This window comes from Hirundo rustica, chromosome 1 (genome assembly GCF_015227805.2).
Source record: "Hirundo rustica isolate bHirRus1 chromosome 1, bHirRus1.pri.v3, whole genome shotgun sequence".
NCBI classification, from domain to species: Eukaryota; Metazoa; Chordata; class Aves; order Passeriformes; family Hirundinidae; genus Hirundo; species Hirundo rustica.
The window spans coordinates 130649969-130794147 of NC_053450.1; the positions used below are offsets into that span (position 1 = coordinate 130649969).

A 144179-nucleotide genomic window follows, 5' to 3' on the forward strand; every position below is an offset into this window, starting at 1 on the left:
ACTTGTTTGCAGCAAATAGGACGCAAACCTAATTTTGTGGAAAGCTATGTTTGAAGTAGAGTGTAAAGTTTTTAATTTTTTCCCAAAAATGTTAGAAATGAAAAAACCTGAGAGCAGCCCAAGAAAACATCCTGTTCTTATACTCAGAACTAAAAGAATAATAATATACTCATAATAACATGATGATCACTCAAAAAACCTCCGAGGGCACAATTAAGTTCTGTGTGACGTGGAACAGTAAAACTGAAAGATATTACCTCGTACTGTGTGTACTATGAAGATCCCCTTAATCCTACCAGGAACATTTCACATTTAGCTGCACCTGGAAACTCACAGCAGCAAAGCCCACTGGAATTGCAAGAGAGACTAGGAATCTGCAAGGTCTTTCAAATCTGTTCTAATCTTGTGTGCTTGGGCAGTTGCTTCAGGGATGGGATTAGCTGAGTGTTCAGCTCCAGATCTCCAGACAAAGAGATACATCTGTCTAAGAAATACTGGGGATAATGGGTTTGGGACTAAATATGAAGATGTAGTTTATGGGTTTGCAATATCTTCTATAATGTTTAGTGAAAACCTCTCTGGTAAAGCTGACAAGCTTTAGTAAGTACAAATAGTGACATCATTTGTACTTAACAAGGTTATAAAACAAGCAGTTACTCTTTAACATGCATACAAAGACTCATTTTAATGCAGTTAAACCAGTGTTATACAAAAGATGACTGCTTTATTTTCCACTTTCATGTGGAGTTGAGTAAATCTTTTGTAGCAAAGAGGGAAAAGTGAAGACTATAAGGTTGTTTTAAAAGTTGTATGCTGTTCAAATCAGATTATCCTGAAATGAGCATCCTTTTCTGTTCAGGTCTTTCTGTGTATCTCCAGACTGCAAACTGATATGCTCTGACATTTAGTAAACCATGGAGAAGCACTCAAGTCCCTCCTGAAAGGACTCTTCTCTAAATCTGCATCAGCAGCGACAGGCAGCATTGCCTCCTGTGTCACCCCCCCCAGCTCTGCCTTCTCAAGGGTGTTGTGGGGCAATAAACCAGGAGAGAGCCCTGCTTGCCAAACAGCCACTGTTTTATTCCTGACTAGTGTAAATCACACAGGAACCTTGCTGAGAGCACTACAGCTTTCACTGGCAAACAAACCCTTTATTTTTTTCACAGGCAAGTTTTAAAAGCAAGAATAGTTTAATCCTTAAATCCTTAAATCTTCTCCTAGACCAGGCCAAATGCTGTAACCATAAAAGCTAAGAGTAAGTAAGAAAATTAACAGGAAAATAGTGCTCCATTTGCTCAGCACAGAACAGCAGCAGCTTTTCACTTTGAGAGGCTCTACCAGTCTCTTGTTCAGAACTATCAAATGGAATTCATCTTTTGCCTTAATCCAGTTCACTCACGGTCTGTCCCTAGGACTCATTCAGACCTTGTTAACACTGCCTCTGCATTGACCATCCTGCTGCCTGCACTCCTCTGTTTCTTTTACCTCTTCAAATTTCCTCTCTGTTACCCTAAATTGACTGAAGATATGCAACATTTCCTGCACTGCAGTTTTGAACATCCTTGAAAAACTGATTATCACGTTTCCTCATTTGGAAGTTGCCATCAAAGACATTCCTTGGAGGGAAAAAAATGGAAAGAAAAACAAAAAGAAAGAAGAAGAAAAAGATGAATTAAAAATAATGCTGTTGATAGCATGGCTGAGACCAATATCCACATTTGAAAGGAAACACACTTTGCCACACTTCTTTTCCCTGGTTGCTTCCTGAACTCTTCTGATATCATCTGTACATACAGAACACCCTTCCCAAGCTTGCAAGGGCAACAAAGCACAGAGTTACAATCACGTTCTCCCAGGTAACCTGATGATTCTTTTTTATTAACGGGACAAATAACACCTCCTCCACCCCCCAGTGAAAGGGCCAAAGCATTCATTGGCAGGTGTGTGGGCTGAGACACCCCAGCTCTACTGGCAAGTAGAGCAATTTTTTGGCTGACACGTGAGAAACCGTACGTTCAGCACTGACATCTTCGACATTACTGTTATTCCTCCTGCAGCTTCTTACCATTCTTTAGAATCATTTTTGCCTCCCTAGGCTGACCTTTTACCTACCCAGTTGTAGAATTTTTCCAGGTGCTGCTGAAGCCAATCTGCAGCAGATCAAAGTCTTGAAATTCCACAGGCAAACACAAGCAAACATCTAAGCTACCATACTTGGTAGACAGACAATGAAATATTAATTATAAATTGTATTTAGGTACTAGATTTTTTGCTTGAGACTGCATTAAATATAAGGGTCTTTACTTCCAGGGGTATTATTATATCTTTTCATGAGACGAAATCAGTTCTAGGTTTCAGGGATAAGTTAAACTCAAATTTTGAGCCAAATGCTACTGAAGTGTGATTTCCTAACCAGGAATATGTAGAAATTCAGCCAAATGGGTAAGGCTCTAAAATGTAATCCATAAAGATTTTCTATTTTGCCATTCTAATGCATGTAAGACCTACTTTAGAGCAATTTGTAAGACAAAAGAGGAAGAGCCCATTGTCCCACTGTCCCTGCTTTTAGCAGCTCCCTACATGTGGACAGGGAGGGAGAAGGGAGATTTTTTTGCATTTTATTGGTTTAGGAAAAGGGATCACCAACATCTGGCATGGTAAACCCTGGGACACAAAGAAACTATTTCTTATTGAAAAGAGTTGTCAATAAGTGCCCTGACAAGAATAAATCTGGCAAGCACAAGCTCAACATGTGAGTAAAACTCCCAAAGAGTTTTGGATTAGCTTTAAAATATCTCAGCTAATCCCAAATGCTGCTGGAATTGTTTTGACTGGTGCTCCTGCCTCAGCATCTTAAAGCTTTCAAGACACTCAAGAAAACCTGCCAGAGCAATAAATAAACGATCAACAAATCAAAAAGGCCCCCAGGACGTGCCCTCAGTAGCAGGGGTTGGGAAGAGGGGCTGCAGGGGAGAGAAATGCTCAGCACTGGAGAGCATGAATTCAGAGAAGGATTTCAGGGATTCTGTGGCCTGGTTGCTGCCCCCTGCCCTTGGGGTGCCTTGGGCTGGCTGAGCACACAGGCATGGGCGTGGGGATTGAGGCTGGGGACAGATTTTTCCATGGAAAGCAAATAGCTAGTAATTCTTCTGAATTACATTCATGACATAATTGGCAATTTCAGCTACTTCTTACTTCATTCAGGGCGACTCCCTAGTGCATCATGTTTTCTCAAAGGATAGTTTCGATCAGTTTTAACTACATTGTAAATTAATAGGTAAGATATATTTCTGCTGACCAGAGAGGCAGCATTTTCAAATTAATTAACACATGAGATTCACATATGAAATCTGGGTTTAAAGATTAATATTTTTGTTTCAAGGTCCCTCAGAGAGCTATGATTGTATGTTTTTAGTCTGCGCACCACGTAACTGAACAGATCATAAGTGACTTGAGGCAAAAGCTGCCAAAATACACAGTATCTGTAATAGCTGGAAAGTTATACTGATGAGGGCAGTGCTGGAGCCAGCACCACGTTCTGCCTGAAGGGAACAATCATGTTTCCAAGTAGAAATCATCCATTCTTTTTCCATATGAACCATAAAATATAGTCAATCAAAAGTCACAGTACTTGCTGGACATCCTAGAGGATACAAGTGAACATGTCTGAGTGAAAACCATTCTTTGAGCAGAGTTGTTGAGAATTTAGCAGTCATATGTCACACTTGAGAATGTTTTACATTCTCAGTGATGTGTCTAATCTGTTTACAGTTCATAAATTGGTTGAAGCTCTTTCCTTTTTAAGAGAAGGAAATCATCCAACACAGGTCCCATCAAATAAGTTATAGGTATTCCTGGAGTAAGGGTGTTGTGCTCGTCCTCAAGTCAAGCATAACAGAACTTCTTGTGTCAGCAAGAAGATATCCCAGTATCTGACATGATGCAGCTGCAGTACAGGGCCCCGAGGACCACAGTGTTATCCTGCAGTGCCACCAGGAGGAAAACAACAAAATTCCTCTGTAAAATAAACAGCAAGACATCAAGAGTTTTTTAGAAGGAATATCAAAGTAACAGCTCAGCAGAAACTGCTTAAATTGCCTCTTAATTCATCTCACAACTTACATTTTCTACTAGCCACTGTAGCTGCTCCTTGGTCCCTTTGGCAAATCCACAAGTTGTCTTGCAACTGGCTCAACCTGAACATTGTGCAAACAGGATGTTCCACAAGCATTCTGAGCATTGCAGGGTCAAGGTGTTTACACCAAGCAGGAGCACAGCTGTAAAAAGAGTCTGAATGCACTGTACCAAAGTATGAAAGCCAAAGAGCAACATACCCCATAATCACACTGTGAATCCCCTTGCAGAACCCCACTTCATCTATAACCATTGCAATACTGCTGAATCTAGCAAATCAAGAAAAAAAAAATCTATCAATCAATCCATCAATAAAAAGTGAAGGGCTCCAGAGCTTGTGTCCAAGGTGGCACAGGAAGTCTGAGACAGGAGTAAAGATTTCAGTCTCTGCTTTTGGATGGTGCCTTGATACACCCGGCATGATCCCTCCTGGATACAGCCTACACAGAGCTACAATGGGAGAGAGCAGCATTAATATCAGATCTAGAAGTTATTTGTGATATAAAATTCATTCAAACAGTCGCATCAGGTCATTCTCACCCTCACATGTGTGTTGACTTTTCTCACTCAGGAGTGCTAATGGCACTCCTTTGTCTCCAACTTGTTCAAGAGGTGCAAAGAGGGGTAGACACTGATTTTCTCTGTGGTGAGCAGTGACAGGACCCAAGGGAGTGGCCTGAAGTTGTGTCAGGGGTGTTTTAGGTTGGATATTAGGAAAAGGTTTTTCAGCCAGAGGGGGGTTGGGTACTGGAACAGGCTCTCCAGGGAAGTGTCACAGCACCGAGCCTGACAGAGTTCAAGAAGTGTTTGGACAATGCTCTTAGGCACAGGGTGTTTCTTGGGGCTGGTTCTGTGCAGGACCAGGAGCTGGACTTTGATCCTTGTGGATCCCTGGCAACTCAGACTATTCTATGAATCCATGGTCTCCACCTCCTCTCAGGCACTCTGCTTGCCAGCTGATTACCACAGGGTAGCAAGCATTTGTTTGGACATTTCCTCCTGTGGGTCTCAAGATACAGTTTTTGGATACTGAGCAGATGTATTTGTGAAACAGCAGTGTAATGCTAAACATCAGCCTAATGCTAAACTGAACATCAGGAGAAAGTGTTTCCTGCCTTGTTGCATTTATTTCCTGTTCTTTATGCATGTGCTTTTTAAGAATTACAAGTAATTCATAAGCACTGGGTTTAAGTCATGCACAGGTGCTACAAGCAGCACAGGCCCCACTTTACTACTTCCAAGTAGGAAAAAACATTTTGGATCCTGTTCTCACATTGCCTATAATCATCTTTTTTAACAGCAGCTATCTCCTGGCTGTCAGAGATTAGAAGCTGTTTTAACAGAAAAAGGAACGGAGCCAGTACCAGGGTTAACCAAGGAAATGCAAGCTCAACATCCAGCGAGCATGGTGATTGTACAGGGACAGAGAAAGGGACCTTTAGACCCATAAACCCCAGGACATTAACCAGGACACAACACGGAAAGGAGGGCAAACTCATCCTGTAGTTAGTCATGCAATCCAACAAAACAATTCCTTTCCCACATGATGGAAAAGGCACAGACACAAAGATAGTTTAACCATCCTTCTATCATATGGGACTATAAAGAGATTTGTGTAGTGCTACTCAGAATGACAAGCAGAACTTTCACAATACCACTATTCCTCTGGAAGGAAAGGGAGACCATGAGGACTCATAAGGGCGAGATGGGCACAATCCAGCACTGCTGACGGTCAGGCAGGGGCTCTGCAGGCTGCAGAAGGGAGCTGAATGCAAAGCAGCAGGAGGGGCTAGCAAGACAAGAAGACATGGAAGAGCTGAAGGAGGTGCAAAATATGTGCAAAGCTGACAAGACATTTTTAGGATTGCAGGATAATTTAGGTAGGAAAAGACCACAGAAATCATCCAGTCCGTTCAGGATTCCCACACAAGGGAGAGTCAACCACAAGGTCAGGTTGCATTACTCGAGCTTCTACACTCCTGCATACAGGCAAATATCCTAGGGAAGTGAATCTCATCCTCAAACCTGACCCTCTTGAACAATCCAAAGCTCCCAAGGCAGTCAGGGTGAGAGGTCAGGCAGGTATTAAATACAGAATGTGCTGACTGGCAGCAGGAAGTAAGAAGCACTGCAGCTGTATGGAAAACCCACTGTGAAGGTATTCCCTTGATGAGGTGTTCCTGCTGAAACATTTTGGAGTTCAGCCATCCAAGCATACTAGAAAAGCTCAAAACCAAAAGGGATTGTCCTCTCCTCAGTCGTTTTAGGATCTCCCCACTACTGACTGATTACTAGCATGGGACATGCACATTCCTCATACCAGCACTCTCTTACCTTATGCTCATCTTAGAAAAAGTACTCCTACATACAGTTATATATTTAACAGCCAAAGAACTAGGTGGTCCAGCTGAACATGTGTAATTAACCTTTGTTTAACTGCAAAAGCCATAGGAAACCTGCTAATAGTTTTGGTTCATTCATATGCTGCAACAGTCTCTCCCGGGCCCAGACATCTAGCCCACAAATATGTATGCTAATAGGACACAGCAAATTTTTTCCAACCATGCTTTCATGGTTTGGTTTTTTTTTTTCATACAGTTAAACATTTGTAATAACTTCCTCATTTTGCCCTGATGTGAGGAATAAAATTCCTAGATGCTACATGTAAGAGAAATGTCCTGGACTCCAACAGAGAAACTCATGCCCCCTCCACTTCTTTGAGGCTCACAAGGACTGAGAGTTCAGGGTGGCAGCTCACCACCAGTACCTCTGAAACTTTTAGAAAGCTTTTGCTTTTATAATATGCATATAGTCTACAACTCTGACTCACAAAATGAAAGAAATAAGTAAAGAATAATTCAGCAATACTGAAACTGTTTGCTGCAAAGAGAAGATAAACAAGAGAGCCACCACGCATCCGTAAGTCTCTGGTTCCAAGTTGGTATTGCTGACGCTCCTTGAACCAGAAGTGCTGGCCAACACATGGACTGGCACAACTGAGAATTTTGTGCAATTATAATAGTTTTATATGAAATAATCAAGGCTCTGTGAATCTAACTTATTCTTCCGGAGAAAGTACTAGTAGTTGTACAATTACAAATGAGATTTAAATGCTACTTTTGTATAGTTTTAAAGCAAGATAAAGCTGATGCATGAACTTCTCCCACAGGGAACAGTAAAAAATTGTGAATATTCAGATCTACATTTGATAAGACAACTTCTATGTTTGACAACAAAATTTCTGCATTTAGACATCATGAAGCTTACCCAAGAAGAGGACAAGTCCAGTGCCTTTTGGGAAAGGCTTGTCCAGACTCATTTCCTTGAATGAGTCTGAACAAGATATATGAAATGCAACTTTGGAAGCTGGCAAAGATAAAGTACATAGAGCCCAAGCTGGCTGACAGGGAAATAGTTTAAAAGCAGGATGCTGTTGATTAGACTGACAAATGATGTTTTAATCTGGGTAAACAGACACCGCCTATTTTCTGCAAAAAAACCCCTGAGTAACATTGAACAGGAATAGGAACAAAGGCTTCATTGTCCCCAGGGAAGCATTGCCAGTTTCTGAACAGCAGTTTGTTTTTCTAAATTATTTTTGAAAATTTGGTTTAGATATGATTACCCTACCTGTCCTTGAAACACTAACCATATTTCAGCTATGATTTCAAACAGAGCCTACAGTGGAATATGTGAAACCAGCTGTTTTCAACGGTAAATGGTTAAATGCTGGTGAAGCACTCTCCTGTGCAGGGAAAAATTTCAGACCCTCAGGTGTGATTTTCATTTGATTTAGGATTAATCCCTGCAGAGTGCTCAACTGGATTACAAATCTAGGAAGTATATAGGCTCCATTTTACAGCCACATCCTCCACTTGAGAAATAGTCAGAGAACATTTAACAATACTCCCACATTTAGAGTAACTAGATTGTATAAAATGTTAATTTAAAAATTAATTAGAGACATATCTATTTGTTTTGATTTCTGCCAAGTACTCACTTGGCTTTAAGTTAACATTTATGTTAAAACTTATGCTCTTCATCTCCAAAGGGCAGAAGCGGGAAGGCAGCACTTAATTGAACAACATTTGAGTGATTCCCAGTTAAGAACTCATGTGGGACAGTGAAAGACAAAATCCAACAAAAATCATAGTGGAAGGTTTTAAAGGTGCAGGGTACTAATGCACATTAATTCCTGTCTTTTTTATCAGTTCTTTGACTGAAGAGTAAGAGTCAAAACCTTGATTCCCTGAGACCACGCAGGATCCAGATCTCTTGGGGAACACTGAAAGCACAGGGTGTAAGTGGGAAGTAGCAGCACCAGAAGGCTGATATAGTTCTTTAGATGATTGAAGCTATTGACAAAGCTCCTTTCCTTGCAGTCACTTAGAATTTTATCCTAGGAGGGGAAAGGAATGAGAAGGTGCAGAGGAGTTGCTGGCAGCCAGGTTAGAAATCCAAAGAAGCAAACCAGCCTTTTTGACTTCAAGATGCCGAAGTGATGGGTTCACAGACATCTCAGTTTGGTGGTGTACAACTGAAGAACAGTACTGCAAACTTTCAAACTATTCAAGTTTAGAGTTTCAGCAGAGTTTAAATGAAATAAGGAAGCTGCTCACATCAACTTTTGATGTGACAAACACTCCCGTGAAACTCCCATCTCTATTCAAATACAAATTTTAAACTCTCTTGTCCATGTAGTCATCTTTCCAAAAGACTGTTCACCTCTCTGCAAAAGATGCATCTTTTTACTAACCAGTGACAAGAACATCTTTACAGTTTATTTTTATTGGCATTTTAAGAAGTCTTGAAGGACTATATATTAGAAAGCTGAAAAAAATGAAGACCTCAGTCTACACTTTTGAATTAAATAACCACTTTCCCTTTAAAAATGCCAAATATCACCCTAACATAGAAGTGAGATCCCACAATCCATCTGTTTTCCCAAGTCTGTGTTAAATTTCTTTACAAGTGGAACAACGAAAATGTTCACTGCTGAGCTCTGATTTTCTCACTCCTCATATTGTCAGAAAAAGCTCCTCACCACCAAATTTCAGGAACTCCTGGAAGGGTTTCATTAAGGTGAAACATTGTCAGAAAGGAAGAAAAGCTACTAAACATTCAGGAGCAAGAGCTGAAATGAGCGGTACAGAAGCTTATCTTCCCTACAGCTTAGAACAAACTTAGCAGTTCCTGGGTGTAAAATGTTTACTTACTTTTTAGTTGGCTGTAGTGCACAGGGAAGAGCTCTAGGAAAATTCCCTTGAGCCAGTGAAGCTTTCTCTGAGCTTGCAATGAGAGCTTAACGTCACTTATGGGCATTTCACTGTGCCTAGAACTTCTGGTAATCAAATGGGTGAGTCTGTTATATATTAATATAAAAACAAAACAAAACCACAAAAAGCAAGCAAAGCAAACCCACACTTAAAAAATAGTTTTTCTCTCAGAGTAGCAACTGTAGCTTTTGCTCTGCTCCAGCACTTGCATTGCCCTGCAATGTGCTGGATGTAGTCTGAGCCTGACAATTTGAAAGTTACAGCAGCACCACCACATAAAAGCATAACCTTCGCCTGCAACTTGAGAGGAGCTTTTATGGTCTGTTCAGTTGGCTCTTGTTCCCTTAAATATCCCAGCTTTTGAGCTCAGTTAAACTGGCTGTCACCTGTTTCCTGCACTTTGAAATTAAACAGTTAATTAATCCAGGTTAATAGTATTAGCAGGGTCTATTACAGTACTTAAGGTAATAACACACAGCTGTACTGTGCTTGTGCCAGCACCTTGTCCAACAACCAGAGTTCCAGACGTAAAGACACCTTCCAGCTGCCTAAGTGCCAGCACTTTTATTGCTGAATGCTATTCTGCACAAACATTTAGGTTAGAAAGCACAACTTTTAAATCCTAACAAGTTGGGTTTTTTTCTTTTTTCAGAAATAAGAGGTTCACTGAAATAATAAATCCTTTTTTTTTTTTTTTTTAAATGGTTAATTTTTTGACAGTTTTGCTTTATTTCTGAGGTATCAGTTGTACTCAGTTCATTCAGGAATCTGTATTAATGAGAAGACACCGAAGAATCAGGACAATGCAGAAACAGCTGCCTGCTTATGTGAATCTGGTACTAGCACTGATTTTACACTTTAAAAATCTACTATCTTTGTTTCCTGGGTAGCTTGCTATTTTGTTAATAGCATAAATATAGAATCATGGAATCATAACAAGTGAGAAAAGTTTTTTGAATTTCCTGTGCCCACCCTAGAGAAAAAATAAGAACATTTTTATTAGACTAAACTGTGTTGCTATGCAACACCACTAGCACGCAGGAGGGGTAAATGAAGACAGACATGAACTGTGTATGAGATAACTTATTTTATTTATTCAATTCTCAACTTAATTTTGATGCTAAAAATTGGTCAAAGGCACTTCAAAGAAGGTATTTAAGAAACAAATCCTTATGGTGACCATTCCAGACACATCACCAACTTTTATCTGCCATGAGGAACATAACTACCTATAATTGCAAAATGAAATATTCACAGGTTTTAAGTGGAGCATACTGTCCAGCAGCAATATTCAATTCTTTTAGACTATTAATAACATTTGTAAAGTATTTTAAATACAATATGGTAAAACAAAGCAAATTACACTTTTGGAGTTCCACAGAAGATTCCTTCACAGAAAAAGGACAAAACTGCCTTTCCCAGTGGTCCTGTATTGAGGGGTCTATTTTCACCTGTGCGTGCACTATCAGCATCAAAAGCAGGTACAGCAGAGAAATAACCCACACTTTTGTGTCATACAAAGACAAAACACCCTGCTTAGATAACAAAGCATTTATAAGAGGTCTATCAGCTACTCACTGAAATTTATACTCTGCAAGCCTAACAGAACAAATGGCAACAGCTGAAGAAAAAGTGATTTTTAATATACACCCCCACCAAAGCAAAACAAAGTGTCGTTAAAGGCAAAAGTACTGTGAAAAGAGCTTCCACAAAATGAGAGACACACCAGCATGTAACCTTTTAAATAACACAAATACAGACTGCAAAAATGAATTGGGAGTGAAAGAAGATTAAAATTGGTCTATTTCGGCAAACAAGGATTAATACTCTCCTCCCGTTAAGCCCAGCGATCAGAAAGTAACTTCTTGCCACTCTCAATTTTTCTGATGAAACCACTTAATACAAGGTTAAAATGTTACTCTGTCACACATGGGGACACTCCCACATCCACTGCCTAGTAATTTCAAGAAAATAGTTCAAAATTTTTAGATGGGTAATTTAAATCACTATGGCACCGATGAAAGCTTTTAGGTTTTATAAAATTAAGAAACCAAACCACAGAGCAATAATCTGCACAGCCTAAGTAAGCCCATGTTGCTGTGCTTCAGGAAGTCTCTCCATCTGAAATGCAGTCTCCTTGGGCTGCAAAAATTCTCAAACTCAATAAATACTTTCTCGAAGCACAAAGACCTGAGAGTGAAATAGCAGACTACTAATATTAGTGTAATATTGTATGTGAAAATTATACTAACTGTTCACATTCCAACCTTGTCCACTGAGGCTTATGAAGGCAGTGAGATAGAAACCAATTATTCCAGAGGTATCAGCTCATGGTTATGGCAATACAATTCTACAGAGAACAAGAGGTCTCTGTGTTATGATCACAGAATGTAAAACCTGATACTTTTCTAGCTTGTCTGGAAAGAAAAGAAAATTTCTTTGCAGTGCTGTTATAAAGGCAAAAGAAATAGATTCAGAGGCCAATGCACAAGGACACTTTAAAACAAATAACAGACATTTGAAGAAAAGGCTACTTATTTCTCCCGACAGGCCAACCATTTATCACAAGGTAGTACGTCCTTAGCTTCATTCCCTTCAGAAAGGGAACTTGCTCCTTTGCTTTCCCAGTCTCTCTGAGGTCCTGCACATTTTGTGGAAAGGGATCTTCCTGCCCTGCAAAACCCACAAGCCTCAGCTGGGCAGCACATAGAACTAGAACTGCTGCTGAGAAAAGGCTTCATCCTGAGCTCAGCAGGGGCTGATTTACCTTGTTACCCCAGCAAACAACCTGTGTGAAGCTCAAACATCCTGCTTCCTCCTGTCCACCTGAGACTTATGCTGGATGAAACTGGAAAGCCAGAGATAGGACAGTCAGGAGAGTAAGGAACATGAAGAGGAAATTATTTTGCTTCATAGGACAGCACAGGGTAAACATACGACACAAATCTGCAGAAAACATGCAGGATTAGTTCTGCCTGTTGTGGTAGAAAATCTTTAAATCCCCATGGATGAACTGAAAAAAGCAGAAATAAAGGAACTGTACAGTAGTTCAACAGATCTTCTACATGGGCTGAATTTACAAAGAGATTAGATTAAGATCTCAATTTCATTTTATAACTTCCTTAAGTACTCCTGAATATTTTAACTGCTTGTTTGAACAATGCCATTGGAGTTATCAATTCCATATGGATTTCACAATATGATTGGTTTGTGCTGCATGTGGGATAAACATTTAGCTCACAGAAGGAAGCACTTTTCAGCATGTTAACATCCACTGTCCTCTGAACAAGCATCCCTCTGACTACAGCAAACTGGAGACTTTCCTTTCTTAATGCAGTATAATGGTCTACTTAAGACAATTCATGTAAAATAAAGCTCGTGTCCCTATCTACTTCAGAAGTGGTGCTGTTCATAAAGACCAACAGATTTAACCCAGCAGGAACTATTCAACCAATACTTGATAGATGAACTCAGCCTACATTCAGGCAGAGATGATGTATGCAGCATTTCAACATCATGAGCTATTTCAGTAATTACCGTCATGCTGCAGAGCAACAGTCAGAAAGAAAGACATGACTTTACTGTTGGACAACAGAAAGAACTCCAATATGTACTAGAACTATCTTTGGAAAAAAAAAAAATAAAAATCCAGTACTTCATGGTAATATCATCTTCCAGGAACATCCTGAAGGACCAGCAGTAGTAAATAAGGCTGTCTGCTCCCACTATGTGCCCTTTTCAAAACAATGACTGGAGGTAATTAGGTTATGTCCAAATTCATCAATATGATGAAGATGAAAAATAACAGAAAGATGAATAAACTTTTGCTCAAGTGTGGAATAAAACCACTACATGTCACGCTTAATCCCATTCCCCATACTGCTATTCAATTTGAAAAGGAGAAAACCTGAAAGCTTTATATTAACTCTGTAAAACATACATTTGGCCTCTGAAAAAAAAACAACCCAGTAATTAAAATATCTATTTTGTCCCACCCAAGAAAGTGTTTCCAGTTAAAAGGCAGAGATACTTATGAAGTACTGGAGAAAATTAATGCACTTTGAAAGATTCCTGCATTCAGGCTTCCTTACCTGAATAACTATGTACTTCAGCTAAAAAACAGTGAAAAAAGGATCATTTAACACTTTGTACAGAAAAAGGTAACAAGAAGCAGATACAGATTTTTTTTTTTTTAAAGTGGAAGAAAAAAATGTTCAGAAAAGTGAAATTAAGTACTTCAACCAAATAAACTGGCTTTGGTGCAGTTTTAAAATAGGACATTTCTGTATCTGAAAATTTTAACCTCTAGTGAAAATTAAAGTGGAAACAAACCAATTATAATAGCAGCTGAAACCAAGTTGTTACAATGCTTCACTAAGATACTTTTCTTCCTGGTTTATGTGGCAGGTGGGATGGAAGACATAGTTCTATTTTCAAAAGCATCTACCTTATGCTGAAAAATGCTAAGACGAATTTTTATATCCATTCAACCAAAAGGAGAAGGTAATAAAAAGGAAAAAAAAAAAAAAAAAGCCACAGGCAAACATGTAAGAAGAGTATTCCTCCCCAAAAGCTTCATATTGTTTTGCACAACAGAATGTAAGACTTTATAAGTAATTCATAGCAGTGAATTCTGTTTCTGAAACAATTCAGATTAATTTTGTGGGTGAAATTCTGCCACTCTGCTGTTAAGGCAAAGCAGACTGAAGCCTCTAATTCTGTGTCTCTGCCTTACTTTTAGGGCGAGGTACACAAAGTGACTTCAAGATGTTGAGAATACTTCAGAAAGCCATTGTGAAGAGTTTGATAGAGTAGCATCCAATTTCTAATATCAGAATGACTTAATGGAAAGGAAACAGAGGCGAACAGAAAAAGGAACAGAAATATGGTATGATCATCTGTGAACCTGTCCACTATGACTTTTATACAAATTCTTCCAAATACTATTGTATTGGACAAACCTCTAATTTCACAGCTTTAGGGCCCCAAATCTTCATGAGCAGGGCTGCAAGGTCACATTATCCCAAGCAGTCAGAACCAGCACCACTCTGTTGTACACAGGGTGACAAGAAGTGCTGCCAAATTGATTTTTGAAATAAGAATCGCCAGGAGTAATTTCAGTCCACAAGCTTCATGCACAAGTTTGAGGAGACTCTTACTCACTGTACTGGCTTCATTTTGGTTTTTTTCAAGGTCCAATTAGCTCTCAGAAATTTTTTGCTTTATATTTTGATTATCCTCCAGTGCTTCATTTTTGCTCTGCTCTTCTGGATTCTTTGACAAATCAGGATTGTACCTATACAAATACCCATATGGACGAAGATGATAAATCAAATACTCCAAATGATACATAGTCACAGAGTCAACATAGTGGAATGAAATTGCAAGATCGGAGCAACATCCAGGACCCTGAAACACAAAACAAAGCAAAACAATCAGCAAGAACTGCAAGGCATGCCATGGATTAAAGATCCGGGGAGAATTCTAAGAAATACTTGATTTAATGGTAAGAAATTCACTACCATCACTCATATATATACTTCAAAAGTTAATGTTAGGCAAGTAAAATGTACCAGACATACCTGCCAAGTCATCTTTCCAAAATAAAGCCGACAAAGTCTTTTGCTTCTGTGATCATGCCAGTGAAAAAGCTAACTGTCCTCATTAGTGTCACAGGTTTTCTGCTTCTCCGTACTTAATTTTTGATGCTGGTGTTTAAACAGCACCAAGAAGCAGCAAGCAGGTCTAAATGAGTTACATTTATATATGAAACAATACATGCCTGTTACTTATGTCAGCATCCAGACAGAATGCATAAGCAAACTGTCTATGTACCTGCAGCTGTGTGTGTTGACATATTATACAGTTTGGCAGTATTGTCAGTATCTAACTTCCTATTGATAGAAAGTTGTAACAAGTAATTGCAGAATTTTGTTTTAAATGTCTTGATTTAATTGACACTATTAAGAGCTATAGGATCATTGTTAACACATTTGTCACAACTTATAAAATATAACTCAAATTTGAAAACACTTTTCTGGAGCATAGTTTTGGGGTTTCTTTTTTCAGCAGCTTTGATTGCAGAGTTAGTAATATTTCAAATCCAAATGGAACTAAGATTACATATCTAAAGCACCAAAGAGAACAATTGTTATGTAACTGTCGTTCTTTCAATACTTACTAGGTTTCATCAATATAACTTGATTTTGATACCAGATACCAGTCTCTATCCAAGCACAGATATGACAGGATAGCATCACACAGGCAATTTCCATTATGAATTGGTTACAGATGGAACTGTCCACAGCGCAGCCACCCATGCACTGCAGCCTTCACTAAAGCTGCCGCCTCCTGACACACTAAATACAGCTGGTTTAAGCCTCAGAAATGCTTTAGCTGCTCAACACAAGTACAAAAATTGATTGCTGCTTTACAATGAAAAAAAAATCTACTGGAGAACCAGACTCTTTTATTCAGCTTTAATATGTAAAAAATTCCAAATCCTGTTCTTGAATTCTTCCACCTAATGCTAATTCACACATCACATGCTCACACACATCGTAAGATGCACTTGATAAAATGGATACCAGGTTCCTCAGGACTTACCTCCACAGCAGGATAGTAATTGTAATTCCAGTACCAGAATGTTTTTGGTAGGTATCCTCTGATCAAGTGATGTTCTGGAACGAATGGATGGAAGGTTTCTCTACCACTCGTATCCCTAGAATCTCCTGCTTCCACATTGAGGATCTCCATGCATTTTCCTAGTGCCAGATCTTCAATAGAGGAACTGTGAGTGCATTTGTTCGTTTTAAATGCAGCAACAAATCTCTTCAGGGCTTCTTTGCTCAGAACATACCCTGCTCCTCCACTCATGTAGCCCTGTTTCACATAAGGCTTAAACCTTCTTCCAAAGTATATTGGTTGTTCAGGACTGTATTTTGAAAGAAGCCATCTCAAATTGTCCAATATAACATATGTATCATCATCTGCTTTCATAAACCAATCAGCATCATCAAAATAATGGTCATATACATATTGAAAAGCTTTAATAGTCTTCCAGTACAGTTGGTCTCTGCCTTCTTTGGTTTCTAGGCCCACAGTTGGGAAGTCTTTATTTTCCTCAGAGCTCATAAAAAGTACTTTATTACAGCGTTGGGCCCAAGTGGCCTTAACATGCTTGGCTTTCTTTTCTAGATTTTGAGGTCCAGTCATGACCCAACACAGTATTTTCACCTTGTGATACAGTCCTTCTGCAATATTTTTATCCTCATCTAAAAAAAGAGGAAAGATGTAAAACCATATTAGACGTGATTGCCAAACAAGCTAACAGCAATCTCCCCCCTCCCCCCTCCTCAGATATTCTGTTTCTAGATCAGAAAAAACCATGCGGACAGAGAAGAGGCTTTTGCTTCCAAATGTACCACTTAATAAACTCCATGGTAGATTCTGGAAGGAAACAAAAACAAGGCTCTCAAAGATTAAAATTCTTAAAGCTACTTCAATTTCACAAGATAAAGGAGAGTGTACGAGTCATATCAAAATGGGTGTCTGTTCAGGGAAGTGTGGCCTTAGCAAACCTTGATTTGTACATAAAAACTGCTCAGAGGCAACCTCTTTATGGTCTTGGAAGACTAATGAAAATTTAAAACCGGAATATTTTTGCCATTCACAATGAATACAACTAAATCATTACAACACAGAAAGTCAAAAAAGCTAATAAGCTCTTTTATATATATTCATGTTAACTAACAAAACCTAATGAATATTTCTAAAACAGCAAAATATGTTTTAAGAATAAAGCCAATGGTAAACCAGAAATAATTTAACAGATTAAGTAATTTAGGATACTATGAAACTACTATTATTGTTGATAACATGTTTTTATTTCCAGCAATCCAGCAGAATAAACACAGTTATCTGAGGTGTGAAACAATGTTTTTCAAGCTATCAAAGCATTCATTGCTCCCAAAGAAATATTTTCAATTGATACAAACAGAAAGATTCTAACTCATGTAAAACAATGTTTCATGGACAGTGGAATCTGCATAACTGGTAATAAAATATTCTTGCTTACATTTTATGCAACTATACATTAGATTTCTCTGTAACAATGTTCTACAACTACATGTGAAACACTCACACACTCATCTTACAAAGTTTGGAGTTTAAATATGTCTAAATAACAAATTACTTATCAACATCTTCAGCAAATGCATTCCAGTTCAATTTTTCTCATCCAAGCTGTCCCTACTCAAATCCTCTCTGTATTTGGGATTTCAAATTAACTCATTTAATGAAATATATCAAGTGTAAAAGTATTCCTGAAGTATCTGAAGTGTCTACCTTCTCTGGAAAAATAAAAATAATCAGAGTGCAAGAGAATTTCTCTGGCTTTGACTGCAAACAGCAATCTGTGCCTGGACTGCATAATCAGCTTGGCAAATCATGCCCACAGTGACTCCCTTGGCCTCCCTGTTCCAATTCTGTGTTTTACTAATTGTACCAAAAAGCAATTTCTTTAAAATCTTATTTTAGCTTTATCTTAGAGGCTAGATCAAAAGTTAGATGTCCAAAATGAGCTTCTTAAGGCTAAAAAGCAATCCAGCCACATCTCCAACACTAGCAAAGATATCTGCTTAGCAAAATTGCCATTTGGTGGCAAAGCTCATTTCAGAAGTTCCTGCTCCAAACGAGCCTGGATATAGAAATTGGACAGTGGGACTCTAAGGAGAAAAAATTACTACTGTAATAAAAATGTAAACAAAACCACCATTCAGTAGACCTTAGGAGAAAAAAGTTATTTAGATGTAACCTGAACATGGGGAAACCGAAAGAAAATGATTCATATAAATTCTTGGCAGGGAAGAAGCAATGCTTTGCAATGCATGAAAAGGGAGGACATTTGCTAATCAGCCAGGTGTAACGAAATACCTTTATGCTGTCCAGCATCTGCATTGAAATTCATTTGCCCTTGCAGCTGATTGTTGTCAGTATCTGCTGAGTGTTGACCGTGTGGATCATTGTGAAGAACATGGGGCTGGATCTTAACCTGTTCTTCGAGTATAATGCTAAACAGAAGATAGCAGACAAAAAATCCTATTGCTGAGCCAAAAGTGAAGGTTAGAAGGTTCATCAAAGACTTAGAAGAGGCCATCTCCTGAAGGTGAGACACTGTCAAAACCAAATGAAAAATACATTAGACTTAACAGAGAAATCAAATCCAAACCTATAGGAAGAAATCAAGGACTAAATCTCTGAAAGCAAGAGAAATCAGTTCTAGCTCAGTTTCAGCTCCCTTAGGCTTGCACAGAAATTTAAGTACAAGGGCAATGCAAATATCAATATAAAATTGTACATCCATTGATAGTGGCTGTACATTAAAAACCCTATTAATTATATTTATACTACATTTAAACAAGAATGTATACACTAAAGTGCAGTAGCTTTATAAAACTGTAATATACCTACACTTTTTTATTCTCTTTAGCCTACAAAACTGCACTTTAAAATGTAATACCTAAGTCTTTTATGAAGCTAAAAGATGATGATCAGTGGCGATCTACAGGTCAAGATACAACATGGTCACGAGACGTTCTTAAAACTCCAGCCAAATGTATATTACAGGAATTCTTAGCATATGTCAATCACAAGCAGATTTGGAAGAGTTATAAAAGCAAATCTACTCCCAAAGTAGGGCAGTTGTCCTTACTTTTAGGAATTACTGAGGACTGACTTTCAGAAGAAAGAGTAAGACATCTGAATTTTCATATAGAAACACTCATTTTTCAAAGGAAGAGGAAAAAGTACATCTGCCTTGAAGCCTCTTCTACACTTCAAAAATTTTGTATTCCAGTAATAAAAGCACCCCGTCATATCAGCAACACCCTAGCTCCTCAAAAACTAAAGGACTTGGCTGACCCTTTTTATCAAACCAAATCAGCATCTATGCCTGCATAAAGGGGTGTTTTTATGCATCAAAAACGAGTGTGAATTTTAATTTATTAAACACTTGAAAACCAATTCCAAGTTGTTGAGGGTTTTTCATCTTAGGAAAGAGTTGAGCTATTTTTCCTCTTAGGAAAGAGTTGAGCTTCTAATAACTCATGACTAAACTACAAAAACATTGACTATTAAATACAGACTGAATTCAAGCCAGAGCCTACAAACAAGTCAATGATGTTCCCTCCATTAGGATCATTATTAATGACAGTGGGCAGAACCCAGTTCACTTCATGAGGGAGCCCAAAAGAGAAAATTATGGACTGCACAGAACATCGATGAAAACCATCGATCAGAGAAGAGCTGCAGCCACCAAAACAACTCATTTAGTCTGCACCCCCTCCTCTCACTGCCTGGGAAGCGTACTGGAAACAGGCTGTCCCCAAGCAAGCTGCATGAATCACTGTGCAGCAACACACACTCCAAATTCCAGCTTTTTGTCTGTTCTTCCGCTCTCCTGAAGGGAAAGCAAAGGATAGACACGTGTGCATGTTGTTGGGTTGGCACTTTCAGAAATCTACCAGATTTACTGTACACATGCAGATCAAGACCATTTAAGAGTGAAGCACCTCTCACATGTTGTAATGCTTTTCTTTCCACGCTGCTAGAAAAAGGAAAGTAAATTGAAAACACAACTTGAAGCACAAAGTAAAAATCAAGAATTTTTCCAGGTATATAAAACTTAAATTATTATAACTGTGGTTGATAAGGAGCTGTAGTTCTTTAATATGAACAAGCACATTATACAATTTTTTTAACTGCACATTGTCGTCCCTCAATTCAGTACCACATCTTGGTGGAAACAAGTGATTACCTTTAGACATCACATCACAAAGTAAAAAACTGACTGTATTATCATTTGTGACCCAGATCTTGAAAAAATTACTTGGTTTCCAGCTTTACTTCTATTGCTTTTTACACCACTAAGTTGAGAAGAAAACATGAGTATTTTGATCAGGTGCAAAAAAAAAAAGAAGGTAAAACTCCCAAAACCTTAATCAAAAAGCCTACACATAAAAGCAGCCTATGACAATGCAAAAGGATCTGCTGTACTATGATTATTTTTTTATTTTTGCCTTTCCCATCTATCACCACAAAGGGATATGGCCAAAATAAAACAATGCCTTTTTTTGGTATATTCAAAGTGGGGAAATATACAAACCCATGCATGCCCTTAGTGTAGCTACACCACCTTCTAGAATAAAAGTAGAACAATGGAGACCTTTTCTTCTAGAAGGTGGTGTAGCTACACTGTGTCTCACTGCCATACAATTTCAGTTATCTGCTCTAACAGCTGTTAAAATTTTTCTTGCTTGGAGAGAAAAAAATGAAAATTACTTGAAAATAATTGCTGCTCATTTAACTATGAAATTATATACAACTGAATTCTATAGAAAAAAAATTAAATGTGGTGGAAATGCTGAAAAATGAAAAAAGAGCATTCATGACATTGGAAATCCATGAAGTGCTGATTTGGAAGTACTTCACACACAAAGAGGACTTCTCAGGTAGTAGCTGTACTTCATATTTGATACAAAATGCCCCTAGTTACAGTTTTCAATCTAAAATAATCTGCTTATCATTCTATCAATTTTATACTAACAGAATGGGTCACTATAAACATGTGTGGGTGTATATCCACATGTTTGTAAACTCCTGTTTGTAACAGGATAGAAATTTTCATGTTTCAATAATATCTTGATATTTCACATAACTTGAGTTTTTTAACTTGACAGCCAAAATAACTGAATACTACAGCATTACACTAGAAGAACCAGAAAATGCCTAAAAGGAACGTCAGTTGTCAGATGAAAAACATCCCCATCCTTGCTGATATTCTTTTCTACACACAGATTTATTCAGGGGGAAGACATGCAAAACACTTAAGGCCAGGTTGTACAAGGTTTTGAGCAACCTAATGCAATGAAAGGTGTCCCTGCTCATGGCAGGGGCTTGGACTTTAAAAGGGGTTGGATGATCTTTAAAGGCCCCTTCCAACTCAAACCATTTTGTGATGCTCCAAGTATATGACATTCAGAGAAGGAAAAAGTAAGCACAAAACCTACCAGGTCATTAAAATAGCCCCAGTTTTACTCACATCTCTCTTTTTACTTTTTGAGCTAAAAAACACACTATTTAAAAAAACCACCTATAATAAAAGGCAAGGTTTGAATTTAATTTATGCTCTACTGCTCTATCATGGAAGCTTAAACAAATACAGATATTTAGATGTCATGTAGGTAGCCCTATTCACATCAATCAAACCAACAAATGTTTTCAAATTCTATCACAATGTAAAAGTCATTGAAGATTTGGTTCTAAATTTAAGTTTCATGAGTCAACAATTTTTACATCTCCAAGTTTAGAGAAAAACTAATTTTCCTGTGTAAGGGGCTGCTGAACCTGGCAGCCCACTGACAACAAGGCTGTGCAACTCCATGTGCCCAGATCCAGCCAGGCTGAGGATGTATTCCCACAGCAGTGCATGCAAAGGTGCACATACATGAGCCTGATGATACAGATCAGCACAGATAAAAACAAGTGCTCATGCAGACACAAACATGGCCTCGCCTTAAGCTTCTCCCAGAGCTGCCCAGGACAAAGGTCTGCTACTGGGGTATATACACATACACACAATGTGGATTCCCCTGTAACCGCTCTCAGACCCTCAACCTATTCAGGAACCAACGCTGAATCCTCAGACTCCCCAGAGCCCTACTCCATTGTCAAACGGAAGATCCTCTGATCTCACCAGTACCTGTCCCACACTTACAGCTGCCTCAAAGCCTGGCTCCCAAGCCTCTTAATCCTACTCACTGGCTAGGCCTGTGTGATACTCACGAGCAACCACACACCGGCATCCTTGCCAAGACTGTGCTCACGCACTCCACTCTCCCCAGTCACAGGCACTGCAGACACACAATCCTCTGCAGCTCACAGTCCCCACTCCAGCTGCTGGGCATTTAGGCCCTCACTCACTCCAATCCCTCCAGATGCTGGCATATCAGACACAGAGGTCCCTACAACTTACTGTGCATCTCCAGTTACTGGCACTTAGAGCTCAGTATGCACACGAGAATAGGGCACAGAGTCCTCTTGCCCAGCAAAACAGTTAGAAAGGCACCTTAATGAGAAAAGAGAACAGGCCCAGGACATAGTCAAATAGACTGACCAGCCACTTATTTCCAACTGACGAGGCCCTTTATCTCATCCTTTTGTTTTCCCATACTTGTTCCTAGTCAAACTACCTTCCTTTAGTCCCTCCCAGGAGCACTCCATAATTTTGTGCAGTCACAAGATGCTTTTCTCTTGCATCCCATATGACCCATATTTTCTAGGCAGTTAGCTCCCTCAATCTTGTGAGCTGTTCCAGACAGCCCTCCTGGGCACTTCTCTTGCTCCATGTCACACCTGGGCAATGGGACTCGTGGCTCCCCAGTGACAGAACTTCTGATGAGACTGTGCTTCCCCCTTCCTGGGGCTGACCCCCCTGATGAGACTGTGCCTCCGTGTATCCTGCTGGTGAGCCTTAGAAGCCCCTTTTGGTGAGGGGCTTGGAACACAAACCCTGTGAGGAATGACTGAGGGAGCTGGGGTTGTTTAGCCTGGAGAAAAGGAGACTCAGAGGTGACCTTATCACTCTCTACAACTTCCTGAAAGGTGGCTGTAGACAGCTGGGGTTGGGTCTCTTTCTCCAGGCAGCAACTGACGGAATGAGAGGACACAGTCTCAGGCTGCACCAAGGGAAATATATGTTGGATATTAGGAAAAAGTTTTTTATATAAACAGTGAAAATGTATTGGAGCGGTCTGCCCAGGGAGGTGGTGGAGCCACCATCCCTGGACATGTCTAAAAAAACACTGGATGTGGCACTCAGAGCCATGGTTTAGTTAAGGTGTTAGGGCTAGGTTGGACTTCATGAACTTGGAGGTCTCTTCCAACCTAGTAATTCTGTGTGTGAACACATTAATCTAAATTACTGCTCTCACCCTGCTGTTGCAATAAGGACTTTAAGGTCACTCCCACAAGCCAATGGAAATTTAAGGAAAAACCATGCAATACAAATATATGGCAAGAGTTTGGCCCCACCGCCAAAAGAAAACAACCAGCCACTTCTACACAAACTCAGGCAAACCTGGACCACGTACAGAAACACATTAAACAAAATACCAAACAAACAAACAGAAATACCCCAACCCCGAAACAACATTAGAACGAAAATCCCCCCAAAACCCCCACAACCATCAAAGCTGGGATTTTGAAATTTACAGAATGCAGAACATAACTCTAATTTTAAATATGTTTATCTGACTATCATTCCGTAATCACTTTATGATTCGATTAAGTTAAACCCACATACAGAGCTGATTCTCCCTTGCATAGGAGATACTTATGAATCAAGGGGGAAGCTCTGAGGCCCCACAATGAAACAATGTAAATGTCCTTTAAGAGCCGCATAATTAGCAATGAAATTGATCTTACCACCATGTCTTTAACAGTCAAGCAACACATCAGAATAATTCGACCAGAATGTAGAAATAACGCAGTTAGCTGTGCAAGCAGGTCCTCTGCTCCTTAAGTCATATTTATTGCTAGTTGCTCTGTATATTCATATGCTTCGGAAATGCAGCTATATGCACAAGTTGCGCATATATGCACATTTGCTAATGTTGTCTGCATCTAGGATTTCCGTGAGCTTCTGCAGTTTCCTATCGACTAAGCACAGACCGTATCTCTCCACTTTAAATATCTAATGTTGCAAGCATTTCTTTCAAAATAATTCCTGCTTGTTCCACCAGAAAATACAAACCATCAAAGCAAGGTACTTCGGTACAGGCCAACAACTGCACCGAAACGAGACGTGTAACAATCCACAGTACCGGTGAGCTGGAAGGAAGATTTGGCTCCTCCTTCCTCATTCCAAAAGCTGACACCGTCTTTCGGCAACAAGTGCCCGTGCCCGAAGCACGGCTTCCCCGACCTCTCCCAAGCCAGCCCTCGCTACGGACGCCCGCCCAGGAAGTCCCCGCTGCGGGGGCGGGAGCAGCGATTCCGGGCTCCCCGGGCACCTTGCTCCCTCCGCCGGGCTCCGAGAGACTCGCGCTTTTCCAGGGAGACCCCTGCTCCGGCGCCCCTCCTTCCCAGGTGTGCAGCCGGGCACCTGCTGTCCCTGCAGCCGCGGGCACCCTTCTCGCCGCCGGGGTGACGCGCAGCGCCCCGGCCGCCTCCTCCCGCCCCGTCCCCGTGGAGAGGAGGCACCCTCGGCGCCTCGTTCCGCGTTCCGCTGCGCCCCCGAGGCCCGACCACCCCCCCTGCCGGGCCCGGCCCGGTCCCCCCTCACCTCTCGGGCCGGCGGGGCCCCGGTGCGCGCTCAGCCGCGCGACAGCGCGCGGGCACCCGCTGGCCGCGCGCAGGGCAGGCCCCGGCCGCCGCCGGCCCCCGCCGCCCCGCGCCGCCGTCGGCCCCATCGCGCGGCCGCCCCGCGCCGCGCCGCGCGCCACCCCGGGGCGGGCCGGGAGCTGCACCGCCCCGCCCCGCCGCCCGCTCATTGGCCGGCGAGCGGCCCGGGGGCGGGGCCGTTCCGGCACGCGCGTGGTTAACCCCGCTCCCGCCGCGGCGGCGGCTCCGCCGCGTGGCAGCGCGCGCGTTCCCCGCGCTCCCGGCGCTCCCGGCGCGGGAGAAGCGCGGCGCTCCCGCCCGCCCCGTCCCCCCTGCGCGGCGCGGTGACCGGAACCCGCCCCTTCCTCCCCACCCGCCGGCAGCGCGGCCGCGTCGCCGGGCCAGGCCGCGAGCGGCGCCCGCGCCTGCCGGCGTGCGGCGGCGGGCGAGGGCGGGTGCCCCGGGCCGAAGCCGCCGCTCGAGAGCGGTGGCCGGGCGGCCGGCCTGTCTTCCGCCCGCCGTGACTCGGCCCGGACTTCGAGGGGTGCGGGGAAAAAATGTCCCGGGGGGAAGGAGAGGGCGCGGGAGGGACCGAGGGGCGCAAAGCGGCGGCTCCCCGGAGCTCCCAGCGGTCGGTGAGCGGCGCGGCGCTCCCGCGGTGCCTCCGCGGGCACGGCCGGCGGGGAAATGCCCCGGGCAGTGCTGTCCACCCGCCCTTCCGCCGCGTTACCTCGGTCTCGCCGGCCTGGTCCTGCCTGGAAGCGGCAGTGCCGGGAGCTCAGGCCGGGCTGCGGAGCTCCGCTGCGCTCCAGCCCCTCATTTCCCTCACTTCTCCCGGTCTGGAGCCGCTGCTCTTCCAAAATACCATTAGGCAACTGCAAGGGATGTTGCTAGGATACCGAGCCCTCTGCAATCGCTCCTCATCTCCTTGTGCTAACGCTGCCTACCTTTCCAACGGCCCTTGACGTTTATTTGTCGGTGATTTCCTTAGGAAAAAAGCGTATTAAATAAGAAGAACTGTAGATTTGGAAGGTGTTTTTCATTACAATGTGACTGAAAAAGAGCATTTTGCAAACACTGGCCAGATAATGGAGCTCTGCAGTTAATAGATAGAGGGCTTGTGTTGTGGTGTGTTTGGGGGATTTTTGCGTGTGTGTTGTTTTCTTAAGTACCGGATGCAGGTACGTGCAGAGAAGAACTCGTCCATGCTGAAGGCCACTAGTATTTCTGTAAATGGAGCTCACTGCACACACTGTTCTTCATTTTCCCTCTCTCCTTTGCCATCCTTCCTCCAGCCTGTCCATGATTTCAGTCCAAACCATAGGTTCCCCTCGTCACAGCTGTAGATCTGTGTATTTTCCTTCTGTCTCCCCTCTCCCCAAAACAATTATCTCAGAGGTATTCCCTTTAAATTCCATTTTCATGTCTGTTTTTACTTCTGTTTCTCTGGAGGTTGGGTCACACAGAATCACACAACCATTTAGGTTAGAAAAGACCTCCAGGATCACGGAGTCTGACCTATGACCGAACATCACCTTGTCAACTAGACCATGCCACTAAGTGCCACATCCAGTCATTTCTTGAACATTTCAGTGACAGTGACTCCATACCTCCCTGAGCAGTCCATTCCAATGTTTAACAACCCTTTCCATGAAGAAATTCAGCCTAATGTCCAATCTGAACTTCCCCACATGCAGCTTGAGGCCACTTCCTCTTGTCCTGCCGCTGGTTGCCCGGGAGAAGAGCACGGCCCTTCCCTGGCTTCAGCCTCCTTTCAGGCAGCTGTAGAGAGTGATAAGGTCTCCCCTGAGCCCTTTTTGCTTCAGGCTAAACACCCCCAGCTCTCTCTGCTGCTCCTCCTATGACTTTCTCTTGACTGTTCATCAGCTCCGTTGCTCTTTTCTGGATATGCTCCAGCAGCTCAATGTCTTTCCTGAAGTGAGGGACCCACAGCTGGACCCAGCAGTTGAAGTGTGGCCTTGAGTAATTCAAGAGATACTGAATGTACCAATTTAGGAAGCCCTCATGTCCCCCATTGCTCCGGGTCATAGTTTCTCATTCCTGCCCATCGCACTCTGCTACCCCCTTTAAATAAAAGTTACAAGCAACTTGGTGAATAGTATCTTCCTGAACCTGTTTCATCAGAAGAAAGGGCAGGCTTCTTGTACAGCAGAAGTCTGATTTGCATTAAGAAAATATACAATAAACAATAACAAAGACAATGGAAATTGCAAAGGCTGTAAAACAACAACAAAAAAAGGGTATGGATCTATCTTCTTGTTTCCCTTTCATTCACCCCCACCAAATTTGAATAGAATTACTGTCCATCTATGTCCAATGCATGCCTTAAATTTCCAAAATAGATTAAGTGAAGTTTTCAAATTGTTTTATATTACAGATAGTGCAGCACATCTGAGTTGAATACAAGACTTCAGTTTTGCCTGGTGAACTTTAAAGCCTGGATTTGCATCACAGGAGTTCTTCTGTCAAGGTCTGTGGCCCATGTATATTACACACCCATAAATTTATGCTTGAAATGCTGCACTTTTTTTCATAATGTTCATTGAGCTGTTTCACTCTCTTAGGGTAGTTTGAAAAGGAAATTTCAGAGAGAAGGTAGAATGTGTTGTAACTTAACAAAAGCCATATCCTTCCTATTAGTATTGGTACAAAAAGTCTGCTTTAACAAATGTGACTGGTTTGGCCATGTTTTAATGGCTGTTTAATATTTTATGGAGATATCTACATATCACAGATACAACAGGTGTTTTTGGGTTTGTTGTTTTTTTTTTTTTTCACTCAGGGAGAGATGAGTTGTCTCTCTTACAGCCCTCTAGCAGCAATCTCTTACAGTTCAAGGTAAGGAAACAGGTCCCTCCAAGGGGCTTTCTTGCATGTGTAATGGTAGCAAACACTTCCACAGCTTCTGTGCAGCACTGCTTTGCTTAACACACTGCTTCTGGGTGGGTGGTCAAGGGAAAAGCCAGAGGCAGAAGGGGGAGCAGCCTGGTGCTCTGTGCTTCCACAACATGCAGTTCAACTTGTCCACAGTCCCTTTCTATATAAATGTACTACTACTATGGGGAATTCTCCTCAGCTGCTGAGAAAGCCCAGCAGTGTTGGAGGACACAGTCCTATCATAGTAATATGGCAAGGAGTTTCATACCAATTACTTTCTGGCACATATGGCTGGGAACAAATGAAAGGGAAATTAAATTTTAATTTTAATTTTTATTTTAATTTAAAAAGGAATCAATCATTTTGGTCTTCATATTGGTAAACACAAAGAATGAGCTCTTGCCCTGCCTAAGAGGGCCAGCCATATTCAACCTAAAGACTGTTTTGAGCAGGGCAAATGCAGAGTAGCAGGCCCTTAATCCCTCTGCTCATCACTTTGGAGGTCTCCGTGAGATAACTGTCTGGACATTTCTATGCTTACACCCTCTGGAGAGCACTCTGGAGTACAGACCTTCCATAAAAGCTCATTCAGAGATCAGCTACTGCTCTCAAGTCCCCCCATTTCTGTGCACAGGAGTCTGGAAATACAGGTTTCTAGATAGGAAAGCTCACACAAAGTTAAGGCAGAAGACAAAATGCAACAGCTGCTGTGAGGCTCTGTAGTTTGGCAAGTCACTGACTACAGTCATATAATTTAAATATCTAATTGGTATCTAATAAATATCTGGGATGAAAATGATTGCCTTCTGTAGATAGCTTTCTACAAGTTAATGGCTGTTAAGGAATGATGTTCTCTTTACATTTTATTTAATTTTAAATGAACTTCGGTTTGAGTCCATTTATGTCATTGCTTTTACAGGTCATTGGCAAGACAATGAAAATATATTTTATATAAGTAATTTCCATGTATTTTGATTGAAAGCTACTTTTGTGGGTTTTTTTCACTCCTATTTGATCAGACAGCCAGATTAAATTGAATGCCTTGCTTGTTTAATATTATTTATAAAGGATCTCACTAACTTGACCATTCAGATTTAGCAAGGCCATTATTCTTTAAAAAACTATTATCCATTCTGTGCCCATTTATGAATCCACAAATTGTAGTTGCAAACACACTGGAGCAGATCAAGTCTGAGAATTACACATACCAACCCTAATTCCTAGAACAGAACAAAGGCCTTTAGAAAAGTGAATGGAGTTTCAATTTACCACCACACCTTTGCCCACTTGACTTGGGGCAGGACGCACTAATTTGGTTCTGGGGTGTCCTGGAACAGTCAGAACCTGTAAAAGGTGTAAAAAAATGGAGCTGTAAAAGTAAATGATTTACTGTGGTAAGATTACTGTGTGACATAAAGTGTATTTTAATATAACAAAGAAGTACGAGTGTATCACCCCACCTTCCTTTTACGAGCAAGAACACCAGCTGGCTGAAAGTCTGACATCCTGTTATGATACGGAACTTTACTCACTGTGTTTCTTGCACAAACAATAGTAGAACTGCCAGGAGTAGAATAGTACACATTTACCTATCAGTGAAATTAGAAGTACTGTCTTCATTTAAACAATTGTACAACCTCTATGCTGCTGTTCCCGCTAACCAGATCTCCTTGCAACAAATAATTGACTCAAAACAAGCCCTTGTGAACTTCTAGATTAGTATTCAGTGTGTGCCAAAAACTCAGGTTGTACATTTCAAGTGGCAGAATAAGGAATCACTGTATCTTGATAAAAATGTGAAATTCAAAAGAATGCTTCTAAAAAGTTTGAAGCAAAGGGAATTTATTCATTATACAAATAAAAAAATATTAAATATCTTTGTATTTTCATTGGAAATACCAGACAAAATGTTTTTATTCTAAAAAATCTGCAAGAAAAGCACTAGTTACAATGTTTCTACCCTGCTCACAGGCCTGCCCCAAAGCCCGCTTCGAAACACTCTTGGCTACAGCTGTGTTTCTATAGGTGAAACAGCACCAGGAACCATCCTTTGATAGCGATATTTCACAATTTCTCAGTTCAAAGTAAATTGAAAGCTGTGCTGTAGCCCATCAGAATGATTTTCATATCATGAAACTGAGAAAACAACACTCATTTTCAGTGCTGTGGAACATGATGTGCAGGCCAGGCATGAGGGAACACTGACTGGTCAGAGAGTCTGCTGGGATTCCCCTGGATGGACCCAAACCTCAGCCTCGTCCATATCGGTCTTTAGAAATAACTCTTGGCAAGCATTACTTCATTACCTTGCCCAGAGGTTTTCTCAAGGAAATACTACCTGGCAGGGAAATAAGTCATGCCAATGAGCGTGTTAATAATTAGCCTCCCATACTTTATTTTCTGGCCCTAATTTATTTGTAGAAATAGCCTCATAAACCTTTAAGCACTTAAGAAAAATGTGTCTTTATTCTTGCTGCTGATATACTTCTGTATAGATAAGTGTTTTTCCATTTGTTTTACATATGCACACAAAAGTTAACCAGGACAAGTGCAGATATTTTACCTGTCAAATCCTACAGTAGAAATAAAATAGTATGTTCTCTGATAATAAAAACTCTAATAAGAGATAGATTTCAGAACAGATTGAGGAGTAGCCAACTCTTGCAGATAGATCCTTTCATTTGCCCATCTGGTACCTGGCAAAAGCAAAGAGGTTCTCAGGGTTGCTGTCAACTAAAACAAGATTCAGAGTAATACTGCTATAAAGTAGAATTCTTATATAATTGTATTTCTATGAGAATTGACAGAAGATTTTAGTTGGCTCAGGTTTCTTTTCTTTGGGAAAAAATGCTTAATAAAAATGTTGGCATTAATACTAGGAAACATTCTTATCTGGCATCCACAATAAGAGATGAGATATTGTTCAGTAAGAATTAGAATGCAGAGCTAACTATTCTTTGCAGTCATCCATTATTTAATTCTTTTAATCCCTTTGAATGGATACTGCATTTGAGTTCCTTTAGAACTGGTTTTCTTTGGTTTTGAATCAGGAAGACTTCTCTTTCTTCTCTTTATATGTAAAAAGACAAAGCTATTTTTATGAAGTCTATTGTTACTTTCTAGCTAGGGGAGAACTGGGAGAAGAGACACGTGATTTTACTGTTTATGTACTGTTTAGCAGTAACAACAACAGAAGTTTACTTCTGTACAGAATTCAGAATCAAGTCCTAGTAAAAAGTAAGAGTAAGTAGCTATAACTATATAGGCTTTGAAGAGTTCAGTGCTGGTGATTTAATACAATTAGTAAGACATACTATGAACTCTATTTTAGACTGTGCTTCTGTGAGAAAACGGGGAAAATTGTTTTCATTATTAATTTTTTTCTTTTACAGAAATAAGTTACTTGGTGTATGTGGCAGTGTAACTGTTTATTTTCCACACTGCAAAGGTTACATTAGCCAGTCTAATTATTCCACTGCAGACCTTTGTTGTATTTGTTCTACCTCTCTATTTCTGGTAACAGTACTAGCATGGCAATGGCTTCTCATTTTGAGGTAATAGCTCGACCTAGTGATGAGAAAGAGCTCCTACAGTCATGGAGTTTAGAAGAGTTTCTCAATCTTTTATAAACCAAAGACCATCTAACTTTCTTAAAAAACAAACAAACAAACAAACAAACAAACAAACAAAAAAAACCCACCTCATGAAGTGTCCAATAACTGTTACCATTCTTCCTTTATTGTTCTTAACTGTACTTAGGAGAACATAATTGTGCCTTTCTAGCAAATTTTACTGAGCCCTTTTTTGTTTTGTTTTGTTTTCCAGAAACAAATCACAACATTAAATACATTTTAAAAGACTAAAGCAGCACAATGGAGGGTGTCAAAATAACTTTTTAATAAAATTATGCCCATTTATTCACCTGAAAAAAATATATATCAGTGTATTTTAAAACTCAGCTATATATGTTCAAGTATGAATTTAGCTGTTACAGTATTATAACAGCTAACTATCTCTCTTACAGCTGAATTTTGCTGTATTCTAGGTGAAAATAAATATTGTTTGTATTAAAGAAAACATATATTGAACAGGGCAAAATTTCACAATGGAAAATTACAATGAAAACGTGAACTGAAGATTGTAATTTGCAGTTAATCCTGCTGTATCGACTACAAGAGACAGTTTAAATGCTAATTCAGGTGACACCTAATCTTTACTACTATATGAAAAAGAACCAGAATTTAAATTAGTTCTGTCATTATGGTTCTGAGAACTCTAGAGAATTAAGTTGGTTTATGTTGCAGAGTCAATATCAGACAGCTATTTTTTCTTTCTTATTCTGTAAGTGGTTTAAAAAGCATACGTATATATCTATCTCTTTGGGTTTGTGGTTTGTTCCTGTCTCCTCCTCCCCAGGAAGAGAATAAATTACACTGGGTTCTTTCTCAGTAGCCAAGATCACTATTGAGTTAAAGTCAGCAATGTTTCATTCCTCTGTCGTCCTGGCCTGCACAATAGAGCCATTGGTGTGCCATATGCCATGCCTGCCATGTGCACTGTATGGCCAACAGCTCTTACAACAACCCTTTCTTGTCTGTGCTAAGAAACACGGGGGATGATGGAAGGGCTGGGATGTTAAAAAAGGATGCAGCAGCGGTGAAAAATGCTTAGTCTTTTGTGCAGGCAATAACAAATCACCTTACTTTGTGCTCTCCCTTGCTGCTGCACTAGCCATGCCTTCCTAGTACTCTACTGAAGTACTGAATGCCTGGGCTCTAGAGATTTTCTTTCAAGACTCAGCAGTGCTGTGACCTCTAAGTCCGAGGTCAGAGCAAGTCTTATTTGTTTTGAAGCTTAACATAATTAGGCAGGAAGAAAAGAAAAGGGATTAAATAAGAGAGACTATAGCAATAGGAACTCCCAGTAGGAGAGACAGCTACTTTTTATACTATGAGAAAAAATATTTTGTCTGGAGGAGAGAAAAGTAGACTGTATGTCCTTTAAATGTCTTAGAAAGGAAAGGAACAGACAAGAAAAGATGGAAAAATAAATAAATCCAAAATTATAGGAAGAAAGACCTCTGTTAGGTCGATAAGTTATTTAAAAGCTGCAAGCTTGTTGGCATGTGATATAGTCCCTCTGGGTAAAAGCCACAATAAATAATACAAGTGGGAGCCTACCTTACTTCAAGCTATGGATCTTCAAACAGCTTTTGCATTTGACACTTTCTCTTTTCTTTTTTTCTCTACTCAGGAATTAAAGTATGGTTCTGCCTGAGATTTTGAGAGCAAGCATCCAGACTTTAAGAGCACTTAGTGTTACTATCTTTTGGGGAAGAAAACCGATCAATATTGGCAAAGGCCTTTACTCTCTGCACATGCAAATCCTTGCCATGCAAACATGCATTTCAGATGTCAGAGGCATCAGATGACACCTGTCACTACAACTATTGCAGCGTGGATGGATGCCTATCCAACAAGCCTCTGCACTTAAAAGACATCCAGGTATGAGATACATTGTTTATGTCAACCCATGTGACTGGGGAGGAGGAACAGCTTTCCACCCTTTCCCTGAGCCCTGCCCACCACTGATGTCTCTCAATATAATGGGCTGCCGTGCCACCACGGTATACAGATCTTTCTATGTAGCTCCATCAGGAGGAACAACCTTCTGCTTTCAAGCTAAGCCTCTGCCCTAGGAAACATTCAGTCCCTGAATGCTGAGAAAAGGATAGTTTGAGGCATTTGAAACTTGGAATTGCCTGTTCCCATACCTCCATTACTACACAAGTTTGGCAAAGGAAAAGACAAGTCTTGCTATTCCAGTTCAGGATGTTTTCAAGGCCAGGTCAAGAGCAGTTGGTCCAAGTAGTTGGTCTAAGCCAAACATGGATACTGGTTGCAAAGGAAGTCCTGAAAGTATAGACAAGATACACACTTCTCCTTCCCACAGCCAAATCTTCAATTTTTCAAAACCAGAAATTGTTTCAGCATTATCTTTATTATTCTTCAAAATTTTGATGATGAAGCATTTTAAACAGTCCATGAGTAAGTAGGTGGCCTGGTAGAGTGCAGAATGCCTCTTCTCTAGTAATTTCTGTGCAAAGGGCTGATGTAAGGCTGTGCTGAGACACACAAATAGAATTTCTAGTGTTTTACAGTTCTGCCCATCTTAATGACCTAGTCCATGAATCCACTTGTGGCAACTTTCACCATCAGCAAAGGGCTTTGAATTCTTGCCTGAGAAACTCCAGAGAATGTGCACTGGATGCTGGCAGAAAAGAGAAAGTCCTTCTCTAAAACTGGAGTCTTGCCATTGTTTTCCACGTCAGATCTTTGCACGGCTCCAGCAAGAGCAAAGGATGGGACAGGGAGCTGGGAGAGCCATTATCACAAAACCAGCTGAAATGTGTTCTCTTGTGCAAAAAGCCCTCTCATGATGGCTATCTTCATCAGACTATGCCCTGTAAAACCCCCTGTACCACAGGTTGTTAATTAGTTAGTCATTGCTGTGAGAGCAAAAAACCTTCACCATCTGCCTTTGTTAATCACAGCCTCCACTTCTCCTCTTCTCCTCAGTTCTCTCTCCTGTCCAAACACATTTCATTAATCTCACAGAACTCAGATATTTCTAATCTTCCAAGCATACTGATGGCACCACATTCAACAGATGCACATTCATCTTTAATGGGACAAAGTGAGGAACACAGACTTCATTTATGAACAGTGCTCAACTGAGAGCTGAGCTGACAGAGATCAGTTCAGTGTGAGTCACGAAGCTGCACCAGTTCATTCTACATTGTATTCACTCACCTGTTTAGCTTTGGGTTAACTGTTAACTTTGACCTTTTATTTACTCATTTAACTCTTGCCTTCAGAGAAACCTCTTAGCCTTTCATCTCAGCTGATTAGGAATAAAACTAATGCAAGCACTTCCTAATTAAGTAATCAGGAACTTTCTTACAGGGTTTTTCAGCCATTATTAAATGGTTTTATTCTATGACCAAGCAGTAATTCTCAGGTACCTATCACAATTGTACAGAAAGTCTCCTAGCTACTAATGGCACACAATATTTACATTCAAAGTTGTTCTCTCAACCCAGCTAGAAGCAAGGTCAATTTCTTTCAACAAAAATTTAAGAAAAAATTAACTTTAGAGGACTAGAGTGGAGAAGACAATGCTTTGGAGAAACTATTACACATGATGTCTGCAGAAACGAGAAAACTGAGAGGGAAGATGTGACTTGAGAAGAACACAGGTGAGAAACTGAGGTGTAATTATATCTGGTGCTGTCTGCAGATATGCTGAAAGAGAATACTAGATATTGAAGAATGAGACTTTATATAAGCAGACTATAATGGGCTACTTGACAATAGTAGAGAGAAGGCCAGGGACTTCTTTTTTTTTTCTTGCACTTTTACAACTATCAAACACTAACAGTGTTGATATTAAACAACAGTTCATGTGTAATATTTCTGCCAATATTCCCATATAGAACACCATCAACTTCATTAAAATTGGGCATTAAACACACAAGACACAGTTAAATGCAGCAGTTATTCCCAGTTTTTAGAAGTGATAATACAGGGTAGGATAAATTACCCAGTGCACCCTAAGGATGCAGCTTTAAGCAGGACTTGAGAGGTTTTGCTCTACCCTGGCTGTGCCTATGCACCCTTACCAAGCCACTTTCTGCAAGTCACTTCTCTGTCGTCCTGCCTCAGTTTCTTCATTAAAAGATTTTTATTGTACCAAATTATTTGAGACTATCATAAAGCACTGTATGAGATCTAGTTATGAACAAGGACTACAATAGTCAGGAACCATCAATGAAAGTGCCCAGACAACAATTTGAGCATAATAAGTAGATCCACCAAAAAACCTCTTCTGCATGGAGAAGATGTAAAGAAAGGTTGCTTACAAAAGCTTCTGACAGACAAACAACCTCCCAAAAGAACCTAAGCTAGTACAAGGTTTGTCTGCTATTTCTTGTAGCTTTCCAAAATGCAGAGTGACATTTAGATCTCTGGGGAAAAACCTTTAGAGATAAGGTGTTCCTCACCACAAACCATTTCTCTTCCGCGAGCAGTGACTCCATGTGCCATTGCACACACTTGTACCCTGCCCTTCCAGGCAGTGCACAGCTCTGGGAACTGCACACATGGCATATATAGGCCGCCTGCGTTCAGGTGAAGTTGTGCTGAACAGAAACATCCTACATCTATTCCTGATCAGAACTGGAGTCTACTTCTCATGCACAGGATGCTTCAACACATTTTTCTTTGTGGAGGCCAAAAATATCCTTTTAATGGCTTCTTAAAGGCCCTTTCAAAATTCTACACACAGACCACACTTGCTGCTGACAAACTGCACAGCTTGAAGAACTTTGTGCACAGTACTGTAGTTTTACAGTAACTCCACTAAAGCTGGCTACGAAAGCACACTGCATGCAAATTACTAATTGCCCTCTTGAAGTATTCGTGGAGAATTAGTTTATATTTAGGACTTCACATCCTAATATTCAGAGCTGAATTCCATTTACTTTAGCACTCTCAAAGACAAACAGGCAAAACCGTCCAATAACAAAGTTCAGGCAAGCACCAAAATCCTGTTTTACCCGTCGTGTCTATGATTCAGAACTTAGTTTTGCACAGAAAAACATTCTCGGCAAATGCTTCCAAATGTGTGAGCTTCGCATGCTCTCGGCTCTCGAACCAAACGGAGCAGCTTTAGGGCAACGCCTTACTTCACTCTTTTCCCTGGACACCACGCAAGGCAGGGCTCAGAGCACACCTGCAAGGACTGAATTTCTGATAGCTCCAAACCGCCCGCCTGAGGCCACCGGTGCCCGCCAGCGCTCAATTTCCTCACAGCGGCCAGGGGAGGTGCCGGTGCCAGTGCCGGAGCCGCTCGGCCTGCGAGCTCCGGCCCTGCCGCGGGGCATCGCGGCCCGGCTGCAGACGCAGATACGGGCACGGCTGTGGGCCTAGGCTCTACCGCCCCCCGCCCCGCCGGCGGGCAGGGCAGGGCAGGGCAGGGCAGGACGGGGAGGCGCATGATGAAACTTCGCGGCGTGTTTCAACAGCAGCTGGCGGAGGGCGGAGCCGCAGCCGGCGGGGCCTCCTCCTCCATCCTCCGGCGCGGCTCGGCGGCGAGGGCAGCTCTCCGTGCGCCGGCGGCGGCAGCGGGTAAGGCAGCGGGGAGGGGGCGGCCCGGGGCCGCGCCGGGCAGGGCCGGCCGGAGGCTGCCGCGGTACTCGGCCTCCTGCCGCCGGCTGGCGAGGGAGCGGCGGGCCCGGGATGCGCGGCAGCCGCCGGAGGAAAGGGCGGCCGTGTGGAAGGGCCCGAGGGGAGCGGGTGCACGCGGAGGGAACCCACCCTGGCTGCCCGCGGTCGCCCAGGGACCGCGGGTTACCAGGAGGCCGCTCCAGATGGTGGGAAAGCCCAGCTCCGTGTGCTGGGGCTGAGGTCCGCAGCGCCATCGCATGTCCTGATGGGGCAGACGGTGGAAGGGGAGCAGTGTTGTTGCTCCCCTCGGCACGCCTTGGGCATCGCCGGTGTCCCCGCAGCTGTAGGATTTGTGGCTCTCTGAACCTTAACCCTTGTGGCCCCGTTGGGCTGTCTCCAGCGACATCACTTGATCTGGAGGTTCCCAGCCTCAGCGCCCCTGCACTGTTAGGGTTAGGGTTCAGAGAGTACAAGGCCTGTGTGTAGATCCAGAGACACCGGGGCTGCGGCAGCGTGCAAGGAGGAGCATGGCGCTGCAACAGCATCGCTCCCTCCACACCTTTGCCTTCTGGGCCTACCACGCTGCTGTTGGGGAACTCCAGTTTAAATCTATGCTCCTGGGGTTTGAAACAAGTTCCCCCTTGTCCTGTCACTACAGGTCTTGCTAAGGAGCCTCCCTCTGTTATAAACCCCCTTTGAATGTAAAGGTGACAAACTGAAAGGATGTTTAATGTTTCTGCGCAGATGATGTTAGTTGAGGATATCATACTCTATGACCGTAATGATTTGTTTTATTTGTGCTCTATATGTATTACAAAAAAAATCATAGACAGCCTTGCTGTATCTAAAGGTAAAACTTAAACCTAATTTCTTGCTGGCTAAAATTTGCTTATCATACTTAAACAAACCAGGTTTTACTTCTTGTTAGTAAAGTCTGCTATTCTTTTTATCAGGCCTCTTCACAGTTTAGTGATTAACAGCCTGCATCTGTTATCTATGGTTTTTAGGTGTGTGTGGGGTTGACCTTGGCTAGATGTCAGGTGCTCACCAAGGCACTCTGTCACTCTCCTCTTCAGATGGAGTGAGGGGCAAGAAAATATGATGAAAAGTAAAAAAGCCCTTGTGGGTTGAGATAAAGGCGGTTTACTTTTGAGGAAAAGTGAAGATCACGCACAAGCAAAAGGGAAAAACAAGATTTGATTATCTTATCCCCATCAGCAAGCAATGTCCAGCCTCTTCCTGAGAAGCTGATCTTCAGCACATGTAAAGCTGCTCTGCCTCTATCCTCCTTCCCCTTATATTTTTTCATCTGGGCAGACATCAGATATGGAATATCCCTTTGGACAGTTGAGGTCAGCTGTCCTGGCTGTGTTGCCTTCCAAGATCTTGCCTGCTTCCAGCCTTCTGGTTAGGAGGAAATGTTGGCTTGTATTGATGCTGTGTGAGCGCTGGTCAGCAGTAGCCAAAACACTGCTGTGATACCAACACAAACCACAGCACTGTGAGGGCTGCTGAGGGGAGAATGAGCTCCCTCTCAGCCAGACCCAATGCAGAGTGTCAGCTCTTGCTTACTGTGTTCGTGTCTCTGTTGAACAGGTTCTCCACGTGCAGGTAGAACAAGAGCCTCACAATGTGTGGTATCTGGGCCCTGTTTGGGAGCGATGAATGCCTTTCTGTGCAGTGTCTGAGTGCCATGAAGATAGCACACAGAGGCCCTGATGCATTTCGCTTTGAGAACGTCAATGGTTTCACCAACTGTTGTTTTGGTTTCCACCGCCTGGCAGTTGTTGATCAGTTATATGGTATGCAGCCTATCCGGGTGAAGAAATTCCCATACCTGTGGCTGTGTTACAACGGAGAAATCTACAATTTCAAACAGGTAAGTGCTGTATACGTGATAAGGCAATTTTTTAAAAATGTCTTTCTTTTTATTTATTTCAAGACTAGTGGATATTCAAAACATCTTTAAAATGTATTGGACTAGAATATCAGAAAAAAAAGTGAAAGTTAGAAGGAACTAGTATTTAAAAGGAAGTGAATTATCTCAATGACCTGTGAATCTGGTAGCTTATTTGGCAACATACTAATCTTTAGTACTTCAAAATCACTTTTTAATTGACAATAAGGGCAATAATATTTGCCTCTTCATGTTTGTTCAGTTGAAAGTTAAGACATATTCTTCGTTATCTCTTGGGGAGAAGAATTCCAAACCTCTTTCTCCCCTTCTTCTATCTTCATAGTACAAATGCTTTTAGACTCTCTTGCTCTTCAGTTGTTTTGGGTCATCATTCTCCCAGACTATTGGGTATTGCATTTTTATTACTCCATCTCAATCTAGATGGGATATGTCACTTAAGCTATAGTGATGCATAGTATTCATGCTTACATATTTATATAAAAGCAATAAACCTTAGGGAGATGTTTCCAGTATGCCACAGAAGTCCTTAGGTGTCTGCAGCAGAAGTCAGCTTTTTTGTGGGGGGGTTTTGAGAGCCACCTAAGTCTCTTAGGCACAATACAAGCAGCAACTCTATTTAGTTCGTAAAGTTTCTAAATGTCCCTGATGGTTGTGATGCTGAACACTGTCAGTGTTCATCAGTCCCTGTGCTAAGATATCCATACTGCCTGTTATTGGCAGGATGGTTCAGATCATCCAGATTTGATGTATAAAGCAGCTTAAAACTGTGTCTGATTCTGAATCATGATGAATGAATGTGTAAAATACATCACATACCAAGTGTAGTAGCATCAGAAACGTATGAATAATCTGAGATATTATAGCATTTCTAATGCTAATGTTATAGCATTTCTAATGTGACATTTTTTAAGTCAAGTCAGGCTGCTGTCAGTCACATCAGTGACATCAGTAAAACCGTTGGGAATTTTAATGAATAGGCAGGAGATTTTTTTTTCCCCAGTCTTCAAGTGTCTGGCTGTTTGAAGAGTGAGAATTTGTCCTTCAGTACATGTGAAATGTATCGTACCAACAGTCTGTATTACTTGCAGTGTTTTGCACTGTGGTTTTTCTGCTGTTGAAAGCCGTGAGAATTACTCTCAATCATGCTACACACAGTCCTGAGGGGACTTCACCTGCGCAACAGTTGCATTACCATCTACAGGAATTTGTTTGGTTGTTGTCACTACATTATGTACCCTCTTTCTTTATAATGAGATTTTTCTTTCAACCTTGTGGCTGAAACCTACCTAAGAAAGGAACATTGGTGAAACAGGTGCCTTCCTCGGGGCAATGACTTACTTATTTTAACATTCACTCAATTACTTATGCCCCATAAGTAACAATTAAAACCAAAGAACTTATATATTAAAGCACTGGTTTTGTGGGGTTTCTTGGCTTCCTAGAGTTTTAGTGAAACCCTCTCTTTCCCTCTGTTTTGTATGTATTGAAAGGACTTTTAAGAGTAACACCAGAAGAACATGAAGGATATTTAGTCTGACTTAAGTCTGACAGCTAATTTCTTCCTCATTCATTTTATATGCACAGGCAGAGTGAAAAGGCTAGTTTGAGGAATGGAGAAACATTAGGCAGAAGGAAATTCTCTGCATAGAAAAAGCAGAGGAATTGCAGTGACTGCATGAGTAAACCAAAGATTATTTCCAAAGTACTTTACTCTGCAGAGATGTTGCACATATCTGTGTTTTGAGTGATTTGGTGGTTGTTTTTTAGACGGTGGCTGGCTAGTGCTTCTGAAGACCAGGGTCATTGACGGTTGCAGTTTGACATCCTCAGATAGAAGTGTATCCCTAAAAACCTGCCTTAATGGGAATTGCTTAAGACTGCATTGTCAGGCTCATTGCCTAAGAAGAGATGATCCTGGGTAAAATTTTTGTAGTGGGTTGCCCCTGGGTGGATGCCAGGCACCCACCAAAGCTTTCCTCCAACAGGGGACAGAGGAGAGAAAATGCAAGTTTCATGAGCTGAGAAAAGGAACTGGGGGAGGTCACTCACCAAATACTGTCATGGGTCAAATAGACTGAACTTGGGGAAATTAAATTAAATTGAATTTATTACTAACAAAATCAGAGCAGGGTAATGGGAAGTAAAATAAGGCTTGAAAAAAGAAACCTTCCCTCTACCCCTTCCTCCTTCCCGAGCTCTATCTTTTCCTCCCCAGCAGGGAAACAGGAAATGGGGATTATGGTCAGTTTATCACATGATATTCCTGCCACTGCTGTAGGAGATTTCTTCCTCTGCTCCAGTGTGGGGTCCCTCCCATGGGAGATGGTCCTCCACAAACTTCTCCAGCATGAGTCTGTCCCACAGTATCAGTTCTCCACAGACTGCTCCAGTGTGGGTCCCTCTTTCACAGGGTGCTTTCCTTCAGGCACAGTCTGCTCCAGCATGGGTCTCCCATGGGTTCACAGCCTCCTCTCAGCCATCCACCTGCTCCAGCATGGAGCTCCTCCATGGGCTGTGGGTGGATCTCTGCATCCCTGTGATCCTTCAAGGGCTGTGGGACACAGCTGCATCACCATGGACTGCACCGTGGACTGCAGAGGAATCTCTGGCACCTGGAGCATCTCCTGCTCCTCCTCCACAGACCTCGGTCTCTGCAGGGCTGTTCCTCTCTGTATAGTCTCACCTTGCTCTTCTCTGGCCACAATTACATCTGCACAGTAACTTTTCATTATTCTTAAATATTGACTTGTCCTTGGCTTGCGACAGGCCTGTCCTGGAGCCACCTGACTTTGGCTCTGCCAGACGTGGGGAAATCTTCTGGCAGCTTATCACAGAAGCCACCCTTGTAGTCCCTCTACTTCCAAAGCCTGGCCACGCAAACCCAGTAAAACTTTGAACACAAAAGCATGATTTCCTTCTTTGGCAGAAATATTTATATAACTTTTAAACTGTGATTTTACATACCAGATTATTCTTATGAAACAATTACTAAGTAGCCAATGTTTGCAAATGCTTATTTATGTTTTTCTTTGTATTTTTTTCTTAGCTGCAGAAGCAGTTTGGATTTGACTATCAAACATTAGTGGATGGCGAGGTTATCCTTCATCTGTACAACAGAGGAGGAATAGAACAAACAGCATCCATGCTAGATGGTGTATTTGCTTTCATCCTTCTGGACACTGCAAACAGAAAAGTGTTTCTGGCGAGAGATACCTACGGAGTCAGACCACTGTTTAAGGTGCTGACTGATGATGGATTTTTGGGTGTCTGTTCTGAGGCAAAAGGTAAAGCCAGTTATATTTAGTGCCCAAATAATCTTAGGTATTTCTGTTGGAGGCTAACTTCTTTGTTGGGCTTTTCTTTTTAGGGTGAAGACAAAATGAACTGTAAGTTCAGTAATAAATGAGCCATATCTTAATATAAGAACTACACATCATTAAAATTAAAACATCCAAGATATTTTATTGTCCTTAATATTTCTAAAATAACTTGCTTATTTAACTAGAATTTTTTGTGTGCTGGAGTTATAAAAGTATTGAACTCAAGATGTTTTATGTTAGGCCAAAGTTAAATATAGTCTATTGACTTAGACTACACTTATGTTAGAATAAATTGTAGTAGACTTTGGTCTTGGTGTTACGTAGCGAACTAGGTAGTTGTACCACAAGAACTGCTAATCTGTAAAAGCCAGGAATTTTCAAACCCTACTGAAATTTACAGTATTGGGTAATTTCCCAGAATCACATACTTTATTTGATGATCATTTTTTTTTCTTTGAGATGACACATCACAGCTCTGTCTTTTAAAGTAATTATCTCTAGTCTTGGTGCTATCATTCAAATTCAAACGGTGTCAAAAGGGATTTTACTGCCTAAAATGCACTTTGGCTAAAATTGGCTGTCATGATTATTTCTCTCCCATTTATTGTATATTAATTTTATTATCAGACTCCAATGTGGGCTGACTCTTCTAATAGTACTATGTAGTAATACTAAGAGCTGCACCATTTCTGTTGCTTGTGAAAGAAGGGAAGTGAATGTTTTGGAGACTGTGTCCTATAACAATCACAGTGAATTACTAGTCCCTCTCTAACAGCAAGTCAGTGTCCCTTTTGGGGATGTCCTCAAGGGGCATCCAGGTGACGAACAGGTGCAAAACATCCTTTTTCACATGGGGAATGGAAATGAGGTTTGGCTACAAGTGTTATACCTGGCCTTGAATAGCAGTGGAGTAGATCACTCTTGAACTGATGAGTTTTGAAATCACCAAATATATGTCAATTAAGCAATCACTGCAGTGATGTTTTATTGCAAACCCCTTGTTAGCTTGACTACACTTAATTTTCAACACAAAATTAATTAATAATTATCATTCAGATTCTCTTAAGCATATTATACTTTGATCTGGCCATAATGTAGTCAGTTAGATAAGTGTTCTTCCTAGTGTTTACAGGGATAAATTGCTACTTTCAAACTAGTAAGAACTTGCTGGTTTGCTTTCTCTGCTGTCTGCCTCAGCTTGAGATGGCTCAGATCTATGTGTACATCCTGCCAGAAGCTGAATCATGCAATGGCCAGGACTGATGGTGACTCAGAAGGATTTTTTTTAATACCAGGTTTAGAATCTGAAGAAAATAATTGTATATAGTTTTAGTAGAGAGGCTGTTGAGTGAGGCATAACTTAACCATTTTAAGTTTAAAACTCTGACATTTTTCTTTTTTCCCGTTTTACGTGTAGGACTTATCAACTTAAAGCATTCAACATCCTTATGTTCCAAAGTGGAACCGTTTCTTCCGGGTCATTATGAAGTGTTGGACTTAAAGCCCTCTGGCAAAGTTGCATCAGTGGAATTAGTAAAATTTCATAGCTGTAAAGATGAACCACTCCATGTTGCATGTGATACAGTGGAAGCTCTGCCTTCAGGTAGTATAGTAAAGATTTTGCTACTTACACTGATTTAAAAGTGAAAAATCATAATCTTTGAATGTAAAATTTGCATTGATTGGTTTAAAAAGTACCATTTAAGAAAAGAAAAAAAAACACAGCCTGTAAGAACCTTTAAAATGTAGGGACTTTAGAACTGTTTTTGTAGGCAGTCTTGTACAAAGGTGGACTTGAGTGTCCTTGTAATCGAAGGAGATTCAGACAAATATCTTTGTTTCCTAATCAGCAGCAAACAAAGTCAAAGTAACACTTTTTGGGCATTTTTTGCCCTTCTCTCTTCTTTTTTCTGAGCAGGTTTTGACCTTGAAACAGTGAAAAGCAACATCCGCATTCTCTTTGAAAATGCTGTTAGAAAACGTTTAATGGCTCACAGAAGGATTGGTTGTCTTCTGTCAGGTAAGTAGCAAGAACCACAGTGATTCTGTACCTTCTATCTCTTTTGCCCATCCTCTACTAGTTAAAGGAAAATGTATTGTTTTCCAGTTTGCAAGTATCTTGAAACTCTTATGCTTTTAAAGTTTACTCTTGACTGGCATCTTGGCTTATTGAGACACTGAGCATTTTTAAATAAGACAAATAAATATAGTATTCCTGTTGAAAATCACTCAATGTATTCTTAAATACATGAGATGTATGCTTAGGTTGGTCTAAAAAAAAATGTAATTATTATATTGACTTTGCACAGATTGAACCTAGATGAAAGCCTTGGCATGTTTCAGAAGCAGGGGAATTCTTACTTGCCACCTTTGCTTTAGTCTCCATCCTGAACTTCCTTAATTTACCATATTACAGGAGGCCATCTGGACCAAAATTATTTGCTACACATTTTTGCAGATAAGGTAATAGCTTGTGGTGCAGGGAGTTGTTCACTGACTTAGCTGATCACTGTTGTGATCTGATGGTTCAGTGTTGCAGAGGCACTTTACAGAGGTAAGGCTCTGTAAACATGGGTCTGACACCTTATACCCTGTGTTTGCTTGGCACTTGGTACTTGTGGTTAGAATTCTGGAATGCTTTTCATGCATTCACTGAGCACCAGTAATTACACTCATTTTTCATGAATCCTATTAAATGTGCATCTGAATGAGAGAGAACTGACCAGGAGATACTGATGGACCATTTCTTTACTATGCAATCATAAGAAGTAGGAAGAAGGTAGATTAAACAGGAAGATACATAGAGTTGGAATATCTCAATTTCAGTAAAAAAATTCAGTAAAAAAACCCCACAAATTTCAAATATCAAATTAGAAGGTAGTCAGCAGCTCCTCAGATGCACATGCAGGAAGCAGCAAAACTAAGTGCCCCTGCTGGTATAAATAATACCAGAGTACCTCAGTGCTTCACAATTTTGGGTATGCTTGGAACATCACAGAGAATTGCTTCTGTTTCTAATCACAGAGGGAATTTTTGAATGTCACAGTGGAAACCTGGATTTTTATTTTCCTGATTTCTGCATCCTGAGCACTCTGTTTCCTGTGCTCTCCTTTTCTTAGAATTTGCATGTAATTTCAGCAGGAAATATCTTTTTCTACAAGATAGCATGTCCACAAAGGGGATCAGGGTGGGAATTGATGCTAATGCACTTAGCTGAAAAAACATATGCAGACTATAGGAAACAAAGAGAAGAGGGTTTTTCTTCAAGCTTGTCAGAACTGCAGACAGATGTGGGTAAACAGGTACTGTGTTTTGCTTAATACTTTGTAGGAGAGCAGCAAGTAGAACTAGCAAAGGATTATCAGAACTAGCTCATGATAGTAAGAAGGTGGATCCTTAGAGTCCATTTAGGCAGCTTGTGCATCTCCTGGTTTTATTTTCTGCTTGTTCTCCAAACTGTTCAAACCTTTTCACTCTCTTCCAGAAAGGAGGAAAAAAAAGAATGACTGAAAAAGAGTAGAACCCTTACATTAAGCATTCTATTCTTTTACTTAATTCTGTTCTTTTACTTGCAGCAAACAAAAAAAAAATCCATAGTCCTATCAGTTGACTGTCAAATGTATAGGTAACAGAAAGATAGGGAGTGATTTTAAAATGGAGAATAAATCACCAGAGTTGAGAAGGGGCATATTCTCTAGTGGCACAATGTGTTAAGTATACTTTCTGTTTATCTTAAATAAGGAGTTCCACTGATGCTTTTGACACCAAAAATACTAATAACTGTTACTGAAGATGTTCCACTAAAGTTGCTTTTATTAAGCAGAAGTAAATGTACACTTGTATGAGAAGTATCTTTTATTCACACAGCTTAAAAATAAAGCTCACTCATAGGATTCCAGTACCAAATTCCTTAAAGGGGAAGCAAAACATCATTCAAACACCTAATCAGATAATTTGTTATTTTGGCAGGGGGCTTAGATTCCAGCTTGGTTGCAGCTGTTCTTCTGAAACTGATGAAAGAAATCAACATCACTTATCCATTACAAACCTTTGCAATTGGAATGGAAAACAGTCCTGACTTACTTGCTGCCAGAAAGGTATCTTGAGCATTGCTTTCAGTTTGTTCTGAGCTGCTAAATGCTAAACAGTGTATATTAATGGTGCTAATTTCATGGTATAGCATTAATAGTAACACTGAAAATTCATTTGTTGCTATTCTGTAAATCACTTTGCAGTAAATCATTTAGTACAACACTTGCTGCTTAATCTTACAAAAGGGGCAGCTGGAACCTTACCTGTTTTCTCTTGCATTTGGAAGACTTTCATGACAGAGTCCCCTTGCATTGTTGCCAAAAGGATAGTACTCTGGAGTTGTCTCAGTTCTGCCTCTGGGTTTTAGGATAGATCTCCATGTTATGGTTCCTATACTAAGGCGTTTGTAAATATGTTAAGTATTGTAAGTTAATTATCTGTTTGCTGAATTAACAATTTTGTACAAACCATTTGGAATCTGGGGTACTGTGCAGGCTTTCATGACTTTTGTGCAGCTTTTTTTCTTAAGGGAAGATATCTGAAATATTTAGAGCCTCTACAGATTCTGTTAACATTTTAGGCAAGCAGCTTGGATGGTCTGTTGCAATCATGATTGAACAGTGTAATTAAGGAGACTATGTTCTCTCTGGTGAGCATACCACTGCAAGTCAAAGGTCTGCTAAGTAATGTCTTTTCTTGGCCTAATTCATAATTTTCATTGTAGTAGAACAGAGCTGGTGCTTTCACTGAATGTGTTTGCTTTAAACACAATGTATGTTTATAAAATGTTTTAGTTCAAAAGTGATGCATTATTTTGACCTTTTGCAAACAGGTGGCAGCACATATAGGCAGTGAACATCATGAAGTAATACTTAACACTGAAGAGGGGATTCAGGCAATAGAGGAGGTTATCTTCTCATTGGAAACCTATGATATAACAACAATAAGAGCTTCTATTGGTAAGGTTTTTTAAATTGCAATCTTTGGTTTATATCACCCAATTAAAAGTTTATGCAAACTTACATGGTCATTACGAGATCCCTTAGCTATCACAGAATCTGGGAACTGGGACTCCAAAGTTCTGCTAGCCAGACTGATCTGTGATCCCACACTGAGGCAAAAGCAGTTATTTACAAGTCTCTGACTGCACAAATCATCTGTTAAGAACTGTTCTTGAAGCTTTGAGATGAAAAGCAATAGTTGCATGAAGAAGAAATGTTATATCTGCAGGTCTAAGTTTTCGGCTCTAGTAAGTGTGAACCTTGGAGGAAGAGGGAAATTCGCAGGTTTTCTGAGGTACTGAATGACAGCAAATCACAGTTACCCTTTCCTTGCATAATTTTGATACCAATGTGAAGTATTTATTATTGCTCTTTAGTAACATAGCTTTAGTAACCCAGGTTCTTATAATGTATGCTTGATTCTGAGAAGTGATGGGAGTCATCAGCAGCTTCTAACAAAGCACTGCCAGCCTGATAAGAGGGGAACACTCCTAATCCAATGGGACCTTTTGTGTAATTCAAGCTACAGCATTTTACCCAGTTACTCTTGTGTTCTTGTAAGTTATGAAGCCAAATAGGCAACACAGTTTTCAAACCTGAACTCTGGGTGGAATTCATGAATCCCGTGAAGATGGGATTTAGCAATGTGGAATAATGAATGCATTTCTTTAAAAATTAAAGCCATTTTACTAAAACTTTTCTGTCATTTTTTCTTTGTGCTTTGCTGCTTAGTATAATAAAGAACTAGATCCCTTTCTTTAGATTTGTAATAATTTTATTGTAAAAGCATCCCATTCAGAAAGATGCATTGAGTGGAAGGCATAATTCTGTTTTATAAATAATTCTTTACAAAAGAAAATTGAAAAAAGGGCTTCATCCAGTTCAACTCAGAGGGGCAGAGAGTTAAACAGCAACTTTTGCTTTTCCCCAAGACTAGGAGGTTTGTTCAGCACTGTGCTGGAATTAATCATGCACTTGATTTCAAATTCAGTCAGAGCAACTCCTCTGTGTTCCCATGGGAACCCTCCAGTGTTCCCAGGATCACAAGTAGACACATCTTTCAGGTATTTTGAGGGCCAAGTGTAAATACACAGTTTAGATGTATTTTCAGCACCAACTTAGTGTGGTTGTTGGTGGCTTTGAGTAACAATGAGAAGTTACTTGGTCTCAGGTTTTTGCTGCAGAAGGAAGCAGTGTAGGAGATAAATGTCTAAAAGGCTAAATTTTACACCACTAGCTGTAATGTATGTAGATGTACTTTAATAACTTTATACTTTTTTTTTTTAAGGTATGTATCTTGTCTCCAAATATATTCGGAAGAAAACAGACAGTGTGGTCATTTTTTCAGGAGAAGGATCAGATGAGCTAACACAAGGATATATATATTTCCATAAGGTAAATATATTCACTATACAGAATGCTCTTGAGCTGCTTGTTCTGCCTTCCAACAGCACATCTCTGATATTTCAAGGTGTGATGTTTGGGCTTTTTCATAACTATATTTGTTTTTCTTCTGGGGTAGCATAAAATCCAAGGGATTTAATCACCTAAAAAAATAGCTTTCTTTATCTTCAGCAGTTCCTGAGGCTGTTATTTCTTGTATGTAGTTTTTGCTGGTTTAGAGATCGCTTGGCAATCACTCCAATTCAAATGCAGGACAGCCAGCAATGGTTCCCTCAGTGCAGCTGTGTTCCACCTCTGTGCTCCATCCTATGTTTGTTTTCAGGCACCATCTCCCGAGGAAGCTGCAGAAGAGAGTGAGAGGCTTCTGAAGGAGCTCTACCTGTTTGATGTACTTCGTGCAGACAGAACTACTGCAGCACATGGGTAAAGTGTATTCCCTTGGGTGCTGAGCACTCATAATTTAAAATCAAAAGGGCTGAGGCAGGAAAAGACTGCTGAGCTTTTGTATACCAACATGAAGTTGTAGCCTTGAGGCATTTGGGCAACAGTAAAGCACAGTGCCAAATTCAATTGAATCTGTGACTATAGGGCCCACTGTATTGCCAGCTGAAATATTTTTTTGTCTAGGACTGTACTGGTCTTTACAGAAGCAGTGAATTACAAATACAAATATTCAGAGTTAAGGAGGGAAGGCAAACCTGTATTTGACTTTGGGGTCTTTGGAGGTTTAGACAAAGAAATCTTGAATCTGATGATCATCAGAACTTAAGCAACATACTGAAAAAGGTATGTGCATTAGGTAGCTGACTGTAATAGATACTAGGATACAATCTGTGTAACTGATAGCTGAAAGAATCTCCAAATTGAGTGCTGTAGAAAATACTGGTTTTTTACTAAACAGAAGCATTTTACTAAGAGAAATACATTAATTAAATCTAGAATAACATTGGAAAGCTGTCTATAGGTAAGAAAAAATGATACCTTTGGCAAAGCAAGCAACTTACCTGTTGGGAAGCTTTTGTTGTATATTGAGCCTGCCACAAAATTACTTACCCATCTTTTTACAATTTTCTTGTGTTTCTCTTTACTAGTGCAGGAGATTTGCCTCATAATTTGTTTTGTGCTGAAAATTTTCACCACACTTTCTAGGCTGTTTAATATCACATGCTGGCTGCTTTTGTTTTTCTTTGGACTGCTGCACAGCACTGTTAGGAAGAAAGAACCCTTGTATTAACAATTTAGAACAGAATTTAAGGTGTTCAGGTTTATGGAGAAAAGGGAGAGAAACTAGGAATAGAGAGGAAAGGATGAAACTACCCTTATCAGTTAGGAACAAGAATAACTGTAAAGAAGGACTTGCAGTGCAAATCTTGTTAGTATGTGGAGGAACTGAGCCCTCAGTATTTGATTAGTGAATACCCTGTATTGGTTTTTGGCGTTTTTGTTTGTTAGTTTGGTTTTTTATAAGGCAGGTATTACCTTAAGTAGCTGAAGCTTTTTATCAGAGTAGAAACTAAAGAAAGGAAATTACTAGGATGCAGTATAACATCTCCTTTCACTTGTGAGGCTCAACAGCATAATGGCTCCTGAGCATACACACCAAGAGGGGTTCTTTCTGCTGAAGATGCAGTTACTGTCATTTTATTTGTTGCCTTCTGTGTCCTTAGAAGATGTGGTATAAAAAAGCAGGAAGGCTTTGTATGTGTATATCCACCACTGGTATAGGAGAGAACTTGTGTGAATGCGGTAGGGCTCTCTTCTGTTGTTTCTTGGGAACACAAACAAATGTGGATTTCAGAAATGACAGCAGAAGTCTTTGCTTGGTTCTATGATACGTTTACAAATGCTGATGCAAATCCTAGTGAGCAACTTGGTAGTTCTCTGAGAGGAAGAGGATTTTTTAAAATTTGTTTTTGCATACATGTTGCAGTGGTTGTTGGAGATCTTACACGACTGTAGTTGGTAAATTCAGGGCACTGTAAACTGCCTGGCATATGGCATTATAAAACACTGTAGTCTTTGATCTGTGTAAACCATACACCTAACTTTACAAATTGGTGAATTAATTTCAGGTAGTTGTAAATATGCAAGTGAAATATCTTCCAAGTAAAACCAGGAAACTTGGTGTTTATGTGAAAGACAGGAAAAGCTTAGCTGCTGTGGAATTTGTAAGTAGGTGACTTGTTGGATTAATTCAGTATCTTTTCTATTTATTCCCCCTGCTTAGCCTTGAACTGAGAGTCCCATTTTTGGATCATCGGTTTACTTCTTATTATTTATCTCTGCCAGCAGAACTGCGAATCCCAAAGGTACATAAAACTGGGGTTGGATCCAAATGTAAGTTTACAAATTCACTGACATGTGTTCTAAGCATGACCAGATTGCTGAATTTGATGGTTAAGTCCTCCACCCAAAGTCAAGCATGCTCTCAAATGTTTTACTGAATTGTTGGGCTACTGGGAAACCTTTTCTGACCAAAACCTCTGAAAGGAAACCATTTCATAAGTGTTTAAATCCAGGTCTTTGCACTGCAATTCCTGAGACTTTGTTTTTTGTTCTGCAAACAGAATGGAATTGAAAAATACCTTTTAAGACTGTCCTTTGAAGATTCCAATTTACTTCCCAAAGAAATTCTCTGGAGACCCAAAGAAGCTTTCAGTGATGGTATAGCATCAGTAAAGAAATCCTGGTTTTCCATTCTTCAGGACTATATTGATCAACAGGTAGAATACCACTTTTTCCTTTCTCACTTAGGTGTATTAGATATGGTTTCCAGTGGGAGGCAGCTCACATGCTTAGTTGAGAGAATAAAGCTGGATATAACAGTTCCTTGATATAACTTGAGTTCCTAACAGTTCCTTGTGGAGGAGGAAGATAAAACCTCATCAGTGTTCTTTTAGATATCTTAAAGGCATTTCTGATCCTAGTTACAAAGAAATGCTAGACCCTACCAGAAATGACTGTATAAGGAAATGAACATCATTTAAGCGTCTGGATTGCAAATTAGATTGTGTATCAACAAAAACAATTTCTGGGTTACTGGCAAAGCAGCTGCTTCAGCTGAAGGCACTTGCATGAACTTACTCTGCAGCTGAGTAACAGCATAATGACTTTATAATGTACTTTCTTATTTGCGTCATTCATTTTTCAAAACCATCCCTAGCTAAGCCTTTTTGCTTTTTAAGGCCTCTGCTTGCATTGTTAACCAGTGAAGACTTAAAGCATTTTGACTCTGTATAAAGGACAATCCTCTCTGGAGTGCAGAGGTAGTTCAGTCATGGAGAGGAAAGAATAACATCCCATTTACTCCAGAGCTCTGTTACTTGGAAATACATGTAGTCAAGCCTGTGGATGGGAGCTCGTCTGTCTTACCACCAACTCTTTCTTCCCTGTTTTCTTTCTGTTTCCTCAGGCAAGAGAATAGTTGGGTCAGGCAACGGTGTTCTGCTGCCTTTTCTGAGCCTGTACTGCTGTAGGAGCAGCAAATCAAAAAGTTAAACAGCATGATGGCGCCAGAAATTGCTCATTGAAATTGCCTTACCTGGTGCAACTATTTATCCTTCCTTTCTCAGCCAACTTAGCAACTGCAGGTGTCCTTGCCTCTACCTCCCAGGTCTTCTGTTGCTAAGAGAGTGGTTATTGGTGTTGACTATAACAGCCAGCTCTTCCCCAAGCTATAAAAACAACCTAAGAAGCTACTTACATGGCAAAATGACTGCTCTAAGTTTTTGCACTCGTTTCACAGCAAAGGAAGGGTAGGAAAGAGGTGTCTGTGACCTTACTAACAAAGGTGGTTGTGACCCAGAGAAATGGGCTTCACATGTCATGCAGAGAAATACCAACAGTACTGAAAATACATTTACATATTCATAAAGGTCAAGTGAGCCTGTGACAAAGATTTGACCTGTCAAACCTGTTCCTCTAGAATAGACTTTTTTTATTTTATTTTATTTTTTCTTTTTCCAAAACTGTGGACATTTAGTGATTGGTGAATCCTTGCTTGTCTTAGAAAGTTGAAGATATTTGCAGCTTTACTTGAGTTTTGCTTATGTCTGTAGGTTGATGACCTTTTACTGGAGAAGGCAGCAGAGAAATATCCTTTCAATCCTCCTAAAACAAAAGAAAGTTATTACTACCGCCAGATCTTTGAAAAGCACTACTCAGGGCGGAGCAGCTGGCTGCCCCACTACTGGATGCCGAGATGGGTTAAAGCTACTGATCCTTCGGCACGCACATTGAAACATTACAAGTCAGCTACCCAAGAATAGACTGTTCAAATGATCCCCAAATAAGTGCTGCAAGCGTTTTGTGTGCACTCTGCTTGAAGAAAACCAAACAAATTATGCAAACCTAAAGCTTAAATCGTCTTTAAGATATACTTTGACAATGCTATTGGAAATTAAAGCTTTCTGTTATTAGTGTATTACTGAAAATTTATGCTGCTGTACCAAACTTTGTAATTAATGGGAAAATACTTTCTGGACAAGGGACTCTTTTATTGGACTGCTCTGTTCCTTATGTAACCTTGATTGTATTCATTTTCCTTGAAGTCATTTAATATACTTTAATGTGAGCTCTGTTTTGAGGACTTGAATCAGGCTGAGGGATGCAAATTGCTTCTGACCCTCTGAGCAAAAGGGAATTGGACTCTAGCTATCTGGTGATTTGTGTTCCTGGTTGAGGGACTTGGATAGTATCTATATTATTCTCTTCTGAATGTCCTTCTACACACTCCTGGAAAACCTTGATATAGTACTTTCAAAAAGTATTTAGATATTCATAGCTATGCAGAGATGCTTTCTGGAGTTTATTGAGATGGTGCTGGCTGTTAATTAAATGAATGGCCATCTTATTTGTTACTGTGAAGCCACCAGTTGGCTGTTCTGTAAATGCACCATCAGTTGAAAGATATTGTGACTGTTATCAAAGAGCAGAATGGATAGGAGAAGCCAAGTTATGTTTTTGTTTCTAACTCAAACACTTCAGGTTTTATGAATGTATTTATTATTCTTGAAAAAATAGAGTGTTAACTGGGTGATGTTTCAATCTGATGGAAATTGCATTAGTAAGTATATTAAGACATTTTTCATTTGTTGTGAGAGTTTTCCCACCTGTATGATGAAAAAGGTCAGCTGTGTTGCTGCTGCACAGTATGTGGCCGGCTGTGTGAATGAACCAAACCTGTTAACCGTAGGTTGTAGTTGGACAGAGCATCACTGACAGCAATGGGATCAGATGCCTTGCTTGGAAAAATTTGGAAAAAACTGCTTCAGAAATCACAAGGACTTCTAATACTCTACTGAAAAAACACCTGAATTTTTACCCAAGATAACTTTTTATTAACTACTTAGTCATGGGTGTTACTTTGGTGAAGGTAACTTAAGTATAAGTGTGGTCAGGAAATGCATATGTGTGCTGCAGATTTACTTGATTAGCATCATGCTCTTTATGAAAACAAGTCTTCTTTATTGTCCCTCTTGACTAGGAAACCAAAGCCATTTTTTATTTAAAAGATAAAATATAAGCTGTTCTGATTTAAAACCTTCACAAAATGACTGGTTGTCTGTTTGTTGTTCCACCCTAATCCTGCATTTGAGTCTGCATCCCAGAAACTTTACTGAAACCTTTTGGTGGCACCACAGCACATGTGAGCTAGATGTAATATGTTCCTCCAGCCTTCCTTACTTAAGGCCATGTGCTTGTCTTTTTGGATTTCTTTGAAACAGTTAAGATATTTTGAGTTGAGAGGAGTGTAGAGTACGTGGTTAGGTACTAATGTGTACAGGTAAGATTTACTACTCACTGTAAACTTCTAAGTCTGTGATAAGAAAGCAGTATTTGCTTAAAGTGAAAATAGGCCAAATATATTTTGAGATTATTGCTCAAATGTACTTTCTGCTGCAACATTGCAGCATTCAAGGAAATACAGCTAATTTTAAAAAAATTCCTAGTACAGTGGTGATTCATATGTCAGGGCAATATTCTGGACTGATGATTTAGTTATTTTAGCTTTTTACTAATGTGCACAGGAAGAATACAGTGCTTGCTGCCTTGTCAAAGGTCTTGTGAGTATAAAACCTGTTCATTCCTTCTCCATGTACGGAATTCTACAGCCCTTTTGGTTTCTGTGATGCTGTATTTTTTATTTTTTTTTTTTAATAAAAATAGTGGTAAAAAAAGACAAAGCAAAAAAAGAAAATTTAAGAAAAAACACCCAGCTACTCTGGATCATTTGCTGGCTGCAGCTGTGTTTGTAGTTTGTCACGGGAGGGAACAGGATGCAATGCTGTCTTGTCTAGTTTTACTCTAGCTTTCTTCCTGCTGTGGTGGCCTCTGTTTCTCACTCTGTTTCTTTTCGATAAAATTAATCTGGACGGTTCTGACAGCTTGAGTGTATTGGTTTGAGTATTGTGTCAGGTGGGGATGGGGAATTGAAGTATTTGGTCCACAGAGGGAAGGCAGAGATGAGTATTCGCTTGGCTTGTAGGACTGATGAGGGCTGAGGGAGAACCTATAGGGTTCTTCAAAGTGGCTAAAAAATTGATTTATGGTGGTTTTTGGGGGGTTTGTTTTAATTAGGATCAATTAAGTTATTAAATTTTGTTTTCACAGCAACCTTTTCTCCTTTTGAGGAACGAGAAATTACCAGTTCCAAAGAGAGCACTGCAGGGTATGAGACTCACCAGGTGCTTAAGGTTGCCCAGTGCCACCCATGCCCTTCATCTTTTTAATAAAGCCTACGTGCTGTTTTTGCCTGTTGGTTGCTTGTGTGGAGCCTCCCTGACTGTGCCACATCCCAGTGTCCATCTAGACAAGGTCCCCAGTACAAACCAGCCTGTAAGATCCAGAGAACACTTGGCAGGACTTTAGGAACCCTTAGTCCATTTGTCAATTTTTTTTGTGTGGGATGGTTTGAAATACTGTTACATTTTTGAAACTCCATTTAAAATCAGAGTAAAGTGTAAAAGCAGCCTATTTTAAAATCTTTGGAGGAGTGGACTTACTTTTTTCTGATAGAGACCTAATTTTTGGTTCCCACTAACAGAAGTTGTCGAGGGAGGATTTGGTACAAGGTAAGCCTGTGTTTGAGCTGGCTATTGAACAGTGTCTCCAAAAGAGAGAGCAGCTGAACTGTGGGAGAGGCTGCTTATTTTTGTCACAAGTTGCACTGTGCTCCTCAGTGCTTTTGCATGGGACTGCCAAAGCACACACATCGCCTGCACCATTCCTGTCGCAGTTCCTCATTCTGAAACTTCAGGGCCTATTGCTTTTTATTTATATATTTACATAGGCATTGTGGTTGACAGAAAGGGTGCAATTAGGAGAGTCTTCGTTTTGTGTAAGCCTGTCTCTGGATGCAGGTAAAGCACCAAATTGTAATTTTATTTTTATTTTCATTTAATAATCTCAATTTATTTTTATTTAAAAGAGTAATTTTAATTTTTTATTTACAAAGCTTGTTCTCAGAAAAGGGACAAAGAAGAATGAAGTAGAGAGGTGCTCTTGCTGCTGCGCTTCTCTGCATCTTGGTAGGGGTAGTAGCTAGGGGAGGTGGTACATTAACAGCTGCTTTCTAAACCTGTCGGTGATATTTCACCCACCGCTCTCTCTAGTGCCACTTTCCATTTTTTTTTTGTCTAGAAACTCTTTCAACAAGAGAAAACTAGCTAGGAAGCCATTTTTTTCCAATACTATGCTCAGGTTTGGATCTTTCAATCATCTTATGAGCTACCACAAAAGATGTTGACTACCCGGGACTCCACCCGACTTTGTGTTTCTCCCATGAAAGTGAGTTGGTGCTGATTCCGCCCCTTGTCCTGTGTCCCGGGCAGCCACCTTTCCCTCAGCATGACACAAAGAGTCTGTCAAAATTTGAATTCGGATCGGAAAGTTGCTTCTGGGATGATTTCCTAATTTTTTGGAAAGTTTTCTTTTTCTAGCCGGCAGATGGCAGCCGCTAGTTAGCGAGTCCGTGCAAATGAGCTCCTCATCCCTGGGGAAGATGCTCTCCTTCCTGCTCTCTTTCTGCTTTTAATATCTTCCTTCACAAACGATTGTCGCTGGGATTTGTGCGTGAGCCTCGTGAAATTTAATAAGTACTTGATTAGAATAAGGGTAAAGCCAAGCATGAAATAAAATGCTTTCAAATTCATCTTGCTCAAAAGATGTTGTGCAGACCTTCTCACGCTGGTGCTGCAGGTAAGACGGCAGCTAAGAGTTGAATTTTATTAGTATTGAAGTTATTCAATATTCAATTTAGAAATAATTCAAAACTAGTTGTATTAAAAATCAGTAAAGTGAGTTGGAATAGGTATAAAATGTCAGTTCTAGGGAAGATGGAAGACAATACCAGACTAGGGAATAAGCGATGTTAATTTTACCTCTGAAGTTGTTAGGGTTTTTCATTTTTCCATTTTCCTTCATGATTAATATAGGCATCACAGGATTTCAGATAGTCATACAAAGAGAATATTAAGATAGAATCGTAGAAAAATTTGGTTTTGAAGGTACTTTAGAGATCATCGAATTCCAACCTCCCTGCCATTCGCAGGGATACCTTTCAGCAGACCAGATTGCTCGAAGTCCCATCCAGCCTGGCCTTGAGCACTTCCAGGGATGGGGCATCCACACAGCTTCTCTGGACAACCTGTTCCAGTGTCTCGCCATCCTCACAGTAAAGAATTTCTTCCGTATATCTAATCTAAATCTACTGTCTTTCAGTTTAAAGCCATTCCCCTTGTTCTGTCACTAAATATCCTCTCCAGGTCCCTTGTAGGTACTCTTCTGGTACTGGAAGGTGCTGTAAGCTCTTCTCTTTTCCAGGCTGAATAGCACCAACACTGTCTGTCTTCATGGAGAGGTACTCCTGCCCTCTGATCATCTTCATGGCATCCTCTAGACTTGCTCCTATTGCTCCATGTCATTCCTATGCTGAAGGCCCCGGAGCTGCAAGCAGCAGTCCAGGTGGGGTCTCGTCAGAGTGGAGTAGAGGAGCAGAATCCCCTCCATGATCTGCTGGCCGCAGCTCTGCTGGTGCAGCCCAGGCAACCATCAACTTTCTGGGCTCTGAGCACACATTGCCAGCTCATGCTTGTCCACCAGCACCCCAAGTCCTTCCCCTTGGGGGTGCTCTCAATCCATCCTCCAGCCAGCCTGTATTTATACTTGGGAATGCTCTGAACCCAGGTGTAAGCCTTGCCCTTGGCCTGGGTGAACTTCATCAACTCAGCTCTCAAGGCTGCTGGGAAGTTTTACATGTGCACATCAGAGAGGCTTAGGTACTTGTTTTCTCAAAAGTACTATTTTGAAAATACAAATGCATTGTGTGCACCTGAGCATCTAGACTTGAGCACTGTCAGGAAAGAACATCCTCCATGGCCATTGGTGGTGTAAGGGCAATGTGGAAACACACAGACTTTTGCCTACTCAGACATCCTCTTAAAGAGGTGTTCTGCTCTTTTGCCTTTTTTTTTTTTTTTTTTTTTTTTTTTTTTTTTTTTTTTTTTTTGGTACAGGGTGCTTAATTGATGAATTTTCATCAAGGAGAAGATAGAGCAATTGAGTACAAAATAGTCCTTTTGAAAATTTTAATACTGGGTATTTAAAATTATTTGAGCTGACCTCAATTCCTAAACCATAATCATCTTGCAGAGGCCAAAAGGAGAGTCAGATTCCTCTGATTGCAAAAGCTGCCTCCATTTTTGCTGCTATCAAGGATAGGAGTAATTGTCTATATTAATAATCTGTATTACTTAACATCTCTCACCACTGCTCTTGAAGACTGCCTTTAACACCTGGGGCAAAATGTATATTAATACAAATTACTTTTGATTAAAACCATTATTATTTTAGCACAAAAAGGAAGGGGGTGGTAGAAAGGAACGTTCTCTTTTTAAATATTTAAATACTCATTATACCAAAGTGATACAAATTACTGGCTGACTGACAACTTGCTAATAATAGCTTAAAAATGCAAATAGAGCTATTATCCCAATTGACACTAATTGAAACTGCTTTGGCAGCCTGGGAGGGCAGGACAGGAAGGTTTGATTGTTTCCTCGAGCTGGAATTGGGCTGGTAAGGAAGTGTGGGGAAGATGTGCCGTGGATAAACAGGTTTCCATCTGCAGACATCAGAATTCATTATGCTGTATTTCAAGAAACTGCTCTGAAGCGCTGTTTTGTGCCTATGTGCAATTTTGGTGAGGTTTGTGGTGCACTGAGCAGGTCTCACTCACGCCCACACAGTGCAGGCTTTGCCTGGGCTGAGATAGCTCTGTGGGAATCCAAGCTGTAAATGCTGAAGTCTCCCAAAACAGCTGTGATGTCTTCTGGGTATTGTGAAAATCCACTGGTTTAAAATTCACTGTGGTTTTTGGTTTTTTGGTTTTTTTTAATGCAGTCTTAGAAAAACTACACTGTATGTATATATTCCTTCACTCATTATTGCCTATCTTCTCCAAGCAAGGTTTGCTTCTGGAGCATTTTGCTTGAATTTTAATGCTTTGGTACACAGAAACACAATGTGACTATTGTTGTCTCAGTGTTATAACAGTGAAAATTAATTCAGTTCTATGTGCCAAAAATTGAATATCTGTGATTAAAGTTGTTCTGTTACTCAGCTAGATGTTTTCAATGCTAGCTAGTTCATGAAAATAAAGTGTTGAAGATGTATTATTATGTATGGGTGCTGAGGCACTCCAGCTCTGACTGAGAATATAAGGCATGAATTTATGCAGCTCTTTACCTACTTCACACAGTGCCACTCTCTCTTCCCTTCAGGTGGTGTCTCCATTGTTACATTTGTTTGATTTGATGATCTTAAGGGTCTTTTTCAACCTAAATGCTTCTGTGATATGTTGGCACAGGTGTATCCTTTAACTCTTTGACAGCTATGCTGCTGAAATAAAAATGCAGGAAATGGTTTAGAGTGGAAAAAAAAACAGAAAAGGCACTCTTTCCCCCCCCCCCCCCCCCCCCCCCCCCCCCCCCCCAATATTTTCTTATCATTTAACATAATTCTTTATAATTTGTGACATTTCTTTACACTTAGGTAGCACATTGCAGAAGTGGCTGGTTAGGTACATGGTGTGCATTTCTAGCTCAGCCACTCTTGTTACTTCTGGCCATCTCACCTTGCTGGGCTTCCTCCCTCCGGGCCTCTGGGAGAGCATGAAGCACCATGAGAGATGAAGTGTTTTGTTGTCTAACAGTTCGTTCACACTCCATTTCTTCCATATGCAGTAAGTAGTAACATTGTTTAATTTGGACATAGAAAACAAGAGATGATGGGTTTTGCACACATTCTGTATACCTCTCTTTAAAACAGTTTCTGAGCTGGTTTATTCTGACAGAAATCAGATGTCTATCAGGAATGGCACAGTGATTTTTTTTTAATGAATATCATAACGAATTTCACACAGCCTGTCCTGCTGACAAATGTTTCATTCTCTATCAAAAAAATTAAAAGAATAATGCCCAGAGAGTCTTCTTTTTTTTTCCTTCCCTGAAAGATGTAGGTTCAAGGATATTTGTTTGCTTGCTAACACCAAAAACAAAAATTAAAAAAATCACTACTCGTTCAGTAACAAGTGTTTTCCATAAAGGGAAGTGAGCTCTTCTGCAGATAGCATGAGGACATGTGGCTGTATCTGGTTCTGCAGGTGGCTGTATACTGACACAGTCCAGCTCCAGGGAAGGAGCCACTGGGTGCTCTTGTCCTGTCACTCTGAGATGTTTGTCAATGCAGTGTGTAATGTTATGGCTAAGGGAACTGCTTGGGCTCATCAGAAGAGCATTTGGTCATCACCAAAGTTTGCTCTGGGACTTGCTCGGTATCTCTCGTGATAAAGCAGTCAGCTGTAATTTAAGAAACATAATTTAAGGGACAAAGTTTGCATTTAAATAATGGCTGTTGGTAGCTCTGAAGGAGCTGTTACTGGCATACTCTGAATAAACAGCATTTTAAAGACTCACTTTAATAATTTTCAAAAAACCTCTTGATGTGTTTCTGCTGTAGCTCATGAGGGCTAGGGGCTGGGTTCCTGCAAGATCCCCATGCCTAGACATCTCCAGATCCTTCCTTTTCTTTGGATTAGGACCATGCTGAAAAGTGCCAGTCTCCTGGCACAAACAGAGCATGGACTTGCTTGTGGCATCAGAATTAGGCAAGTGCTGCAGAGCCTGAGCTCCCCAGGTGAAATGAGGTACGGGGGGCCAGACCCCCGTCCCAGCTCCCCATTTTATGGGCAGGGTTTGTGAGCAATGGCTCTGCCTCTGGCTTTGGCTTGCCCGGTTAAGTGTGGCTGCATCTCCACCATGGACAACCTGTGTCCATGCAACAGCAGAGAGATGAATATGATAGATAGAGCTGCTGGCCCTCTGTGTCACTCTTGGGCAAGATGGGATTCTGAGAACTTGACTTCAACATCCCTGTCTGGGTGAAGGGGAGTGCCTGTGTATAAGGGAGACAGTGCCTACAAGAAGAGCAGTCACACATCACAATGCAGATGATTGATGTACATCTGGGGGAAAAATTAAGCAAAAAGGGTGCTAAGCATGTTGGAGATGGGCTGTGATGTCAAACTGCCTATAGCATCCCCAGTGGGGGCAATTATCAGCATTGGGTTTCCACTCTGTGCTGATTTCCTAGAGAGACTTTTATTGCTTTATTTAAAACTTGCTTGCATTTTATTGACAGTTCCCCTTGCTGCAGTGTTATTGATTAGCTTATGCAACATGATGGATGTCAGACTGCTGCCAACAAAAAGAGCTCAGTCTGTGTCACAGTTGTGGCTGGCTGTTGAGGAGACAGCGAGGGATTTAGTGAAAGCCTCTCTAAAGCCTGCAGTGGAGCTGGAGAGTGGGCACTGCCCAGCAGCCCAAGGCATGAATGGCCTGGGGCTGCAAGCAATGCTGTCCAACACAAAAAAGTGTTTATAAGCTGGTGAAGCACTAAGAGGGAGATTAAGGACCACAGAAAATTTTTAAAACTCCTTTTGAAGTACTCAATAGCCTATAGACTATATTGCTTAAGACTAAAGGCAGATAAGACATAACCCCTCTTTGTGTCTCCAGGATTCCAGGATGCCTTTGAGGGCAAATATTGTTGTGGGGAGATGTTGGGAGTGAGTATGTGGCAGGAACAGGCAGCTGGACTGGATGCCTGCAGATGTGTGCAATTCATGCACCTGCATATCTGCACAGGACCTGCTGGGCAGGTGCAGCCCCAGTGTGGCACAGCCTGGCTGAGCCATCCCTGCCAGCACTGAAATGTGAGGAGGGGATTTTAATGTGTTATTAAATACAGTAGGGTCAGTGGGAAAATTTCAGGCTATGCCATTTGGTGTATTTGCTTTATTTCTAGCTTGGAATATATGTCTATACAAACATATAAATCAATGCCAATTTGAAACTTATTGTTCAAAACCCAAATTAGCACAAATCTGACATTATTTTGCCACCAGAAATTAAAACGAGTTGTTTCAAATGTCAGATTGAAATCACTCAAGAGACTGACATGTGAAAGAAGACTATTTTGGTGACAGAGGCTCAGCCTTTCTTTGTAGAGTAAATTGTGTTAATGCCACTGACATGCTTGAGGGAAGGGATGCCACCCAGAAGGACAGTGACAGGTGCAAGGAGTGAACCTATGTGAATTTCATGAGGTTCAGCAAGGCCAAGTGTAAGGTCCTACACCTGAGTCAGGGCAATCCCAAGAGCAAACACAGGCTGGGCAGGGAATGGATGGAGAGCAGCCATGAGGAAAAGGACTTGGGGCTCCTTGTGGATGAGCAACTCAACGTGACCCAGCTCACACCCCAGAAAGACAACCACATCCTGGGCTGCATGAAAAGCAGGGCAGGCTGCAGGGAGAGGGAGGTGATCCTGTCCTTCTACTCTGCTTTGATGAGACCCCACCTGGACTACTGCATCCGGCTCCGGGGTCCCTAGCACAGGAAGAACATGGATCTTCTGGAGCAACTACACAGGATGGGCATGAAGCTGATCAAGTATTTAAACTGAAAGATGGTAGTCTTAGGTTGGTTTTAAGGAAGGAATTCTTTACAATGAAGGTGATGAGACTGCAACATGTTGCGCAGAAAAATTGTGGATACCCCATTCCTGGAAATGTTCAGTGTCAGTTTGGTTGGAGCTCTACGCAGACTGGTCTGGTGAAAGGTGTCCCTGCCTGTGGCATGTGGTTGGACTAGATGATCTCTAAAGGTGTCTTCCAACCCAACCCATTCTATGTTTTTTCTGGAAAATTCAGTCCTATCTGCTTACTGGATGCTGTTATTTAGTACCTGTGCTGTCTTTCAAACACTGGAAGCCCATGTATATTTGTGGGCTTTGCAGTGGTTTCTTCTGCAGGGAGGTTTTTGAGATGTGCAGGCTACAGGGAGTGGATGGTGAGGCTTTTTCTTCCCTCTCTGTGTCTCACAATTCAGCACACATGGACTGTGAGCTCTGTGAGCACCGGGGTCCTCCAGGCACAGGTAACAGCACTTTAAAGTTTTTCTTTCTTTCTAACCTCCATCAAGCATTATTCAACATGATTTCCACAGTGCTTTTGTTGTGCTGCTAGCCCAGCAGTCAGCTTCTCCTCCTCACTGAGCTCGTGGGAGTTCACACAGAAGTTTATTAGTGTGAAAATTAGCCCTGGAAAGACAAAGAGCTGCCAGAGTGCCAGTACCACCACTGTGTCTCACATCATTGTGGTCCCTGCTGCAAGTCACCTCAGGTTTCCCACCATGAGGACCCCACCTTACTAGATCTAGCTTCTACCTAGCTGAAAGTGGGATCCGTTTTAAGCATGGGCAGGCTCAGGTGCTGCTTCTAACCTAGCAGGAGTGAGGTCCAGCATCCACCTGCTTCCAGTGGGGGAAGGTGTAATAATGCCTCAGGTAGCCTTGAAAATGGAGGTGTACGAGTTCGTTTCCAAAATGGAAAACAACAAACAGTGAACACTTTATGTTGCTTATTTTAAAATTAAGTTTGTATACACTGACTGTTTCTATTGGTGATTCATCTGCAATGAAAGTTGCATCATAGGATCAGAGATGTGTTGCTCGTAGCAGGGGGAAAGAAGATGGAACTCCAGATGCCTTGGCATCCATCTCTGGTGAGATGCATGTAGCATTTCAGGATTATCCTGGATATATAGCAGTAAGATATTTTAATTAAAAAGATAATTACAGTCGCTTTTTTTTTCTTTTATATTGCATGGATTCATGCTCACAGGTGCTTTTATTGTGAATCTGAGGGATAGAATTTATTAAGAGCTTGGCTTTCAAATAATAAACCGACAATATTGGATTAATTCCAGGAAAAATTATTCCCCTTGGATCTGGGGGATACATCATGCTCCTTCCATTCAGTCAACAGGCCTCATGAATTCCCTCAGGTTTAGAAAAGAAGGCACCTTGGGTGACCTGGAGCAATCCCAGGACCTCCTATCTCCAGTAACAAATCCCTCAAACACTTGCCAAACACACATGAGGAGGCTCACAGCCTTCCTGCAAAAAAAGAAAATAATTTGATACTTTTTTCCAGTCTCAGACCACTGTTGCTTGGATCCAAATCTCATTCCAGACCAATGTGGGAAATAACTCCATCACTATCACCAAAGGAAGTATGTTGCAAAAGCCCCAGAAGAGTTTTTATTTAAAATGTTACTATCATAAAATTCCAGACTATGAAATGAAGACCTTGGATTCCCATTCAAACTTTACCCATCCCCCTTTTTAAAATATACTGATACATAATCACAGAACATAAAACATGCTGCAATGATACAAATATATTTTTTGATACAGAAATTACAGTACATTATAAACCATGAAAACAAATTGAGGCACTAGACTGAACATCAGTTCTGTTCTGCACTAGCTGTGAAGCTGATAGACTCGCTTTCAATGAGCAAAAGAATGCTTGCTTTTTTAGTAACATAACTTTATAGGTTATATCAAACAATGTGCTTTGTTGTGAGACGTCACCAGGGTTGCTGGTCCTTTCAGAACCACAACACACCTACACAACACGTGTCACTGCCACAATATGAAAAATAATAATTTTATTGAATGTACAACTCAAAAAACAAACCCCTTCAGTTATTAAATAAATAATTGTTTCATACAGTCATTAGTTTATATTACACTGCATTGGCCATTAGAACAAATGAAGTTTAATAAATAACACACGGGGATGTTTCATTTACGCCTCTGTTCGTAATTCTGTGCTAAGCTCCCTTCAGAGGAACCTGCAAAAAATGAAGCAGATTGAAGCACGAGGTACAGCCTTGCATGAACACCAGCAAGCACAAGAGGTGTCAGAGACCTGCAGCCAGCTGGCACCACCAGATGCCGGTGGAGTGTTTGGAACAGAGACCAGGGCTCCTGGCCCATTCCTGAGCTGCTTTGATTTGGTTTTACCTCTCAGATTACACTCTCCTCCAGAAGGCTGAAGGTCTGAGCAGTGTTTTACCTCTAGTCTGCTGAGCTGCTTGAAGCACCATTAACTCAGAGCCCCTTTACCTCCCAGAAATTCATTTAACTGATGGAACATAAGCATTCAGGTCAATTTGTGGTAGAGGGTTTCTGCACAGGCACATCCACCTTCATTCCTGTGCAGTCAGCTCTTTGCCAGCTCTTTGAAACTCTCCCTGTCCACAAGCCCAGCACACAGGAATAATTTTACTGTACTCTACAGCAGGAGCCAAGCTCCTCAGATGTACTCAGACCACGCTGACAAGCTCCAGGCTACAACAGTCTTAAGTAACAATATATTTTTTGTTTAGTAGTGGTAGATCTCTCCTTGCTCCTTTAAAACAAGAGTGAAATCCAGAGAGCTCTTCTTGAGCAAAGCTGTCCCCAAACCAGGGACTGAGACATCAGCATCCCCTTACCGTGCTTTGGCACTCGAGCTGTAAATCAGCAACATGCTCACATCCAGAGGGACGGCATCAACTCCTGCCCATTACCAGGGAGCCCAGGGCCTTTTTATAGGAGAAAACCACAGCCTGGGGTAAAGGTCCTGCCCAGTTAAATATCTTCCAAAAGGGAGAAGTGAGGGTAGTCCTAACACTTACTAGTCCTGATCTTGCTTTGATTACACAGTCCTTAGGACCTATCTTCTCCTCTAGTGGAGCAAAAACAGCTTCTTACCATTTCCCCCTCAAGGAATCAGGCAGAAAAACTGTTTGTGAATTCTAGTTTTACCTGTCAGACAGGTGTTACATAGCCCAACAGAGTAAAATACCATTATTCCCTTTTGCTAGAAATATCACATAACACTATCCTGACTATACCAGCAATTTTGAAATTAGGGCAATAAAATATTTGCATTTTTAAAACATTTTCTGTATTTTACATTCTCATATGAATGTAAATGTAATCCTAGTGGAAACCAAACCAAATTTATTACTTACAGGCTATTTACTTTTGTGATAGCAGATATATTTACAGGTATTATGCATTTAATAGCTATTGCCACTGCAGAAAATTGTACAAAATTATTCATGATACATAGCAATTTGCAAAAGAATGCAGAGTGCAATATTACTAGTCTTGAAGGGGGTTTAATTGAAAATGAAAGTTACTGACAACCATAATTGCAGAATATAGATCACAGCATGTATCCACATAATATAAAGGTGTCAGCTAGTAATTTAACTTTTATCATCCATTTAACAAAACAGTGAAAACTATTTCAGAGACATGAAATACATACTAAGTTTTTTATTTTTAAAAAATTCTTATTCTGGAGAATCAACTGCTTCTTTATGGTTCACAGTGAGGGATTTTCTCAGTGCAGCCCTATAGCACAGGGAAGGAAGGTAGAGCAATGAGGGGAGAAGAGAATTTTGCCCCATGGATGCTATGGGAAAATAAATTCACAGTGTCCATTCAGAGTTTAAAATGCTTTAGGTGAAGTTAAAAGCTGGAAGAGGTGGTGTAAATGGCAAAGTTCAGTTCTTTCACCTTCTACTCCAAGTATTAGGAATAAGGATCTCCAGAGAAGATATCCCTTTACCTGTTGAGATCTGGATTTAGACCACAAGTTAAACAACCCTTGCATTTTCAGCCTCCAACATTTTCTTGATATGTCAGTAAAATTTAAGGGGTTTTTTTTTGTTTTTTTTTTTTTATTAGCGCTTTGGGCACTAGCAGAACACGCAAGGACAGGGCAGTAATGAAAATGCTCTGGGGAATTCTACCTGAGCTTGCCTGCAGCTCAGACCAGCCTGGTCATTTCAAACATTGAAGTGCATGCTGAAATATCTTGGGTAACAAACTCCTGATTCTTTTTTGGGGAACTGTGGATCTACACTACATAAAAACTGCTTCTTCCATCCACTGGGAGAGAACAAAGAGTCAATGGAATGAAGAGGCTGTAATATCACCAAGTATCAGATTTAGTCAAATACATACCAGAATTTAAAGACCTTTTTCCCATAAGTCCAACAAAGGAGTCTGTTTTATGCCCTGAAAAATATATTTAGGGGTGTTTTAATACATTTTCACTAGGCAAGTTTTTAAAATAACAGGTTCTTACAAGAAAAGAAGACAGGGTCCAAAACTGTTTATATCACAGACCAGTTGTTCACATCACTCTCAGACAACAGAGAACAAACATCAGTCTGAGTAATCAGGATAGACCAAGGCAGAGGCCAGTTAATGGACATCTTCTCATTAGCTTAGATAGACATTTGGTTTCAGGGTTTCTTTTAAGTATAATGGAAAAAACCACGGCCACTAACAGTGCAAATCTTATTTCTCTCCCAGTGCAGTTCCTACTGATCTGAGCAAATGCACAAGAAGGCAGTGTCTTGGTATAGCCTGCATCTGTGTGATGTATCTCTTCTACCTGTCATTGTTTTATTTCTGTAACGTGGAAGAAAATCCTCCCGCAGGTCAAGTGGAGCCCTTACTGGAGAGAAAGCCAATGGGACTCTATGTCTGGACATGTCTGAGCTAGACAGTCTGGCTTTATTTTTGGAATATTTATAAGTTCAGGTATTACCTTCCTGTCCCATTAGGAATTCTCAAGACACTGGAAGTGTAGAGGATAAATTGCTCCAAGTTTAGGCCTACACTACATATCAGGGTTATAGCAGTACTTGTCGTTTCAGATAAGTATTGAGAAGGAACTGTTCTTCATTATCTAAACTGGTTTTTGAGACAAACATGGAAGTTTTTCTCTGGAAAGAACTTTGCTTGGTGAATTCATACACAAAGCAAGATACTCAGACCTCATATATATTAATTCAAGCCTAAGCCGTTTCAGAAAACTATATTTTTTTTACTTTAGTCAGCAGGTAATTTGGCGTGAGCTTTGTATCAGACTCTTTATGTGGTCTTCCCAATAAACCCTAGAGAAAGCATCTTGTGGATAATAGAACACTGGGACAGTTGCTGGCCTCCATGGACAGAGGAGGTTTCACAGAATATAAGATCATGCTTACTTAATAAAAATCTTCCAGTTTCTCTTTAAACATATCTTTAAACAAATTAAATAAGATGTTTTCAGATAATAAAACTGCCACTGGGACAGCAAGGTAACACCCCAGTGCTGACATAATCTTCTGCTTGGTGTTACAAAGGCACACTTATAACAGGGGCAAGATACAGCTCTTCATATGGCAGCACATCATCAATCAGCCCCTACTGTGAGCAGGGGTTTGATTCTCAAATAATGCTGAGAGTACAGACACAGTACCTCACATGTGAGGACATGGGCACTCCCACAAGAGCATTTTCTTGGGGTCTTGGGAATTCATTATTCTAGTTTTCCAGATTTTGCCATCTTAATTGCTCCTCTCAGAGGCTGGCAGTAAGCCTGCCTTGCCAACAAGAACGGCTTACAAAATCCCCCCCTTGGGAAATAAGAGAGAGCTGCAACATCCGCACATTAATATGGATTGAAATCTCAAAGCTTGCAACAGCACAGATGAGATACAGGCTCACAGTGGCACTGAAGGGGGGGGGGTGTGCCGATTCAATTCTTTAACAGATGATTTCTCCACCAGTGGTGCTGCCAGTCCCTAGCTGAAACCAGTCACCTTCTAAATAATCCTGTCAAATACACTATTCTCTCTATTTGAATATCTTCTAATAATTACTTAAAATACTTGTATTTTTTTGACTTACTTTTGTGAGAGATCTGGCCATATCCTGTTCGGAAGAGGAAAGGAAAGAGAAAAAAGACAAAAAGAGTTGTTAAAAAAGGATTGGCATATACATATGATACTACTGCAAAGCTTTAAAAAAAAAATCTTTGAAATAACCCACGCATATTCCACTTAAGGAAATTAGGGAGATGATTTACAACTGCATTTCTCTTTGAAGAGACTAGAAAACTTGTTTCAGCTTAACCCACACTATTTAGATTAGTTTAGCTCCAATTTCTTAGATCAATTTTTGGTTCAGTAAACAGGTAGAAAACGTGACAATAATGGTATACTCAACCAATTTCCACACTTGAGTGATCCAGTGGCACACATGCTGACCTATGAATTATCATGCAATCCCTTACTGGCATTTATGTGCTGTAACAGGCATACCCTTAATATTTTAAAGCCCTCTCTTTTCCAATCATTGAGTTTATCTCATATAAAACTTAAAAGAAACTACCAAACAAAAAAATCCTAAACGCAAAGTACCCTCCTGGCAGCCGATGAAGCAGATGTAATGCGATAACCCCGAGCGATAACCGTGTCGGTTCGCATGCTCTGAGAGAAGAGGCGTGAGCAGCAGCCAGCCCCCCGCCCCGCTCACCGGCATCCCGCTTGCCCATGAGGCCGAAGAACTGCTGGGGCCGGGGTCTCCGGGCCATCCTCTGCAGGAAGTGTTCCAGGGGCAGCGGCAGCTCCTCCTGCGGGGCGACAGCGCTCAGTGCGGCCCCTCATTCGGTCCCGCCCGGGGCAGTGCCCGGCACAGAGCCCCGGCCCCGGACCCCTCGCTCCCCCGGCCGTCGGGGCTCACCTTCCCCTGGTCGCTGTCGGACCAGTCGGACCAGTAGCTGAGGTCGTCGGTGGTTCCCATCTCCTCGCCCAGCGCCTGCGACGAGGCCAGGAGGAGCACGGCGAAAGCCAGCGGGAGCCTCATCGCCGCCTCGACGTCCTGCGGGGACAGAGGTTGGAGCCCTGGCAGGCGGGGCCGGGCGCGCACAGCCCCGCACAGGCGGACGCAGCCGTGCCGGGGCACAGCTGGGGACACACTCCCTCGCACGTACCGCCCCCCACGGTCACGGGAGCGACACCGGCACCCCCGCCCCGACTGCTGCAGAGCCCTCTGGACAGACACACAGCCCACACCCACTACAGCGGCGCGCAGACATACAGACACACGCAGCCAGCGGGGCCCCTTCACACACGCACGTACAGGGGAAGACAAACACACCCTCACACGTCTAAGCACATCTAGGATTCACACCTTCCCAAATACACACGCCCAGCCCGATACATCCCACTCATACGCGCATACAGGTACACAGGCATCCGCTTACAAACTCAAACAAGGAGCTACACGCCTGAAATGCTCACACCCGCGTAGACGGACAGACACACAAACACAAAGACACATGTGTCCAGAGGTGCACACTCATCCCTTTGCACATCCAGTCAGACACGTAAGAACGGGCACAAAACCATGCTGGCACATCCCAGAGGCACGCACGAACGGACACACAAGCACGTACAAACACCCACCCCAGAGAGGCACACACGTACAGACCGGGACACACGCACACCCCTCACAGCCACCGGACAAGCGGAACCCCCGCACTCGGGCACGGCCGGCCGGGCTCCCGCAGCGCACGCACCGTCTGCAGCGGGGAGGGCGGGCGCTGCTCTCGGAGCGCATTGGCCGGCCGCGGGAGCGCTCCCCACTTTATATACCTGGAGACGGGGAGGGCCGAGACAGCCTCATTTGCCTAAGTGCAATTACCCCCGGTTTTATCGTGCCAGCCCCGTGCCAGCCCCCGCCCCGGAGAGCAGCCTCCGCCCCCCGCTCCGGAGGCGCCTCTGGGCTCTGCCCGGGGCCGGGCAGTGCGGGATGGCCGGGCGGCTCCCCCCTCTGCCCCCGCCGCTCCCTCCCGCCGCAGCTCCGCGCCCTCGGGGCCGCCCCGCACCGTCCCGCACCGTCCCGGCGGTGGACGCGAGCGCGGACGCGGGGTGAGGGCGTGGATGTGGGTGTGGATGCGGGATATGGGTGCGGACGTAAGGGTGCAGATGCCGCTTTTCGCCTCTGCCACTCCGCCTTTCTCCCCCAGGGCACGGGGAGCTGCTCTCCACTGGGAGCGGCACCGCCAAGAGGGAGAGGTGCGAGCGGGGGCCGGGAGCCAGCGAGAAGGGAGCCCCGGCAGCGGGGCAGAGGGACAGAGGGGCAGCCTCCCGTGCCCGGGCTGGTTTCTTGCCCCGGCTCTGACTCCCCCGTGCCGCTACTCAGGTAGCCCCAGCCCACCGCGACTGAAAGTGAGGGATGCCCGAAGCTGAGGAGGGCCTGACCGGGTGGGTGCCGGCTTGCGGCCCCGGGCACCCGGGTGTGGCGTGTGTGTGCCTGCACAGGGGTTGCCGCCGCTGTAAAAGGCGAAAGCCTGTCCTGGAAAGAGTACTGAGCCAGCCTCTCCAGCGGCACATCCCTGCCGGCATCCTTCCCCTATGACAGCTTTGCCCTGCTGCTGGCATTCGGCTCAGGTAATTGTTTAGGTTATTATCTCTTTCACGGTTACCTCGTCTTATTTCTCCAAGGTCAGCTGTGCATGAGGCTTCTCAGTTAACCTTGGTGGTCCCTCAGCCCCCACGTTATGAGCCTAGAACAGGCAGTCTGGACAGCGTTTAGTGGGAATTAACTATTGGTACCACTATTCTGCCTGCTCCAGGATGCTACCATTAAGGTTACGATGGTAAACTTGTCGAAGGACTGTTCATTGGCATATAACTGTGGATCCAAGGGAGACTCAGAAACTTCTCTAAATAAAAGCATGATTAATATCAGGCCTCCTTGTTAATGAGAAGTGCTCCTCAGAACCCAAAGCACTCCCCAGAACAAAATCAGACTCTTCCAGGTTCTGAGGGTGTCTACTCCTTGTCTATTAGATTGCACTCAAACAAGAAAGATTGTGACCCAGCGAGCTGAGAGTCACTGTGGTCAACATGGGCTCCTTGGGTTGAGAAAGAGTGATTTGGAGAAGGGACTTCATGCAGCCCAAGCACCTCTGTTGAGACCTCAAGCGTGGGTGATGAGAATGCTCCTCATTCTAACTATCAACAAGCTGGCAGAAACTACAATGTTTATCAACTCTGGAAACCCAAACCATCAGATTTTCATGCTACAGCTTTGCAGCATTCCCTTTGATGTGTGAACTTTGAAGTCTGTTGATGAAAAATTGTTTTCTTGTGGTTTTGTTTACTATTTTTTTCTGTTTACTATAATGGCAACAGAGCACTGGTCAGATATATCAAACCAGGCTTGCCAATCCTACATGTTCCTGAAGCTCGTGTCTCTCAGAAATCCTCAGAACTTCCAGCTTCCTGTGAAGTCAATTTCTAACACTTGGGAGTCGGTGGAAAGTACAAATTGGAAGTGGAACATCCTATCTGTTCTAATTCAACATTTTACCAAAATGGATGTGGCCATAGCTTGACCTATGAAATTACAGGGATTTTATTTTTTAAGAGAGCAAGAGAAGAAAAATTAAAAAGGGGTCCTTTCCAGTCTTCAGAGACTTTAATGAATTCAAGCACTTTATCTCAGACTTATATAATAGTTTGGGTGGAAGTGAAAAACTGATTAATAGATCAAACTCACTTTCCTCTTTCTCTTTCTCAATTTTAAAATAAATTGGCTGTTTAATCTTTCTTTGACCTGCAATAGCCAGACATTGCACTATGAACTTTTCAGAAAGTGAGCAGATTTCATGGCTAATGAGCAAAGCTAATTCCTAGGAAGATTTTCTGAGTTCCTTTTTTTTTTTCCTATGAAAAGGATGTAGAAGGTTCACATAAGCAAGCTGAACTTCCTGCCTTTGTGCTGCCCAGTCCCTATCCTAGGGATGTACTAGAACATGGTAAAGTGCCCATTGTGCACAAACAAAACCCCGTTTCACATATTTATTCACAAGGTTCGCATAGATACTAAGTTGTCTCTTTCTCAGACATGGTATTAGCAGCTTTATGAGTAACCTTGTGAATAAATACGTGAGCTCAAAGGCAGGTACAAGATGTCTGTGGTGAATATTCCTTCTCCACCCATGCTCAGGGCAGACCCCACCCCTCTGTTACAGTCAGAGCATGTGATTTCTAACAACCAGCGTGAAGATTTTTGGTCATGAATCAAGAGACCATTAGATCCAAATGACCCAAATAAGGGTTGACATTTCCTGTGGAAGTGACAGAGAAAGCTACCTTCAGAGTCCTTATCCAGACATTTCCTTAATAAGGATTAGGAATTGGACTAAAGGCACTTCTTGTGGCTTGAATCTCAACACTAATGGAAAACTATTTGAGAAGCAATTGCTTGTGAAACACACCTCAGAGAATTGGTTTTTTAGTAGGCTTAATGTGATACCTCCTGTGTGATGGTCCTTGTGAAATGTTTATTTGAATTTTATGATGATGTTTTGGTTTCCAGTAAAAAGTCTCATCTTCGAATGATGTTACATTGGCTGCTATACCGTTACCTAGTGATTTTTATACCATTAACAAACAGCTGATGTGTGATAGGAAAATAGGAAATTCTATGTGCCCATGTAGGATCTTGTGCAGAATACAGATTTGAATTCTTTGAGTATGCACAATTTCAGAGCACCTGAGATGAAATGAATGCATCTGTCATTGTTCTTCAGTGGTCTTGTGCTATACAATTGCATGCCTTATATGTAAACTTAGAGCCTAATTCTTGTGTACATTGAGATCTCTTTTCATCACTTTACCAGGGACATTCAAATGACAGAGACAGCCCCAGAAGAGTTGTTTTATGTAACTTCAAAAATTAGGGATCAGATGCAGTCTACCTGAGCACAGTGATCCTCTCTGTACACATACCAGACCTCAGCTCAGATTTTGATCATTACAAGAAGACTGGAAATGTTCTTATCCAAAGATACAACTTTATAAACATTGGAAAGAGAAACCGTGATTAATGACCTCCTAAATTTTTCATAGGTATGTGTCTCCAGGGTAAATAGAATGATTTCGATTGCAGATGAGGGCTTTTTGTAACACGGTGATTTATTTTGCCACTGTAAGATTATTTATTGGCAATGCATCCAAGTGGCATTGGAAAAATTAGCAGAACTCACCATAGCATCCTATTTTCTAATTAACTGTGGACAGACTATTGAATTAATCCTTCACCTTTCTTGTATTTTAAATCTTACATCACAAATTCATCATCTTCAGTTTTTCCTTTAATGAAGGTTTACATTTTCAGAGCATATGCTCATACATATAAATGCATATGAGGCATAAGTGGTAATTATGCACATCTCTCTCTTCCCCCCTCTCCATCTATAAAGAATGGGTTCTTATTCTTCTGTCTGTGAAATAAAACATTCTAGGCTCAATTATATTGTGCTTGCAGGCAGGCAAGGGGGGGAGCAGTGAGATTTGCATGCCACAGGAATGCCTGTTCCTGGGCAGGCACAGGCAGAAGCAAGGCTTATCTCACTTACTGAATCATCTGCTAAGAGCTGAAAATGCAATGTTGGTCTTTAATTCTCACTTTGAAAAGTTAACAGGTTTCCCCCCTCTTCTTGTCCCTGTGATCTTTTACACTCCCATCACTGCTTTCCATCCCAACCATCCACTAGTATCATCACATCTTACCTAGAGTGAGCTTCCTTTACCCTGATCTGAGGCTCACTTTTGTCCACATTAAATTAGAAAAGCACATTTCAACAGCAAATACAGGACAATAGTCCTCTCATAGAGACAGTGTCTGTTGCTTTCAACTATGAAACCAGGTGTTTTTTTCACGTTCAAAAAGATAGCCAGGGACAACCACGAAATACAGTAAAAAATATTTCCAAAACTGAGGCAGACTGTGAGCATCACTTGTCTGAGCTTGACCAGGTAAAACCTGCAATTTAAACTCTCCTCACAGTGAAAAGGGCTCAGAGCAGTCATGGAGCAGATGCTTGTGATTAATTAAGTTTTTCAATCTTGGAAGAAAACTGCTGACATTGCTTTGTTCTGATGCAGACCCTGTTTTGTCTCCTGAATACTTACCGGTTTACAAATATACGCAAAAATGATTTCTTTCAAACCAAACCTTCTGAGTCTGAAGCTCACCCTGTAAGGTGAAGGTTTGGTTTGAAAGTGACCTGTGAGAGTAAGGGAGGGATTTAGACTTACTCCATCAACAGGTGAAAGCAAAGCTCTGTCTTATAATCTGGGCTCAGTGCACCTTCTGTAAAGCTTTTCTGTAGGAAGGACAATCTTTTCTCAGAGACTGACCTCAGCCTTAATAAATGGATCATCGAAGCCAGGTCCTTGGCCTGTTTTCAACACCCGAGTATCTTCTGTCTGATCCTTTCACCAGACCTGTCCTCATTGCACTGACTTCTGGCTGGCTCCTGCTGCGGGCAGCAGTGGTGGAGGACAATGCTCAGGTTGGAGTGACAGCTCAGGAGGTGGAAGAGCCCCACTCTCATACCGTGGGAATACACAAGAGCACTGCACAGTTATCTGGGAGAGCCACGGACACATCACTGTCCCATCCACTCTGTTCTGATCCCTGTGCAACCACAGCCCTCATAGCTGGGCACAGGATTGGGTAGCCTTGCCTCCCACCCCCACCTCCAGATGTTCTCCTGCAGGGATGCTGAGGTGTTACCCTGGTTTTTCTGAGTTTATTAGCCTTTTGATTTTCATAAATGGAGTCAGATCTTTTAGTTACTGTACAATATTAGAGCAGTTTTCTACCTTTCCCACAGATGTAATATAAACAAATCCTTTGTTTTTCATTCTCTGTCCTTTGTTTGCATATTTCTAACCTGAAAACAATTGTAACTGACAATTGGTCTGGCCACTGAGGCTGAGGGGTGGAAACCCCAAAAAGCCAATCTTCTGCTAGACCCACAAATGTATAAAAAGTAAAAATAAACAAAGGGGTTCTCTTCTTCTCTCCGCTCTCTCAGCTGGGAGCTGGATCGGACGAACCTCTGCGAAAATCTCTTGTCTGCATGTGACTGCTTTGTCTCGGTGACATCTGAGACCAATTGTCAGTTACAATTGTTTTCAGGTTAGAAATATGCAAACAAAAGACAGAGAATGAAAAACAAAGGATTTGTTTATATTACATCTGTGGGAAAGGTAGAAAACTGCTCTAATATTGTACAGTAACTAAAAGATCTGACTCCATTTATGAAAATCAAAAGGCTAATAAAGAAACTCAGAAAAACCAGGGTAACACTGAGGTGTGTTTTACACTGGCTCCTTCTGCCAATTCCCCACAGCATCTCAGTGCTCATTGCAATGGCAAAAAGGGAATAGCTGCACATGGCTGCTATAATTTCTGATTAATTGAAACACTTTCTTTACTTGAGATCAAACAGTGATGAATCATCCTCTTTTCTATGCTGTTTTAGAAACTGGATAATTTATATGACTATACCTTCATTGAATATTAATAGTTTTCTCAGTAAATCAGTACATTTGAAAAACAGATTCAGAAATCAGCAGGGCATAGTTTTGGCAAAATTTAAATCAATTCTAATATTACTACAACTACTAGGATTTTAGTAGCTATGTAAAACAACTTTTACAAATGCATTACACTATCTTCATTATATGCATCTGTTGCATCTCAGTGTATCTCTCTCTTCTTCCTCACGCATCTTCAACAGAAGTTCACAATATCTCCAGAAGTCTTTGAAGTCCTCAGAAATCTCACTTACGAATTTTCTACTTTGTGTTTGCTTCACAGTTTTTAGGACACTCCATTCCAATTCCTTAATATGTATATGAAACCCTGTGCAATATCTTGTAAAAGCAAATCGGCATTTTTGGAACAAATATCTAGAAATTTTGTGTTGGATGTAACACTGTGTATGGTGAGATAAAAGTGAAGTAAAGAAAAAGAAATTGCTTGAGCACAAAAACAGTGGGAGATGTAAGGAGTTCAGATGCTCAAATAAAACAGGAAAGAAAAAAAAAAGGTAGAGAAAGGGAGAAAATAGCAAGACAATTTTGCTGCTTTGATAATCACTTGAAGTAAAATATCTTTCTATGGCCTGGCTGTCTTGTCTTCCAATATCGAGTCTTATTTAAAAAGTCATATCCAATATCGAGTCATACTTAAAAAAAACGTGTCAGGTTCTAAACTCATGTCTTTGACACGTTCATTTCAAAGCAGGTTACTTCCTGACAAATCCGTCAGCTTGAAAGATAACAAAAAGTGTGAAATGAATTTATAGGGATTATTTATTACATAGAAGTTTAACAGAAGTAGCTGCCTAACCAAAGAAGGGTTATTCATAATGGAATTCAAATGTGTGTCCTGAGGAGGAAGGTGACAGGAATGCTGGAGGATGCTATGGAAACTCAAGACTTTTTCATCAGATCACATGTGAGGATATTTTACCTGCTTGTTTCTGTCATCCTTTCCCACTCACCCCACGCTGACTTCTGAGCAATTTCAAAACCTTGTCACGTCTGACGCAAATGCTTTAACAAGGGCTGAGCCCCACCATCGTCAGCAGGTAAGAGGGAGGGACAGCTCCTCACAACAAGTCTTGGGGGACCACCTCCATGCCCAAGGAAATTAAAGAAGCTTTCTCTCACCCCACAGCCCCCACTGCTTGATGCAAAACCCTTAATATGGTGGGATTCATGCTTAAATAATTTGCATCTGTTTCTTCTAGTACTCCTTTTGATGTGCATGAAGAAAGACTTGAGAGCTCTTTGTGAAGGCCTAGAGGAAAGAGCATGAGCATCACAAAACCTTGCGTTGGTCTAAGAAGAGAGGATTCCCTGCTGAGTGTTTGGCCCTGCCTGCTGCACCCTGTGGTGCTCTGCAAGTCCGAGCTCTGTGAGAGCCCTCTTCCTCGCCCCCCTTTTCATTCAATCACATTCACTCACCGTTTTGATTTAACTCCCAGTTCTCCCTCTTTTTAGTGGAGACCAGTAAATGACATGTTAACCAAGAAGCACCCATGCCTTTGTGAGAGTCCTCACTTCTACTGGGCTGGCAGTCATCTGAAATGAGACACTGGTCTGCCTGAGACACTTGTCAATTGCTGTCCAGTTAACAATGCAGACAGTCTCAAGAAATTGATACTTTGTAATTTTGAGGTATAAAATAAAAAGTAGTCAAATTAAGAAGGTGAGAAAATCGAGTCTTTTAGGAATGCCTACAACAAAATATCACTGAGTCATTACTTGGCTAGGAAAAAAAACCCCAACTTTCATCCCTTCAAGGAGCAATGCTCCTTGACTGTGTCATTCCCAAATACAAAGCCTGCTTCTGCATACCACACAGCCCTGCTCAAAAACGGGCTGAATTCGTTGTCTTTCAGCTCACTTGCAGCAATAAGAAATGGTTCTCATCAAGGTTCATACCATTCTCCATTTAAGGCAAAACTGTCATATTTTAATTAATCAAGATATGCATGAGGACTTATCTCAGAGCGGCCATTAAGACCCATGCTCTGCCTCCACACCACTGCCCCCACAGATGCATTGTACTGTGTGTACAAAAATAGTTTTGGTACTTTGTATTGATTATAAAAGTGAACCCTGAACAGTTTCCTAGACAGCTGATTTACCCAGGACATCCATAATAATGAATTCAGACAGAAATGATGAGCAAATTTGCAGCTGTGCTGGCTCCCACATAAGCAAGTTCACTCGGGTCTCTGTATCCACAGCTGCACACAGAGCTGGGGCATTGCTGTGCTGTGCACAGACAGCACTTCCTGTCAGTGGCCATGAAGTGAAGGAGGAAGCGCTATTTAGTAAAATGTACTTCAGCTGGCACACTGTTTGTCCAAATAGTGGAAGCTTATCACATGACTTGTGTGTGTTCCAAATTGTGTAAGTCTTCCTGTATTTTCATATGCAATTAATTATAATAATAATAATTACTATTATTAAAGAGGCTCTAGATACATAAACCCCTAAGAATACAGTGTTTAAGTTTTAGCTGATTACTAGAGTGCTCCAAGGAATGAAATTCAGGTTCCTACTTTTCCTGATCAATGCCAGGAACAAGCAGAAGCTTGAATTGAGAGCACAAACATCCAATGCACAGTCAGACCACCTGGGGTTAGTCAGTAGAAAGCGTGGAACACTCCTCTCCTGCCCATCTTCAAGTTAATCATCTCTTCAGCTGTTTGTCCTTCCCCAAAAGTAAAGATCTAAACCACTTGTCCAAAGAGTTTAAGGGTATTGCTGAGGTCTTTTAAAATGACAGGAAAGATGCTGCTCATTTTTTCTGATTTGGGAAGTGGATTACACATGGATCTACCATAATTGGTGTACACTCACTGCACAATGCATTCAAGGCAATGCATATTGCTCAGTGATTTATTCTTAGCTTTGGAAAAGAAGGCTGAAGGCATCAGCATCAGCCTTCACATAAAGCTCTGGTTAGTGAAAATAGACTGAAAGGTGATACCGTGCTTAGCAGAGGTGATGGATACACTGGTACTTCCATTGCAGCAGGGAAAATGCTTCGCTGATAATATTAGAATGATATAAGACTTATGACAGAATAAAGCAGAATAAACATGCTCCAGGTGAAAGCTGGAGCGATGGACATTTTCCTGCCCATCTTAGTAAGCTTGTGCTTACAAAAATTTCTCATCTTTCTTGAGCAGCTTATCCCGAGTTTTGTGCAGCAAATAATGAGAAACATGTTTGGATACATCAAAGCTAAAAATATTACTCGAAGATCTGAGGTCTATTACCTCAGGACAAATTATGTATTCTGTTTTTCATATGTTCTCAAATATTTCATTAAAGATTAATGGTTTTCTACACTTTTTATACTCTTCCCTTGATATTATCCTTAAGGAAAATGGGAGATGACAGCATATGCTTTCTGAATCAAATACTTCTGTATTTTCATACTAACTTTTGAAAGTAAAGGTTTGTCTCTGGCAGATTGGTTTGATTACAATTATTTTATTATCTACAATCCTTTTATTAACATACAGCCAAAATCTACATACTTGGTCAAGTGTACAACATGGAAAACAAACAACAGGTGACAACCCCATTTTTCTCTTAAAAACATCAATAAACACATTTGCTAAGGGCTAGACTAATTTCAGCATCATTATTACTTCTACATTAAAGGCACTTTATCTCTTTTGTACCTTTTTAGACCATATTTTTAGACCATTATTTAGGTGTGATTTTCCACAGAAGCAGAGATTAGGAGAGTGCATGCATAAACACCACTTTACTCTCCTTGGTGTCAAACCATGCATAGATTTATCTCGTGCCTTCTCTTCAACAGAGATGAGTCTGTGATTTCTTTCTGTAGCTGTGCATCATGAACAGAGGCTCTGATACTACAAGCAGTTCTGGGTCTTTTGTGCTCCAAGAGTCTTCGCAAATGCCATAGTTCCCACGTGCTCCCAAGACCTGTGGAAAAGGATATGAGTTCTGTGCTCGAGGAGCAGAAAGTGGCAAACAGAACTAAAGCATGAAGGCTTTTGTGAAGCAACCTCGTTCAGCCCTGTGTACAGACAGTATCATGTGTGTCCTGAGAGAAGACTCTTAAGGAATTTTGTTGGTTTCTTGAGAGAGGAGTATGCTGATAAGGGATCACCACAATGTCAAAAATCACCTATAAATGAAACCCGTTCTTCGGTCGTGTGGCCAGTCCTACACTAGAGCAGTACTTGCACTAGACTGAAAATTTTGAACTTGGAGAAAGTTTTGGGAGGTGCTTCAACTTACACTGATTCCCTGATCAAAAACTAGTGCCCCAGTCAGCACGTTGGATGGAATCTTTGCTGTGGAAAATTATCCCCTTCCATGTAGTGATATACAAATAACTGATTGAGAAGCATAAGGGTGTATGCTCTCTGTCTGTCCATGATTAGGAAGGGAAGAGCAGGCTTGCTGTCCCTGATATAATTTTGAATTTATCCTAGAATTGAGAAGGGGTGGACTGGATGACATCCAGAGATACATTTCAGTCTAAGTTCTTCTCTGGTGGAGAGGGTGAGCACAGTGATGGGGTGGAGCTGTTTTGGGAAACATGACTTTAAATCCCTTCTTTCTTGCTATTCACCTGCAACCATTGTGCCACATGTCCCCATCAGCATGGTGACTGCTGAGTGAGGAATGTGCTGTTTTCACCTTCAATTGAGTCATTGAAAACCGATATAGTCACAGACAAAGACCCTCTAACTAATTAAAGTTAGAAAGTGGTATGTTTATTCACCGGCAGGCGGCACGGGAGTCATCTCCAAAAGGCATGGCCGCCCCGAACAAGGCTCTTTGCTCTCTATTTATTTTTCAAGATCTTACATACAATACATATGCATAACCCCAGCACCTCCCATCCCCGCTCTGTATCAAAATGAGGCTATCAGTCCTTCACGCGTGCGCAGTTCTTCTCTTGAATTGGGTCGGTGGTCTCGAGTTGGGTCAGTGGTCTCAAAGGATGAAGTCAGGAGAGTCTTCATCAGGTCTCTGTGACCCTGTGGCACTGTCCAAGGTCCCCTGCTTCGTGATTGATTGATACCAAGTCCAGGTGCTGGCCATTGTTCTTAGTGGTTTCAGTCTGTTCTTATGACGGTTCACTTACTCCACTTTTTCTATAAACAAACTCATAATACAACAGTTAGCTCTAGCTTGGGCATCTAATGATCTTTAACCTACCATTTACTAATCTAACTTACATCTTGATCAATATAAATTGCTTCTAACCCTTAGCTAAAATCTTAACTCTTAAAAGTCATGTATCACAATGCCTTCCTGTCACTAGTGCAATGGTCTATACAGAAGGATCTGTTGTTGTTTGGTGCTGGGGTTTCTGTGGTAGCAAGGATCTACTTCTTGATTTTGGCTCAACACTTTAGTATGTCAACAGAGAAGCAGTCAAAACACAACAACAACAACAAAAAGGAGCTCCTTTAAATTAAGATATTTTTGTTTGGGATGAGCAGGAAGATGATGCATGAACAGTGAACCTGAAGAGAGCTCCAGAAAGATAACGCTGTACTTCCTGAACAAAAGGAAGGGTGGTGGGCAGCCACCATTTTTGTGCTTTAAGTTCATGATTTAGGCCACAAGATGTGCCACCAGAGATCAGGGCTGTTGTGGTATATGTGCAGGGGAAAGGAACTATTGCTTGTCCAGGGCTTCTAGTCCAATCAAGAGAGGGAAATGGTTATGGAGACTATTTCTACTCACAAGAGAAAAACAGATTATTTGAGTCATTTATCACTGTCTATTATATAGTAATTCCACTGAAGCTGTAGATGGTCTGAATATAACATAATGTAGCAGTAGGGTAATATAAAAAGAACAGATACATGATTTTTTTCTTTCCTTTGCAAAAAGGAGCTATTATATTTATAATTGCATACAACAATAGTACTTTTCTGGTTTCTTCAAGATTCATGATACAAATTTCCTGCTCTCTTCTCATGATTTTTTGGCTGGGTGTATTTCACAGCTGAGCATTTAGAACCATTTTTGCTTAAGAAGCACTCCAGGGTGGGATTTGTCCTATGACAGTAGGGATGAGCTGCCTTTCCACAGGAGCCCTGAGTTTATGTCTTGAGTCACCTTGTGATGCACACTGTGACATGCCACGGGACTGCTATCAGCTACCTACAACAGGAACCTATTTGCGTCTTCTGTGATTCCTCTCCCACATCCTGGTTATGAGCTCTTAAGATTTGCTGTCAGACAGAGTTGGTGCATGGCTATGTTCCTGAACACAGGAATATGTCTGCATCCCAAACCCAGCAGTATAGACATTGCCTATGTGATGGTATTTTACCATAACTACACGTTGTATGGATGCATTTATACAGCTTTACTTCTATCTCAAGGGTGTTTCAAGCATTCTAGAGATCTTAATCAAGATCATGTTAACAATGGCATTCAAACACTTGAGAGTGACTACATCTTTCATTTTCAAAATAAGAGAATGACAAATTCACTGAATGCTCCAATGCCTGGCCAATTTGCCCCTAGGGACGTACAATAAAATTTTCAGGTTTCTAGAAGTAGAAGAAAGCAAAGAATTATATTGAAATTAGAGTAAATAGGAATAGTGAGGTTTTGATTCTGTTAGTAGGGAAATGTTTATCCTTCAGATATTCCATTTTGTTTTGGTAGAAAGTAGTGTTTTCCAGTACATTCATATGTTACATCGTTCTGTCAGAAACCACAGTTTTGATCTAGAAGACTGTCATGTAAAACAACCTTACCTGTGACACTCTCACTAGAGATGGTTTTATACATTATTCTGTCAAGTGCTGACAAAATCATCTTCCTGATAGTTCATACAAGCAGGATCTGGTGGACGCTTTCACTGGAAAGGTTTTATTTTAATAAAGTATATAAAAAATGGAGGAAAATAAAGAATACTCATTAAATCATAAGCAGCCATGTTAGGTAAGCTGCACAGTTTACTGTGCTGTGGTAGGACGTTATAAAATGATACAATAGAAGCACAAAATATGTCCAAGGATTTTTTCATTGAAGCAATCTGTCCTGGTGAAGAAAGTTATCTTCAAAACTGCATTTGCTCTTCCAAAACATGTTGCAGTTTCTTCCTCAATGATGAGCTGTCGATGTCATCCAAGCGTCTCAACTGATTGCAACCACTGTTCAACATTTTAGAGCAGAGAGGGGAAAACATCACTCTCAAATAAATTTTTCAAGACTGTATATCACAGTCAAGATCAGGAGTTGCTCAAGGAGAAATTATGCCATGAGAAGAGAAATGGACAAGAAGCACAACAAGAAAAATGGGCAACTTCCATACTGGTCCAAAACACCTGGGCTGCTTAAAAATATGAAGGATATGGGAACTCGTTGCAAGTGTGCTGAGGGTGTTTGCATAATAAATGTGATGCACAAAGGCATTAAGCAAGCAGTTTTGGATTTATGCCACCAATTCATGTTTGAATTGAAATGGGAATGGAGAGTGGTGCTGTGCTGTTGTGATTATCTACAATGTGCCAAATGCACCCATATGTAGCTTAAATTTGCTCTGTCAAGGGTGGACCCAGTTTAATTTAAAGATAATTCAAATTTGAGGTGTGGAAGGCCTTTTCTCCCCCTTCCTTCACCTCTACCACTACCAAACAATCTGGTTTGACTAAATTATTCCCTCCATATTAACATTTTATCTGTAGAATTTCATTCTCTTTGTCAGTTTTGCACCAGCATTTATATTTCAAAGTAAAATAATATGCAGGATAATTAATTTATTAACTAACTCATTCTCAAATTAATTCAGGATTTTTCGGCTTTTGAATCACTAAAACAATAGAAAAAAAGAAGATAAATGCTTTCTTATTAAACTGGTTAAAAGACTTACTTTTCATATGTAAAATAAAAATGCTTTTATGTTAACAGGTCTGTTATCTTGTCAGTGAATAAAGGATTTATTGGCCTAATATCCCTTTTTGCTCATAAAAGAATAAATCATATGAGAAATGTGATTTGGAATGAGTAATAATTTATTAGTTCATTGTAAGCTTTAGCTCAGCTTCTTAGGAAACAAGGTTTGTATCATCATCAGGTTCATGTGTTTCTGCATCAGTCCTTCAGCCCACTATGAACATTTCTCAACGTGATAGTCACAATGCCAACTAAATATGGTACAAGTAATGAATCCTGAAAGATCTTCCTCAAATTTCAGGAAGACAGAGTGTCTGTCTCACCAACATGGTTGAAATTACTGCTCTCCATTGGAGAGAAGGCCACAGGATGTGGCTGTGGAAAACTAAAATAGGGTAGAACCTAAAGAAACCAAATACATATATTTGCCAGCTCACTAAACAGTTTGTACACTTGAAGAGCTCTATATTCTGTCTTTAGACACCAGACTCATCCTTATTATTACAAATAATAAAAATACATGAGTCTTCCATCTGGTTTGAAGCCATTGAGTTAATGACATTTTGAGAGACTCCAGGTGGGTGACAGGCAGAGGATCTGGCAATTTTTCAAGCTGTAAGAGCTAAGCAAAGGCGAGATGATAACAGTTTTCCACAGAGAGATGGATATGAACTGCTTTTTGCTATTTTTGCCAGTACAACAAGCAGGAGGCATTGCAGGGCAGCCAGCAGGAGGAAGGTTCACAAGGAGTTATATATCACAGGGGCAACTTGCAGACATTTCTTCCTGGGATGCTATAAAAACATTTCTTGGGTTTGTTAACAGCCAGCAATGCTTCACAATCAAAACAGATAAAGAAATGTGTTGAGAGCTCCAGGATGCCCTTGAGATTTCAGTTTAGGGGGACAGGAATTTTTCAGAAGTGCTGTTGTCTCAGTTTTTGCCTCTTTGCAATTTGCTCCTGTGTTTTGGGAACTGGGAATTATACTACACAAATTTCTTTCCATTTATGTTATTTAGATTTGTTCTACATTAATTACAGTAGTATAGATTTATTATAATTTTACTGCTTTGCAAAGACAAGCTGCTTTAGACTGATATATTCACACTCATGATTTGGTGTAAGATATCTGAGGGTGTCACTCAGAGACACTCCCTTACAAGTTGGAGGCAGGATATCCAGCTTCTTCTAACTGCTCAAACTCTTCCCCTGTCTAAGTGGCACATTTTCAACTCTCTTTTGGAGAGATAATCAGGGTATGCCACTTCTGCTAAAGGATACCTGTGGTGAAAGCCCCTTTGAGGGAGCCTACAGCATTTGTATCTCTTTTAGACCTGCCACCAGAGGAAAAGGGAATGATGGGAGGCTGAAAATATGGCGAATTTGAGCAGTTGCACAGTTTTCATCATGTGCTGCTTGTTTCCATGTTCCTCAGATTGGTCTCAGATGCAGGGGAACAGATGTGTGTCACTTGGAGGATGCACCAAGAGCTGAGATTCCATAGTGACTTCTTATGGAGCTTTAGCACCTTTTACTGGTGGGTAGGTACTAGCCCACCTCCTTCCCTTCCCTTCCCTTCCCTTCCCTTCCCTTCCCTTCCCTTCCCTTCCCTTCCCTTCCCTTCCCTTCCCTTCCCTTCCCTTCCCTTCCCTTCCCTTCCCTTCCCTTCCCTTCCCTTCCCTTCCCTTCCCTTCCCTTCCCTTCCCTTCCCTTCCCTTCCCTTCCCTTCCCTTCCCTTCCCTTCCCTTCCCTTCCCTTCCCTTCCCTTCCCTTCCCTTCCCTTCCCTTCCTTCCCTTCCCTTCCCTTCCCTTCCCTTCCCTTCCCTTCCCTTCCCTTCCCTTCCCTTCCCTTCCCTTCCCTTCCCTTCCCTTCCCTTCCCTTCCCTTCCCTTCCCTTCCCTTCCTTTACAGGAAGAGGGTGAAGATGGCCCAGCCAACCAAAAATTTTCTGCATTTGGGAAAAAATAAAAATCAGCACTCTAGGGATGCAATGGATAAGCCCCACTCTGGAAAAATTATCTTCCTCATTTGGCTGTCCTCTTTCCCTGCTGTGTAAGTATCGAAGAAAGGATTCCGGGGTGATGTATCTTTGGTCTAACACAGTGTGGGTTCTCTTTGGATTTGGTGTTCACATTTTGTGGTCTGAACATAGAGCAATAGCTGTGGGAATCATCCCCATTGATGCATCTGGGCAACAGTTTCAGGTTATATGGCAGATTCCAGGGCTTTTTGATAACATACCTCAGCAGTGATAGCCCAGTTGTAACTGTGAACATAGCTGTTTTCCATGCCTCAAAAAGCAAGAAGATACCAAACCATCTGAAGCAAACGGTGAAGCTTTCATTCATGTTTTTAAAATAAAATGTCATACTATATCTGAAAGCTCCAACCTGATTGTTTAAGCAGTCCCTGCATACACACTATGAAGGATAGTAGCTGTCCTGATAGCTAGGAAACAGTAAATAGTACAGTAGTCTTTATTTATGGAATCAGCCTGTGCCAATGATTATAATTGCTTGAATAGTGCTTATGAGAGCAGTTGGAAACACTAGACTGAAGAGCAGATTATTTTTCATTTGACTGAATTTATGCATGTAAGCATATCTGTGTAAGTACTTGCTTACTTAAAACTCTGGAATGCTTATACTTCTCTAGGAATAAAAATATGAGGCATTTACCATTCATGGTCTCCATACTAAAAACGTTTCCGTCATTCAGATAAAATAGTGAGAACATCTCTTAGGTCAGGTTTCAAACCTAATTAAATTAGTCTAATTACATTAAGCAGTAGGAAACTCCTGAGCATACTAGCTAGGTAGGCTAGTCAGATAGAGAAAAATCTTTTCCTTTGGCAAGTAGACATTTAAAAATACAGCTGCTTTTGTCCTCTCTTTCTCTTATACAGAAAATTGTGGCTCCACAGAAATGAGCTGACTGCAAATAATGATCAATTGTCCTAATATATAGAGAGCTGTGTTACTCATAATCATATTAGGCAGTAAAAATAATGGTTAAATAAAATCTAGAAGCAATTTTTTCAGCTCTTGAAAGTGACCCTGTACAAAGAATGCTAATACCTGTTGGCCATGGTTTTATCCAGTGAAATGTAACTCTAAATGTGAGGAAGGAGAGCCTGCTTTGTATGAAATTTTTTCCTGAAAGCTATTGCTGTGCAGGAGGGAATTGAGGGAGCAGATGTGTTTGCAAGGCCTCACTTTGGAAATTAATTTGCTGGTGTGAAGATAATCCCAAATGAGCAAAGGGGCAAGACGAACAAGACTACTAATATCTGGGGAGGAAAAGCATAATAAGTTAAAGGTTGAATAGCAACTGAACCTGGATGGAAAAACAAATGAAAGTTACGTAGTATTTTTGGAATGAGATCCTTTATTACTATAAAGGATTATTTATTTTTGTAAAGATATTTTTATTTGTAAAGATTATTTATAAAGAATTTATTTATAAAGATTTATAAAGATTATATTTATGTAAAGACAGATGACTGTATCTTGTTTCACATTTAGATGTTAGATTAATCATGGATATATCAAAAAGCAATGCCTTGATTGTCAGTTTTTCCCTGCCATACAAACAGATACAAACACACACCTACATGCTCACGAGTGATGGCAATATTGCTGATTAATGTGGCAAATTGCAAGGCACTAATACAAATTGTTAATACATGATAGACAATTACGTCTGCATTAAAAACATTTTAAATGTATCAATATAATGCAATTATTTAGTTTATTTAATCTATAGGATAAGTCTATATCCTGTAAGCTTAAGCTAAGATTTAGAAAGTAATATCTGTGGCAAGCATAGGGATATCAATAACACTAATGAACATTTGGGTGTTGGTCAGGATGCATTCCATGCTTTACTCTAAGACAGAAGCTAATTTACAAACCAACAAGTTTATCTGGATTAGAAAACCCAGTTAAGACAGTATCCGGCAACCTAAGAAACTTTCCCCCTATGATTTATCTTCTTTTTGGGGAAGCTTAGTCTGACTAAATTCTCACTTCTCAAGCAACATCAAGATACTATTACAACCTGTTTTCAACAGTCTTGATACAAAAAATTCATAATTTCCTACTTGTCTTTAAGGACAAATCTTCAAAACCACTCATTTTCTTAACAGGTTCCAGAAAACTGCTGGATCTATTACCCTTGTGCTTTGTGTCCCTGGAAGAAAGAAGGAAGAAAGTTCAGTAAAGGCTTTTCTTGCATTTTTTCATTCTCCTTTTCGTCCGTCAAAGTGTTACATTATTTGGACTACAGTTACAAACTCCATTTGGATTACAGTCATTTTACAAAGTAATTTCTTTTTTAATAGAAACACTCTGAAAAAAATTGTCATAAACTAAAAAGAGAAAGGCATGGAAAAGACATGCTTAGTGTAGTTTTGTGATTGTTACAGAAAATGCAGGCTTTACTGGAACTGAAGTAAAGATATGAGCTATGTCAAGAAGTCCTGGACAATTATTAGAAAATGTAGTTTCATCTAATATTCATTACTGGACATCTAGAAATAACTGTGTTTACCTAACCTCTCAAATGGAAGTCCTAAAAGGGAAATGAAATCTCAAAAAACTGGTTTCTCATTTGTGACAAAGGTGAGCATTTGCAGCTCCTGTACTCTTTTTAATGCCCTACAATACCTCCTCTCCTAATTCGGATCTCTTCCCCAATTTTTTTTTCTCCTGGTGGACTTGTTATTTTTCTGCTTAAAAAAAGCCAACAAATGTAACAAGTATGGAAGTGAGCATTTTATGCCCTCTTCCAGAATCCACTGTGCCTGTCTGTAGAAACTCAGCTAAAGGAAACCAAGTTGCCTTGAAGTATTATCCCATCCTGATTAACTGCTCATAATAATAATAATAATCCTTTTTTGAGTATTTTTCATATCTCTATCTTCTTCATCCTGGTGATTTTTTTTCTCACATCACCACATGTATGTCTAAGAGCACAGCAATGGCAAGTGCTTAAATATCTCATAAATGTTAACACACACTACATAATCAGAAAGGATATTGGTGGGTTTTGTGGGTTTCCAGGCTGCACCTACTCTAGCACTGCACTCACCCTTCCACAAGTTGCACAGTAGGAGCTTGGCCTGATTTATACCAGAAATTGCATGGAGGTGCCAGAGCAGATCTGCTGGAGCACCATCAGGGCACATCCCAGGCTTCAGAGAGGAATGAGGGCAAAGAGGATGCTGCCCTCCCTTTGGCGTGCAGGGAGGCCCATGTCCTCCCCTTCCCTGCAGCACAGATAGATAAATGGAAAACCTGAGCTGGGGCCAGGCCCACCAGAAAACTTTGGGAAACATTAAAGCAACTGAAACTGAAGCTTTACATGGGAAGTAGCAGGAAAAGTTAAACATAAGTGCTGCCATCTGCACTGCTTATAGCATAAAGTACAAGATGTTCATCTGGGGCTGCCAAAGGTTCAACAGCTACATCCTCCTCTCAAAGCCCTGAAATGCAGCCCTGATGGTGGGACTGAGACAGATTTTGGCAAACAGGGCTGTGTTCAAAACTCAGAAATGGAACCATGTCTTGTGTTTTGGATGGACATGTTAAAATACGGTTTTATTGTAGCAGCAGCAGAGGCTGACACTGTCGCTTAAAACCCCATCAAAACATTGAAGAGTAAAAGATATATTTTTGTTTAGAAAAGAGTATGAGTCACAACCAAATGGACTGTCTTCTCCACATCATTAATACTTACATTTTTACACCTATAACACCATTCACAGGCAAAAACACTGCTCATCAGACTTCATTAATATTAATAGATGCAAGCCAAGTAACACAACTCACAACTGCTGTCTATTCTCAACACTTGATTAATATTTACAGCTCTATAGGCGATTTAGTAAAACTTATATAAGTTCACAGTGGTAAATCATAATACTAAGGTTAACTTACACAGTGCCTTTTCAGGCTAAGTAGGATCTTAAAATAAAAGCAGGGATGGGAATTAATGTTACTATCTGCAATAACTTCCATTCTCATAATATTTAGCATTTTAATTCATCTTGTATTGAATAAAGGTTTTTGATGTGCAGCATAAAGACTCCTTGGAAAGTAAAACTGAGGCATCTCTGTGACCTACTATGGTAACAAGACTTTTGCCAGAAATCATTGACATTTTCATTATGAATCCAGGCATACTTAGCAAATGCTACAAATTGGGTTGTCTTAGTACAATAAAGTAACAAATTATTTGTATGGATAACTAATATTTGATGCAAATTTTAGTGCCCTACACATCTTTATTTAACAGTTAGATATTTAGTCTAAACTAGTTGCCAGACCTCCTCTGTACTCAGTGGGGATAACACAACACCTCTGAAGGACAGTTCAGGCCCTCTGCCCAAACACTTTTTTACCCTTTTTAGTCAAAAACTAAAGGGTCCATTTCCCAACTGCATGAGAAAGGTGTAAGGATGACTGTGGAATGTGGGATACAGATTTTGGGAAAACCACAATTCGCAAAATTAGTTTCCTTATCTACTATATATTTGCATATATGTATTTTTGGTCTTCTAAAAGTGGTTCACAATTGTCTTACGTGTAGGTCAATGTGGCAACAATCAGAGGTCTTTTTAACAGTTTTAGACTAATAAAGTGAGTAATAGAACTCTATTTCAAATTCACAACCTCTACATTGTATTCAAAAAATTAGGTCTGCAGGCAGGCAGGCTTAGGTCATGATCTCCAAAAATTTCACAAAATCACAGAATCTATCAGATGTTGGAAAAGACCTCTGAGATCACTGACTCCAGCCTATGACTGAACAAGAGGGTGCCTTGTCAGCCAGCCCACTGAGTGCCAAGTCCAGGCTTTCCTTAAACACCTCCAGGGATTGTGACTCAACTGCCTCCTTGGGAAGCCCATTCCACCACCTTATCAACTTATTTCTACGAATAAATTCTTCCTGATACCCAAGCTAAACCTCCCCTGGTGCATCTAAAGGCTATGGCCTCTCATCTTGTCACTGGTTGCCTGGAGGAAGAGACTGACCCTCACCCGGCTACACTCCTTTCATGCAGTTGTAAAGAGAGATCAGGTCACTGTGAGCCTCCTTTTGTCCAGACTAAACAATCCCAGTTTCCTTAGCCACCCCTCACAGGGCTTGTGCTCCAGACCCTCCATCAGCTTCATTGCCTTTCTCTGGACTTGTTCCATGTCCTACTTGAATTGAGGACCTCCATGTCCTTTTTGATTTGATGGGCCCAAAACTGAGAACAGTACCCAAGGTGGGGCCGTGCCAGCGCCAAGAGAAGGGGAAGAACCTCTTCCCTGGTCTTGCTGGCCACCCTATTTCTGATACAGAAAAGTGATATTTCAAATAGTTTAAAAATATTTCTCACACCTTGGAAAACCTGTAACTTTACGTATTCCTTTTCCTCACCTTTTCACCCTTTGAAAGACATAGACATAACTCCCCAAAAAACTTAATGTAGTTTCAGGAGACTTTAAAACAAGCCATGGAGCAAAAAAGAAATGTAGCAGGAAAAAAAAAAACAAACCTGTTGGAGAAATCTTCATTGTTGGCAGCAGTTCAGCAGAGGCTGAAGATGCTGTTAAAGGAGAAAAATGCAGCTGATGGACCAATGATGTCCCTTGCTTTGCAGGGAGAGAAGGATTTGCAGTGCAGCTTGTCCCTTTTACTTCTTTCAATGCTCATGTCTTACCCATGCCCACTCCCAAGATCTGCTCAGGTGGGATGTGATATAAGTTGTCAGATCCTGCAGTAGCATAATGATGTTTAAGCTACCAGGCACTTCATGGTGCTGATATATCAGTATGCAAAAATTAGCTAATGATACAGAAGATACTAGTGTTCATCCCTTTATACACGTATGCTTTCAAACTGAGCATGTAGCAGAATCCATTCTCCCACCCACCCTGCCTCTCATGTGTAGAAAATAATTTCCTTTTCTAAAAAAGGGAGTATTGAGGCATTAGCTAATCTTACACTAGGACAGCTATTGTCCCAAGTGCCTCCTGTTTAACTCAGTAAACAGAAAGACTCAGCTTGAGAAGAAAAATAACAGTAAAGCTTTAAATGCAAGTGACAAACAGGGGTTCTCAGCTTAGGGCTGCTCTCTACTCACTTGTCTAGAAGGGCTCTGTGGGGTCTGACCTATGACTCAGTGTTGTGGGAGTGCTCCAGCATCCACCTGTGAAGGTAGTGCATTCCTGCCTGTGCCTTAGATACACAGACATCTGAAAACACTTTACTCTTGTAAATCTCAAGTGGATGTTCAGAATGATGTGGCTTTGCTCCATAAATTAACATTTACATTCAAAAGAGCTCTAACCATCTGCTGAGGCAACTTATATTTCTCTCTGAGGTGCTACTTGGCCTGAGAATCTGTCCCCAGCTCTCTTTTGAGGTTTTTTAACTTTTTTGATTTATACTTGGCAAGAGTCCTGAAGGGTGGTGGGCCATATTCTGAGGGTGGAATAAAAGTGAGGAGCAAGGAGCATTTTTCCTCAATAGATTCTTTGAAGACACTTTCAAGCCAAATACCATCAGCTACAAGTGTCAATGAAATTATGAAATGTACAGAGGAATCAATGGAGAGGAATAGATACCTCTGGCTACACCTGCAAAATGGCTCTGCACATAGGCAGTAGGCAGAGACAAATAGGAAGAATTACTGAAGACTAATTCTAATCTGAAAGCAAACAAGTTGCACAATAAGAGTCACATTGCTTGATATGACAAGAAGGGTCTGGGTTGTAATGATTAATTCTAACTCTTCTGAGTGCTGAAAGAGTTGTATCTTTTAAACAGGCATCAGGCACGCCCATGCAGTCTTGTGTTCTTAGGTCCCACTTCACATCCCTACTTGGCGCACTGTGGTCTCTTTCTTGCATTGTCCAGGCTGGGCATGATGTGGAGAGAAAGAAGTGGGAGCAAAGGCTTGGAGCTGTGCTGCAGCCATGGAGCAAGTCCTGGAATGGGAGACGCATGTACCAAAACCCCCTTTTGATTGTCCTGATCCTCAGTTTGAGCTTCGTGTTGCATTTCCTCTGTCCATCAAGCAAAATTACATGTTTAGGGCAGGTTGTGACAGAGAACAGAGGTTCGAGAGGTGTGTCGCTGGTAAAATGACTCTGAAACCTGAGCATAACCCTCCCAAGGAGGCCAGGATCTCCACAAGAGTTACGCCGTTTTGCCTTTCATCTTACGTGATAAATGTATTGCATGTAAGATTTTGCAAACCACCCATCGGAGAGGAAAGCAAGAGTCTGTGAGTTTAGGGCTGAAGAAGAGAGTGGCTGAGAAAGCACTGTCAGCTAGAAAAGCACACTAAGGGATTAGGGTATCAGCCTATCACCATTCTCTGTCACCAGAGATCGGGCCAACCTTAGAGTTTTCTTCCTACTCCAAGTACTGCGGCAAAAAGTTTGGGAAAGTGAGCAGAAAACTGCTCATAATAAGTAATTTTGAAGTATTTAATAAGCTAGAGAGAGGTTTCTTTGGAGGATGATTTACGCTCTGCCATCTCTGCTGTTTACTTCCAAATGGCGCCTTAATTGCTTTTCTCCTACTTGTCCCTCAATTAAAGCCTCTCTTCCCTTTTGCCTTCATTTTCAGTACATCACTTAATTTTCCTTATTTACTTTTTAATTACTATCTGGCACTTTTTGCCTTCTGTAAGCTCATTGCATTGAAAACTCTCCTTCACTACTGTTTCTTGGGAGCAGAAGAATGAAATTTGTTTGCTCCAGAAAAAATTAATTTGACTCCTTGTTTTGTTTCCTCTCTGCTAATGAAGCCAATGTAGTTTAAACCACTGGCTGCATAAAATTCTTTTCTGAGAACAGATACCCCCTCTTCTTTCATTTTGAAAATGCAGGTACAGAAAAATTAATTCTTGCCTGCTAACAGTATTTTTCTGCAGGATAAATCAATATCTGCAATAATAATTTGTAGGATTTAAGCAGTAGCAGTAATATTTTATAGTTTGTCATAGATTTACAATTTTTCCAGTTTCTTGTCTGCTAATGTCCCCTTGGTTGTGTGCAGCAGATGTACATGTACCTCTAGAATAGAGAAGTGACATAAACATGTAATATATTTATGCTCACTGAACAACCAACCATGTAGAAAAAAAGAGCAATGCACTCATTAGCATGGCTTTTAAGCAGATGCAATTTATTCATGTCCTCATATGTCTGAATCATTTATTTGCTGTGATTTTTTCAAGTAGTACTCTATTTCTATTTGTTATCCATATCATCAGTTTGAGTAAGTATAGGTGAATGTGATGCCTATTGCCTCTTTCCCAATTATGCTTAAAATTTCATCACACAGAGAATACTAGATTTTGGGTTTCCAAGGGGCAGAGCCTAGCCCACCACTGTGAATGGATTGCTCCAGAGCAACTCCCTCTCCTCCTTCCATACTAAAAACCCAGCCTATCTCACGTCTCTCTACACCACTGAGTGGGGCTGCTTCTTGTTCCTTCGCCAGGGAGGAATGTGTTTCAGTGGCCTGGAGTGTGGTCTTGTGCACAAAATGACGGTGTGGGGAAGTGCACAGCTACCCAGTCACTCTCCTGCATTCTTCAGCAGACAGCTGATCACAACCCCAGAGTGGAGAGCAACCTCCCGGGAGACTAGCTAAGTACTGAATAATTAAGCCTATATTTCAGTGTCTATGTTGACAGTACACTCCTTCCTCACTAGCTGTTAATACTACTGAAATCCAAGACCATGCACTGCTTGAAGAAGAGTGAAGAGGAAGATTTGAATTCTATGGAAATGAAGGAAAATATCCTTACTCTGTCATTCAAAGTGCTAATAGCATCTCATAAGATAAGGCATATCAGGGACATCCCATATAAATGATTTATCCTTGCTGCAAATCCACAGTCTCATGCTTCTAAAAGCAGAGGCAGTTATTTGTGTTCAGCCACATAATGAAAATCACTAACTTTTATGTTTGAATTCTTTGGTGTTCTTGGTGTGCTTTTAGGACTGAACTCAAGTAATTTCAGTCCTAGAAATACATTTTATATGTTGGTCTTACCAGTTGCATAATACCTCGCAAAATCTCCAGGATATATTTGTGTGATTTGTGTGATTTGTGTGATTTGTGTGATTTGTGTGATTTGTGTGATTACTAAGGTGCAGGTTTGTGTTATAGTTTCATTTGGCAGTAATGGAACAGAAAAAAAAAATAAGACACTAATAGCTTTATGAATATTTATGGTAAAGTCATATAGCTACTATTGGTAAAGTGTTATTCTACTTTGTGAGTGCTTTAATGACTGAGTACTTTACTCACACAAGCAGTTGAAACTCCTCGGTGTTTCAGAAATATTTGCATGGATACCTCCCTGTCCTCCAGAACCATAATTATAACCAGGTCCCACTCTAGGTTTGTCTCTAAAAATACATCCATTTGGAGAGTAAAAACATACAACTGGGACATATCACTGAGATGTTTTATTTAAAATGCATTAAATACTATGAGTGAGTACTATGCAAAAAGCCTGCTAGTTAGAACTTGGTGAATGACCTGAAAGCAGACCCAGTTTTTTTGTGAACAAAAAAACCAAAACCAAAACCAAAAATAGAAAGAAAAAAAAGTCATAAGGAGGAACACAACAATTCAAGTTACTTATTTGAAAAGAAAAATTTAATCAATTTGTGTCCTGATGAGCATCCAAGTCATTCACACCCTGCCTGGCAACTGGTTTATCTACAAAGAACGTGCCAGACACACTCTGCTGAATCCCATTGCATCCTCAAGTCTGGTCACAGTCATTTCAATCAGACCAACACCACTTTATTTATAATTTTCACGTGCACATTGAAGTGTGATTATGGGGTTAATAGAAAGAGTTTTGAAAGCTACAATAAAGGTCTTCACTAAGCTGATCTCCAGTTTTAATGATGTGTTAGGACATCTGCTGGTAATGGTGATTTTCAGAGTTTGAGATTATAAATTGATTTCACTGCAATAAAAATGCTGTCTGCTAAGAAATGCTGAATCCAGGAATAATTGATTACAAAAATGTAATGTTTTTCTAGAAAGAATAACTTAGAAAATCCAGTCCATTTAAGAACTTCTGTTGCTTGCCAACAGTGTGCATTGAGAAAAAGAACAAATAAAAAGCTAAGTTTCCTAGCAAGATTTCCAGCCAAAGTGCTGATTTCTCATCCAAACATATGACATTGGCAAGTACAATAAAACCCTTCCAGCAGATGGATGGTATATATACCCTTTCTTAGAGAATAAAAATGTAATGTTAGTTACCATATTTTTAAAAAATTATAATTCTACAATCTACAGAATCCTGTGAATTATCTTGTTTTGCAACTTTATGCAGTTCTTTAGGTCTGTCCTCTATGTTTAATAGTCAGCTATGATTTTAGTCAGCTTCCTGTTGTGATACATTAGAAGGAAGTGTTGGATCATTGTATTGCTCCAGAGCAGATTAAAATTACTTTGGTTTATGGAAAGCTGCATATGATTCATCTGATTAAAGAGATGATCAACTGGGAAAATAAATAAAACAGAATAAAATATATCCTTAGATTGAACCATATATTACCGTTCTTTACTCTTACTGAAACATAGCACAAAGGCAAAATAAAAGCTCAAGGATTTGAACAAAAAAGTACAGCCAACAAGTGAAAAAAAGTATTTTCCCAGGAGAGCTAGTAATCTTGGCCTCATTTTCCAATGCCATGTCCCAAACTGGGCCACAAACCCCATCCTTCTCTGAACATGCACCTCAGTAAAGCAAAATTGCTGTCTTGTGATCATGTATCCCTCTGGCCCACACTCGGAGGCTCAGAACTGTCCTTACAGGCACCTAAAGTAACTCCACACATCCATACCCTGCCCCTGTGGGTCTGGCCCCATGTCCTGAGCTGGAAACAGAGGCCCTAGCATTGGCAGGATCCTGGCAGTGGGTGTTCTGCAGGGACAACTGCCCCTGCTGGGTTCAGTGAACATTAGTAGCTGCTGGTGTCAGTGGCTGCCTGTGTTTATCTGCCAGGGAAGTCCCCCTACCACAGCCTTCATTTACCCTTCTCTAAGGCACTTTCAGTTCTACCAGCATTAGACCATAGCTTGAGACTTCCTGCTGCTGACAAACCCACGGGCTTACACTGAAAATTCCTGCCTTTCTGTAGCTTTATAAAATGAAAAGAAAGTTCTGTCCACTGTGAAAACAGAGGTAGATAGAAAGGGGACAAGAAGTACTCTTTGAACAGAAGAACTAGTCAGCTTCATGATAAATATGTTTTAATTCTGAGAGCAGGTTTGCAGCGTGGTCTTACAAATTTCCTTCAGTTTTCATTGTACCACCCCAGTCCCTGACACTAATACTGGAGCATTTTCTAGGGACTAACATCAAATGATCCCATGACACGCCGTCATGGGTTGGCACAGTGTACTTTCTAGGAAGTAGGGAGGAATGTGGAGTGTTTTTCCCTGAAGGACAGGGACCTATCAGAAGCCAGTTTGGGATATTGGCATCTGCTTTGACCACTGAGAATGTTGAATGCAACTTTGGGAAGTACCCATATAAACCCTGATTTTGTTCAAGCCAGGCCCTTTTCCTCCTGGCCAGTTGTTCTGGAGAAAAAAAAAAAAAAAAAAAGTCAGAGACTTGCTCTTTGTATGTTTCTTTATTATCAAGCTTGGCCCTGGGGGAGCTTGCTTGCTCTCTTGGCAACGCGGAGGAGGAGGAGGTACACACAGCTTTGCTTCACAGCAAAGCTGGGACTCCCGCACCCCTCGCGGGCTTTTTTCCCTTGCCGGGGAGTCAGTTTCGCATCGCTGATCAGGGGCCATCCCGTGATGGGGGACTCCTTCTCAGGTCACGGCGACTAAATAAAGTTGCTTCGGCGTACCCCCGTACCCCTTGCACTAGTCTAAAGTGCGTCTTCAGTCCTGGATTCTACTTTGGTTCCCTGCTTTTCAGAGTCTCTCGTTCTTGAGTCATTCCCAGAATTCCAGTGTTCTTTTTATTTGTATATTCAGCCTCTATCCAATGAATGGGAGCAGAGATACAGGTAATAAGGTGAATTCTTAATTAACAAACAAGTAAATAAGGTGATTAATCAATATTAAAACAGGAATAAGGCAAATTCTTTATACAGAACTAGCATTAACAATCTTAATGGAATTACTTAACAATTAAGTAACTAAAACATAGATTATTTGAATGGATCTTATTTATAACACAGTGGAACAGGTAACATGGAGTGGGCCCTGCTGCTCCCTTCCCTGCCCTTTGTGGGGGAGCGGGCCCAAGCCCTGGCCGGGCTCCATCAGCTCCTTCGGGGGAGGAGAGGTTACAGCTTAACATCCACTACTTTTAAAACTGCCTCGGAGCCCCCGGAGCAGGGAGGGATCTCTGCCGGGCCCCTGATAGCAGCTATGGGCCCGGTTGGGCCATGGCCACCCAGACTGTCACCGAGGGGTGGGCAGAGCTTTCCCTCCCTCCTTTGCTCTAGGGATTCCTACATGGAGAAGAAAAGAGTGGAAGGGAAAAGTCCAGCCGATCTGAGATTCAGTGAGGAAGAGACTGCTGCTCCTGCCTGGCAAAAATCACATGGCCACTGCAGGCCTGGGCAGATTTAACCTTTTCCTGGCAAGATAAAGCTTCCAAGGCCTAACCCTTCCCTGAGAGGGAGAAGAAAGAGACAGAGTGGACGTAGAAAACACACAGCATGAACTCAGTGGAGCAAGAGTGAAAATACTGATAAAGATTATTGAAAGGAAGGACTGAGGATGTGGACATTTTTAACCAGACTTCTCTAGTGTAAACTGTAAAAAAATAGACTGTTTATTGTAACATCTCAATGTTGTTTGAGGAAATGCTAGTTCTAGTCAAAGTTGAGGATTGATATGATTGAGATTTAAGTGAGAATCTTAAAGCCCCTCGCTCCTGGGGTAAGAGGAGGTCTCAGCCTTTGAGACTGTAGTGGTTTCACGTTCATTAAATTCTGGTCTTAGTACTTTTTCTGTGGGAGAGAGACTAGGAGAAAAACAAAGCAGGCTTAACCTTAAAATTAACAAATAGTTTTATTAACATACACTAAAAGAATAGAAAAAAGAAAGTTGGAAAAAAACTAAAATAGAATGAAACTTCAAAAACACTCTTCCCTCCCCTTACAAACTGTTCACTTTCTTACAAAACAACATAAAGAGACAAAACTTGTAATTTTCAGTCAGTTTCACTATCTGACAATAGTCTTTTATCAATTCTTTAGGGGAAGAGTCTCTCTTAGAGTCATGGATCCCATGACAACTTAGAACAGTTCTCTTGTGGGTTTTAAACTGTCACAAAAACAACTGCCCGGAGAAACCTGCCTTTGTGACCCTCTCAGGAGCAGGTTCCCAAGCTGCTTATGGGTCATGGGTCTTAGACTTTTGCATACTGGGGTGTCACCTTTTAAAGATGAATAACTCCAAAAGCAAAGGATTCTTCATCTCAAGGTACAGAGATATCTTCTCACTTCTTCACTGGTGCAGAGAGCTTCTCATCTTTATCTCTGTTCAAGCATCTTATAGGATTAATATTACTTAGTCAATCACAAACACCATTGCTCAAATCCATACACAAATTAAAACAATCATCTCCCCAAATGCATATCTTTCCCATGATTTAAAGGAATGATCTAAATATAGAGTTCATTTCTATGGCTCAAGTAAGAATAGAACAACTAACACTTCAATCCTCTGTCCCAATAGGCTTTTCACTCTTGCTCTACTGACTTCATGCTGTTTTTCTTTTTTATGTTCACTCTGTCTTTTCTTACTCTCTCAGAGAAGGGCCAGGCTCTGGGAGCTTCATGTTGCCAGGAAAGGGTTAAATCTGCTCGGAGTCTTTGTCTCTCTCTCTGTAGCTCCTGGTGTTAGATGTTCAAGGCCGAGCTGATGAGGGAGGAAGAACTCACAGAAACATCAGAGATCGGAGCACTGAGGCAGTCCGGAATCACAAAAAAACAGGCAGGATCATAAATGCCTTCTCAGCCCACCCCTTGGTGTAAATTGGGGTGGCCTTGGCCCAAATGGTGCCCACAGCTCTTATCAGGGCCCAGCAGAGATCTCTCCCTGCTCCAGGGAAGTCTGAAGCAAGTAGCTGTAACAAAGCAGCAACCTCTCCTTCCCCCCCTTCACCCGGGAGCCGATGGAATCCGGCCAGGCCTCAGGCCAGATCCCCCCCAAAAAAGGGGGGAGCAGCAGGCCCAACTCGATATTACCTGTCTCTCTCTGGCCAAAGGAAAGAAGAAAAACGACCCACCTACAGGAAATCTAGGGGTTTTATATGATACTTCCCAAAGTCGTAGCCAACAATTTTCAGTGGTCAGAACAGATGCCAATATTCCAACTAACTCTCTGATAGGTCCCTGTCTTTTTTAAAGCAATTCCCAGGTCCTGACCTGGAGAATTATTCTACATTCTTCTATAACTAAAAAACCAGACTGTACTAACCCATGACAGAGATGAAGATGATTTTGGAGAGAAAGTGATTTGAGGCCCTTGGCTCCTGGGGTAGAGATAGAGACAATTTTATAGAAAAAAGAAGAGACTCCTTATTTTGTATTAGAGGAAACATTCTTAAACAGTACCCCAGATACACTGAGAGGCCCGTGAGTAGCCAAGGGAAGGGCTGCTAATGGATGGAACAGCATAATCTGCAAAAACTCCAGGCAGTTGCAGACTTGTGACGTTGAAAACCACAAGACTGATTTTGTCTTGTGGCGAATGTCTCCATAAGACTCTAGAGAGACTCCTTTCCCAAAGTAATGAAGGATTATGTTTAAATAGTGAAACTGACTGAAGATCACAAGTTGTGCCTCTCTATGTTGTTTTATAAGAAAGCTAACAGTTTATTAAGGGAAGAGAGGAGTGTTTTGAAGTTTCTTTTTGGTTTTTTTAGGGTTTTTTCCCCCCCAGCTTTTCTTTTCCATTCTTTTAGACTGTGTTAATAAAACTATTTGTTTATTTTTTAAGCTCAAGCCTACTTTGCTCCTTCTAATCCTCTCCCACAAAAAGAAAGTAAACATTAAGACCACTACACTAAATTTGACAAACAGAATTCAGCAAACGTAAAACCACTACACATGCTATTTAAAGCAAAATATGGCAAATATTTCCAAACTCATAAGTACTGTGTGTGTAAAAAAACTAATCCTGAATGAGCCTCCCTCTCAAGATTGAGAGCAGATCCTCATCAGTAAAAATTCCTGGATGAGCCCTAAAATGACTCACCAATACATGAACTAGTGTCTTTGTGGGAAGAAATTGTCTTCAGATCTAATTTGGTTTATTCCTTTCAGAGATGCAGGCCTGCAGTGACAGGAACAGTGGTTGCACTTCAGAAAACAACTGGAGGTAAGGGAACTTGGTAAGGGAAGGTTTTAGGAACCAAAACAAGAAAATGGACTGCTTGCGTACTTAGCACGTGCAGCAAACAGCAACCATTACAACTAAAACCTCTTCCCAAAACTGGGCTTTCTTCTGGGCTCCCTGGCTTCTTCATTAGTTAGGCAATTTAGAGCTACTTTCAAGAAATTTCAGCATTAGGTGAGAAAATGTTATTTGTGTTGTAACTTGTTTCTGGCTGAAGGAGAAAATACTACCATGACAGGATACGAAGAAAGAGTGTAAAAATACCAGCTGGAACAGAAGTTCTGCCAGAACCAGTCTCTGGAGAGAGGAGACATTGTGGATGTGGTGGCTATAAAAGTGCAATTGCTCTGGTAAAATCTGTGTCAGGAAAAGGAATGAATGCCAACTGAGGTATTACTAATAAACCTGGTTTTAGTAAAGTACCTAGAATCAAGGCATCTCCCAGAAACTTGCTTCTCCTCTGGTATGAGTCCATTCCGGTCAGAACAGGGTAGCATGAGTGTCCATACAGCACAGCAACTGCTGCCAGCTGGTTCAGGGCAGACACTCTTATCCGGGAACGTTTCCCCTGTTTCTAATTTTACTGCCCAAAGGAAGAGTTCCCAATAACCTTGCAAGATCTTGCTGGCTTGCTACTGAGCTGCTCTTTAGGCAGATGGCCTCAGTGTCATGTTGCCCAGAGTTACTGACCACACATCTCTTTGGGTTGTGTTTGTCTTTGGATGGCTGGCAACCAATTTTCTGAGCCAACAGGAGAAGTTTGTCTTTCTGAAAATATGAAGAATAAGAATTCAAACAAGTCTTTCTGAGACTGGTGACCTAAGGAGTTTTATTGCTTTCTTCATCACCCTCTGAGGCAACAGAAAGCTTTGGCAGATCTTGCTCATGACAGTGCTCAGGGAAGGTCTGAGGGAGGCACCCAGGAGTACAGTGCAGCTTCGACCCTGGAAAGTGCTGCTAGTGGGCATGAGGAGATCTGCACCCATGCTGTGGAGGCTACCATTATCACTCTGCTGTAGTGCTGTCTTAGCTGTCTAGCTAATAGTGAGTGTGATGCATCCAAGAAGTCTCCAGTCCCTCTCTCAGTGTTCTCCCCAGGGGCTTGGACTGATCTTATTGCAGATAATTTTAATCCTTGGGGCACTGAAGACCTGGGAGGAAGACTAACATGGTTGACTTTCACACTGTTTACAAGAAGTAACGTATCTTCACTGTGTGCATTTCATTCCACTTCAATGTCTTCCTATCCTCTTTTAAGGATACACAGAGCCCTCAGTATTTCTTTAATTGTTATACTCTGTACCATAAAAACTATTCTGAAAGAAGACATATCCAATAAACACAGGCATGAGGAAGATTTTGTTGTTCATTTGTCCACTGGGGATGAAGAAGGAGTGCTTGGAGGATTGCAGTGAGTTAATCTCAGAGAGGTTTTCAAGTGTTTTTTTCTTGTATTATGAAAAGTGGTTTCACAATATGGGAGGCCAGAGTTGACTCCTGTGTTACACTGCAGTAGCTGAGGACTTTGCTTACTCATTTTGGAGGTGCTATTACTAAATTGAGGCAAAATTGTTTTGGTTTCTATCTTTTGAAAGGCAGTTTTTTGCACTTTTGCTATCAAAACATTATGGTGCCAAGTAAGATAGCTCCTCTAAAGAAAAGCTGCTACTAATCTGCCTAACAAAGAAAGCAGAAACACCAAGATTTCTGGGAAAGAATTTACATTTTTATTTTGTGAACGCATACTGAGAAACAAATTAAATTAATTTTTGCAAAATTAATGCAAGTTTGTCAACTGAAATTTTCAAAGGCTTTGTTTTTTTAATTTAAATAGCCGAGATTTTAGAACAGGACAGGAAAACTGCTTCACTACTTCAGTGCTAGAATATACCCATATGACAAAATTTGTTAAATTAATCTTTAGAAACAAAGAAAAATAGGTAATGGCTTTAATTTATGTCAATTCACCTTTGCAGAATTGTCACCTTGACTGGAACATTTACTTCAGCTTTCTAAAGAGAAAATAAGATATTTAAATTTACTCTAAATGTTTAAATTTGATCAACTAGTTCCATTAAACAACAAATTGAATTGAAAATATGAGGCTTACAGCTGTACTTGAGATAGAGAATTAAAAAGTAATTTCTCAAGACAAATGGGCTGGGGTAAGTGCTTCCTTCAAAGAGTCATTTTAAGCATTTCTGGAGAGATTCTTTTGGCATTATATCTCTATTCTGAAAGGAAGGATTGTGCCCTAAATAGTGTGTCTTCAGGACCATGCAATGAAATGCTGTCATTTGCTAAATGATAGAGAACCAACAATGCTTCTTTTGTTCACTTTAATGTAAAAAGCTTAAAGAAGAAGTGTTTAAGCAGTTTGAAAGACAGAAGTCTGCCATACTGCAAAATGTTAAGCATGTTCCCCCACAGTTAAAGGTTGTGAAACCTTTAATAATATGGACATCTTCACTGTGACAGTCACTGATGTGGTAATATGTTAAGTAGCTCACACATCTTTAGTGAGACACTTAGAGGCTTTGTGCAATGAAGAACTAGATGGAAATAGTTTTAAAAGTTCAGCAGTAAGAAGTTACAATTTAGCTGTGAACTCTGCAATTATAATGTCTTGCATCAGCTGTTTATTGGGTCACTGTGCTTAGTTTTCTCTAGGCTAGTGAAGTGCCCTCTTCCTTTTTCATTTTTTGTTGTTGATATATGGGTCTAGATCCCCAAAGAAACTTCACTGATGACCTCATTTAAGGTGCCTCAATAAGAGCATCTGTGTGCATCCCACTGAGCCAAGCTTGGGTACCTTCTCATCTCCACTAGCTATGTGGAGATCCAGATCTCCAAGGGAATGAATCTGATTCTCAATAGCTAGGCAACAGCTGAAGTGAAAAGCACCAGAAGAATTTCAATGTGAGTGGAACATAGTGCCTGATGTTGCTTTTGGGCTTTCCTAGAAACAGAGGCCAGACAAAGTTAAAAGAATAAAAGCAGATATATTTAATGAAGGGCCTTTAGGTACATTAAGGGTAGACAAAGCCCCTCAAGGGGCTTCACCCAAAATGGACGATGGTTATGAATTTTTCAGATAGATATAAGTTTGGTCATTTACATATAAGGGTTTAATCCTCCAAATACACCTTCAGGTAATGAAGTCATGTACCTCCAGTTTGCTCATCCCCAATTCACTTATGTTTATACTTTTTGGGGCCTGAGGCAGTAGAGTGTCCTTGAATTTCAGGCCTAGAGGGATTGTTTTGTCTGATCAAAATGTGAAGAGGGTTAACTAACACTCTATACGGAGTTTAGAATTATATACTAATGTAGTACAGGATTTGAAAAATATAAAATCCTAAGGCATCACTGGTATCTCTTTTGTGAAGTCAGGCTGAGGTGGGCTCCCAGCAGCTCAGGGGCTCATGAGATAACTCTGTATGGCTCTAAGTGAGATGCCTTCTAATTCTTACATCCTCGTGGACATTCCCCATGAGGTAGCTGAGATGACTCCCTGCTAAAGGTCCTGGTTTCTCATCATCACAAACCTGTGCCTGCTGAGCAAAGCATGGAGAGTACAATGTACTTCAGCCACAGCTGTGACTTCTCTAGGAAGATGGAGGCCAGGTCATACATAATTGTATCCTGGAGAACTTATGTTCCATGTTGGAGCCAGTGCTTTGTCTAGGATAATTTTCTAGAATCATTTTAATTGTCACAACTCACTAATTTTGAGATATTCCCAGAGGCAACGACCTTAAAAAATATTGCTTTTTTTTAATCTATGGAAGGTCTTCATTGCACAGATCTTATTTAGAGAAGTCAGTCTCTGCAGAGAGGTATTTATTTTTAGTTTGTATTAAGTATGGTACTGAAGTATACTACAACGTGCAGTTTACTTCCCCCTCAAATACACTTACAAACTCAATGGCCACAATACCTAATACATGTCATGAAAGTCCCCTAAAATGAAGAGGGTGTATGGAAAAAGTAGGAATTTCTTTGCTTTATTCATAATACCAGATACTACTTTGTTGAGCAATGACTATTTTAAATTATTATTGTTTAAAATTATTATTATTATTTAAATTATAATTAAATTATTACTTGTAGAGAATAGTTTAATATATTTTAATATATGGTTTTAAAACCAATGGATATGATGTGTAAAATCTCTTGGATGGAAAAGTGTATCTCGTACTAAGAAAGAAAGTGCTGAAAATTATGCCAGGATGTTATGGTAGCATTTTTGTCTGTTCTAGAATAAGAGTGTGGATGTTGAGCACCGGGCTGTGCAGTTACAGACTGTAAGTGAGATAAAACCTGCTTCAGTATGAAAAGCCATTCACAGATCCAATTTCTAGGCTTACTCTGGAAGACTACTCGGAAACCCTCTCAGAAAAGCCAATTTGTCTTTGACAGGCCTGAAGGCACAGAACCTTATTTTGTTCAGTATTGGTATGCCACCAATAATGGACCATTCTCAGGGAAGCTAGTGATCTTTGGGAAAGAGGCTGCCCAGGGCAGGGCAGTGAGGTGACTACTCTGTGGCTCATGGGAAGCGGTCCTTTGGGAAGCACAATGGTAGGAATGGAAAGGAAGAGAATGTCCCAGGATAGCAAGTTGCCTCTGCAGATAGGGCTGTCTGTGACCCTGGATGCGGAAAGGAAGGCAGGATTAAGTTCCCCTGGGGATGTAGAGTGGTTTACACTTTCATCCCCAAAGACATTTTTCCTGTAAAATTCACTTAAATGGAGATAGCACTTCTCCCTAATGCTAAGTCTTAGACCATGTCTTCAAAACATGACATCACTTCAGCAAAATTTTAAGAGGAAAATAACTGAGATGGATGAGAGTCTCAGTAAACAGGGACAGGATATTGTGCAGGGATACCTGCATGTATCTGTTCTGCATCAGGGTGATGGTGATGAGTGGTGCAGGATTCTTTCTGGGTACTACCGAAAAAGTCTCAGCTAATGACATTGTAATAAAATAGCTGTTTTAATTAGGTAGAATAAAAGGGAGAGTACAGATAATGAGCAAATACGACCCTTTGGATACTGGGGATCATACGTTTGTGCAGCATAGGACAGACCCTGGCTGCTTTTTCCCATGGCACACTGTGTAGGTCATATTCACAGAGCCGTTCCTCCTTCCTCCTACACAATGGGACCTTTTATTGTTCGTAACAAACAAAACCTTCTCCTGACAGGTGTCCTTCGTAACATCCACCAGAGTGGAGCACAGGCCAGCACTGGATGTTCCAGCAAAAATTCCTCATGTCATCTGCATATTCTGATTAACATGTGGGCTTCTCAGACCCTAGGTACAAGGTTCAATAGAGGTGATACGACTTTCCCAAGGTCACATGCTCCTTCACTACAATGTCTTCCACCATGGTCCTAATGCAGTATCACAACATCTACCAGAGGAGTACTTAAAGGAAAAAAATGGAAAAAAAAGGAAAAAAAACCCCTAACTTTTAATGTAATTAAACAGAGTTTTCACATATAACATGTAATGGAAAAAAACCCCAACTTATGTCATACGGGTTCCTCTAAGAGATATGTGAGAAGGATCTAGCTGTCACAGAGCTTAAGCCTACAGCATGACAAGGTCAGAGCTCACGTAGTGATTTTGCAGAACTCAGGTTTTTTTCATAGATTGGATAACTTCATAAACTAAATAATCTATCTAAACTTCTTATGATCGCTCTGATCATCAATCTGTGCTCAACTTCAGCCACAAGAAAATTGTGGAAATTACTCAAAGAAATATTCTTTCAAACACGAGATTAGTAACCTGACCAAGTTCTTCGACTCTTGAAAATGCCTTTGAATGATTTTGATGTGCTACAAGAGTGGAGTTCATCGAGCTGTATGAACACTTAAAAACCGAAGCAAACAGCAATGGGAGATGAGTTTGTGTCTTTCCTGGTGAAGGTCCAGTTACTATTCAAAGATATTTTCACAAAGTAAAGAGCTGGAAGTTTAGATGGGATCCCAGTGAGTGTGCTGCGGTAGAACTGGGTGAGTGTCCGTGTCTGACGTGAGCAATGAAACCCAAGTAGTTGTACATATTCTTTAGCTATATTATGACATCTATTTTACTTGCAGAAGGTGGTTTGTGAAAAGACCTTGGAGCACAAGCCCACTCCCTTTTTAATACTACCAGGACAAACCCATCTTCAGCCATTTCATCTGGTGTTATGTGAATCAGAGCATGCCACTGAGTGGCCTCTAATTAGGTACTAAAAGAACTAGAAGATTTTCTCCTTTAACAAAGGGTAAGAAACAATCCAGCAATTAAAGCTTTTTTTCTCAAAAAAGCCAATTGCTACTTGAAGAATTTTGGATGATTAAAAGCCTATAATTAAACCTGCTGTCTTCAGGTTGGCAGGCTTCTTCTGAGGTGTAAATGACCCTCCTCCACCCAGCATAGTGCTGCTGCAGCTGCATTCATCACCTAAAACAGCAGTCACCTTCCTTGCAGTTGCCACTGCAATTTTCCTAGCTAGGCATCGGCTTCGGATTGAACAGTGGTACTTAACAGCAGAATATCGACAAAACTGGCAGCCTCTGTCAACAATCTTGTATAAAAATCAAGCTCAGAGCCAAGATCAAACAGTAAAAACAGGTATGGCATTTTAATATGCCAAAAGATGCCCCTTAGACATGTATGCAAGTGAAAATTGTGAAAGGAAGCAGGAAAGACTATTTGGAATCCCATCAGTGTTTCATCATCCCAGTTGTGTACAATGGAATTCCAATTTTTCCATTCAGAATTCTATTTTAGAATACTTGTGGTGAAGGGGGAGTCTGTTGAATCAGACAGGAATTGATGGGTCTGAGAAAATTGCTTTTCTAAACAAGATTGGAACAAAAGAAAAATAAATGAAATCAACCCTTCCCTTCCCTTCCCTTCCCTTCCCTTCCCTTCCCTTCCCTTCCCTTCCCTTCCCTTCCCTTCCCTTCCCTTCCCTTCCCTTCCCTTCCCTTCCCTTCCCTTCCCTTCCCTTCCCTTCCCTTCCCTTCCCTTCCCTTCCCTTCCCTTCCCTTCCCTTCCCTTCCCTTCCCTTCCCTTCCCTTCCCTTCCCACAGCAGTTACAACTTTATGAGCAGAAGAGGAGGAGCAGACCCTGATCTCTTCTCTTTCGTGAATGTGTGATAGAACCAGAGGGAATGGCATGAAACTGTGCCAGAAGATATTTAGGCTGGATGTTAGGAAAAGTTTCTTCATTCAGGGGGTGTTTGGGCACTGGAACAGGCTCTCCAGGGAAGTGGTCATAGCACCAAGCCTGACAGAGGTCAGGAAGATTTTGGACAATGCTCTCAGGCACATGGTGTTACTCTTGGGGCTGTACTGTTCAGGGCCAAGAGTTGGACTTGATTTTTGTAGGTCCCTTTCAACTCAGAGTATCCTATGATTCTATAATTCTGTATTCTATGATGTTGTTAGCTTTTTCTCTTCCACCCTGGACTGCCTGCTGACGTAATCAGCATCATCAGCCACTTGCTGGAAATGGTGATTTTCTGTTGTTTGCAGGTGCATCCTTATGATTCCTATGATGCTATTTATTCTTGAGTGCCTGTTGCGAATTCCTGAATACCCAGGGGGCTGGGCTGAAAGGAGGACAGAATCAGGTGAAAATCATGATCTTTCTGTCCTCCTTACCAACATGAATCGAGGTCAATGCAGCAGAATTTCGCTATTACTTCAAACCAACCAGCAACTCCTCTATTGTTTTTATTGGTAATTGTCCAAATTTATTACAAACTGGCATTATGGAAGAGGCTAACACAGTAAATACATGTCAGACTTGCTGAAGACATGAGGTAGCATCAGTTTGGTGGCCTGGGGCAGTGCTTCTGGCTGCTCCATGAGTTGCTGTAGAGGCTTTTCCCCAGCTTCTAGATGTGAGCAAAATGTGATGCCTGAGTCCTGCAGCTGCTAGGAGAGTGCCCTCTCTTTCTCCTAGTATTTGGCATAGGCAGTAGGCCTTTGGTATCAACGTTGCCCTAGGCTGGACACAGGCTGTTTCAGGGGCCTCCAATGGACCCACCCCAGGGCATACCTGAGTGTACCATCAAGGCTAGTGGAATCTCTGGAAAAACATATTTAAGAAAGTGCAAAACACCAGATCTCAGAGAGAGAGGTGAGAGAAGGAAAAAAAAAAAAAAAAAAAAAAGCCCTGCAAGCACAGCAGCAGAAGAAGCATGAGGTGTGCAGGTGCTTTTAGCACCAGAGCAGAACCCCCTGCAGCCTGTGGAGAGGGCTCTGAGGGAGCAGGTGTGTTCTGAAAGGCTGCAGACCCCAGAGACTCAGACTACTCCCAGGGGATGGAGCAGCAGAGACAAACTATTGTGGTACCTGATAAGTGATATTCTAAACCATAAAGTTTATCATCCTGTTTTCTGCCCATGTCCAGTTAAGGAGAAGCGATGGCAGCCAGGTGGGCATCTGACAGGTAGACAGTACCAACCCAACCACATTCCTATACCAGGAACGTTTCATTGGTTTTTTAAATCTACAGATGTACACTGCTGCTACAGGGAAAAAAAATGGAGGGATTATTTAGAAATAACTTAAAATGCAAGACTAACCTGTTGCTTCCATATGCACTCCGCTCCACTTTGGATAAAACACATGGATATAATATAGTGAGTAAGGACAAGATATTGTCAAAGCAGGCAGTTTGGGATTTGTAAAGGCCCTCCAGTCAAGATGAAAACACCTCATTCTGACAGGTTTTTTGGAGGTGGATGGATTCTTCAGCACTTGCCACCCCTTTCCCTTTGCTCATTTTGATCTTTGCCAGGCCACTTTCTGCAGTGTTAGAAAATGTCCCACCTACCCAGCATGCCAAGGATGGAGCATGGTCTTTACTTTGACTGAACTTGTTAAATATCTGCTAGAAGTGTCAAAAGCAGAAATGTCTGTTCTCTGAAGCCTGTAAATGGGAAGAAACTTTTCCCTATGTGGGAAAGAAAAAAAGGTTCTTTAAAAAGGCCTTATTTTCTTCCTAGTAAATACTGAATGAAGGGATTGTCTTTAATGTAACCTTTAGTTTCAGTGTGCAGCAATGCTTTTACTCAGCTGTCAGCTTTTAAAGGTTTTGGCTGCGCTTTATAAAAGACAGGGATGTACTTGCAAGTGTGGTGGGAAACTGGCATTAACCTCTCTCCTGAGAAAAGAAAAAGGTTTGTGCTCCAGAATTACACAGTGCTACAGTTTAAGTAGGATGACCATCACATCATTATTGGAACAATCATGAGGGGGTATTAAAAAACAAATAAAAAATTGTGGCTATTGTTTCTTGATGTGAAATGCCAACATCTTTCTATTTAAGTCTTTGGATGAGTCTGTTACTGAGCAGCCAGGGATGCCTTAGCAAAATTATAGACTAAAAGCAGGCTGAACACAAAAGCTCATATTAAAAATTGGCTGTACACCCTCAGGTCTTTAATGAGGAAGAGAGTTGTAGGGGTAGACTGAAAAAAAATGGAGGACCATTCAAGCAGTCTTCTTACTTTGGAAAAAAGATGGCTCTTTCATTGTCTTGATACCTCTGTGATTCCATGAGATTTTTTGACACATATTCAGCAGTATTTTATTACTTTCTTAGACGGGCCTATTCATCTTGATCTTATGTCTAACACCTTATTTCTTAATTAATTTCATCTAGTTTTCCAGATAGCAATAACAAAGTATCCTGAGCTGAGAAAAGAAGCTGTAATTAAATAATCTGCTGGCGTCATGGACTGTCATGAAAAGTGGAAAACTACAATTAGATTATAACCATTGTCTCTCAATGCAATCTGGAATTGATGGCTGTTTCCATAGGTAATTAATGTCTATTCTTATTTAGAAACCTTGGGCCAGGCCCATTATAAACTGGTGTTTCCTTACGGACTTCAAAGGACTACAGTAGTTCAAATTGACTGAAGAACTGGTTACTCAGACTTTGGTGACTTATTCTGGAACAGTGACGACGAATAAACCCCTTGAAGAGAACAGCTAAGCAGTATTAGCAGAAAGATATGTGGCCTTTCAAAACCACCTTTGTCTGGCTTAATTTTGAGTTTCCTGTACCTTGTGCACTTTGTGCCTATTTGTGCCTGCTTGTGTCTCTATTTCTAATACACAGAACTCCCTTTCAGTGTTAACATTAAATCTGAGTCTAAAGATTTTGAAAAAGATGAATTATGGTTGATCTCTTCCTCCAAGCTGCAATCCCTAGACAATCTCCATTTTATTTTCCTCGGGGTCCTTCTGTTTCACTTCAGTGTGTGATGCTTATGAAATGGCCATATTGAGCTGATATGAATTTCATGTCATATTCATCATGAAAAAAATCAGGAAAATCACAACTTTCAAGCATAGTTTGAAAGGCACTGGACATTAACTACTCTTATCAGATCACAGTGAGAAGAGTAAATGCTCAGGACCTTTGAAATTCTGATTTTTTTTTTTTGTCCTTGATAATCTGTTTCTGTAAGGACATTATGCAATTGATCAGATTATGTTCCAAACAAGACAGAACTCACAGCCAAAATATATGACTTTAGAGGCACAATACCCTAGTTTATATTCAACACATTAATGGGTTTTACAGGAAAATGCAAAAGAAACTTTTTTATCCTCAAGTAAATGCACTGGATTCCTTTAAAGTCTCCATATCCTTCTTTCCCTGGTATCTCTTTCAGCAGGAAAGAAAGCCAGTGGGAAAGGGATTATGAGTTGCATCAACAAGGGCATCACCAGAAGAAATAAAGAAATCATTATCCCACTCCACTCAGCACTTGTCAGCCCGCGCCTGGAACACTGTGTTCAGGTTTGGTCCTCACTATGCAAAAAAGATGTGAACAGGCTGGAGAGGGTCCAGAGAAGGATCACAAAGATTACCAAATGACCAGGATGCCTGTTCTATGAAAATGTCTGAGAGAGCTGGGTGTGTTCAGCCTTTACAAAACAGGGCTTACCACCATGTTCCAGTATTTAAAGGGTAGCTACAAAGAAGTTGGAGACTTGCTTTTTATAAGGAGTCGCATGGAAAATATGAAGGGTAATGGGTACAAGGTACTCCTGGAGAAATTCCAGTTGGAGACCAGAGGAAAATTTTTCACAATGAGAAAAACCAGACACTGGAATAATCTCCCAGCGAAGCGGTGGATTCCCCAACATTAGCCCCTTGTGAGATCCAATTGGACAGGGTGTTGGGCCATCTTGTCTAGACTGTGCTCTTGCCAAGAAAGGTTGGACAAGATGATTCTTGAGGTCCCTTCCAACTTGGTACTTCATGATTCTATGAAATTCTTGAATATATTCCCTATTTATGCCTTCTGCCTGACCATGGTCCATAATTTCTCCCCTATGGCTGTTGGCCGTGCTCTACCAGGCTACCAGTACACAGCAGCTGGCTGTTTTTCAGTCAGGTATACAAGATGTAGGGGGGAGAAAAGGGGTCAGCAGCCAAATACAACAAAAAGGCTGAGAAGATTACTAGCCTCTTCCACAGTCCTTTAGCACACAGCTTCCCTCTAGAACATCCTATTGTTCTGCTTCACAAAGCAAAAGTAGATAATTTCCCTGGGGTAATATTCTCTCATTTGAAAATATGCTTAAGGCAAGGCTGAATATTCATGTAATGAAGAATTTAACTCTATTAATGACATGGTTTAAGTAAATTTATTTTTGTTTGGGAATGTTCAGTATTTTGAAATTACTGTCATTTCTAAACACATTGAATCTTATACTGGAAAGAATGTAAAAAGAAGACAAACTGAAGGATATTTTCATGTGCCATTTTGTTCTGCTTTAGAGTGAAAACAAGCTTCAAACTAATGAAATTTCCTATAAAATTTAAATTCTGGTTGTCACCTTGCTTTATTATTTCCCTATCTCAAAATGCTAAATAAAGCCTTTGAAATTCCCACGGACACTAAAGTGAAACAAACAGTTGTGGTTAAAGTAGGCTCCTCTCCCTTACTAGTTCTCTTGCATAATTAATTCAGCTTTCCAAATAACAGAAAAGGAAACAAACAGCATCTTGTAGTTTTGTTGGTACTTAATTGATGAAGGAATAGAGCATCCCTCGCCATGAAGTTTTGTGTAGTGCTGGCAGAGAGAAGGATCGTTTCAGAGGCATTGTGTGCTACACAGAACTGATGTTGCTACTGTATATATTTTCTCCTGATTACAGAAACTATAAATGTTATGAAATGTCCCCCCAAGCTATTTTGGTGAAAGATATTTGTTCATACAAACAACACATATATCAGAAAAGTAATAAATGAAGGGCACAGTGTCATTAAGCTGGGTTTTCTTATTGGAATTATGAGGTGTTTGTAACAGGATCTAAACATAAGCATTAGTTATTAATGGAACCATCAGTAAAAATACCACCATTTGAAGTCCTTTTAGCAATTTTTGTAACACAGATAATAAGAGACTTCAAAATGAACTTTAAATGTTCATTTCCTGTCAAATAAACTCTCATAAAAGTGGCTATATACCTTTAATGGCAGACTTTTTAATTTTAATTTTCCAGACTTGGAACAGCAACTGAAGCAAAACTGAGCTCAACAAAGACAGAGCTGGTAAACACGGATGTGCTGCAGACGTAGAAACTTCTCACTGTCTTTCAGGTACATCAGTTTTTCTGTGGCTTTAGCACGATTGGTTAAGACAACTTCAAATCACAGAATAGAATTAACTTAATTCATATATTGCTTTGTATCATGTTCAGAATTTGTTTAAATTACGTACTTCAGGTTAAATGCATGAACTGGGTGAAAGAGGATTCTAACTACAGTTTTGAGGAGCTTGTTTTACCTTATATCCTTTCACATTTTAAAATAATCTACAATTTGAAGCAGTAGTTTTATGTGGGGGAAAAGTGATTTTTGAATTTTACTGTCAGAGCAAAGCAAAAATAGGTAATTGATTACCAAAGGATAAAACAAGCTGATAAAAGCGACCAAGCAACTGCTCACAGAATTGATTTAGACCTATTTCTGCCAAGGATTTTTTCCTCCTTCATAGTTCAACAGGGCTGGTCTGAAGAAAGGTCATCTAACACTGTTTTAACCAAAAATTGTCAGTTACCACTTGTTGTGTTTATTCTATGACTCACAGAGATAAGAAAAATAGGATAATTACCAGAGACCACAGTGCTGTCAGCAAGCTGGAACATGCTTCATTACACCACAACATAATCACAACTTTGCACTGAAGTAGCTGTGATAGTGCCTGTAATGGATGGAGTGAAATTGCCATTTATTATTTTAGGTGGTTAGATTGGTCCTAGTTTGCAACATGGCAGTCTAGAGCAAATATTTGACAATCTCAGGTCATCTATTATATGCACTTAAGTAAGAGTGATAGGTTTTGCACCAGGGACAGCGGAAACCTGTGTAGTCACTTGTCCTTAGGCTAGAGCAGGACTGAGACATTGGATCGTGATTTTGGGGGTTGCTGTAGGTCCAGAGAGGCTCTGAGGCCCTGTGCTCTGGGCTCCACAGTTTTCCCACTGGGAGCATGGGGAGACTGAGTGTTTTCAGGGACTTTTGCCTCTGGGGCCCTGCTGGGTCGGGGTGCTTATCAAACCCACTGCTGGACTAAGCTGACACTGTTGCAGTGCCAACAGTTTCAATGGTGTATGTTCTTTCTTCTCTTTAACTTGTCCTAAAACAGGAATGCACTGAGGGCAGCAAGGCTAAGACTAATATAGTTTGCACTGCAGGGTCAGTAGGGATGATGTGACTGGATTTGGTGAGAGGATCATTTGTTTTACTAAAGTAAGCCTCTAAACACCCAGGACAGTGATCCTTCATCTCTATTCCTTCCCAGTGAGACCGCACTTGGAGCACAGGGTCCAGTTCAGGGCTCCCCAGAGTGAGAAAGACATTGCCACACTGGAGCAAGTAGAGTGGAGGGCACCAGGATTGGTGGGGATTACATCACGTGAAGGGTAAGGAGAGGTGGGGAAGCTCCCAGCTATTAAAGGAGCTCTTGATGATGGGAGTTCACTGCTCTCCTCAGCTGCCCCCTTGGAAGAGACACAGAAGGAGACAGACTCTTCCCAGAGATGCATATGACAGAACAAGGAGCGGGCTGCATGAGCTATGATATGTGAAATTTGTAAAGTAGTAGCAAAGGCTCCTCTAACCACAGGGATCAAGTCTAGCCATAAAAAGGAAATAAGGAATGAGCACATACTCCATTTATTGTCCTATGTGGAAAATGGACCACAATGATGGGAATGTGGCATATAGTGCCCAGCTCTAGTGTAAATATCAACTATCTGGCTTTTCTTCCTCTCACGACAATGCTTTGGGAACCATGCCAATGTATTAGCAATTGAAATAGTGTTAATGTTGCAGAAAGAGGGTTTATTGAAAGTTACTCACAGACACCCCAGCTGGAGTGTGTCTGCCAAATGTACATCTTGTTGGTAAAGTAAAACACACTCTGGACAATCGGAACCAACTTGTCAAGCAAGACATTCTCTTTGCGTATGGAAACATGGGTCTGAGCTGGGGTGTCTCTCCTTTACTTCCAGAGCAACACACAGGAACAGAGGAGATACAAGATGAGAAGTGCAGGCCTAAGGAATTGCAGGAGGACACAAGGAAGCTATCAACACCACCAAGACTGCGGAAGATTGCTGGGGAACAGATGTTCATATAAAGCCCGTGCTGCGGGCTCTACATTCAACCCAGTAAATCATGACTGCAAGCACATAAACGCAGTTCAGTTTGTATGTCTGGTGTAGAAGCTGATCTACAGTCTTCTGAGTGTGCTGAGCTTCCACTCATCTTGAGAGAGTGGGTATGTCTGCCCTTGGGACACAACTGGAAACAGGGAGACTTTGATTTCTTTCTCTGAATGCTGTGCAGGGTGAAGCAGCATGGATCACTTGGCAGAAGTGGGCTGGTCACCAGTCCCATGTATCTCAGTTTTTGTTCCGAGATTCAGGTGGTTTTAGAGTCTTTTTGCCTTCTGCAAAACTCTGAGCCAGACACAAGAAAGAGATAGAGTCTTCAGGTTCTGATTTTTCAAGGTTGTGCACTTTGTTTATTGTTTCTTATCTTACAACATTCTCAGTGCCCAACAAAGGTCTGTGCAGCTGCTCGGGCATCTGGTGACTCCTTGACTCACCCCGGACTGGGCTGTCACTATCTTTTATACTAATTGTTACGTGTTCTTTATTTATCATTATTTGCCAATACTTACCACTTATACTAAAAAGGTCATCTCTACTTTGACCCAATCTCCTGAAACTACTTTGTGCCACCGTCGCTGCAGAAAATGGAGTGAGGGAAGAAGAAAGAAGAAGCATGAGACAACGCCCCAAATCCTCCAACTTGCTCCCATTCACCTCCATACTAAAAACCCAAACCTACTCTTTTTTCACCCTGTGATAAGCTAAACTACTATCTTTCACACTCTTGTGGCTTGCAATCCTTCCCGCAGTGCAGGAAGCCTTTCCCATGGACTGAGATCAAAGCCAGTGTCCCTCTGGACTCTGGGCCAGGGTCCCAGACCCCCCTGTCCAGGTCTCTGACCCTCCAGGGCAGCCAAAGGAATGCCCTGGACTCCAACACATGTACAGCTCTCTGATAACTTCTGCTGACCAAGGAAAAGAGGAATCATCTTCCCCTCACAGAACTCTTCCATTTGACAATCCTAATTGTTGGGAAAGATACCAATAACATTAGCCTTTTCTTTCTAGCCTTTCATGCTTAATTATTAAAATGTCTTGAGCCACACTGAATAATTAATACAGACTTTGTTTATGTCATGAGGGAGAGAAGTTGTTGCCTTGGAATGATGGTGTATAGCTTCCAGAAAACAGAGACTGAGTACATTTCTGAGCCTGGTCAGTTACACGAAGCAGATAGAGGTAGCTGGTGTTTCTGCTCTAACTCTTGTTTGCACCTGTTTGAGGCAGGGCTACCATGCTGAAAGAAAAGGTATAAGCAATGGCAAAGCCTTCCTCTCATCCTAATAAAAACCAGCCTCAAGTGATCCTTCACAGTGAAGACAGAGAGGAATTTTATAAAGCCAAAAACTTCTTCTTTGTTATCATTACTTTCAAAACAATTTCAATTTTCGAAGGAAGCTTAGTATTGACAGCAGTCTATATTTCACTCTGTGGAGACAGAAGCCATTCTGATGTGCCAGCCCTGTGTGCTGATGAACACACAGCTTTGCTACCCCAGTAGCAAAGGAGACCTTGCAGGAGGAGGAAGATCCAGTGAGTTTTACCAAGCCAGAGGTCAGGCAGTGTGGGATTCCTCAGAAATAAACCAAAGATGCTGGAAAAGTTTTCATCAAAAGTCGTTCTCTCTCACGTCCCAGAAAATACCCTCTCCAAGACTCACTTTACCTGTTCTCTCCTCTTACCCTTCCCGGTCTTTCAGCCACCGCTTGCTGCTGCCATACCCCTTGGACCATCTGCTGGGGTCACCATTGTATGTGAGACCCTGGAATGGCTCCTGCTGACCCAGTTGATGGACAAATACCATGATCCTTGCTTGCAGAAGAATAATCTCCTGTGAAACTGATCTTCTCTAGCAGCCAGTTGGGTTAAAAAACCCTCTCTCATATTTTTGGAGAGTAGTCAGGTTCCTCCTGGAAGTGGGAAACCAGTAAGAGTGGGAAAATCCATTGTCTTGGGAAGGGTCAGGAGGAGCTCAGAGTCTCTCAGCAGCTCTGTAATGCCTAGGCTGATCTGGACAGACAGCTCCAAAGCATTAACAACATCTCTTTTTCTGCTGTGGAGCAGCAAGCAGGAGCAGAAAGTACCCCAAACATACATGTCTAGAACACTGCTGGGAAGTAAACCAGGGTGTCTTCTGCAGTTCTGGCATAAGAGCCCCTATGGAAAGAGCTGGAAATGTGTATTAAACCAGAATCAACCACAGTGACCTGGACCAGCTGTGAAGCAGCCTCTGTGTGAGCTTCTGCCCCTCTGAAAGCTTTTTCTCTACCTGTTTTCTCACACAAAATAACCAGCATGTGGATTCAAGTGGCCAGCACTAAAGACTTTTTGGGGAGCTGCTCAAACTGAGGCAGCCTTTAATGCAAGGACAGAAACAAAGAACTGCATTTTCAGCAGCGCTATAGGTCCTAGTTGATGATTCCTTGCACCTGTCCAGTTCATTCTCCACCATCCTTCCAAGGCAATTTTTGCAGAGGAAGGAAACTGACACTTCCCTGGCACTTCTGTTTGCCAGGGAATATCTGCACATTGCCCTCCAGCTCTGCAGGGTAAGATGACTGTCAACAATCAAAGCAAAATGTAAAATATCAAGTGATCCTGGAGTGAGTGATAAAATGAAATTCAAGATGAACCAGGTTGAAGGATGACACAAAGAGGCCTCATATATGGTGGAAAGGTATTTGCTGGACAATGGCACTGCTGAGGAACACCTCACAAAGTCATAAACCTCCATCTGGAGCAACAGCCGTGGACAAGGCACATAGCCTGAGTGAGCATCATTATCCCGTGTTGCACCATGAGGGAGATATTTCCTCGCATTCACCACTGATGAGATTGCATATAATTGCCTTCTGGCTGAGCAGAAGATTCAGGAACAGGATACTCCAATGCTGAGTGGCTTGGGAAATCAATCATCTGAAGATCTTTCCACTCAGCTTAACACCAACAAAGCCAGATCCTCATTCAGGCAGCATTTTCATTGATTTAACTGGGGTGTTTCACTTGCAAAAGGTTTTCAGCATGCAGGAGAGACAGCCTACTGGAGCTAGGGGACACCCCGGTGCTTCATGAGGACTTTAGAAAGATGAGGGAAAAAAGCTCCAAGTATTTTTTTTTCTGGTCAGAAATGCAAAAATAATGATACGTTTCTCCATCAAACAAAATGTTTGTCAGCAACTGCTGGTCTGAAACCTTACTTCAAAGCCACAGGCATTGATAAAAGCCCTTTTCCTACCTGTCTGTAGGGCCATTAGGTTTGCAGCTAAAAGCTGGTAGATTTGCACCAGCCAAGATTAGTCAAGCTATCATGCAGAGTGAAAATTCTTCCTGTTGCAGAAGCCTTTTTTAGCTCATTTTGCCTTTGGAAAACAGTCCAGGCTTGGGTCTTATTTTTTGAAAGAGAATCCCATTGAAAATTTGAAGATGTTTTCTGGTGTTTAGGAGCTGGGCAAATGCTCCTTGATCCTTGGAAAATATTTCCTGTAGGCCTCTCCTGCCTCAGGAGGCTTCTCATTTGAGAGCTAAATCCTTTGCCACGGCTGGGGAGCGAGAGGAGGTGTATTTACAGGAGGAGGCTAATGCTGTGCACTGTTTCTGTACACAGTGTTTCTGCACACAGCAGATGCCTGACCTCGCCCTGCCGGCTGCTGAGCGCGGATGTGCTGACGTCTGTGAGCTCTCACCAGCTGTGCCCTTCCACCCTAGAAGGGGCTTACCAGGGTGAGGGGACAGGTACAGCCTTTCAGCAAGTGTTGAAGTTCAGTACTGGTGTGTGAGAAGAAAAGTAGGCCCTGAAAATACTTTCTTTTTAATTGAAATCTGAGGAAACTGAATAGTATGGGAATGCTAGTGAGGTCTGTGCATAGAGCACAACAACATCCTGCTCTAAGCTGAAGCTTTTCATCTTCAAGGACTGATTGTTCTCAGTAGATGTGGAAGTTGCACTAAGAGCAGCCTCCACATGTTGAATTCACAGGGCATGTTGATGCTCTGAGTGCATTACTGAGCTGCACTGCTGAGAGCAGGATTCTAACACAGCCTGAGTGACAGCATCACGTCACATCTTTAATGTTATGGCGTAGTCAAACTATTCCTACAGTGTGGCCATAGGTCAGCTGGCACCCAGTAACACAGGGAGCTGGATAGCATCTGCCTCACCTCCATCCTGCCTTCAGGACAGGCTTGAAAGTAAGGGATTCTTGTGGCTGAGGAGAAGTATTAATAGATGAGACTGTCCTACTGTAAGAGGAACAAGGTAATATCACCTTTGTGACCTTTGCTAATCCCCTCAGACCATCAATTGTGCATGTAAACTGTCCCAGTCAGGGAGAGAAAGCTTTCAGCTGTGATGGCTTTCATCTGGATTTTTTTTTTCCCTGTGTTATGTAGGCTGTGGCAGGGGGGAGCAAAGCATCCTTTGGCCATATCAATGTAGCTCCAAACTCAGCTTTGGAAGTTGCACTGAAAAAGCAAATCTATAAATCCTCAGCACAGGAGCAGCTGAATGAAAGCCTTAGAAGGGATTTAGGCTGTGAGATCCTGGTGCAGGAACATCTCACTACAACTGGCTGTAAGAGTTTAGAAGGTAATAAAGAGTTTAGAAGGTAATAAAGAGTTTAAGAGCGCTAAATTACAGAGTACATCATGGAAAGTTTTTTTACAGCTGTCTTTGGGGACAAAGAGGGGAAGAGTATCTACCATATGAAGACACAGACATTAAAGAAAAAAGAACAGGGCACTATAGCTAGAATGTTTTCTGTTGTCATATGAGCAAGATCAGTGCACATGACTTGCAAATAATAGAGCACAAGATCATTCTTTCCCTCCGTCTGTGTTTTGTTTGGTTATGTTTGTTTTAATCACCAAATTATTTGCAAATGAGGAATTATTAAAATTAAAGTCCTAATGCATCAAACAGTGGATGTTGACCATGGTAGGTGTAGCAGTTTAGCATTATAAGCTCTTTTTAGAGGCTGGCTGTGCAGATTTTCCTCTAAATGGTGCAGTCTTTGCTGAAGCACCTTGCAATGGCTGGTGAGCCTCTCCAGGCATGTGGAAAAATCCTGTAAGCCTTTTGTCTTCTCTGGCTTATAAAGGTCAATGTACAGTGACCTGCTTGAAATGGATAGACAAGAAAATACAAAATGTTAAAATACTCTTTTTCTTTTAATTCACAGATATTCTGCAGTGCTTATGACCAGGTATCTGAAATGCACCCACAGAGTATCTGTTCAGTGCAACATTATCTGGCAAAGGAAGTGGACTCTACCAAAGCAGAGTCTAACCCCTGCAGTGCCATATTTTGGCAGAGAAGATCTTCTTACTTTGAGCTGAGAGATGAAGGTTTAATCAAGTAAAATCTGTTCCTTTGTTTATTATTTTTCTGTGGATCATAACAAGAGACACGCTCTCGTGTTTTAAACTATCCGCAAAATGTCACAGCAATACTCTACCTTGTGCATAGTAATGGCCCATTAAAACTGAATTCCCACCAAAAAACCCACAAAAAACACAAAAACAAAAACAAACAAGCAAACAAAAAATCCAGCAGCCTTGGTTTCATCGAATAATTATTCTCAATTAGATATAACATTGTGCCTAAACATATCAGGCAGATTCTCAAAGGGGAGAGGGTATAAGAGATCTTTCCTTTTCCACTTTAACATTAGTCAGTCCTAATGGGGAATGAAATTCTGCAGAACCCTGTAATTTCCCTAAAAGCTCCCTGACTGAAAATCTCATACTGATGTCTTCATGCTTTCTTCGTCTGCTTGGCACAGCAAGCAGACATAGAAATGACAGGAGAGATTTGTCCCTGGGTCTTTGCTTAATCATTTAAATAGATAGACCAGCTACTGTATTTTATTCAAAGCTTGAGGTCATTTACACTATCATGGTATGAAAATATAATATGTCGGAATTTTCTGCTGACACAAACCACTCCATCCGGATGTGGTTGGGGCTGCTGTAGAGCTAAGACTTTTTCACAGTCAAAAACTATTACCATCTCTGTCACCAGGAACCTCTAGGCAGGCAAAGTCACAGGCCAAGCTATCTCAGACTTCTTTTCATCTGATTTTGTAAACAGATTTTAATTATTATAATTAAAAGGCTGTCAAAAAGTGTTTCATAGACACAGTATTTACACCATTGGTACATACAGTGATGGGGACTTGAAAGAGAAAAAATATTTCCACATTTTAATAATAGTAGCAGAAGTTCAAGTCACTCCATCTGGGGAGTCATCTTGTAAAAATGTCATCGGAGGGACTTGACTTTAACCTGTTTGAACCCCCCCAGCTTCTATTCTCCTGCTTTTCTGAAGATCCTGGTGTTTGCAGGCAGCATTGTCCCTGCCTACTTCAGCAGCAAATACAGGCACTTTCTTCCAAATGCCTGTACAAATGCTATTCCCTGCAGGAAGAAGCCTTGGAAAAAAATTAATATTGTGAAAGAAAATAATTTCATTCCTCTTGCTCTGTGATTATAGTTAGCAATTTTATTATTAGCTGATGTCTCTTTGGAGGATTTTGTGCCATGTTTTGCAGCATGTCAGGGGTGGGTATAAAGTACTCCCTTAAGCAACTACTGTGTTGCTCTATTATGAATGTGAACAACCATCAAACATATCCTAAGGCTCCCAAACTTCTCTTTTTATTCAATGATTTTTGTTCAAACAGAAAACGAATAACTGTGCTTCCTGAACCAAGCCAGAACACATAAGCCCAAGTATTTCACAGGATTTAAGGAGATACACTTTGCTCCTCTGCCGCTCTCCCAGGGCTGTTTCTCACACCTCGTTTTTGGATACAAACGGTGCCATTGTGTGGCTGCTGCAGCAGGCTGCCTGCCAGCAGATGCAGCCCACTCAGGAGAGACCTTCTGGGAAAACAAGTTGGTCTGCTGGGACTCCAATGGACAGGATTTCTCACCATTCAGTGCTAACTGACTGGAGCTGGGATTTAATTTTATACAGTGGATATATGGGAGGCAGGGCAGCATCTGCCTTATTGCTGTCTGCTCCCTCTCAGCCAGGCAGCTACAGCTTTAATCAAAAACAAAACAAAACAAAACACAAAAAAAAAACACCCCACAAACAAACAAACAAACAAAACCACAACCAAAACAAACCAACCAAACAAACAAAAGCTGCAGCTGAACATTTTGAGGTCCTCATTATCTTTCTCAAGTTGGTCTCCAAAGTTTTCAAATTAGAGTGTGAGATTTGCTCAGCTGTTTCTTATGGGTTTTTTTAATAACAGAAGCTTAAACGAGAAGGCATCCACTTTTTCTGAAGCCGTTTATATTAAGAACTGCAGAGCAAGCAGTAGTGGCTATGAAGTGCCCATCACAAGATAAAGTCCCTGCTTGGTCCTCAAGCAAGAATAGGGACAGTAGTAAATACTGTATTGGATAAGCACAGGTCAAGTGTGCAGCTGGTGTCAGGTATGACTCTGGGAAAATAATAGGTGAAAAACTGAATGAAGTGGTTTTTTCTTCCCCTGGTGAAAGAAAGGTGGGAGGAGTGGTGGTTGTGCCGTTGCAGTTGTCACCACAGGACATTTCTCAGAAGCAGACATTCACTCTGGGTAAAACAGCCCTGAAATCCAGTCATGTCAGGAGCTGCCAGACTGGGACCTTCCCAGGCAGGGAACACAGACATCTTCATCCCACCAACTACAAGTCTCTGGTGTGATGCAGATTCTGCTGCTTATTCTGGAAGGGCTGCACAGCCATTTGGAGAATTCAAGCTAAAGTACTTTTCATTATGGGCTCAATTTGAAGTTACTAAATATCTTCCAGACTTCCTTGCTTTATGTGAGCATAGTGAGGCCTCAGAACCCAGCTGAGTGGTGCAATCAAGAACTGGAAATAGTGTTAACTTCAAATCAGCCAAGCCTTCTAAAATAGTCTCTCAAGTCTTACACTGTTCATTGGGAAGAGAAAGTCACAGACTCCTAGAATGGTTTGGATTTGGAAGGGACCTTAAGGATCATCTAGTTCCAACCCACCTTCCATGTGCACGGACACCTTCCACTAGACTAGACTGCTCAAAGTAATCTTACTATAGGTCTTTCTGCTACCTCGATATTCAGTCATCACTAAATTTTCATTTGTTCAATTTCAGCCCGTTTAATTTGGACATAACCTGAAGTAATGTGATTTCTGAATGAGAAATTAACAAATTCCTGCCAGAACAAAAATTTAAAAATTCTTATTAAGAAATAATAAAAATCAATTAGAAGGACTTGGCAGAAGTTTCTGCATTAAGACGCATGAATTATGTATTTAAATACATTGCATTTACATTGAAAATGTATTCATCTTCATTGAACCTATAGGTAAAATGAGTAGAATGTATTTTACCTTTTCATTTTAAAGCATCTCAACAACAAGTTGATATCACGCAGAGGTCTTCTGGTATCTATGGGACCAATGAATAGATACAAATTAATTTTATACTGATGTATAAATGCAACAAGCATTATTGAAACTACCTTATGAAGTGAAAAGGAGAAAGGAAGGCAAATATAAAGAAAAACACTTTCTAAGTAGTCTTCACATGTTCTAAAATTTCTTTTGAAAAAGAATATTCTAAAGACAATAATTTGCAGTTCAAAAGATAAAAAGAAATCCAGGTCCTAAATGATGAAATATCAACAACTTCCCACTCTGGTAATATAAGTCAAATAGAACTAATAAATCTGCCATGTAGTAATTTATTTCAAAAGTGGTTTATGGTAGGTTGAATGTGAACAAAGACAAATGTAGGGTAGACTATAGTTGGGAGGGAGAAAAAAGATTTACTGTCCTCTTAACCAATGAACTTAAAAATTTCATTGATTAAATTGTTGTGTTTGCACCTTAGAAAATGAAAGTGGGAGGAGATCAATAATCTCGGTGTCACGTCCTAAAGACACACTGAATTTTGTAGGTCTATAGGCCCATAAAATTGACCAGGTGTTTATTCAAATCTCACTTAAAAAGTCACATTTCACAAGTCTGAAGAACTAATTTGGAAATTTTGCAATTACTTGCAAGACTCCCAGTGGTTTCAGTTTGTAGTTAGCATGCAATAAGGACTATAATTAAAGATTCTCCACCAGTAGTAGTGCTTCTCCCCATGATCCTTATGAGCACAGATCACACACTCTCACACTTCTTTCATAATTTTCAGACTTAGCTCTTGATGAAAACCTGTTACAGAGTTTGTGGCTAGAATTGGGTTCTGGTTTTAATTTTACAGAAAGACACCAACTCTCTTGGTCTTAGTAGGGATAGTGATGCTGCTGCAGAGCACCATCCTCCTCTGCCACACGGATTCCAGAGCCACTTTGTGCTACAGGATCTACATACATAGGACAAATGAAGACCACTGCCTTCCCAGCAAGAAAGATGGGATCCATCTCATACAACTGCATTTTTCTGAAATTGAATCGTGTACTCTGATAGAGCCACCTGGTCTTTCTCTTTAACGTGAAAAAGAGCAATACCTCCATAGGGAGATCAGATCAGTTTTGCTGCTGTCACTATAGAATTGGTACCTGTTTTCCTCTGTTGATGACAGCAGTACCCAGATTCCTGGCTCATAGTGAATTCCTAGCTTTTGGTCAGGTGGTGTTAGGGAAGATGAACCCATTGGGGCTTATCCATACAGCCAGAGTTCCTACTTTCTCCTCCCATCTCACTTAAGGTGCAGCAGGAACCAAATTCCCATCTGATGCTGTCAGGCTACATTACCTCCATGTGAACCATGCAAGGATATACCTATTTGTTTACTGCATATTAAACATCGGGAAGCAAGGGGTTACTGGCACTCACAGAGAATTTAACCTCAGGGAATTGCTCCACACTCAAAAACGGGCACTGCCTGCACATCCCCACCCAGGTCATGCACAAATATATTTAAATTGCAGCCATCTAATGTATGTCTGCTTAGAAAGAAAAGCCCGTAATCTTAATACAACACAGCAGGTCACTGAAGAATGACATACTCCTGGTGCTCATTAAATTTAAGGTAAGAGATCAACTGCTTTTTCTGTGCTGACATCTGACGAAAAATGAGAAAATTATCTGAGGCCATTTAGCTTCTTTTTCCCCCTCAGTGTTTTTTGGTTTTGTAAGAACAAACTACATCCCATTTTGACAATTTTTCACCATTTACAATAGCAAATATTAATGTCATTCCAAAGTGCATATTAATGTCACTATTTTACTGGTTCAGCATTCAAGTGTAAAAAAAAATATTAGCTCATTTAGATGTTAGGCAAGGGTTCAATGAATATACAGATCTTCAGGAGATGTATAATGACTGAGAAGCTTTTGTACTCTGTGTAGTTTTGTTAAAACTTTTACTTTGCATATTTGATCAACTTACATCTCTGTCAGTGCCATAGGTTCTAAACTTGCTTCTGCAGACTCAAAAGGAGTACATTTAGATCCACATCAAATGGGTTTAAAATGCTTCAACATCTCATGCCACTCCAGGACGAAGATGAAACTTTGTGCCCACCAGCTGAGAAGTTGTTCTGTTTGCTGGGGTGACACATTGCCTTACAGGCAAATTTGAAATTCCACTTAGGTTTCAGAAACAGCAAAAAGGAAGGAAAACTAGCAGAAAACTAGAGATTTGCAGAAGAGTTCAGTTACTCAGTTCTTTTTGAAAATCCCAGGAAGCCTCCATCTCTTGCTCTCAAGGTGACAAAATAGCCTTAAAAATTTGAGACTTCTAATCCAGATGCAGAAATGTTTGACTTTGAAGCTAAAATTTCTTAATGCATGAAGAATTAATTTATTTAATTTATGAAGCTTTTTCTTTATAATAATATAATGGTAATTGGTAAAATTACGCTGGAAATTGGCAGCAGATTCTAGTCAAGAGAGTGGTTGATCTTAGGAAGAGTAATAATTAACAGTGAGTGAAAAGAATGAGTTTAATTGGCTTGTGGGAAAAATTACATGACAGGTTTCCTTGGTCAAGCCAGTTCCCAGCAGCAAGAAGGACTTCTGCAGCCGATGGTGTGCAGCAGTATTTTTTCCTTTTCTACAACTCACAATACGAAAAGAATTCCAGTAATTACAACTGGAGAAATGCCGAAAGCAGCATATGTAATTAAGATCCTCTTAATCCCCAAGCCTCTCCAAATCATTGCTAAAAACCTTTTGATCCGAGCTGGACCACTTGCAGCACAAAAAGTGCTATAGGATGGATAAATAACTTGGCTGATTGATGTCCTAATGCTGTGCTGTTTCTGATTTTGTGGCTCTCCAGAGCTCACCTTCTTTTCCCACTTCAAGGAGATAGAGAGTGCCATCTGGGGAAGCAGCTCTCACAGCTGGAAGCTGGGCAGCAGGGGCCAGGGCTGTTCCTATCACCCCATGAAGCCTTGCTCTCTGTGTCCCTCTGATTGCCCCTCAGAGAGGAGAGTCTGACAGTTTGCTATCAGACTGATTAGTAACAGAAAAGAAAAGCCATGTAAAGCCTGAGTACTCCTTTTCCTGAATGACTTGTACTTCAGCATTTCTCATTAGAAAAACTGCCAAATCACTCCATATCAGACCGTGATTCAAAAAAACATGGCCTAAAAGTCAGAAGTGAGAATAAGATTACAACAAAGAGAATGAAAAGGCAACAGTTCCTGTGCTTCCTCTGTTCCTAATTCTTCTGGCAGCTGGCTACATCACTGCTGATGGTCTGTCAACAGGATGTCATTCTTCCAGTAATCCAACATTTACACGTTTCTAAATACTAGTGTTTCCTACACTCCTAGAGTAATATAATAAATCATGTTTCTGAGGTATTATTTCTTTAGGCAATTTTGTTAAGTGTATCATATGTAGATTTTTAGCTCTCTAAGCCACAAATTAACTTTGTGAATAGATGCACATTTAAAGTATACATTGTATGTTTTATTACCTCACTGTTAGCTGCAAACCTTCATGGTCAATGACTGTAGAAAGTAAATTACAATTCATTACTGAAAGTATTGTTAATTGATGCCAGAGAATGTGTCTTGGGAGCACCCACATAATTTAGGAGTTTGAACATTTTAAACTTTCTTTTAATATTTGAGCTAGAATTTTATACATTTCCTTGGAATCCATCCTTTCCCATCCTCACCTTCCTTTAATCCTCCCAACCTCCCACTTCTTTTGTGCAATGTGCTCTTTTTTGACCTCGGAGTTCAAAAGAAATTTATAGACACACAAACATTCATGTTCATGTTTGTGACATTATAACTGAGAAACATTCCAGACAAAGGGCTCCAATGTGCACACTTCTCTCCCTGAGGAGGGGAGGGGAAAGCAAGGACATTAAGGAATTTACCCAGATTCCTTGAAAGTACCACAAAATATTGCAGTGATCAACACAGTAAAAGAACTTATATAAAGAGGAAAGGAAATTATTCTCAGGAAAATTATGCCAGGATTTCTTTGAAGGGAGATTCACAGAGACAATATACCAGTAAGTATAAATCAGAAAGAAGATCTGTTGAAATGTGCCACTTTTGCAATGTAGTAAATGTCAGGTGGAGGAGTAAGAGAGGTTTCAATCAAATCAAGCATGGGCTGCCCTGATAATTTTGCCTGAAGTAGCTTCTATATCCTGTCTGCTGAACTAGAGACATATTCTGCAAAAGGGATTTGGCTTTCTAGTTTTCTGAGTCTTATGGGAAATGTCTCTATCCAATTGCTGCGTATTTTGGTGGTTTTCAAAGAAACACAACTAATAAAATCAGCTGTTCAAAGCATGCAGTCGAAGGCTGCCAAAGAGAAGGTGCATGAAACCTACTTGAGAGGGTCAGACTAACAGGTAGAGTGCAGTGTTTATAATAAAACATTTATGAATTACAAGGTAATTACAGTGTTTTGAAAAAGGGTAACAAAGTAATAATACAGTCATTTTTATCTTGTAATCCTGCAAAGAGGGACTCTGAGGAGAACAGGATAAAGTGTTAGAAGCCTCTGAATACAAGTGAGAATAGCCAACACAATAAAATTACAACCATCTATTAGCAATTACATGTGCTGTGGCTTTATTGCTGTTTTCATGGTCAACACTATTTGTATTGAGCACAACATATTTAATACAACACTCCTAAGAACAGAAATCCTTTTAAAAAAAAGTTATCCCTTTTTTCCCTGCTGTTTGCATCCAGAAGATGCTGGTAGTTGCTTACAATTATAAAGATACAATTACTATTGAAAATGTTGATATGCCATTAACTGTTAACCATTGTTATGAAAAAATCCAAAAGGTTCATGTGCATGTACTTTCATATAATTATGCTTCTTTCTCAGTCACTTCTAATGTTTCTACAGTTTTCAGCATTGCTAGCAAATCAACGTCTATTCCAGACCTTTCACTATTCCCATTTGAGCCCAGTAGTGATGCAATAAGAATCTAAAGTAGAAAAAATGTTTTTGTTAATTATTGATGCTGAAGAGAATTCAATGCACCACAGCATGGGGAGCCTGCCTAAAACAGAAAGAGATAAGGGAGCAAACTCAAGAGACTTGCCCAGTGAGGCTCTCTTCTGAGCTCAGGAAGAAACAATGGAGATGGGAAAGGACATGGCAGGAGAGGAATTTGAGATGAAGCCAGTGAGAAACTATGGCCACATCTGCAGAGACTGATAGGAAAGCAGTTGGCTTGGTTTCTCATGCTGGATTTCTCTTTGCTTGCCTGGGGTTGTTTTGTAAGGCTCTTATGCCCTTCACTGAACTACACCTCTAAAAGCCTGAATTTGCTCCACAGAGTGGTTTAGAGATTGGCCACTTATTTTCTGGTAGGAAATAACATACCAACAGGCCAAGATGTTGCTGATAAGAAAATGAACAGGTTCTTTCCCCAACTCAGAGATCATAAAACCATTCTTTCCACAATTTAGTCTCAATTGCTTGAAACAACATTCAAATGGTATCAAACACATTGGCTAAGACTCAATACAATCATGAGAGCAGCAAAGAGTTAATTCCTATTCACGACTAAATTCCCTTGCAGCCTGTCTCCCTCATGGATCCCTCACCCTGACCCTTGGCACCTTTGGACGGGCAGGATGCACAGAGCAGTTTTACACAGTGCTGTCAGAAAAGTGTGGCTGAACACTTTTTGGGGCTTTAAAACTAAACGGTGTCTCTTTCTCTGTAAACCAGGATCACACAGAGGTAAGGTGCTGTCCAAAGCAGGTTTTCAGCTGGCTGTTCTCTAGCCACCTGGTGTGTCATTTGTAAGCTGTACAAATAGTACATTTCCCTGCCTGCTTTCATGTAGTAATAGAAATGAAATAAAGATATTTTGAGTCTGTCAGAGCATTTGTCTTCTGTAAGTTCCCTCTCACCCTGCCCTTGTGGTAGTCCTGTGACACTACGGAGGGACAAAGAGCTCTGGATGCAACACAGAGGTGAAGTGTGTCCATTAGGGGCTACTTCAGCCATGCAACAGAACATATGGCCAAAGAGAATTAAGATTATTTTCTCCTCTTCCCCATCACTTGCCCCTGTTTCTCTTTCTGTTGTCAGGTTTCTTCAAGTGTAGGAACCCCTGTTAAGCACAACCGAAATGCACAGACAAGACCTGCTCAGGAAGGTCTGCTGAAAATGACCAGATTTCCGGAGTAATACACATACTTCCAGGAGAGATGGAGCACGCAGTAAATAGTAATTGGTACCATATCCACACACACTCAGTAATCTGGGGAGCTCAATTAAATTACTGTGCTGTATTAAGAAAAGTATGTGCTCACACAGTTAATGACATAGAACATGCACAGGGAGAGGAGAAAATCTACAGTCACATTTTCAATGTCTGGCTTTTCCTACTTTCTGGATGATTAATGATATTTAGGATGCCTTAATATGTCATTTTTGTCTTGAAATTCACAGGTTGTTTTTTCTCTTGAAAAAAGAGATTTGACTGCTGCCCCAAGCAGAAAGGACCCTGAGTCAGCTTTGTGATTAAATGTAACACACAGGTTTTGAAATAAGGCAATAGGTTGACTTTACAGAGCACAGAAGCCAGGAATGGATGAAAATTTTCAGGTCTCTACCTTTGCTATTCCATCTTTGTAAGATCTGCAAACAACTCAGCCAAATTGCTGGTGATAAGCAGTAAAAGCTGTTGATAAGCTCTTTATTACCCAAAGCTCTGCTCTATCCAGGAAAATATATTGATCAGGAGAGGAATGATATTAAATACATGAAAGATGGATTTGAATGGCTGTGGTTGTTGGGGCCATATTTGTGATTACCCCGGTAGTACAGAAGCTGTATGTCATTGCAGATGCCATGTCAAAAATGCAGCACAGTAAAACAACATCATGTAGTGTGGCAGGTTTTTGTTCTTAATGACTGTAAACACAGTTGTTGTAGGACAATAACACGGGTTACCTCAAGGGAGTATATTAACGCCTATATTAATATCTATGGAAATACCAATCCATTCCAGTGCCTAAATCTTTTGCACATGCAAATTATTTAACCAAAGTTGAAGGAAAGTTAGTAACAGGTCTTTTTCCACTCGATTGCTGTCTGAAAAATCAGTACCCCACTAAAATGGAAATGAGTCTCTTTCATCTCTGAGTCACGATATGATAATTTAATATGATTTGGTTTGGAGTATGACTCACTGCTCTTGAAATCATTGGGACTGACGTTGGATTGAAAATGTGAGCAGGCAAAATGTAAGGTTAGCTCCTGGAATAATATAGCAAAGAAGCTCAGGTTCTGAAGGGGGAGCTAGACACCACTGTGACTTATGAAAATTGGCTCCTGTTAGTTGCAGCAAATGTATGTGTCCAGTAGGAAAAGGCTGGCTCACAGAAAGAAGGGTAGATGTCATACCAGGTGAAAGCTGTTGTCATGATTGTCCACATCTGGGGAGTGTTATCAAGCTTTGGGGATCACCTAGCCAGGAAACAGGACTGTGTTACCAAGTAAGATGGGATAGAAGACACTTAAAACAATCATTGTAAATGCATGGTTGGCAGCTGTTACTGAAAAAAAAGAAGGGAAATAGCTTTCTCATAACAAAAGAATCTCTTAGAAAAACATTGAATGTGATGCTGTTGCAGTATTCCCATGTCATGCAATATCATTAATGAGGAATGGAAATTGACATTGATGTTACTAGCAACCATGTGCAGGTGCAGAATTTGGCTGGCCGAGATGAAGATGTTTGAATTGTTTTTGAGCAAGAGCTGGCACAAAAAAAAAATGCACAGAAATGGAACTGTTATAATGATACAGAGGTGCAAATGTGGGGACTTGGACCAGGGAACATCCATTGATCTGCAATCACTGGAGAGTGATGCATAATGCCAAAGATCTGTTCAGGAATACAAATGAAACCTGCTTAAGCTTCAGGGAAAAAGGCAAGAGGACAAAGAGGATAAGGCAATCTTGAAAATGCAAGTAGAATTACTCCTTATTGCCACTAAAACTAACAAGTTTAATTGATCATTTTTTATGTATGAAAATTCCGAGCCTTTTAGGTATTTCACACTCTGGTTTGGCTTTAAGGTGGATTCTGCATGCCATTCAGCCAGGACTGTCCCAGGTAAGCTAATTCCTACAGTGATTTACACAATTCCCCAGAGATCTAGTCCTGCAGAGAAAGTTCATCTCTTATCACTTCCCATCTCATTATTTGGGGTGAAGTGGGATCTCATCCTCGGGACTTCCATGGATTTTGGCAGATGATGCAACTTGAGAATACAAGTTGATATCTGCTACAGTACTGTTTGCCCCTTTGGACAGGGGTTTCTGTCGCGTTGTGAACAAATGATCAAAGTGCACAATGCGCCCCTCCTTTTACAGCAGACCATGCCAGGAATAACTCTTAGCAGACTATAAACAAATGAAGAAAACATGCCTTCCTAGTGGGCATACACATGGAAATCATTTTATGCATTTGGACATTTTCTGAAACAAGCAGAATATAATTAGAAATTAATGTGCAAATGAGAGAGATGTGCAAGGCTTTTGTTCGAACGGGATACAGCTGGACATGATGGCAAAAGGAAGGAGCTGGAACATGAGAAGGTGAATGAGAAATTCAAGTGTTAAACACGTTTTGCTGAAAGTGGTGGGACTCATTCAGCCTCACCTCCTTGCCGCTGAAAAGCTGTGGTTCCCTGTAGAGATTTCAGCTCTACTTACTGGTGCTGACTGTTGGACTATGGGCTGGGAATGTCTCAGTCACATAATTTTTTTGCATAATATCTCCATGTTCCTTACAATGCACTGGCAAACCAAACCCCAGCTTTAAATCCTGTGAGAGATTGTTGGGTTTTGTTTGGTTTTGCTATGTAAGATATTAAAAATCAGTGGAATTAATGGATGTAAGAACCCCCCCACCTATTTAGTCATGCAAGAAAGCAGAAATTTTTTAGCTGATTGCTTAAAAAAACCCCAAAAAACAAACAATGAAACACGACATGTTTCATCCCCCTATTTGATCTCTCGGCAAACTTACAAAACAAATAAAAATAGTGATTTAGAATGAATAGACTTAATGTAGTCTTACTCAGTGTTGTTTTTACTATGCTGTTCTGAAACCACTGGCAGCTGAAAAAAGAGACATTCAATGAACTAAAATGTCACAACGTAATATGTCATTAAAATCTTCCCAGCAAAATTAATAATTTCAAGTGTCTTTAAAACCAAGTGGATTGACTCTTGTATACTGTTCAAACATGTTGTTTCCCAGCCTGATCTGATGTTATCTGTCTGTGCAGGAGCAAACCATGGTTGTTTTACACATTATTTGCAATTTATTCCTCGCTATTTTTTTTATTCGTTTGTTTTTTGGTTGTTGTTCAGAAATACACAGTAGGTGCCCAGCAATGGTTTGCTTCATGAAGATTATGTCTAGATGAGTGGAAGCAGTTGAATTACTACACATTAAGGACTTGTTGTCTCCTAGCTGGGTCCCTCAGGCAAATCCTCTGGTTTGTGTATTAAGGCACACATCCACATGCACTCATGCAGCAAAAGTTATTCTAGAGGTTGTTTTCTTCATTAAAAAAGACACAAACAATTCTAATAGATCTCCTCTTCTTCTTTGCACATTCTCTAGCAAATCAGTCTGGATTCCATTCAGAAGATGGGGGAAATTGGTTTTGTTAAATTCTATTAACTGTAAAACGGCAGAGTGGTACACTAACACAGTTAGACAAAAGCTAAGCAGTAGAAAAACCAATATGTCCTATACTGAGTAGGTGATTTCTATTTTATAAATATATATTCAATTCGTTCCAACTTGTGAAGTACCTGTGCTGAAAATGCCTAACATGGTCATTATTCTTGTGGAGGAAGAAAACTCCTGTGCATACAATAACTGAAAGAATTGCCACCAATCACCAAAAGGTGATTGCTTTGAAAATGTAGTTGCAAGTCATTAAGTGTGTGTGAAATACTATTTTCAGCACATACATCTGAAGTAAGATGACAAAAACTTTGTTCCCTGCCTCTTTTTAAATAACATTCCTATGGTTTGATGAGGCCAGGAAATGTTAGCTCCTCCTGAAGTGCTTGGTGCTTAGAATGCAGCAGGGACTTTCTTATCATTCCTTTCCCATGTTGTGTAATGGACATTTCTGAGAACTGAGGGTGTGCTTAGAAATTAAACAGCAACAGATTCTCCCTCTCTCATTTTTGAAACCAAGCACTTGGAATAAGGAATAGCCACAACAACAAAGCTCTATCAGCAGTGTGAAATGAAGAACACACCTATTAAAATTACATCTTCTTACAACTTTATAACACAGATTTTGCAGCTGTTTAGACTACTCATTATCCTGTAAATCCTTCTTAACCAAGAAAGAAAAGGCATCCAGAAGATTCAGATGATAGGTATCCGAGTGTTATCAGCCATGGCTTTGCATCAGTATATGATAGGAGGAGTAATTTGTATTTAAACAAGCATGTTCTATATTTTTGACCAGGAAGGTGATTCAAGTACCCAAAATTTCATTTACATTTGGCTGAGAATAGCTGTTATTATGCTCTAAACTACTATCCTTCACTGCAATTAGTTCCTACTTTGGTTAAGGATAACTGCATTTGAAAAAGCAGTAAGGTGCATATCTTGTTTTTCAGAAATTTATTTCCTTTTCTGTAATAACGTATGTTCTGAATTTTCAATTTACAGTCTAATACTTATCCTTTGAGACATTATAATGATTGTTTAATGCCACAAGCAGAAAAGTACAGCCACAAAATTGCTATGTTGAAGTGCGAGTTGACTCCTGGAAACATGACTGCACTGAACAGAACAACATTATATTAAATAAAGTAGGATTGGTCCCAAAGCATATTAGAAATATTCTCTATAAATGAGCCAGTGAACTAACCCAGTAGGTGAGTGGGAAATAACCACATTTTCTTATTCTGTATTGTAAATCCTTAATTCATTTAAATATGCATGTATAAAACTACCTACACCAGGAAAAAAAAAAAAAAAAAAAAAAGGCAACTTGTATTTAAACAAGCACTGAATCACTAATGTTCAAATTTGTGTTACAGCCCAAAACAGAGGAATGTGGGAAATGTAAAGAAAGGGATGCTCTGTCTGAGTCAGGTAGCTTTCTGACATATAAATTGATTTAATGAAACAAAGGCTGTTCCCTTTCACAGAATTACAGAATCAATTAGGTTGGAAAAGATCTCTGAGACCACCGAGTCCAATCTGACTGAACACCCCCTTCTCAACCAGACCATGGCACCGAGGACCACATCCAGGCTTTCCTTAAACACCTCCAGACATGGTGACTCTACCCCCACCGTGGGCAGAGTCCCCATTCCAATGCCTGATCACCCCCTCTGTGAATAAATTCCTGCCAGTGTCCAACCAAACCTCCCCTAGCACAGCTTAAGACTGTGTTCTCTCATCCTGTTGATAGTTACCTGGGAGAAGGGACTGAACCCCCACCTGGCTCCAGCCTCATTGCAGGGAGTTGTAGAGAGTGACAAGATGTCCCTTAAGCCTCTCTTTTTCCCAACTAAAAATCCCCACTCCCTCAGCCATTCCACATAAGACTTGTGCTCCAGACCTTTCACTGGCTTCATGCCCTTCTCGGGACTCCTCAAAATGGTGTCTTTAAGCCCACCTCAATATTCTTCCCCATCTGCATTTCTTTTCCTTCACCCTGAGCAATGACAATCGCCTGTTTGCTTCTCTGTCCAGATCATTGCCTCATATCACCCCTCCCTGTGACTCAAAGATCCCTCTGTAGTACTTGGAAAGACTGTATTTTCCTCTTTCAGATTTCTCCTCAAGCCTCACATCTGATAAATAATACTTGGGGATGAGGGGATACTGCCAATAACTAGATTATCAACAATTACGGCCTCCTAACATTTTAGCATTATGTCAGGTTCAACATGTTCAACATCCTGTTCCATTTCACTCTGAAATGTTTGCCCATAGCTTTGCCCATAGCATGCAATGCAAAGAGCACAGAGCTTGTGCCATCTACAGACACTTTTACAGGATTCACCATTTTCCTCCCCAGCACATAATAGAGAGCCTGCAATGAATCACATACAACTCCAATGAAGGGAAAATGAACAAGGCAGTCACAGACAGTAGGTGACCAAAATAGTGTTGAGTTCCTTTAAATAATACATTGCAGAGATGAATTAATTATGGTTCAAGGGAAAAGTTTTAGTACCACCATACATTATTTCCTCTCTGATTTGGAAACCACCCTCTGGATCTAAAAAGGAACAGGGGTATGGCATCTGTTTGGCTATCCAGTGTTGACATCCTTTTGGGTTCATAAAGGCTTTTCCTCTCTGATTCCCCTGCTCTCATGTGATCACAGCTAGCATTTTGCCACATCCAGAGGAATCCTCCTGGGGATTAGCTAATGAAAAGTGCTGTAATTCAAGAAATGCATCCCCTTTGGCTGCTACTATTTGCTTTTCTCTGGAAGCCAAACAAATATTGATTTTTGGGAGCCTCATCTACCAACAGAAATGTCTTTCACTGGGGTCTCATATGGACACAAATTAATAATGCATATAATCCACTAACAGTCAAACCCCATTTTTTTGTTGCAAAACAGTTTTTTCTTTTTACTCTTTTGTTCAGTAGAAGATCATTCTCTACTATGGCCTTATGCTTCTACCAATTTGCAGAACGACTGGGAATTAGATTAGTCAGGACATAGTGCAAACCTGATTCTATCTTGTATTTATGATAACAAACCAGCCAGGTTTTTTTTGCCCGTGGGGAGATGCCTGGGAAAAAATGGGGAAAACACAACTATTCCTAACATAATGCAAAGATGTATTATTCTAAAAATCATTTAAACAAACAACAAACAAAACCCACCAGAAACCCCAGCCAGTATCCCAAATATCCTGTAGTGTTGCTGCTGCATGAGAGCTCCTGTTGCTGACCTATGCAGCTAAATGCAGGGTGTTGATCTGCAAGGACATGGCTGTCTTGCACTGGCCCAGGGCTTGCTGCATTCTACAGAACACCAGCCCCACCCAAAGCCATCCAGCCACTGCACAAAGATGAAGACACACAGGTGACATTTAGAGTAGTAAAGACCTGCAAGGTCACAGACATAGACATTGGTGTTGATGGGTTTTTGCTGAGAAATACCTGAATAGATTTGGATAGAACAGCGAATCGTCTTCAAGAGGAGAATCCCATTAATTATGGTTTTTGTATAAGCACTTTGGTACCATTTTTGCATGTCCATTTTCCCTGCAATCTACATTCACATTGAGGTTGTAAAACCTACAGTATCTACAGGTAGTGTGCTCTCAGAACAAGAGGATTTCAAGGAGGTCTTCTTTGTTGAGAACTCCCTGGAAACAAAAGAAAGAAGCTCAGATCTTGGGGAAACTTTCAAAACCAGCTAAGTGCATGCTGCAAGATACACAGCTCAAAGGATATTTGTCATGTTGAGCATTTAAGTAGCACATTGATTTTTCTTTGCAGTTTATTTAATATTCTGAATATGTCAGATCTGGATTTCATTTGCATTTGAAAGATACTTGATATGGTCAGAATACTATTGAGAGGAATTAATTCATCTCATCCTGCATTAGGAAAGCTTTTTCATTACTTCAGTTACGAAGTTTGTAACAGTGATAGCTTCCAATTAATTGCTCTCAATGTCATTTTCTTGTTCACATACCTTTGCATAGAAAAATTTCCTATAGCCTTTTTACAATTATCTGATCTACCTAACAAAGTTGAACAACGATGTCTAATACTACAATATGTGAAAACTACTCAGGCAAGACAATGCTAATGGATTTTTGAAGCTGATAATATTTGTTATATGTCTTCAGTTTGGGACAATGATTTCTGACACCTTAGATCCCTCAAAATTGTAGGGGAAATTGCTCTCACCTCTAGTGTGATCAGGTGAGGATTCACATGGGGAGAAGGCAGGAGAGGGGCTGAGCAGGAGCCCAGAACCAAGTCAGTGCTTGATACATTCCCAAAGCTGGATTCATCACAGAGCCCAGCTACAAATGGGGTAGGAAGAAGTTTTTTCACCCAGAGGGTGGTTGAGCACTGGAACAGGCTCCCCAGGGAAGTGTCACAGCACCAAACCTAAAGTTCAAGAAGTGTTTGGACGGCACTGTCAGACACATGGTGTGACTCTTGGGGTGCCCTGTGCAGGAACAGGAATTGGTCTTGATGATCTTGATGGGTTCCTTTAAACTCAGCATAATCTTTGATTTTGTGATTCTTCCTAGGATAAGGCAGTTCTGATGGCACTTCAGTTACACCCAGCCCCAGAGGGAACACTGCAGAAAACCTTAGAGATCATTTTCAGAGAAAAATAGGCATGGCAAGTGAAATTGCTGACATTAAGGGCTGTTTCTGTGCTTCCTAGGGACTACTTTATCTCATAAATAATTGGATACAAGATTCACACCCCTGTATTTTACATTCCTTACATTTTTAATATAGAAGAAATCAGCTCAATGTGCTATTGACAAGTAAGTGATATTTTCTTGTTAGCTGCAGAATAATAATGAAACCAAACCAATTCTGTGAGTAATGCAAGAATTTAAGGTTTCACAATATCACTGTATCGTAGCTCATAGACAGTTGAGATAGTCTCAAATGCAGGAATTTGTGTTTGTTAAGAAGGTTTTTGAATGAAATTAAGACTAAACTGGCTGCTTAGTTCTTCCAGTGAGATTCTCATCTAGTTTGATTCATCAAGCTCAGGGAGAGGACTTTTTCCTGCTCCAAACTTCAGCTGCCTTAGCTTAAATACAAGATGGACACATCCAAACGTTATGAAGTAAAGCTCAAGTTTCACAGTTACTATCTCAGTTGATACATTAGGAAAAAAAAAAAGCTCATAGAACTGAAAGAACTTATTTATGAAATAAAATTACTTATGCTTATTTATAAAAGTTTATCTCCTTAAAAGCATTATTGAAAAAGAAATCTATTTTGAAATAGCTACCTACCCTTTTTTGAATTCAAAAATGAGTGGTTATTTTCATGGCAGGAGGCTTGAACTAGTTGACTTTTACAGGTTCCTTCTAACCCGAAGTACTCTATGATTCTATGATTAGGCACTTATAATTATTTTAATAAATTTATTTTCAGTCATGTCATAAAATATCTTAAAAATGTAAACTTTTTATAAAATTATTTGTTCCACAACACAAGTGCAGAGCTAGATTGGTGTTACTATTTGCTTCATTTCCCACTAGATTTGCATTCCAAACCCTCAGGATATTGCTATCTATAGCAATCTATGTTGCAGTAATCCTTAAGAGCAAAAGAACTGAACTGCAGTGTGTTAGATGTGTCCACACGTGCAGCTTCATGTGAAAAGTTCATCATGTAGACAAGTGATGAAACAAAAGGGTGACAGTTACACAAACTTGGTTGGTAGACAACAGATGGTATAAATGGAAAAGCATTTATCCCTAAAAGATATGGTAGAGCCAAGAACTGACCTCTTAACATTACTTGAAATGCAGCTGAAACGCACTGAAAATTTACACCTACGAGAAAAGATTTTGTGTTTCATCGCTTGTGTTTTTTAATGAGCATGGAAAACAAGGCCATCTTCAGGGCTTTTAAGTAAGTACAATTACACCATGGGAGGAAAAGTGAGATGTTACTACCTCTTGCAAATGCATGGTACTGGATTTGAGAAACAAAATATTTAGCAGTACTGAAAATGAGTGATGGACAATTCTGGCACAATACCAGAATCAAACATCTAGTATATTGGCACAATTTTACTTCTTATAACTGTGTCTGCTGGAGTCTGATTTATTTCAGTCAACCCTTATTCCCTCGTAGAAATTGTTGACAGTATATTACAGCCATCAATCAGTATCTGATTAAATGTATGAAGTGCTTTCATTACCTTCAAACCCAGATTGAACCGCTGCAGCCATAATAGGAAAACAATATTTCACCTTGCTTTGAGGAACCCCCATCCTGCTTCCAAGCCCTGATACTTAGTGTTCAGTATGTTCAGTTAGAGAGGAAGATTTATGTCCCCCCTTTCCCAGAAGTAGTTAGGAGCAAAGGCAGAGAATTAACTGACTGTGGGACAAGTGTAGCATTGCTTTATCTCTGAACAGAATGTGCATTTCAAATACTGACTGCTAGGGAGGGAAGGAAGGAAGGAAGGAAGGAAGGAAGGAAGGAAGGAAGGAAGGAAGGAAGGAAGGAAGGAAGGAAGGAAGGAAGGAAGGAAGGAAGGAAGGAAGGCAGGAAGGCAGGAAGGAAGGAAGGAAGGAAGGAAGGATTTTCAAAATTGAGCAGTCTAAACCCAAGTGGTATTACTCCTTGTCTGTAGCTATGTCTGTAGCTATGTAGCTATGCTACACCATGAAAAATGCAAGCCTTTATGTTGGGCCTGTCAGGTACACCTTTGTCATTAGATTGCCAAGGACATCTGTGCTAGAATTTTATCAGCTTCTGGCCTCTTATTATTTGGAGGCAGAAGAAGAAACAAGATAGACTCCTAAACTGCTTTATGCACAGTGTTCATTGATGGTGTCCCAGTGTTTTTTTGGTGGCAGTGGCTGTGATTCCAGTGGTCTCAGCAGAGATCTGAGTCATTTCTCTTTCTAATTGCTGCACACAGGATAGCTGCTTTTTTTTCATGTTTTTATCATATTTTCTCTTTCCCTAGCTTCATTACTAAGAAGAAATCATTTACTAGAGCTAATAAAGTAATTTTGCAACACAGGCACTGGTGAACCTAAAGGAAAAGGAATATTACCGGTCCCTTTGAAATAGTACAAGCAGAGCTAATGGAGACTAACAGCCACAGCAGCCACTCACTCTTTGCTACTTCACCAGAAGTAGCATTTTGTTAATGGGAGATTAAGAAACTGTATTTCCCCCTGTCTGACAATCCTCATTTGAGTTTTTGTCTGTCATAACACTGACTTTTGTAAGTCCCTTGAAACTACGCACAGAGGTGTTTTGAAGATGTTGTAAAGCCAGACTTAAATTACCTTAATACTCTGCAGAGCTGTTCAGTGCTAAATCAAGCTGCTACAGGAGAGATGGATTTTTGCAGTCAGTCACAGCAGAGGTGTGGTGTTTCAGAGCAGAAGCTGTTGCAAAGTCTTGTGCATCATTGCCAGAGCTCTGCTTGTCTGCAGCAAATCAGCATGGCAGCTCCAGCACCTCTGACTGGCCCTGTCCATCTTCAGATAGAGAGTTTAGCCTCTGTTCCAGGTAAAACCCTAGCCCCAGTCCTGTAGGCTTGGTTGGGATTGCATGGGAGAAGCCTGCTTCTGGTCTCATTTTACAAGAGATTGTTTCTGGAAACCTTCAACTTTCTCCCACTGTCCCTCTTGGCTGGGTGTGACTGGCCAAGGGCTGCTCATACTCCCAGTCTCAAGTGCAGCAGGTCCTAGGGAGGAGAGGGCTCCCTGTCATGGAGGAGGCATGGGCTGAGAATCTTTGCAAGCTCATTGATCTCCGTTCTCCATCTCCAGGAGAAAGCAGCAACCAACACAGACACCTGTGCAGACTTCCCAGTGCAACTGAAGCCTCTAAACCCCTTACGTCTTCTGCAAAACCCACACAGAGCTGAGCAGCTCTCAGCTAGTGGCCTAGCTGGGATCATTTCTCCAGTGTCCTTGACTTCTAGTTCCCATGACAATGACCAGTGCAAAAATATACAGCACTTTTGAGCAAAGAGGTATCTCCTATACCTACTAACTAGCTAAGGCAGCCCATTTTCCTGGCTGTAGCTGGGAGTCAATGTGTCTAGGGGAAAGCACAGCACTTAATCCCCCACTTCTGGTGAAAATTTAGAGTGTGAAACTCTTGCCAAATTGGATCAATTATCTTATTGGCTGAAATAAGTAATTACGAAGCTTTCTTGGCATACAATTAGCTCTTTCTCTTTCCTTTTCCAAGCATTGCGAACCTTTTAGGAGAAACAGCAACCAAGATAAAATGATTCAAGAGAAAATGATCCAAAGATCACGGGGCAATTTTTATACTTTAATGTTATCTCCACTGTAAGAAACATGGCAGGTTCCACATTTTAATTTTGAGGAATCAAAATGAATGCTTGTAAGAATTGTCTTTCATGCTAAGTGAAAGTAAGAGAAATGACTGACTGTAACAAGGGTAAAGCATCTTCCCAATGTCATAGACAGATTGGGGGTTAGAAGATGAACCTTTGCTGCTTTTTTTCTGATGGTCTTTGTTCTGAAATAATCAGATTTGGAAAAGCTTATCAAAAGCAGTTGAAAGTAATTCTACTATATGCAAGACAAGTCAGGGAACAGAAGTGATGCGATTTAAGGACAGCCAAAGAAAGGAGTAATACTTCAGAAAAATTAAAATGGCTCCTTCCTATCATCCTTCAGCAGCAGAAGATGTAGTAACAAGGGATTAGACTTGCAATTCTTCCTAGTTTTTTACAATTTCAGGAGATGCTGGGGGTACATTACATTACACAACCTCCACTAACCTTCACAACGTTACGGATTCAGGCTGTGATGGGCCTAGACAGGGAGCGGGAAACAGAGGATGGAACTCACAAATGGGGGTCCTTTACCTTCAGACGGATTTTGTTTTGTTCTTCTGGGAAGGAGTGAGCATGTCCAGGAACTGCGTCCCTCTTTTCCATGGGACAGGCCTGTGCACAAGCTGTTTGCTGTCTCCACACGCAGCCTCCTGTGCCACGATGCTGCAGAGCTGTGGCACGGCTGGAGGGAGGCCAGGCTCTGCTGGGCAGAGCACAGTGGGCAGCAGCTCTGCCCAAGGCATCTAATGCCACCCATTCTCAGTCATTGCAATAGGTGATGCCCCAGGCAACCTGTTTCTTACTCTATTCTGCACTTACTTGAAGATTAAACCCATCAAGAGAGAGTTATGCCTATTTGGACAACAGCAACAACAACAAAATAGATATGTGAGGATCTGGCCAATATGAATCCAGAGAGATCCTTGGTTTCATCATCATCCATGTTGCTTCCTATTGGCTCATTGAGGCAGAAGCCAGAGCAGGGGTTGCTGGTGGTGAAAGTCAGGAGTACGTGAACTTGAATAAAACAAACCACTCATGCAGCTCAAAAACATATGAAACTCCACTAAAGATTACAGAAATTGTTTGCTTTCAGTGTCTTAAATACACAATTGCTAATGTGTGCAGTAAAATTCCCTATGGGAAACCTAAGTAATGTCAAATATGATATGCAAAGCAACCGATTTCTTGCACACTTAATCCATACAATAAAATGCATATTGCTTTAAGATTGGAATTACATAGGAGATATTAATGCTTTATGTTAAATTATTTTCATCATGTTTACAAAATTGTATGAAACAAATTTTCTGGAAGCACTAAGAACTTCTCTGTACAGTGAAGATTTGTAATGTACTAAATAATTTTACTCTTTTTTTTTTTT

The 144179-nt window shown here is 40.9% G+C and overlaps 3 protein-coding genes across 9 annotated transcripts; 1 reads left to right on the plus strand and 2 right to left on the minus strand.

The window, feature by feature from the left end:
* Positions 1–10483: 10483 nt before the first annotated feature.
* Positions 10484–25636, minus strand: C1GALT1 (core 1 synthase, glycoprotein-N-acetylgalactosamine 3-beta-galactosyltransferase 1). Of its 3 annotated transcripts, none has more exons than XM_040055998.1 (4): positions 24223–24346; positions 18345–18584; positions 16017–16684; positions 10484–14819 (listed from the first exon to the last, which is right to left on the minus strand). In XM_040055998.1, the coding sequence occupies exons 1-4, from the start codon at positions 24329–24331 to the stop codon at positions 14610–14612; spliced, it is 1227 nt and encodes a 408-aa protein (XP_039911932.1). In that variant the 5' UTR covers positions 24332–24346; the 3' UTR covers positions 10484–14609. The 3 variants fall into 3 exon arrangements, with proteins under 3 accessions (XP_039911932.1, XP_039911943.1, XP_039911938.1); XM_040056009.2 differs by lacking the exon at positions 24223–24346 and adding an exon at positions 25522–25636 and having other exon boundaries at positions 10491–14819; XM_040056004.2 differs by lacking the exon at positions 24223–24346 and adding an exon at positions 24754–24810 and having other exon boundaries at positions 10491–14819.
* Positions 24540–53569, plus strand: ASNS (asparagine synthetase (glutamine-hydrolyzing)). Of its 3 annotated transcripts, none has more exons than XM_040055986.2 (12): positions 24540–24557; positions 38528–38795; positions 41881–42118; positions 43572–43757; positions 44073–44174; positions 46124–46251; positions 47019–47145; positions 48476–48582; positions 48914–49014; positions 50819–50900; positions 51159–51314; positions 52650–53569. In XM_040055986.2, the coding sequence occupies exons 2-12, from the start codon at positions 38547–38549 to the stop codon at positions 52857–52859; spliced, it is 1686 nt and encodes a 561-aa protein (XP_039911920.1). In that variant the 5' UTR covers positions 24540–24557; positions 38528–38546; the 3' UTR covers positions 52860–53569. The 3 variants fall into 3 exon arrangements, with proteins under 3 accessions (XP_039911920.1, XP_039911904.1, XP_058275588.1); XM_040055970.2 differs by lacking the exon at positions 24540–24557 and adding an exon at positions 36774–36877 and having other exon boundaries at positions 38513–38795; XM_058419605.1 differs by lacking the exon at positions 24540–24557 and adding an exon at positions 36788–36877.
* A 10656-nt stretch (positions 53570–64225) lies between these two features.
* On the minus strand, positions 64226–70511 carry TAC1 (tachykinin precursor 1). 3 transcript variants are annotated; one of them, XM_040065890.1, is made up of 6 exons: positions 70489–70511; positions 69575–69712; positions 69368–69464; positions 68741–68764; positions 67022–67075; positions 64226–64851 (listed from the first exon to the last, which is right to left on the minus strand). In XM_040065890.1, exons 2-6 carry the CDS (start codon positions 69695–69697, stop codon positions 64802–64804), a joined length of 348 nt encoding a protein of 115 aa, XP_039921824.1. In that variant the 5' UTR covers positions 69698–69712; positions 70489–70511; the 3' UTR covers positions 64226–64801. The 3 variants fall into 3 exon arrangements, with proteins under 3 accessions (XP_039921824.1, XP_039921822.1, XP_039921836.1); XM_040065888.1 differs by having other exon boundaries at positions 70413–70501; XM_040065902.2 differs by lacking the exons at positions 64226–64851; positions 70489–70511 and adding exons at positions 64871–66406; positions 70413–70440.
* Between the last annotated feature and the right edge of the window lie 73668 nt (positions 70512–144179).

Bases quoted from the DNA above. Each gene is read 5' to 3' on its own strand.
- ASNS (XM_040055986.2), top strand. From the start codon at position 38,547: ATGTGTGGTATCTGGGCCCTGTTTGGGAGCGATGAATGCCTTTCTGTG. The intron at 46,252-47,018 runs GTATCTTGAGCA...TTTTGCAAACAG, and splicing joins ACTTACTTGCTGCCAGAAAG to GTGGCAGCACATATAGGCAG. The intron at 49,015-50,818 runs GTAAAGTGTATT...CCCCCTGCTTAG, and splicing joins AGAACTACTGCAGCACATGG to CCTTGAACTGAGAGTCCCAT.
- C1GALT1 (XM_040055998.1), bottom strand. From the start codon at position 24,331: ATGAGGAAGGAGGAGCCAAATCTTCCTTCCAGCTCACCGGTACTGTGG. The intron at 16,685-18,344 runs GTATTTCGTTAC...CTCTTTTTTTAG, and splicing joins AGATGCTGGACAGCATAAAG to ATGAGGATAAAAATATTGCA. The intron at 14,820-16,016 runs GTAAGTCCTGAG...TTTGTGTTTCAG, and splicing joins ATTACTATCCTGCTGTGGAG to GGTCCTGGATGTTGCTCCGA.
- TAC1 (XM_040065890.1), bottom strand. From the start codon at position 69,697: ATGAGGCTCCCGCTGGCTTTCGCCGTGCTCCTCCTGGCCTCGTCGCAG. The intron at 69,465-69,574 runs GTGAGCCCCGAC...GTCGCCCCGCAG, and splicing joins CCGACAGCGACCAGGGGAAG to GAGGAGCTGCCGCTGCCCCT. The intron at 64,852-67,021 runs GTATGTATTTGA...CATTTTTTGCAG, and splicing joins AAAAAGGTCTTTAAATTCTG to GTTCCTCTGAAGGGAGCTTA.